At 31.6% G+C, this 142,925-nt stretch overlaps 19 protein-coding genes across 22 annotated transcripts; 10 read left to right on the forward strand and 9 right to left on the reverse strand.

The window, feature by feature from the left end:
* The first annotated feature begins 10,821 nt into the window (after positions 1–10,821).
* On the forward strand, positions 10,822–13,093 carry LOC108333640 (WRKY transcription factor 23). The gene is made up of 3 exons (XM_017569115.2): positions 10,822–11,468; positions 11,885–12,028; positions 12,225–13,093. The coding sequence occupies exons 1-3, from the start codon at positions 10,924–10,926 to the stop codon at positions 12,742–12,744; spliced, it is 1,209 nt and encodes a 402-aa protein (XP_017424604.1). The 5' UTR covers positions 10,822–10,923; the 3' UTR covers positions 12,745–13,093.
* Positions 13,094–24,911: 11,818 nt separating this feature from the next.
* On the reverse strand, positions 24,912–40,762 carry LOC108344120 (flowering time control protein FCA). The gene is made up of 19 exons (XM_017582587.2): positions 40,266–40,762; positions 39,362–39,432; positions 39,168–39,246; positions 37,068–37,150; positions 36,922–36,973; positions 36,348–36,415; positions 36,082–36,148; positions 35,729–35,808; positions 35,586–35,650; positions 29,658–29,714; positions 29,390–29,555; positions 27,170–27,247; positions 26,539–27,078; positions 26,000–26,203; positions 25,727–25,924; positions 25,612–25,650; positions 25,399–25,464; positions 25,267–25,312; positions 24,912–25,155 (listed from the first exon to the last, which is right to left on the reverse strand). The coding sequence occupies exons 1-19, from the start codon at positions 40,492–40,494 to the stop codon at positions 25,148–25,150; spliced, it is 2,196 nt and encodes a 731-aa protein (XP_017438076.1). The 5' UTR covers positions 40,495–40,762; the 3' UTR covers positions 24,912–25,147.
* On the reverse strand, positions 32,375–35,550 carry LOC128195001 (uncharacterized). The gene has a single exon (XM_052871750.1). It carries the CDS (start codon positions 34,630–34,632, stop codon positions 32,386–32,388), a length of 2,247 nt encoding a protein of 748 aa, XP_052727710.1. The 5' UTR covers positions 34,633–35,550; the 3' UTR covers positions 32,375–32,385.
* A 4,283-nt stretch (positions 40,763–45,045) lies between the features above and the next one.
* Positions 45,046–48,561, forward strand: LOC108330941 (GPN-loop GTPase QQT2). The gene is made up of 6 exons (XM_052871751.1): positions 45,046–45,224; positions 45,491–45,626; positions 45,730–45,956; positions 46,310–46,600; positions 47,716–47,921; positions 48,025–48,561. The coding sequence occupies exons 1-6, from the start codon at positions 45,144–45,146 to the stop codon at positions 48,314–48,316; spliced, it is 1,233 nt and encodes a 410-aa protein (XP_052727711.1). The 5' UTR covers positions 45,046–45,143; the 3' UTR covers positions 48,317–48,561.
* Positions 48,562–50,700: 2,139 nt separating this feature from the next.
* LOC108329962 (galactokinase) lies at positions 50,701–56,603 on the forward strand. 3 transcript variants are annotated; one of them, XM_052871753.1, is made up of 15 exons: positions 50,701–50,819; positions 50,953–51,035; positions 51,630–51,810; positions 51,955–52,133; positions 52,262–52,308; positions 52,719–52,813; positions 52,986–53,068; positions 53,650–53,718; positions 54,235–54,420; positions 54,883–55,017; positions 55,190–55,324; positions 55,537–55,607; positions 55,811–55,888; positions 56,084–56,225; positions 56,326–56,603. In XM_052871753.1, the coding sequence occupies exons 3-15, from the start codon at positions 51,648–51,650 to the stop codon at positions 56,434–56,436; spliced, it is 1,494 nt and encodes a 497-aa protein (XP_052727713.1). In that variant the 5' UTR covers positions 50,701–50,819; positions 50,953–51,035; positions 51,630–51,647; the 3' UTR covers positions 56,437–56,603. The 3 variants fall into 3 exon arrangements, with proteins under 3 accessions (XP_052727713.1, XP_052727714.1, XP_052727712.1); XM_052871754.1 differs by lacking the exons at positions 50,701–50,819; positions 50,953–51,035 and adding an exon at positions 51,369–51,386; XM_052871752.1 differs by lacking the exons at positions 50,701–50,819; positions 50,953–51,035 and having other exon boundaries at positions 51,519–51,810.
* Positions 56,604–61,369: 4,766 nt separating this feature from the next.
* LOC108327301 (uncharacterized) lies at positions 61,370–63,844 on the forward strand. Its single transcript, XM_017561042.2, has 4 exons — positions 61,370–61,690; positions 61,878–62,612; positions 63,189–63,333; positions 63,453–63,844. The coding sequence occupies exons 2-4, from the start codon at positions 62,090–62,092 to the stop codon at positions 63,496–63,498; spliced, it is 714 nt and encodes a 237-aa protein (XP_017416531.1). The 5' UTR covers positions 61,370–61,690; positions 61,878–62,089; the 3' UTR covers positions 63,499–63,844.
* A 1,345-nt stretch (positions 63,845–65,189) lies between these two features.
* LOC108327372 (cell wall / vacuolar inhibitor of fructosidase 1) lies at positions 65,190–66,167 on the reverse strand. The gene has a single exon (XM_017561106.2). The coding sequence runs from the start codon at positions 65,997–65,999 to the stop codon at positions 65,439–65,441; it is 561 nt and encodes a 186-aa protein (XP_017416595.1). The 5' UTR covers positions 66,000–66,167; the 3' UTR covers positions 65,190–65,438.
* A 5,943-nt stretch (positions 66,168–72,110) lies between these two features.
* Positions 72,111–73,009, reverse strand: LOC108337302 (cell wall / vacuolar inhibitor of fructosidase 1). Its single transcript, XM_017573799.2, has one exon. It carries the CDS (start codon positions 72,976–72,978, stop codon positions 72,418–72,420), a length of 561 nt encoding a protein of 186 aa, XP_017429288.1. The 5' UTR covers positions 72,979–73,009; the 3' UTR covers positions 72,111–72,417.
* A 482-nt stretch (positions 73,010–73,491) lies between these two features.
* On the forward strand, positions 73,492–76,284 carry LOC108329954 (peroxidase 40). Its single transcript, XM_052871755.1, has 4 exons — positions 73,492–74,594; positions 74,679–74,870; positions 75,103–75,268; positions 75,374–76,284. Exons 1-4 carry the CDS (start codon positions 74,361–74,363, stop codon positions 75,757–75,759), a joined length of 978 nt encoding a protein of 325 aa, XP_052727715.1. The 5' UTR covers positions 73,492–74,360; the 3' UTR covers positions 75,760–76,284.
* A 134-nt stretch (positions 76,285–76,418) lies between these two features.
* LOC108333848 (cell wall / vacuolar inhibitor of fructosidase 1-like) lies at positions 76,419–77,206 on the reverse strand. The gene has a single exon (XM_017569313.2). The coding sequence runs from the start codon at positions 77,141–77,143 to the stop codon at positions 76,610–76,612; it is 534 nt and encodes a 177-aa protein (XP_017424802.1). The 5' UTR covers positions 77,144–77,206; the 3' UTR covers positions 76,419–76,609.
* Positions 77,207–78,280: 1,074 nt separating this feature from the next.
* Positions 78,281–79,079, reverse strand: LOC108334901 (cell wall / vacuolar inhibitor of fructosidase 1). The gene has a single exon (XM_017570828.2). It carries the CDS (start codon positions 78,988–78,990, stop codon positions 78,448–78,450), a length of 543 nt encoding a protein of 180 aa, XP_017426317.2. The 5' UTR covers positions 78,991–79,079; the 3' UTR covers positions 78,281–78,447.
* A 4,914-nt stretch (positions 79,080–83,993) lies between these two features.
* Positions 83,994–86,131, forward strand: LOC108331808 (uncharacterized). Its single transcript, XM_017566754.2, has 2 exons — positions 83,994–84,616; positions 85,597–86,131. Exons 1-2 carry the CDS (start codon positions 84,263–84,265, stop codon positions 85,828–85,830), a joined length of 588 nt encoding a protein of 195 aa, XP_017422243.1. The 5' UTR covers positions 83,994–84,262; the 3' UTR covers positions 85,831–86,131.
* Positions 86,132–87,846: 1,715 nt separating this feature from the next.
* LOC108321783 (protein REDUCED WALL ACETYLATION 2) lies at positions 87,847–93,889 on the forward strand. Of its 2 annotated transcripts, XM_017553641.2 has the most exons (16): positions 87,855–88,338; positions 88,573–88,664; positions 89,132–89,272; positions 89,366–89,422; positions 89,510–89,582; positions 90,155–90,313; positions 90,572–90,721; positions 90,812–91,067; positions 91,150–91,271; positions 91,450–91,536; positions 91,624–91,712; positions 91,811–91,873; positions 92,045–92,101; positions 92,710–92,806; positions 92,882–93,040; positions 93,581–93,889. In XM_017553641.2, the coding sequence occupies exons 1-16, from the start codon at positions 88,306–88,308 to the stop codon at positions 93,584–93,586; spliced, it is 1,641 nt and encodes a 546-aa protein (XP_017409130.1). In that variant the 5' UTR covers positions 87,855–88,305; the 3' UTR covers positions 93,587–93,889. The 2 variants fall into 2 exon arrangements, with proteins under 2 accessions (XP_017409137.1, XP_017409130.1); XM_017553648.2 differs by lacking the exon at positions 93,581–93,889 and having other exon boundaries at positions 87,847–88,338; positions 92,715–92,806; positions 92,882–93,022.
* A 2,060-nt stretch (positions 93,890–95,949) lies between these two features.
* LOC108340504 (uncharacterized) lies at positions 95,950–96,665 on the forward strand. The gene has a single exon (XM_017577952.2). It carries the CDS (start codon positions 96,157–96,159, stop codon positions 96,595–96,597), a length of 441 nt encoding a protein of 146 aa, XP_017433441.1. The 5' UTR covers positions 95,950–96,156; the 3' UTR covers positions 96,598–96,665.
* A 4,160-nt stretch (positions 96,666–100,825) lies between these two features.
* LOC108331971 (serine carboxypeptidase-like 26) lies at positions 100,826–103,486 on the reverse strand. The gene is made up of 10 exons (XM_017567023.2): positions 103,121–103,486; positions 102,903–103,010; positions 102,717–102,809; positions 102,544–102,636; positions 102,375–102,463; positions 101,955–102,236; positions 101,706–101,863; positions 101,529–101,624; positions 101,144–101,249; positions 100,826–101,064 (listed from the first exon to the last, which is right to left on the reverse strand). Exons 1-10 carry the CDS (start codon positions 103,398–103,400, stop codon positions 100,918–100,920), a joined length of 1,452 nt encoding a protein of 483 aa, XP_017422512.1. The 5' UTR covers positions 103,401–103,486; the 3' UTR covers positions 100,826–100,917.
* A 1,712-nt stretch (positions 103,487–105,198) lies between these two features.
* LOC108323763 (beta-glucosidase-like SFR2, chloroplastic) lies at positions 105,199–109,794 on the reverse strand. The gene is made up of 10 exons (XM_017556490.2): positions 109,425–109,794; positions 108,682–108,994; positions 108,318–108,456; positions 107,979–108,145; positions 107,340–107,561; positions 106,849–107,017; positions 106,539–106,772; positions 106,292–106,441; positions 106,077–106,206; positions 105,199–105,479 (listed from the first exon to the last, which is right to left on the reverse strand). Exons 1-10 carry the CDS (start codon positions 109,594–109,596, stop codon positions 105,289–105,291), a joined length of 1,887 nt encoding a protein of 628 aa, XP_017411979.1. The 5' UTR covers positions 109,597–109,794; the 3' UTR covers positions 105,199–105,288.
* Positions 109,795–112,354: 2,560 nt separating this feature from the next.
* Positions 112,355–115,240, forward strand: LOC108333373 (transcription initiation factor TFIID subunit 9). The gene is made up of 2 exons (XM_017568802.2): positions 112,355–112,794; positions 114,769–115,240. The coding sequence occupies exons 1-2, from the start codon at positions 112,531–112,533 to the stop codon at positions 115,036–115,038; spliced, it is 534 nt and encodes a 177-aa protein (XP_017424291.1). The 5' UTR covers positions 112,355–112,530; the 3' UTR covers positions 115,039–115,240.
* A 10,605-nt stretch (positions 115,241–125,845) lies between these two features.
* Positions 125,846–129,001, forward strand: LOC108338898 (gibberellin 2-beta-dioxygenase 2). Its single transcript, NM_001329828.1, is given in 3 exon segments — positions 125,846–126,256; positions 127,721–128,075; positions 128,623–129,001. Coding segments are annotated over 3 exon segments (972 nt in total). The 5' UTR covers positions 125,846–125,888; the 3' UTR covers positions 128,872–129,001.
* A 228-nt stretch (positions 129,002–129,229) lies between these two features.
* Positions 129,230–134,254, reverse strand: LOC108320054 (alkaline/neutral invertase A, mitochondrial). Its single transcript, XM_017551395.2, has 6 exons — positions 133,165–134,254; positions 132,325–132,490; positions 131,915–132,126; positions 130,772–131,265; positions 130,471–130,519; positions 129,230–129,862 (listed from the first exon to the last, which is right to left on the reverse strand). The coding sequence occupies exons 1-6, from the start codon at positions 133,954–133,956 to the stop codon at positions 129,536–129,538; spliced, it is 2,040 nt and encodes a 679-aa protein (XP_017406884.1). The 5' UTR covers positions 133,957–134,254; the 3' UTR covers positions 129,230–129,535.
* Positions 134,255–142,925: the final 8,671 nt, after the last annotated feature.

The raw sequence follows: 142,925 nt of genomic DNA on the forward strand, positions 1-142,925 counted from the left end.
TATTAACCGAGTGGTTACAAACAACCAACCGGATATTCAGGTAATCTGTTTATATCTTATTCTGTTTATATTTTATTGGGCTTATATCAGCTTAGGATCCATGAGGTAAATTATAAATACAAAGCCAGGGTCAAAGGCCAGGTACGTTCCACTTACGCATTACTCACTCTACGTTATTCTCAAATACTCAAGAGTGATAAACATTCACTAAATATTCAACCAAGAGCCGAGGCTCTTCAAATCACACGCCTAACTTGGGCGTCGGAGTACCTTTTGCAGGTACATCCACCCCCGTTCAAAAGGAGACCGATCGGCTTGCGTCAACACCGATCGACCAACAGCTGGAGTTTGGAGGCGAGCGAGCGGCCCAGACGCGTCAACAGGTTAGTTTCTCGGTCCCAAAACTTTCCACCGAAACAAATATTATAAAGATTTCATCAATAGAAAGTCTTATAAAAAACTTAGATTACATGTGCAAACAACAACAACTTACTTGCATAAGAGAATGAACAAACTAGAAAAAATAATATAAACTAACTTACTCTTTTGCAAAAAAGTAAACTAGAAAAAATAATATAAACTAACTTACTCTTTTGCAAAAAAAGTAAGAATATTATTTTGCAAATCAGAGAAAACCTCGTCTCAGTGATCACTTTAGTACTATGTGATCTTCAAACAGATGAATAAAAAATGAGAATACTTTAAAAGATAATAAAAACCTCTTATATAATATATTTTAGAGAAATAGTATGTTTCTACGTAATGAAACTTGTTAACTGAAATTTTATTTATGTATTTAAATTTTTAATATTAAAATAAACAAGTATCATAATTTAAATCATACAATTACTTCTAAATCACTGTTTTATAGACTCTTATAACAATTTCTATTTTCATATTTCTTTCGTGACTCAACTGCAAAATCACACATTAGTTTTTATATAAATTTTAAAAAATAGAATTCACAAAAATAAATAAGATGTCTCTAATCTAATTTGGGTTACTGTAATTTTGTGATTATATAATTTTGTTCTCTATAAAATTGTAATTATATATTTAGTTTTTTAATTTTCTAAACTAAGTTATTTTTGCCCACCATGAATCCAATCATTGAATATATATAAAAGTATGACATGTCTAAATTTATTAAACCCTTACTACTAATATCTTACATAACTAATTTATACTAAGATTACCAATAAATATGTAATATTTTCTATTAATAATTTGATAATTACATTTTAATAGTGAACTTAGATTATTTAATTTTAAAGATTTGAATGATCAAATTTATAATTAAATGTTTCCAAGTTCTGCATTCCAAATACATTGAAAAGTGTAGGTTATAGCCCGGATAAATACATTTATCTTTATGCAAATGCAAACTGAATGGCTTAATTAAAAGCATGCCCATGGCATACTTAATAATTAAATCTAGTCTTGCAAGAATATCTGGAAAATTACTGATAAAATTAGCATCAACAAAATCAAATAAATATAATAAAATAATAATGTGGATCATGCATATTGGTTTGCAATCCACTATATAAGTATGATATTAGCTAGATAATCAAGTTCGTCATTCTAAATAGTTTTTTTTTTCTTGCTTTACTTTTCCTAATATTTCATAATTCATTTTAATGTCTATTTTTTACAATATATTTCGTTATTTACTTGTAATAAATAATAAATAATTAATCTTTAAGAAGATTTCTTTTAATTATTTTATTAGTAATAATATCTTAAAATTTAAGATTAAAAGATTGTAAATAAATTTCAATATAATTTTTAGTTTAGGTTAACTAACTTGCAAACTCGCAATTATGATCCCACAAATTCTATTAACTTATAATTTTAACATGTTTTTTTTAGGTGAAATATGAATTACACTTAAAGGAAACTAATTGGCGTGCATATCACCATAAGAATTATTACATTTAACGAAATATTTAATTAAGTTATACATTTATTTACAAAATTGAGTATTTTTAATTGATTTTTTAATAAAATTTTGTTGTTTATTATATATTATTTTCAATTTAGTCTTTACCTTTATCTAGTGGAGTAATATGATTGTTATTTTGTTTTGTAATCATAATATTTTGTTTTCACATATTATGATTGATAAAATAATATTACCGTTAATATTTGTTGGAAGTCCCACGTCGACTAGAGATAAAGTTAATTTAGAATACATAAGTGGGTGTAAACCTCACCTTACAAGCCGATTTTGTGGGGTTGAGTTAGGCTTAAAATTCACTTCTTAACATGGTATCAGAGCTATAGTTAGACTCTATCTTAGCGAGATTTGTGCGGACGTATTGTTTCACCCACTATTGGGCCACTATCGAACTACTCATCCATTAATGTCTAGTCTCATGCTCGAGATGATGTTTATATTTCGGCGTAAGGGGAATGTGTTGGAAGTTCCACGTTGACTAGAGATAAGACCAATTGCAAACCTAACCTTACAAGCTGGTTTTGTGAGATTGAATTTGACTTAAAATCCACTTCTTAACCATATTAAATGACAAATGATGAGATAAAATAATCACCATGTTATCTAATTAAAGAAAACAAATTAAACAACAAAAATTTAATTAAAAAATATAAAAAAATTGAATAACTAATGAATAAAAATCATATTTAATAAATTCTTATTTAAAAATAGACTTAAAAGTTAATTAGAAGTTAAAGGAAGTAGTTATTTATATCACTACACTTCTGTGAATTAATTAGTCTTTTTAAGGGATATATATAACCCTAAAAAGAAAGCATGCATGACTTTTCCATCTTGAAACTAAATTGATGTGAGTTTTCTAAATAAAATTAAAATGGATGCCCCCACTTAAAATAACATGACGTACGTCTATTTTGAACTCTTTCTGTACAATTATTTAATTCAGTATTAGCTTTGTATGAATTAGTTTTCGTACTGATTTCTTCTATATGAGTGTTGGTCAAAAGTTGTTGAGTTGACCATGAAAACAAATAAGACACATTCAAGACGAGAATAAACCTCATTGAGAGATAATGTTGGAAGAAAATGTTCAAAAATATTGTAGATTTCTAGATAATCTAAATCAATTATTAAATAAAGTTTTAGGATTAATCTGAGGCACCTTATAATAAAATTTTACTGAAAATATCTGGAAGGAAAATGGAATCCGAAATATGATATAATCTAGTGTGGAAATGATGGATGGTGACACACATCTAGAACACAGCTTTATATTATTAAATCACAAACGGGTTTGGTTAAGATGTTTGGAAAAAGATTCTGACAGATAAAATATATTCGAATCATAGGCATTAAAAAAAATTAACCAATTTGCTTTCACATTTGCTACAGCCCGATCAATATTCAAATAAGAATATAATGTTGTTCAATGAATAAACTGTTTCTAAAATAGCATTCTCATCAATAACTTTAGGCAAGTTACATGAACCTCAGTAGAGGAATCACAGAACCTAAATCATCAAATATTCTCCAACGTTTTTTATAACGAAAAAACATTGTGTGCACTTCAATTACACAATGGTCGGTCATAGAATAAGGATAACGGCAGTTGGAAGTTTTAAGATTGAGAGAATGAAATATAATAGGGTTTATGTTGTAATTTTCTCCAATAGTAATATTTGCACGTCAACACTAGTTAAAAGAAACATTGCAACTATGCATATATGATTAAACTACAACTACATGTTCCAACTTTCATCAACCTAAGTCAACACGATAGCTTTTATGTTATGTAAAGACGTAAGGAAAAGGAGGGGGGAAAAGAAAAAATATGTTTAGAAGGAAAAAAGAAATTAATACAAAAATAATGATAAGAAATTCACACATTTTTAATTCTCAGCCGAAAAGTGGGATGAGTAAAATAGAATGAAAATCTTTGTTAAATATTTTTTCTTTTCATCGGTCAGCAGTTTTGTACTGCTGCAAAAAAATAATAATATCATTTTTAAAGTAATAAATTGCGAATATAATTAAAGGTGTTTGCTTTCTCTTGTATTTGTGTAGTTGAACAAGGAGAAGAAAATATTGAAAAGGTTGACGATTGGCATTACGCACACAGAAGCGCTTTTATATAATGTTTTGTTTGGGATTATCCTTTATAGCGACATTTTGGACGGTATCTCATGGAAACCGCGGTCAAACACCGCAAACAGAACTTTAAATCCTATGTCGGTTGTTCCAATGTGATGTAAAATCCAAACAAACAACCGTTTATAAACAATCAACAAACCACGCGCCGCCCAAAGCCACGGTGCAGCCACCTTCCCACCCTCCACCAACTACCAACATGTCAAACCAATACCGTTACATTTCATTGTTTAAAGACAACACTCATGTACGTCTTGTCTTTATACATGTAGGTAATTTACGGGAAAACCAAACAATAATATATTTTAAAAAACTAAAATGAAAAATATTATTAATTTATAAATTGGTATATTTTGAGAGAGGATAAAAGAATGTTGTTGCTTACGGTAATCACGCAGTGGATGATAAATACACGCTTTCTTATCTTATATTATCCCAACAAAACAAATCAGAACACTACTTTTGTGAAAATGGCATTCAAAAATTTAAAGAAAGAAAGGAATGGTGTGAATGATTAAAAAAGTGTTAGTTTATGGACATAAAAGAGATTGAAAACTTTGATAAGATATAAAATTAAGAAAAAAGAAGAAAAATACAAAGAGGTAAGGTTAAAAAATGAAGAGTATAGTGTTGCAGAAAGAAGATGAAGGCATATATGGGTTGTGAAGAGTGTGTTTGAAGCAATAATAGAATATACCAAAACCGCGTAAAGTACGTTTCCTTTCGATCTCGGTTTCGCTCAATTCCACCCGTCCATCAAACACGTAAGAGCTACGCACAATCTCATGCTGCCACGTGTACTTCCACCGCACTCGTCTCCGCACATTATACTTTTTCACAAAATCTTTTATTTACATCTCACTCCTTTTAAAATTAGTTTACACATTTTAAAATAATAGTCAAAATAATGTGATTTCGTTTTTTTATACTGAAATAAAAATAACAATCATTCACCTAACTGAGAGGCCCATTAAATTTTAGAAGAGCATTTATGATTCTCAACATTGCGCCTCTAAAAAGAAAAACTCAAAATGGAGGGGGAAAAGTGAAAAACTGATATTCGTGTGTCTTACTATTATCGAATACAATTTATAAATGAAAATTCAATTAAACACGCATTCAGTAAATAAAATTATTCTTAAATTTGACATTAAACTTTGGTACTTCTATAAATGGAACTAGTTTTTATGAGGAAAGGGTGACGTGGAAATGATGTCACGGAAAGCACGTGCCGAAGCTTCTATATGATGAGACGACGACGGTCTTAACAAGTCACCACTCACAACGTTGTTGTACGTGTTCATGTTAATTTGTTTTTCCTATATAATAACTTTTAATTTTTCATTTTTTTTAGTACTTTGGAATTTAAGTAACTTTTTCTCAGACAATTTTTTCCATTTGCTAGATTTAACCTTCTAACGTAAGCGTTGTCTGCACGAAGACTCCTTTTCACAGGAATGCCTTTATGTTTAATTATTGTTTTTTCTGACAATTAAAAATATTCGTTCTTTGACTCAGTCCAATGTTTGATTCAAATATAATTAAACTCTGCTATAGATCTTGCAGCTCGTTTCTATCTCATCCTATGATGAGTCTCTGCTTTATTTTTAAATCTATTTCCCAAAATAATTTTCCACTATTCAAGCATTATTGTCTTTTGAATTTTACTTTCAAATTAAGAATATTTTTTAAAAAGTGTTATTCGTCTTATTTCTTTCAAATGTAATGTTTTCTTACTGGGTTTTAGAAAATAGAAATGTTCAGGAATATAATTTTTTTAAATGTAAGTAGATTTTAGAAAACAAAAGATCTTTTACAACAATAAGACGAAATAAATAAACAGAAAGAAAGTGAGATATGTAATAAGTAAAGATGATAAAAGAAAAAGAAATAATAAGGAAAAATTAATGTAGTTATATGATATGAAGCATCATTACTGATTTGAATTTTGAGTTATCAATAATGATTACTATCTTTCCCTATTATTGACTTTTATCGTGTCGAATTGTATTTTATGTGTTACAGATTGGGTAGTGCATTTTAGCCAGATCTTGAAAATGTCATCAACTGGATATTAATTCCCAAAAGATATATTTTAATGTTTACAACCTCTTAAGTTTGGATTTCAGTATCTACCTTTAAATACCAAAAAATGTATTGGTCTATATTCAAATAAGATATATTAATAATATATTAACTTTAGTCCGATATTTTTGTAAAGTTTACAATTGTGGTTTCTAATTTTTGTTTAATAATTTTATATTTTCTAACTTTTAACTGTTCGTAATCTATACTGAAGTTCATTGTTGTTTTTATCTCTTAAACTTTAATAATTTGTAGTTTTGTTCAATTTTTAAATTTAAAACCTTATCGAATCATTATCCAATTATATTTTGTAACAATTAATTGTTAATTTTTCGATAATGTAAAAAAGTCACAAGTATCTTTTATCTCTCTAACTTTCCCTATACATCGTATCCAAAATCATAAAAGAATTGCGGATAATTGAAAGAAAAATTGTCACTGATATTTAAAAACTAAGAATCAAAATTGTTTGAACAAAAAATAATAACTAAAATTACTAATAATACAAAATTAATTAACTAAGATGATGTCTAAAAGAATATAGAAATCAAAATTTGCAGATTTAAAAAAATATGTTTAAAAATTATAATTAAGCATGAAATCGCTTCTTCTTTGCCGTAAGATATAAAACAAGAAATGTGGTTGGTATTTTCTCCAGTCAGATATAGGTTACTAAAGTGAACTCCAAATTAAATTTATCTATAATATCATTTAAGTTTATAAAAAAATTAAATATTTTAATAGTCATTTTAAAAACCATTTTTATATTAAACTACAATAAAATCGATTTAGAATTAAAAGAATATTTGACGCAATTAAATGATCTTATCTACTTTTATTATTTTCTGTTTTGCCATAAGCACACATATACGCGTTTTTCCAGTGCTGTAAATCACCAACTCTTGTATGAACACATATCTATATTATATAAAATAAAATACGTATACTTTTTTATTTACAAATATTTATTATTAAACAATGTAAAGTATTAAGTAAGAGTGAATATTTTTTTTTCCACAATGCTTGTTGACTAGAATCCAAATTTATTTAAATTAATAGTTCTTTAATTCCAATCATGCTAATGAAAATCTGTAATGACTTTCGTGGATTTGCGATTTACGAATTCAATCAACCCAAACTAAATTTATGATATATTTTTAATTATTATTATACACGAAGATTAACGATTTTCTTGTTTAATTTATGTATTAAGTACGATAAAAAAAATTATGTTAATACTTTCAATGATAGGCACTTTTGTGAAAAATAATTGGATAGAAAATTAAATTTCTCCCACACAGTCACACCTGTCTTTGTTCTGACCACAACTTGCATAAAGTGTGTAGAAAACTTCAATTTTTCAGTTGCAACACTTTTAAGTGTGATTTTTTCTCTTTTTTTTTTCTCAATTCTCACCATCATCCATTTTCCTGGTTATTGTTCATATTCTTAATATTAGTTTTATTTATTTATTTCTGTGTTTGTCTTTGACCAATTGTTTATTTTAATTGAATTAATTAGTGTTGAAAAAATTCGTTCAGAATTAAATTAATAGTAGAAGTTGAAATTAGGGTTACAATAATTTTATCCGATTCAAATTTCAATAAACATGAATATAAGGAATTAAATGATATTTTATTAATTAAATTCAATCAAATAAAGAAATAATAATCGAGATTATATATTGTTTCTCTTAGTTTCACATCTTTTAGAAATCAAAATCTAAAGTAATTTAAATATATTTTTTTACACTTTTAAAGACATTTTTAATGATAAAATCTTAAAAAACTCCAATTTTTAAAACGGGCACTCATATTCATGATGATTGATTTTAATCTTTTTAGATAAACTCTCGATTTCTTAAACATTTAATTATAAATTTAACGATTTTAGACAAACCCTCAATTTTTTTAACCTTTCATTAGATATGATGCGAACATAAATAAATATAAAAAGATATGATGGGAACATAAATAAATATAAATGAAGTGAAATGTATAATTATATTTACCTTCTCTTTTATAAATGGTCACCTTTAATATACATTTTTTAAATTGTTTTCTGTTTAAATTGTTACAATGTATTTCTTTATTCTTCTTGTGTTTTTTTATAAGAAAGTAATGTGTTTATGTAGACAATTATATAATAATTATATAACTTTTAAGCATGTACAATTACATTTCTTTTAATTTTAATATTTTTTCTCAAACATTGTAAATGATTAATTATTGCAACTATCTTTTATACAAATATTGGGGATCATCGTAAGTGTGAATAAAAATAATATAAGAGACCTCTCAACAAAGATGTTGCTAAATATATACGTTAAGCTATAAATCATACTCCATCATTTTTTTTTTCTTTTTTTTCTTGCATTCTAGAAAAAAAGATTTTTTTCTCTAAAATTCACAAGATATTTATTATTGTTTTTGTTGTACTCTTTATTCTTATAATAAATTTTAAATAGTTTATACATATACTTGTTGTTAATGAAAAGAGAAATGAATAAATAAGAAACTATACAGCTATTTTATTAAAATAAAAAATGTACAACTTTTTTGTTTTTACAAAATAATCTTAAAAAGTACATAGAAGAACAAAGGGGCAATTAATATTTTTAAGATATCAATTAAGAAAATTAACAACGATTTTTTTAGAGCAGACTCTCATGATTATTAATGCAGCCTAACTATTTAGTTTAATTAGTGTCTTAAAAACTTTAGTTGGCAGAATCCATAGGATGAGTAAATTTTTAGAGTAATAAATTTCTTTAACATTGTTTCTTAAAAACATTTCTTTTACTTTAATTTTAAAGTTATTTCATTCAAGTCTATAATAACACAGAAATTCTCTTCACATTTTCACATTTAAAGCGGCATTTTATTTGTTCTAAATTTTCCATACAATGTTAGGGTTCTCACCTCAAAATTAAACACTTTGAAAATAAATGAAAATGTGTTCATGAAATGAACTTATTTTTTGGAGGATCCAACATCTTATGGTTGTAGACGAAGAAGGTAACATAGTAGAATTTATAATCCAAAAGTTGTAATAAAATTAAATTTTCAAACGCCTTTTAGTTGTATTAATCACCAATATTAGTAGAAAACAACTCAACTATCCATTGTCTATCCTATTTATTCCTTAATAAGTTCATATTAACCATCCATTACAAAATATGAAAAATAAAAATAAAAATGATTGAAGTAGATAAAATTTATCCATTTAATTTTATTGATGGCTAGTGATTCGTCCATTATTTTTAAAAATTCAACTTATACTCCTATTTATAATAAATAAAAATGAATTCAACATTTTTTCATAACGTCTTTATCAAATACGTTTTTTCAAGAAATATATTTGTAAAATATGAGTTAAAAAACTTAATTTTGTTAACTTGTAAAAAATATATTTTAACTTCTAAAATGATCTGTTTCATAGATGAATATATTGAATGTCCATTAATGAAAAAAAATTAATGGTTGATTTTTTATCAATAGATTATTAAAGATTGAAAGTTTCAATAATTCAAAATCAATCAATAATTTATTTTCATCTGAATCATTTGATGTAAAATAAAATATATCCATCAGTTTGCAATAAATATGCAGACTTAAATTAGAAATGGTTTTCATTCAATGATTATCTAATTATAACTATTCTTTGTACAATTCATTGTGTGACGAAAATAGTTAAGGAGAGTTATCAATACAATATTTAGAAAGTTTTCAAAAATATATTTATTTTTCTCCTAACACAGTTTTCCTTAAATCCGTTAAATCAAGAGTGACTGACTTTGAATTTTTGACACAATGGGAATAGAACATTATATTAACAAGTTGCATAACCATAGTTTACAATATTATCGTAGTTGTTCATACTAAATAAAATGATTTTGAAAAACAAAAAATGTAGATAATATTGTTTTTAAGAAATATTAAAAGAGAATAAAAAATAAAAAAGGGAAATGAAAGAGGACAGCACCATCACATGCTAACATCAGACCCTAATCTCCTTTTACTTACATCCCACGTGTACACTCCCCCGTTCACACTAATTCCGGTTGCCAGTCAAATATACGCGTTCACTGGGACCCACCGCTGCTGCTCCTTCGCAGTAAATGCTATCGCAATCCACTTGTGAGAACGAAAACCGCCACGTGTCGGTCACTCCCTAGGTGGGAAACCTCTCCCAGCCAACCTGTTCTCCAAATTCCCCACCCCATCCAAACCCAACCAAATCAAACTCCATTCACACACCCAATTTTTTTTTTATATTTTTTATTTAAACAAAACCCCCTTATTAATTATTAATCTTTATTGAAAATTGGAATATCAGATAATTGAATAATTTGAGATTAATTCTTTAATGATACATCAGTTTCTTTCCTTTCATATATATAAATCTGACGATGAAACAAAACTCCTGGTCAAAAGCTTACAAGACATGGTCTGTAACTAAACGTTCTAGCTTTAAAAAAATAATATTTTTGAATTAAGTATTAATTGTGGTAAAAAGATTGACTAAAACGTTAGAGATGAGTGTGTGAGAGCATTGGACAGTCTGAATAAAATAAGGCTAAAAAAGAAAATAAATAAATAAATGGGGAAGATTGTTTTGGGGTTTTTGAGAAATATTGTTAAGCAAAAAGGGAGAGAGAAAGGGGGGAAAATGAGGAATATGTGCAAAGGTTTTTGTTGATATATAGCACCTACGATAGATTAAAAGCAATGGAGGAGAAGAGAGAGAAAGAAGCGAACTCAAAGTCATCATCCACCATGGCAAATTCTGTGGCATTTTCCGACGAGATTCCCAACATGACCATGACCATGTCCTTCCCTTTCTCCCCTGCTTTCTCCACCATCTTCGACATCATGCCACCTCTTCCTCCACCGCCATCTTCATCCTTGCCTCACGATCCAAAAGCTTCAAACTTTCCCTTCATGGACTTGCTGTCTGTCCCTGATTATATCCCTTCCTTATTCGACTGGCCCCAAAACACCGCCGTCACCTCACCACCACCGCCACCAGCCCCCACCCAAATCACCCACGCGCTTCCCTCCCCGGCCAGCTCCAATGTCCCCGACGGAGGCTCCGAGGTCCTCAACACTCCTCCGTCTCCCAACTACTCCTCGATTTCCTCCTCCTCGAATGAGGCCGCCGCGGCCGCCGCCAACAAAGCAACTGGAAATGAAGACGAACCGGAGGAGGATGAAACGGCAACAGATGCAGCAGGAAAAGGAGAAGACCAAGATCAAGACAAGTCTAAGAATCAGTGAGTAATGATGGTGATGAAAGTAAATATTAATAATAATAGCGATGAATGAAAATGATTTAGTTTCTTAATTTTAATCTGTTTCATAAAAAAATAATGGAATTAATTCTCTGTCACTGAATGTGCTTGTGTGAAATAATAAAAAGTAATAATAAGATTAAACGAGGATAGATTTTGTTACAGTCGCAAAGACAGACAGGGTTGCTGAGTGGTGAGAATTGACGGAGTTTCTGTGTGTGTAAGTCTGTGTATGTTCATTGAACTTAAAATGGGTTTTCGTTATACTGTCATTTCTTTCCTATCTCATCTTCTTCAGATTTTGATTTGTTGTGTTTGTTTGTTTGTTATATAAATATAAACCCGAGAAAATAAAAGAAAGATTTTGATTATTTGCTTTACTAAATTTCCACGGTTAGGCCGAAGCCGAAAAAGAAGCACCAAAAGAAGCCAAGAGAACCAAGATTTGCGTTCAAGACAAAGAGTGAAGTGGATCACCTCGACGATGGCTATAGGTGGCGCAAGTACGGTCAGAAAGCCGTCAAAAACAGCCCTCATCCCAGGTAACACCAATAATTAATTAATTAATTAATTAACTAATGTAGATTTCATTTATCAAATCTTGATTTAAGTAACATTGATTTGTTCTTCTCCTCTAGAATTATTTTGTTCTTTCGTTTTATTATGTATGCGGTGCTTTGGATTGCGACTTTATAATTAAAATATTTCTTGCGGTGCACGCAAAATAATCAACAACAGGAGCTACTATCGTTGCACCACCGCGGCATGCGGCGTGAAGAAGCGCGTGGAGCGTTCCTCGGAGGACCCTGCGGTGGTGGTGACAACCTACGAGGGGCAACACACGCACCCTTGTCCTGCCACGTCACGGGCTAGCCTCGGGTTCTTGCACTCCGAACCAAGCGCGTTCGGACCCACCAGTGGACTCTTCATGCTGCAACAACAACAACACCAACAGTTTCGTCATGACCAAGCACAGGCACAAGCTCAAGCTCAAGCTCAAGCTCAAGTAGCAATGTTGTACAACTCCACAACCACCAGCACCTCGTCTTCATCATCACCTCTGAATGTTGTTAACTCAGCTACTTGTATAAACGACTATGCCAATACGTCGTCGTTGAGTGGGTTCCTTCAGAGCCAAGAGAATCTGCGAGCTTTTGCGCTATCTAGGGTGGGAGGTCCTCAGGGTTTCTTCAATGGGCTTCTTCAGGACATGCTGCCAACGCAGATGATGAATGAAGAGAGGGGAGATCGTGTCTAGGTCATCATCATCATCGTCAGACATGTAGTAGTAGTAGTAGTAATATTTCATCATAGAACTTTTGACATTAATTACTTCATTTTAATTTTAATTATTTGCCTGTATATTAATTATATTCTATTATTAATATCTTGCTACAATGCTATATTATGTATGTAAGGTTGGTTATCTACCTAACTAGCTGAACATATGATGAAAAGTGAAAACCTCTGTGGCCTCTTGGGGTGTTTTGTGTTTAAGAGGTTACCATAGAGAAACCTCACTTCAACTGGCTTGTGCTCATATATATGTATGTATGAAACATATTGGAGGTTCGAAATTTTAGATATATTCTCATTTTGCTATTCAACTTTTTCTTCTTTCCTTCTTTATATTGTATATATATTATAACTAGATATGTATGTTCGATTATGAGGTATTTTTAATTGCCATGCCTTTTTTTTTGTTATTTTTCATTATTAGCTTCCTGGCAGTGATTATTATCCTGTGGTCAGAAGTGATTTTTGGCGGTGGAAAAGCGAAGGGTTTTAGGGTTAGGGTTTTTCCTTAATTTGTTGAATTAGACACATGTGGTGAAATGGTTTAGCAAGGTGCATGTTTGGCCACTCCCACTGAGATACTTATGGCAGAGAGACTTTATGTGGGAAAGGGAAAGCCAAGAATGTAAGTTAAGAAGCAATGGAGCAGGGAAGTGTACCTATGATGAGGGAGATTTAAGAAAGAAAGATGAAAACTATGTATGAGAGTGTGTTATGATGGCCTATGACTTGACACGATGCATGAGATGAGGTATGGAAAAAGTTGCAACATTATTACTCTAGCAGTACCCTTTAGCTTTTTGTGTATGATGGCTTTTCTCATCATCTTCCCCTATAAGCTATATACAAAGATGGGCTTCAGCCATTCAATGATGATGTGTGTTTCCTGGGAGGGAAATGGCAAGAGCATGGATTGTTTCTTGTTCATACCAAAACATGGATGATGTGAGATATTGGTGTGGACAAAAGCATTACACACATATATATTGTTCTACCATAGTTTACAACTTTTGTAATACTAGAACAACCCATTGGCCATCCCACTAACCCTATCCCTGCTTCCAAATTTTCCACTTACCAGAACCCATCAATCATCTACTTAGCATTACATCAATTCAAACATTACATTTTAATTACTTTCTATCACTTCTCATTAACATGCATAAAATTTAAGTAGAATGTAAACACAAGAGAAAACAAAATTAAGTGCACTTTGTTGATGCCAGTAGTTAGATTAATTATTTATTTGAAGTTCGATATTCTTGATGTAGAAGAATAATCTGAGGAGTTTCTCCTATTTTATTAGATTAACAAAAGTTCATATAATTGTTGTAAAAGTTGGTTTTTTTATGTGGTTCTGATATCTGTCACAGCTTTTATCTTATTTGGAATCATATAATTAATTAATTATCTTCTTTGTGAAATAAATATATATAAGTGTAATCAATTTATGCTGGCTTATCTAATTCTCTATACTGTTTCAAATTCCAATTCATTAAATGGAGAGTTAAATTCCAGTGATATTCAATGTTTGAAAAAATTATTTATATTGAACTGATCGAAATTCTTTCCCAAAAAGAAAGAAAGAAAGACAAGAATATTTTTTGTGGAGGCTGGGGATAGCAATGTGCTAATTGTTTGTAACCGTCCAGGAATATGATGAAGGAAAAAGATAAATCATACAACAAGATTCTTTACAAACACTGCATGAACTGGTGTATCAAGATTTTATTAAAAAGCACATTAATTAATTCCATCGCTCCACCATGTATGACCAATAATGTATAAGATTTTAATCGGTAAAATCACCATCTTTTTTATTTTCATCTAAATATTTTTCGTAATTCATCGATGGATCTGGAAAGAAGCCATGATTCAGTCAAGTTCATGCATGCTAGTTTAGGTTGTTTTGAAGTTTTTATCTTTTGTATTGACTGCTTTAGGTTTTTTAATCTTCAATTCTTGATCATACCTAAAATTAAGGTTTATAATTTGTGACACTCTTTGTTTTTTTTTTCTGACAGGTTTAAAGTGAATTTAATATAATGATGATTTTAAATTTATTAAAAAATGTGAGAATATTTTAGATAAGCTCTTGCATAAACTAGAAGTACTTTGCAGGTATATATACTTGAAACTTGTAAGTAAAATATTCTCTCACTCTGTTCCTTTGATTCATACTAAAAAATTATTTGGCAGGAATACCTTAATTAGAACATGACACATACAATGCTAGCTGAAAAAAAAATTAAGGTTTGGTGATAGTCTAACATGTGAATGGTTTTGAAATATTACAGTTGAAACCACTGTTTCTTTTGATCTATTCCAGGTTACATTTTAAGGTTTCTACTTTCTAGAACCATGTCATGTTTGCAACTATATATATGTTGATGCATATTGTTGATTGTAACATCATTGCAATCTAGTTAAAACCGTTGTTTTGTAATTGGCATGCAAGTGGTAGTATGGACACAATAGCAGATAAGGAAGAAGAAGAAAAAAAGCACTTTAAAGAAAATGTATACAGAAATTCCATGTGATGAAGCTTTACCCATTTTTCCAAGATGTCGTTGGTGAATGAATATTCTCTGATTGAAGCAATGAAGAAAAATATTTTTGTGATATAAATGAAGGTGGATTTAAAGCTAGAGACTTTTTTTTTTTTTGGTATTAGCTAACTTTCCAGCCATGAAAACTTTATGTTATGGAATTGCAAAAAGGCAACAGAAAAGTCGTATCTACTCGTAATCCAACTGTTGCAGTGGGAATTAATTTGATGCTTTATGGAAATCGAATCAATGAAGTGAAAAGAGGTGTAGTCATTTGCATCCAACCCATATGATTCGTTGCAGGCATCTCAATTGAATCCAAACTCAGTACAAAGAATAACTTATTCACTCTTAATTACCACTTTACAGCATCAACACTACATTTTTCCATGAAAGCTGTGTTCTCATCTTCATCTTCATGTTTATTCCAATTCTCTAACTCTACATTTCAAGCTCTAGAGAGTTGTTAGGATTTCAAGTATAAGTCTAAGTTTCACATTTAATAGAAATGAGAAAGTAGAGTACCATATAAGATCAAAGATCCATTAATCCATTGCCTTAAGGTTTTGGATAGAGAGTAGTATCAATCTCTCATGTGGTTGGACTCAAATCTTAATGATATTTGTGTCTCCCTAGTGAACCTCCTCCTCGATAGACCTAATAGTGATATCAAAACTCAGACGAATACAATGTATTGAAAGTTTTTCTGATAAAGAATTCCAAGTAAGCTAAATCTCATTTTCGATAAACCCAACAAAAGTTGTATGTGTTCATCAATATCAAACAAGAATCAAATCCTTAGAGCTAAAGATTAAGGTTTGACTCAAGTCATTATGATTTGAATAATTTTTTAGAAATGGGAGGAACAAAGTTATGAGACATTTGACATGGGAATAACGATACCAACAAGAAATCCAAATGAAAAAAGTATATACAACTGAAATGAAGAAACTTTTTTGGCTTTATATTTTAGTTAAATTAACGGGTATATTTGGTTAGCTTATCATCATCCATGAACACCCATTAAGATAAGTTTCAAAATTGGTGGAAAACTTGGGTGATTTATTCACCCTTTAACAATTTCTTTATTCCTTTCTTGTTTTGCAAGTTTAGGAATATGTCGGACAAAAGAAATGTGTGTTAAAAATGTGGCAACCAAGGACTTAACTTCTTCATGGAAAACTCTTATACTTTGGAAGCCTCATTGTCACTTTATCTATTTATGATTCCGAAAGAAAAAAAAAATCCCCCAAACAAGGGAGGATGGATGGCCATCAGTTCTGAGCAAGAGATTAGACAAAAAGGTGGATGATTCTGAATCATTAGAATATTTTGGTGCCAACTCCCATTGGTAGTTCGAATTATATATATTAGTCTGCTAGGGAAAAAGTTGGTTAGAAATCATAAATTGTAATAAGCATATTAACAATGATTTATGAATTGAAGATGGATAAAATCTTTTCTTGATCATTATTCTAAATTAAATAAATAGATGTTTTGGGAAAGAAGAAAAAGGGGTTCAAAATGGATGTTTATAGTATTTTTTGTGTGCAGAAATTATGGGCTATGGGCTATTATTCTTTGCTGACACTGTTTTTATACATTGTAAAAGCGCTTCACCAAGTAATATATACATTTAACTTTCACTTAATCAAACTCTTCATTAAGAACTCCGCAATTGAGAATTCGAGCAGTTAACATAAATTCATATGTATTTTTAGTTGTGTTTGTAATGTGTAACTAAATGATAAGTGAGACTTTTGTTTGCTCAACAATGATGTAATGTAGGTTTTTGTATCTCTATGTGCAAACTTGATGATGAAGGCCTCAATATAGAATTTATATTGCATATATTTATATGATTTGTTTATATTATAATTAATTTCATAGATGTTAAAAAATATTTTATTTTATTAGGTTTATCGGAAGTGGATAATTTAAGAGATACAACACTAATAAAATCTGAAACTAACCATTTAGGGGATAGACATTATTTTCAACTCAAAACTTTAAAGCAATGAATTAATAGATCTTCATTCTTATATAATGTTTTATTTTATTATTTCTATCCAATGTGAAATTTAGACTTACATTTAAATTTTCAACAACTTTGATTATTGTGTGTTTCACGCTTGTTTAGTTTTTGATATAAAGTTGGTATCTAAAATTACTTTTATAACTAAAAGGGCATGGAGAAAGGATCACTAATGTGACATAATTTAAGAAAATTATATAAAGAGTTAAGCAAAAATGTATAGAGACACTTGGGCTATAGACAAATTTAGTACACCAAGGTTGAAATGTGAAAGTAGTTGGGAGATATAATGAAAGTTGTAGTGAAGATGAGGTTGGTTTTGGATGAGAAAAAATTTCATGTTATTGTATATTGAAAGTAATTATGGCAAGAGGACCTGGTTAAATGGCTAAGAATGGTTAAATGTGGAAAACTACAACACTAAAATTGAAGTCTTCAAATGCCTGTAGAAGATTCCTCCTCCCTCAAAAAGTAGCTTTTGTTCAGAGATTAATAATGGATAGAATTCAAATAAGAAAGAATATATGAAAGTGAGATATTACACCCATTAATAATATAGTTTGTTAGTACACAAATTTAAGCTAGAAATACTTGTGGTATTGATTCATGTTCAAGATGATGGATGTTAATGATATATTATTGTGTATCTAATATAGGGATTTAGTTGTGATTTATGTTGTTAATATGTTATATGTTATCTCTCTATCTTACGTCTTGCATAAATTATGTAGAGAATTCTTTTAATGTTTTTACCAAGTTTGAAATAGACAGTGTTGTTTTAATAGATTAAAAATCGTTTTAATAAATGGTTTTCACATTGTTAGGTTTCTTAAGGAAAATGTTTAATATATTAAAATATATTTTGATCAATAACTCATTTAAACCTTTTACATATGGAAATTCTTGTTAGTGTAATAACTGAAAACACATTTTAATAAATTAAAATCACTGAAAGATTCTTCTTTAGTAATTTAAGTGAGTTAAAACCACAAATAAATATCTATTAAAATCACTCAAATTAATTTTTCCAACAACTATAAAATCTATAATTAAGAACATTTTTGTGATCAATAGTTTAATAATTAGTTCAGAAAACAAAGAAATCTATGCAATTTTGTTTTAATTACACTTAATTGACTATATACGAATTTGTTTGAATTGTTTTTTTAAGCAAAGAAAATGTAAAAATTCTTTTTAAGAATCCTATCATATCTTTAAACCTGTAGGGATAAAAAATATTGAAGATACACATTGAATACAAAAAGATCAAGCAGAGTAAAAAAATATTACCCTATACAAAGCTATAATAGTCATCTTGAAAAATCTAGAAGAACATGACTAACATGAGTATAATACAAGCGTCTTATCAAACATACATAAATCTTAGTATTATTTGTGGGTGAGATATAACCTTTGAATATTTTTATTTTTAGTGAAACCTCTTAAATTGTTTACTTAAGCGAGAATCGTTATAACATGAATTAGATAAACTAGTAGAAAATATATTGTATTGCTTATTTTTCTTGCTCTTAAACCGTCTAGTCTAGCTTTTAGCAAAAATATTATTGGCTCTTTTCAAAAGATATATCAAATATTTTATTAATAAATATTAGGTAATAAAATATTATGTTAGCTATATAATTTAGACATTATTATAATTTGTCCAGTTTTCATTATTATAAATTATAGGACTCTTTTATATATATATATATATATATATATATATATATATATATATATATATTATTTTATTCTTTGAAATAATATATTAGAATTATTCTTTAAATCTTTTTATATTATATCAGAAGCCAAACATCGACATTCTCTACAATATAAGAATTGGTGTTTCTTTATTTTATTGAATATTTTTTATGGCTTCTTTCGATAAAAATCAATCGAAAAACATGATTCTGGGATATCCGCTGCTTCTAAGAGCCATATTTCTACTGCTGTCAGATTTATGACTAAGTCAGGTATATCCAACTCTGTTCTTAATCTTTTTGTTGTTACCAGGGGTAGTGATTTGATAATTGACTCAGGTGCTATTGATCATATGGCGTGTGATCTTCATAACTTTACTAATTTTCCCCTCATTGTTCTAAAATTGTTATTATTAATGTCAATGGGGTCTCATCTCCTATTGAAGGTGTAGGTATTATATCTCTTTCACTCTCCTTATCGATTCTTGATATTTTATTTGCTCCTACATTGAACTGTAATCTTATCTCTGTTAGCAAGTTAACTAAATCACATTCTTGTGTTGCCTTATTTTATCCAACCCATTGTCTTTTCCACAACATCCATACCAAGGATAAGATTGTCAATGGTAAAGAGACTGAAGGACTGTATTATTTTGAAAATGTCTCACAACAAACCCATAAATGAGCCTTGACTTATCTTGCGAATGATCACATACAAGATAAAAACAAAAAAGAAATTTGGTTATGGCATAAAAGGTTGGGACATCCCTCTTTTGGTTATTTAAAAAAATTATTTCCATAATTATTTCATAAATTCAGTATTTCTGATTTTCTTTATGAAACTTGTGTTAAGGAAAAAAGTCATCATGTTGTGTTTCCTTTAAACAATACAAAAACTCATTTTCTTTTTTCATTAATTCACACAGATCGAAGAAAACAGAGGACTACAAATGGGTATTTACAATTAAGCATAAAGTTGATGAAACTATTGAGAGGTATAAAACACGACTTGTGGCTAAAGGTTACACTCAATGTTATGGTGTAGATTATCAAGAGACGTTCGCATCGATAGCCAAGCTCAACATTGTGAGAACACTTCTATTGCTAGCAGCAAACTAAGATTGGTCTCTTCTACAATTTGATGTGAAAAATGTTTTCCTACATGGAGAAATTTTAGAAGAAATTTATATGAATTCTCCACCAGACATGACAAATTCAATTGGAATGAAGGTTTGCAAATTAAAGAAGGCTCTATATGGATTAAACAAACCCCAAGAGCATGATTTGGAAGGTTTACCAAGTTTACGAAGGCTTTTGGTTATAGAGCAAGTAACTTTGATCACACCTTATTTTTAAAGAGAGGAAAAGGAAAAAATATGTAGATGGCAAGATTATTACAGAAAATGACCAAGGTGAGATTTCTAGTTTACAACAATACCTTGCATCTGCATTTAAGATGAAACAACTTGGAATCCTCAAGTATTAGCTAGATCAAAACATGGTATTTTCCTATGTCAAAAAAAATATATTATTGATTTACTATCGAAAACCGAGCTGCTTGGGAGTAACCCAGTTATACACCAATTGAACAAAATCATAAATTCTTTTCATGCTCAAATTCAGCAAGCATTGAGAGAGGGGATACCAAAGGCTGGTAGGAAAATTAATTTATTTGTCCTATATACGTTCAAATATTAGCTATGCAGTGAATGTTGTTAGTCAATTTATGCATGACCCACGAAAGCTTCATATGGATGTTGTTGAGATGATTTTGAGATATTTGAAATCCACTTTTGAAAAATGAATTTTGTTCTCAAATCATGGAAACTTAAAGGTAGAAGGGTATATTGATGCAGATTGGATAGGTTCAAAAGATGATAGAAGATCTACCTCTGGATAATTTACTTCTTGTGTGTGAGGGAATCTTATAACTTAGAGGAGTAAAAAACAACCTGTAGTAGCAAGATCTAGTGCTGAAGCAAAATTCAGAGGCATGACACTAAGTGTATGTGAACTTTTGTGGATTAAAAACGTGCTATCAGATTTGGGCTTTAAACCAAATGAAGCTGAGTTTGTACAATATGATAGAATAAAACATGTGAAAATCGATAGACATTTCATCAAAGAGGAGCTTGAAACTGGGATAATTTCCTTTCCTTTTGTAAGATCAGAATTGTAATTGACTAATGTTCTCACCAAATGAGTGTCAAACAAATTGTTTAATGAGTCTCTATTCAAGTTGAGAATCTGTGATATCTATGCACCAACTTGAGTGGGGTGTTAAGATAGGTCAAATATTCTATTAGTAAATATTAGGTAATCAAATATTGTGTTGACAATAATTTAGACATTATTATAATTTGTGCAGATTTATGCAATTGTCATTCTTATAATAGATGAGAAATTATAGGACCCTTATATAATAATTTGTGCAGATTTATTGTTCTAGTCTTTAAAATAATACATCAAAATTATTCTTTAAGCCTTTTTATAAAATTCCCTTCTCATTTTGTAAAATCAATCAAAGCATTTGGAAAAGGTATTAAACTATATTAAGTTTAATTCTAAGTTATAGCTCAGAGAAGTTATGCAAAGTTTTAGAGTAATATTTTATTTTTCAATCAATGTGTCACTTAATATCAATTTTCCAAATTCGAAGGTCATGGAAATATATATAAAAAAATTAATGATATTTTTCTTATATAAACTTTGGAGAATGAGTTGTTTAAAGGTGTTATGCTACAATTAAATATGTTAACCATGATCAAGAGTTTTTATTAATATTATTTTATTTTCTATTTTTGTTACTTTTATTCAATTTGATCTCTCTTTTTTTTACTTCATTTAAATCTTATTTTTTTTTTATAATTGAATTAGTTTATACCTTTCAATTAGATTTGTATAAATGGTGTACATACCACATATTAGTTTGTATTATTTTATTATAATTTTTTTTTTTCAAATACTAAGTTTGTGTAGTGTGTCATGTGTCAATATCACTCTTAGGTAACAATATCAATGTGAGTGACACATAACAATGTTTTTAGTTCTTGTATTTATCTTTTTACTAAATTGAGTTGCAATTTTTCTTTTTAAATTGAACAATATTGTCTCTGTTCACAATGAAACTAAATTAATGTATTACACATTTATTTATATATTTAATGTTTAAAAAAATTATAATTTTTGCATGAAATCACTCTTCTTAAATATTTAAATTAATTTCATTTTTTAATTTAAATTTTAAAAAATACCTATTTTAACTTTTAATTTTATTTTTAATTTTGATCAAAATGTTCTGTGTCCATCTTGTCTCTTGTGACAATCAAGTTGACTATTAAAAAAGTAATTGTAAAATTAGTATTTTGATTTTTAAATTTTAATATTTGGAAAACAAAATGTTTTTTCCTTTATTTAATTGTATATTTTTTTCCTTTAAACTAAATTATTAATATATTTTACATCTTTTAACTTAATTTGTCTACTTAAATCAATTTTATAAACTAAAACATATTTGTAATAATAGAAGAAGTTTTGTAATTTATTTATATTTATTGATAAGTATATTGCATTGAGCTATATTTTGGAGAGTGACAATATATGTACGTTTTTTAGAAAAAAAAAATGTTGCTCAAATGAACTCAAAAATAAATAAATAAATATATATATATATATATTAAATTGAATATTTATTACAGTATCTAAACCTTCTTAAAATAAGTGTGTATTCCTAAAATAGTGATAGTAACCCTAACGTGATAAGGGTCTAAATAGTAAGGTATATAAAGGTGACCTACCACTACTGATATATAAATGAGAGTTGAAATATTTGCAGGTATGTCACTCCTTCTAATCCATTCAAGAGTTACCTAGGAACACAGATGTTAAAATTATTTGCTTTCTTTTTGTCTTTTGATATTGCTTCTTAAATATAAAGAATATTCACTTGTAGAAGATTGAATAATATGTACAAAAATTAGAATATTTATTTTGAAATTTTTCAACAAAACACTTATGTGTTACATACAAAAGATAAAAAAAGGGGAATACGTGTAAGACAAATAAGAAGTAAAGTATAAATTCCCCCATAAATGAATGATTCTACAAATATCTATTGAATCCAATTTAATACAAGTAAAGTATAAATTCCCCCATAAATTCTACAAAATGTTTGATTGTGAATTTCAAGTATTTAGTCATATAAATAATTTATTTACTATATCTTTAATTTTTATTTCTTTGAAAGAACTTTTATTTTATTTAAAATAATTTTCATTATCTCTCAACAATTTAATTAATTTAATATCTGCAAAATTCTTTCAGATCTCTCAAGTACTTTCTATTTTATTATATCCTTAATGTATAATTTTATTTAATGGTGTATCAAATTATTTAGAAGGTATATGATCATTTTAATTTTTTTAATACTTTAATTTCTTTTTTAATTTTATCATTCAAAATTATGTTTTCGTAATGATTTTTTATATAATCATTTTTATTTTCTAACTCATTTTTGTAAGTGCAATTTTATTATAGAAGATATTTCATTTACTATAATATAATAAATAATGTCATTGTGATAAATATTATTTATAACATCTAATATAAATTAACGTTCAAAAAACTAAAGATTTGTGTCTAAATTTAATTTATTATTATTATTATTTTAATATTTTTATTATTACAATCTTTATTGGTGCTGTATAAAAAAAATATTTAAAATTTAAAGAAATGAAGTAAATTTCCTTATAGTTCTTAGTTGTAAGATTAAGTTCTTTCTAACTTTTATATTTTTCGATAAAAAAAAAACTCTTCAAAAGGATAATTTTATTACTGTAAAAATATCGATAAATAATTATATTGTCAAACAACTAAATTCTATAATCCTTAACAAAATAAGAAAAGAGATAAAATTTAAATTTTTTTCTCACATATATACAATAAACTAAAAGTGTACATATTAATTAATTTAGTTGACATGCCTTTTTTAAAAATAAAAATAAAACGATATTATATTTTTTTGTTAAATAATTTAAAATGATAAATTGTTCAATAAAATATATAACATCGTTCTAAACTGTCTATGACAAACTTAACTAATTTTTTTTCTAAACATTATTATTGGATAATATAATATTAGTAAAAAAAATCAAATAATTAAAAATATTATATTTCAACTTCAATTTTTTGAAATCTTTTTCTCGCACATAATAATTGAAGTTATCTTTAAAATAAACAATTTATAAAATACTAAATAAAAATTATTTATTGATTACTTTTTTATAATATATCCATATCAAAACAATATTTTATAAAATACACATATCAAATGTCCATGATTTTATATTATTCTCCTAGTTATAATGAATTTAGGTGTAGATTAAACAATAATTGACTTAATATTTGTATATCTATGTTTTTTATTAATAAGATTTTTTTTCAACATTTTTCAAAATTATTGCATTAATTTATAACCGACATTTCAATTAAAGTACTTTGTAGGTGGGTTATAAACCAAATTAAGTCCACAATCACTTCTTGTATTTATACAAATAATATATAAGCATCCAAATCGAATTATCCTATCAAAGAACCTATTCAACTCGGGAAGTCGTCCAAATTATGACGGTACAGAAGCAATAAGTTGTATATGAAAAGAAAGATTTAAGAATATAATACATAGTATTTCTCACAACACAGACTTTTTTATTATATTAAATTGTGTTTAAAAGTCTTTGGTGAGGGATCTTGGACGTAATAATTGATAACTCAAGTGTTTAGCTTCAATTTTATTAGAAACTATGACTGGAAGCATCATTGTAAAACTTGTCTATAAAATTAATGGTTGGGAGTTAAAATATATATTTAAGCAAATATTTTATGGTACAGGAAGATGAGGGAACCATGTTTTAGAATCCCACATAGGCAGTAACTGATACTGAAACCTCAACAATGAGGGCCAAAATAAATTGTTACATTTCACACAACGGATCAAAATGAAGGGGGTTGTGGCCCTCTGCCTCTAAGCATCAGATAACACATTGTGTTCCACCTCAAGCTCTTAAATATGCCGCCTCATCTTCATACTCCTGGATGTTACCATTTAAATTATTATAAAAATATTAATAATCCATGTCTCCAACATTCACATTAAATTAACCATAAAATCTGACATTGTTCATATGCATTGTATCATGTACCTGAAGGCTTATTTTTCCACATCAATTCTTGTGTAGAATGAACACCCTGAAATTGAATCAGGAATTATGACAACACATAAGGCTGCATAATAAATTGAAAGAAAAGTATGTTAAGTGAAACATATAACTTACCTGTAAGTAACGTCCTGGATCACCAGCTGAAATAACAGTTGGCTGTAACTGTTTATAACCAACTTCCTAAAAGCCAAACAATTTTCAATCATACACAACAAAAATGAGACCCTGAACAATAATATAATGAGCGGTATACAAGTATAGACGAAGAGGCACATAATGCAAAGCTTTATTGTGATTAAACAAAATTTTTGACGAAAGTAGTGTTACCTGAACATTTTGAGGGCCTGTAACGCCATATGGCTGGAACTAGAAGAGAATATGGGAAAAGGAGTCAGTAACACAAAATCACCTTTTAATGTATGTTAATGTCAGAGATGCTTACTGAAGAGGACAAAGGAGGCTGTTGTGCTTGTTGCTGGTGAAGAACTTGTCCTTGGTGATGACTCTGAGGCTGAACCTGTTGGAACTGTGGAATTTGCTGGGCAGGTAGTACCGAAGGTTGTGACTGAGCGTGAGACTGCTGAACAGATACCCTTTGCTGTTGCTGTTCATATAACGTCAACTCCTCAGGTTTCTCCCACTGTAGTTCCCAGTACAGGTCAGCTCCACAGCTATAATTATAATAAAATAATGGCAATTCAAAATAAATTCCTACCCGACTTTCACCAGTGACACTATTATAGTAGTACTTGAAGCCCTCAGGAGATATATGTTCTGTCCAATTACATTTGGCAAGTGCCGAGTTATGGTTTATTGCTGGTAAGGCTGAAGTAGCAAGTATGGATGAAGGGGCATCTGCAGCAGGTGCAGTTGCATGAGTGCTGGCCACTGGTTGTGCTACAGTCCCAACCCATTGAGACTACATCAATATAAAATTGCCACATAATCGTTACTTTGACATCAACCTCTAACACACCAGAAAAATAATGATAAATCCTAGCAACATAACAAAAAACGAAAAAATAATTTTATATCTACAACTAGTCCGTTTTGACACCAAAAAATCTAAGTCTAATCAAATCAATTTAAGGAATACTAAAAGTGAAAAAACTGATATTTTTTAATACAACTAATTAGAACCAAACTTCACAGCATCAGTCCGATCAAAGCAAATGGAGCAATAGAGATCAAATGGAACAGCTAATAGAATTCAAATTAATAACTTCTTAAAGCATAGATTTTAACCAAACATACATGCTTTTTAGTAGCTTCTGCATTTTGCTGCAATGATAATGCTTGACTAGAAGGCTGCATCATCTGCAGTTGTTGTTGAAGCTGGGAGAAGGCCTGCTGAGATGAATGAAAGCTTGCTTGCAAAGTCTGTGTCTGTTGCGACAGCATCTGGGCTAAGGGAGAAGGGGATTGCTGAATAGGCTGTTGTGGCACGGAGGGAGGAACTTGCTGTTGATTTGTAGCTAATGCAGTATTAGATTGCATGCTGGTGTCAAGAGGAGCCTGAGGAAATGCAGCAGACAAAGCATTTGGTTGAGTTTGCGGTTGAGAAGTTGGAAACTGTCCACTTACTCCATGTATCTGCTGAGATTGAAGAGGACCAGCAGAAGGAGGAAGATGTGGCTGGCCATGCTGTCTAACAGATGTTTGTGGGTAGGGAACTGGTGCTTGAGGGTACAAATGATGGGATGATGGCAACTCCTGTGATGATTGAATAGGTTTCTGCAAGGGTGATATTTGTTGATTCTGTGGCGGAATTTGTGGCATGGACTGATTGAAATTCTGAAAGCAAAACAAAATTACTTGTTTCAAGATGCCAAAAAGGAAGTAAACCTAATTATTAATTAATTTCAATCTTAATACACAAATATACCTGTTGTGACATTGATGGCATAGACTGAACTTGAAAACGACCATCTATGGGGCCTCCCAAGCCAGTCATAGGACCGCCCTATATTTGTTGAAATTAGGTATAAGCAACAGAGGCCGTGAATGTTGTGAAGAGCAACATACAGGTACTAGAAAAATAAATAAATAAAAATAAAGGTGAAACATCAATGTTAAATATATTATAGAAAAAACACTGGCATCACACTATTTACAACACCCAATGGTTGGGTGAAATACAATCAGTAAATGATGTTGGTTTCACTCTCCCTTTAGGCAGGCCCTATTTCCCATATAGTGAAGTCCTTTTGTATTTTAACCTAATACTATGTCAAAGTAGTAAAAGGCAAACAGCGGCAGTCAACAAAAGTACTATAGCAGGATAAGGGTAGTGGGATGACCACTATTCTGTTTTTTATACTTGTATTGATAATTTAATTTAATATATTTCTGCATATTTATGACATAAAGAGAATAAAAGACCCTAAGACCCATCCTATCATCTGCAATCTAGGGCAACCCATATGGAACACCACACACATGAAAAGGTGGGAGGTGGAAAGACAGGATGCAGAGACTCATCAATAGCAAGAACCAAGAATTAGGTTCCAGAGTTTTTGCTGTTTACAGTGAAGGTTACGGTCTAACAAGGCCCAGGAGGATCAGTGGCAAAGCCAGCAAAACTCCTTGTTTTTCTGCATTTTACCCCACGAATGGTGGAGCGTTAGCCATGTGAGTCAGGTGCTCTGCTATGAGTGTCTCAGGAGAGGTATGGGGCTGCTCCACAGTGGCACTGCGATCACATACAATTTGACTATGACTAGGGTAAGTGATTGTCCAACTCTTAAATTAACTCTTACTCTTAACAATTTTATGATACTGGGACAAAACACGATAAGACTTGCTACCATATTCTTTTCCCAACACACTCAAGTAAACTGGTGTAAACTCAAGAGCCAATAAGTGAATTAGTTTAAAATCAAATGTAAATTTTGACACCATAATGACAGTGTTTTAACAGGCTCAAATGATTTAAAGATAGTGTGTTCCACACTTATCGAACGAAATGTTCTTACCTTAGTAACCGATGGTTTTAACAAATTATATATGATCTGATCACTTATGTTGCTTGATCTTATTTCCTACAGGTAGTATCACACTTCATCATTGTCGTTTGCTACTATGCTTCATTATGAAGTTGAAATTTAGACTTATTCTTGTGCTAATAGTATTATGATATGCAAATATTGAGCAAGTATATGCAAGCTTCACAATTTTTACACAAACTCCAATGTTTGACATGTGTATGTGTGCACACATGCTTGTATCAGGGTAAAATTGATACTTGTTAACCAATAATAGGATGAACTCATAAAGGAACGGTACCAAAGAATACATTTTAATCTGTTTTAAAATTACTGCAAAATTAGGCCCATCCCCTTTAGCAAATAGACACCATCACGTGATAAAGGGCACCTTCGTGGAGACAATACACTAAAGTGGGATTTGGGGGTAGATGTACAAAACCTCATTCCACAGGCAGAGGTTATTTTCAGGTATTTGACCCAATGACACCAAAGCCTCAAGGTTACTCCCAACTTGGGGGCTTATAAAAAAGTATGTATTTTTCAATATTGGAACCCGTCGTTGCCAAGTCACAATTCTACACCTTGTTGTTGCTTCAAGCTCTTGACTAAGTTAATTCAATTATTTAAGGTAAGGAAAATAAAAAGAAAAGTCAGCCATAAATGCATTTGAAAGTAAAAGTGAATAATGTGCATTACACACACACACACACATATATATATACCATAAAAGTCAAACATTTAGTTTCTATCGTTATTCACGTTAGTTGATGTTGTTAGTAGGATATTAAGTGTATACTAAAAGCTATTAGAGGATTCTAAAGATCTATAGAGGTTGATGTACCGTTTCAAATCAATCACTTGAATAAAAATATTCTTTCATTGAGATTCAATCATTTTCAAGTGTTGACAATAGTAAATAGCTATATTCCTGATCTACATGTCTAAACTCTACAGTAGGCTGCAAAGAGCTAACAGTTTAGTAGCAAGAACGCATACCATCCACAGAAGAAGCAAAACTAAAACAACAAAAAGAATTCAGAAGAAAATCTGAAAAAGGAACCAGGGAGGTATTTTGCATTGGAAATTGGGATTTAGGGTGAATAAAAAATTGTACTTACTGCATTTGTAGGCAATGTCATTTCACCAGATCTTGGAAGCATTGGTGGCCCCATGCCATGAACACCAGCATTAGTGGATGGCCCCATATTTGGGGGTTGCATTGGTCGCCAAGCATTAGGGGGAGGCATTCGATCGCCCATAGGATCTGTAACATTGGATGGAAGTCTGCAGAAGGAATTACAGAAGAAAACGTCATAACAAGTCTTAAGTGAAGAATTCATTAGAGGAAGCAAGTGGTAAAAGGAAAGAGTAAAGGTGGGAGGATACCTTGAACCTGGTGCATCAAATCTAGGACCAAATCCTGGGCCTCCAAAGGCCTGACCCCTGAAGCAAACCAAGCATAATTTTAAAATTCCATGTTCATATGTGCATAATATGCATTTGAATCTGTTAGGTTCCTTTGCTCAAGGAGCTGAACAACAATTTCAATCTCACCCACACACTCAACAGTAAGCAAGTATGGATGAATAGATATGAATATGTATTTCTATTTCTGATGTAATGTGTAGAAAAAGGAAATACAAGTATCATATCTCTCCCAAGGAAGCCTCCCTTCCTCCACTGGCCAAGAGGTCCAGTCTCAATACCCAAAATCCTCCCCTCTCTCTCAAATCTGTTTGTTATTTATATTCCCTCTCTCTCTTCTAACAAACTAACCATCTCTCCTCTAACAGATTTCCCCCTCTACCCGCCACTAACTTTCTCCCCTTTTATTCCTCCTCACATACACTTTTAATTGTCTAACATTACCCTCCTCCCCAAGATCAACCTTGTCCTCAAGGTTGAAGTCAGGAAACTGTTGTCGGATGTAATGTTCCTCCTCCCAAGTAGCACTATCCAAACCACCTTCTTTCCATTGTATTAAAACTTGGGGAATCTCCTCTCCTTGCTGCTGCTGGTTCCTGCGCTGTAACACTTTCAGAGGAGTGTACATAGGTTTATCATCTTGCAGTTCAGTTGGGAGATGTCCTTCCACCGGATGATCTCCTATGGCTAGTTTCAATTGGGAAACATGGAATACAGGGTGTATTCTTGATGTTTCTGGTAACTGCAAGCGAAAAGCAACAGGTCCTATTTGTTTCTCCACCAAAAATGGTCCATAATGCCGTGCAGACAGCTTTGGGTGTAACCGTGTGGGCATAGAGGTCTGTCTATGAGGCCTGATTTTAAGGAATACCCAATCTCCTTCTTGGATCTTGGCTTCCCTCCGCTTCTTGTTGGCATAGTGTGTCATCTGGTCCTGAGCTCTGGCCAGATGATATTTCAGTTGTGTCAAAGCTTCATCTCGGGTTTGTAGGTCTTGTGCAACTGCCTCCACCACTATTTTTTCCCCAGGAATGAAACGTGTAAGAGTTGGAGGGGGTCGTCCATATACAGTTTCAAAAGGTGTGCATTTGGATGCTCCTTGGTAACTAGTGTTGTACCAAAATTCCGCCCAAGGCAATACTGTACTCCAAATCTTGGGCTGTTCAGAACTAAAACAGCGCAAGTAAGTTCCCAGCACCCTATTCAAAACTTCAGTTTGTCCATCCAACTCTGGATGATAAGCAGTGCTCATGTTCAGCTGTGTTCCCTACAGGTGGAAAATCTCCCTCCAAAAAGCACTCAAGAATGTGGAGTCTCGATCACTGACAATAGTCATAGGTATCCCATGAAGCCTAATCACTTCCTTCACGAACACTTCAGCTATTGACCTGGCTGTATAAGGGTGTTTAACAGGGATAAAATGGCCATATTTGCTGAGTCTGTCCACCACCACTAGTATAGTATCAAACCCATGAGATTTGGGTAATTTTACTATAAAATCCATACTAATCTCCTCCCAGATTGCTTGAGGTATAGGTAAAGGCTGCAACAACCCTTGGGGAGAGGCTACCAAGTACTTGTGTTGTTGGCAAATTAGACATGCAGCCACAAAATCTGTAACGGTCTTCTTCATTCCTATCCAATGCAAAGATTGTGCCACCCTCCTATAGGTTCTATAAACCCCTGAATGTCCTCCTGTGACACTACTATGGAATTCAGCCAACAATCTAGGTATCCAAACAGATTTTGCCGACAATACAAGTCTCCCCTTGTAATGTAATCTTCCGTGCTCCAACGTGTAAGCTGGGTGAGAGTTAGGATATGCCCTTATTTCCTCCAGCACCTTCTTTAAACTCTCATCCTTCTCCACCTCCTCCATGATTTCTTGAAATTCAGACCAGTATGGTCTAGATATCATCTGTAACACCTTTTCTATTTCCTCCTCTTCTGTTCCTTTTATGGATAGCCCATCAGCCACACGATTAGATGCACCTGTCCTATATTTGATTTCAAATTCGTACCCCAGAAGCTTAGCTAGCCAATTTTGCTGACTTTGAGTTGTAATGCGTTGTTCCAGTAGATAACGCAAACTTTTTTGATCCGTAAGGACAGTAAACTTCTGACCCAATAAGTATGGCCTCCAATGTTGTATAGCAAGCACAAGTGCCATTAATTCCTTCTCATAAACGGACTTGGTCAAAGAGGACTCAGATAATGCCTTACTAAAGAAGGCTATGGGTTTGTTCTTCTGTGACAAAACTGCCCCAACGCCGGTACCCGAAGCATCACACTCTACAACAAATGTTTGAGTAAAATCAGGGAGAATCAATACTGGAGCTGTAGTCACGGCTTCTTTAAGCTTCTGCATAGCCACTGCTCCTTCAGTAGACCATTTAAACATTCCCTTTTTCAACAAATCAGTAAGGGGTTTAGCTATTTTCCATAGATTCTAATGAACCTTTGATAATACCCAGTCAACCCAAGGAATCCTCTCAACTCCTTGATGTTTTTGGGCTCTGGCCATTCCAAAACAGCTGCAACCTTTTCTTTATCCATTTCCACCCCTGTTGATCTTGTGTCCCAAATACCTCACTTGTCTTCTTCCAAATTCACACTTCTTTCTGTTTGCAAAAAGTTTATGTTCAGCCAAGACTTTTAAGACTTGCGTTAGGTGTTGTGAGTGGTCCTCCTAAGTCTTGCTATAGACGAGTATATCGTCAAAAAATACTAACACGAACCTCCTCAACAGCGGCCTTAATACTGAATTCATCATGTCTTGGAATGTAGCTGGGGCATTTGTTAGCCCAAAGGGCATCACAAGGAATTCATAATGCCCTTGATGTGTCCGAAAAGCAGTTTTTGGAATGTCTTCACTCTTCATTCTTATCTGATGATACCCAGCCTTCAAATCAACTTTTGAAAAATATGATGCTCCTTGAAGTTCATCCAGCAGCTCCTCAATGACTGGAATAGGGTATTTATCAGCCACTGTTACTCTGTTCAATGCCCTATAATCCACACAAAACCTCCAACTTCCATCCTTCTTTTTTACCAATATTACAGGACTAGAATAAGGGATGTTACTGGGTCTAATAATGCCCAAATTCAGCATCTCCTCCACCTGACGCTCTATCTCTGTTTTCATGCCATGGGGGTACCTATATGGCCTCACATTAACGTGTTCACTGCCCTCTTTCAAGGGAATTCTGTGATCAACTCTCCTCTCGGGTGGTAGTCCTTGGGGATCCCTGAATATCCCTTCAAAATCACTCAGAATTTGTGCCAATTCTACCTCCTCATCCTGCGTTAAGCCACTCTTTTCTATCTCCTCATCCATCAATTCTGTTTGGCTTAAACTCCACACTAAGGTCATAATTTCAATCCCTTTTTCTTTAATAAGTGCTTCTGGAGTCACCAGCCTACGTGTCAAGGCTGGATCACCCTTTATCTCCACTTCTTCCCCTCCATGCGCCACCTTCATGATGAGTTGTCCCCAATCCACCTTTATCTCTCCCAGGGATGCTAACCACGTAATTCCCAGTATTACGTCCACACCGCCTAATTCAAAGAGATAAAATTTATCTCTAACTTCTAAGCCTTCTAATAACACAGGGACTCCTGTGCAATACCCGTTGGTCACTTTCTTTTGTCCATCCCCTAAACATACTTTATAAGGGCGTGTGTCGGTGCACTCCAGACCCAACTCTTTCACCAATTTGGTAGATATAAAACTATGGGTAGCTCCACTATCGATTAGCACCAGAACTTTCTTCCCTTGCACCCAACCTTGCAGCTTCATCGTGTTAGATTGTGAGAGTCCACCGGCGGACAATCCCGACAACTCCATCGTCATCTGTTCTACCACGACATTCTCCTCCGCCTCTTCCTCTTCATCCTCCTCCGCCAAAATCATGACCCGCATGCTCCGTTCCGCACAGCGATGGCCCGAGCTGTAGGGTCCGCCGCAGTGGAAGCAACGTCCTTCTTCACGCCGCTTAATGTATTCTGGGTATGGTAAAGTCCTGACGCCTCGTCCTGCGTTTCCTCCTCCACTACTACCAGCCTTTGAAATCATGGTATTCGCACTAACGTCCTTCTTTATCCCTAGCCCTCCGCTACCATTCACCGACCCTTCCGACGGCCCACGAAAAGTTTTCGTCCTCGCCACTGTCCCTGAACTCGCGGAGTATCTCCCCCACGTCACCCCTCCTTTTCCTCCAGCTCCACTACTCCCCCGCGATGTCATCCCCACTTGTTCGACGTCCCGAGCTTGCTCCATCGCCGTCAACAAGTCGCGTGGGACATGCGGTCTCACAGCGTTACGTAATCCCTCTTGCAAACCTGCAAAGAAATACCCCAGTAATTGATCTTCAATTACTCCGGTTGCCTGCGCCACGAGTACTTCGAACCCTTGGATATACTCATGTACGCCCCCTCGCTGTCGCACAGCGGCCAACTTCTCAAAAACAGTTCCTCGATTCCGTCCTCCGAACCTCCGCGTCAATGCCTCCTTAAATGACTTCCACGTTGGGTGTCGGGTTTTCTTCCGCCAGAAGCGAAACCAGTAATTAGCGCCTCCGTCCATACAAATATACACTAACTTCATCTTCTCTTTCTCCGTTACTCCCTGGATGTCAAAAAACTTCTCAGCCTTCTCTATCCACCCAGTAGGATCAGTACCTTCAAAAGTTGGGAGCTCAACGCGCTTCATCCAGCTACGTTGTACTTCGCCTCGGTCATCCTCCGATTCCTCATCAGTGCTCTCCGCTGACCTTCGTTCTCGATCACCATTGACAGAATTACGACTCCCTTCAGAACTCCTATCTCGATTTCCAGAGCGTCGTCCTAAGGCTCGCCGAAACTCGAGAGTCATTGCTCGCATTTCTGCCTTCAACTCTTCCACCGTCGATTCCATAGCCCCCATTCGTCCCTCCATTCTTCTCTGATATAGCTCACTCCTCTTCCCTCCGAGCAGATCCGACAGGTCGGACCAAATCTGTTAGGTTCCTTTGCTCAAGGAGCCGAACAGCAATTTCAAACTCACCCACACACTCAACAGTAAGCAAGTATGGATGAATAGATATGAATATGTATTTCTATTTCTGATGTAATGTGTAGAAAAAGGAAATACAAGTATACTATCTCTCCCAAGGAAGCCTCCCTTCCTCCACTGGCCAAGAGGTCCAGTCTCAATACCCAAAATCCTCCCCTCTCTCTCAAATTTGTTTGTTATTTATATTCTCTCTCTCTCTTCTAACAAACTAACCATCTCTCCTCTAACAGATTTCCCCCTCTACCCGCCACTAACTTTCTCCCCTTTTATTCCTCCTCACATACACTTTTAATTGTCTAACAGAATCATACCAAATCTAAAAGCCACATGGTCAGAACAAGCTTATATTTTGCATCAGCATACAACAGCTGATTCATATTATATGCACACGTGTCAAGAATTTTCTTATGCCTAAGCTCCTTATATAATTCAAGTACAAAATCAAAAGAAAAATTCCTTCCCAACACACTGAGGAACAAAAAGTAAGTGTCAAGGAAGAATGAATTTCTAGGTGTAAGACAAGGAACATGGAAAAATCCCTTATGTCAACTTATACAACAAACAAGCCTTGCTTTAGACCACTTCGATTTGAACAATGCCTCCTTAAAATGTGGACTAACCAGACTGCTGAAAGCAAACGTACCAGAGCATTCAAATTGAAATTGTCAATCAAAAAGAATACTTCTGGCCTAGGCTTGACTTCATATTCACATCAGATAGCACAGGTCAATTTATTGGTCAAATTTAAAAATTCCATGGTGCAATGGTTAATTAATTATAATTAGCCTTGGAATGGACTTTTATACTTAAGGATTGTCAAATTAGCAAGTACGGACCTGGAATCTCCTTGGCGAGGCCTTTTAGGATCAGCAAACCGGACAATTAGTGGTTGCTCACAACCCTATGCACAAAAGTACAAGATTAACCAGAATGCATTCATAAGCATTATTGAAGTGAGAAAATTATTTTCTTTTCATACTCTCATTGTGTAGAGTCCATCAAGATCATTAATAGCTGCCACAGCCATATCTCTGTGAGAGTATTTGACAAAACCACATCCTTCAAACAATATGGGAAAATATTATTTGTTCAGTATTGCATCAAATCAAACACAAACATACAAAGACACAAAAAAGTAATCCAAGAAAAATAAAATAGAATGCTTTCAGACGATGAGAACAGTAAAAACTACTCATTGCACCAACCAAATCAAACTTCCCATAAGAATTATGAAACAGAGAAGTACAGAAACCAACCCCCCTTGCCCCTATGGATCCACACCCTTCCCCTAGCTGGTTTACAGCTAATATCAGATATTCGTAGGGAACATACCACGACTTTGTTTCTTCTCATCACGCATAAGATAAACATCTTCAACCCGACCATATTTTGAGAAAATCTGGTGCAAGAGAAAGTAAACACCCCATATTAATTTCATGTTAACATTAACCACAGATAATATTACTAGCAGCAATTTACTAATAACCTATATTTACCCTTGTACCAAAGTTCCCCTTTCGAATCACCACACAAAAAATGTCCATTGAAAATAGTATAACAGCCTTTAACGTAAAGTTCGACAACAGAAAGAAACATACTTCCTCAACTTCCTTTACGGGAGCTTGCTTGTTCAGAGAGCCCACAAATAACTTAAACTCAACTGCACCTATTATATAAATTAAGTTGCATGACCATGAAACAGTCAGTACAATCATTAGATGCTAATAACAACGATGCAGTCACAGATACAAAAGCAAATCCATGCATAAATTCTCCCCCCCCCCCCCCCCCCCAGAACAGCCTAACAATATTGCTAATTTTTCTCATATATCAACTATGTAGCAGTTGTAAATGTATTTTGGAAAAACAAAATGTGAAAGAATACACAGGATGTATAGTACAAATGAAAAGGGACAAGTATTATGCCCTAAGTTTAACTGATAAACTTAGACACAAGTTTCCAAACTTAAAAGATGTTTCAACAATTTCATCAGATTTCACATGTTCCGCCCCTCATGCACAAGATTTGACAATTAATTTGTAATGAGAAAAAATTACAACTATCATGATCATGGATACATTAGCAGTATTTTTTAAAAAAATCCTTCTGCGTGATATACATATGGGTAAGAATTTGCAACCATAACAATGTCAATAAATATAAATATTTACCAAGGCGTTCCCGTTCACCGTCAGCATATCGCACTTGTATAGGACCAACACCCTAAATAATAACATACATGCATTAGAAAGTAACAAACTAATAACTATAAGTTGTCCTGACAATTTACAATCTAGGACTCGTAAGCACAACTCACTCCAGGAAGAGTATGTTGATTATGCAGTGCTCTAATTGCCTGATCAGCTTCTTCTGCAGTAGAATATTTTATAAAACAACAACCTGCATGACAAAGATACTTTATACCAGTTTCATTAAATAATACAACACCCCCCTAAAAGGTGTCAATAAATATAGACCCAGAAAGACATTTAACAGAAAAATAGAAAAGTAAAACTAAATGTGATTTTATTTTAAACCTATTTTGCTTTAAATTACTTAGCCATTACAAACCCAGACAACAAAAAAAAGTCCTGTCATGGTCTTTAACTCAACAAATCAGTACCATTCTTCCAGTGAGATATTTTACTTTGTCACAACTATTTGGCTGCCAAGAGACTATAATTCATAAAGAGATAAAACAATAACCAAACTATATTTTAACACCTACATAAAACCATAAGGCAGAGATTAAGATCTGATAAGCTTCAGCTGATCCCCAAGATAATATCATCACAAGCATGAGGCAAAATCATCCCAGCATCAAGATATCACAAGATAGTTCAACAATCTTATTAGAATTTACTTTATTCTATATTTCTCACAAACAAATCTAAAATCAACTGCCAGTTGCAGACCAAACGGCTTAAGTACTCTTACAGCTAGAAAGCTTTAAAGGATTTGAACGGTAATGAAGAATTCTGTAAAGTGCAATTCATCTGCACAAACAAAAAATGGCATGTAGCTAAAAGCTGCTTGAATTTCTACGTCAATAACCACTATAATGCTGATTTATGAATCAGCATTCGATGGGGAAGCTTACAACGCAGCTACGGTTGAAAATATCAGGGTATGACTAGAACATAATCTACTTTTTCTGTTAAGCAAACAAACTCCTACCATTTCAAATCTCCTATCAGAGTTTAGCATCATATTCTCCGTGCTTTATACTTCACCAAAGCACACATGGGTGAAGGCTTTACTAAAGCAACCACATTGTAGAGATCCACACAACAGACCCCACGCACTAATGTGGTAATAGTCACTATAATATAAAGATGACTTCTGATACAGAATATGGCATTCATATGCATACGGTTAAACACCATCGTGATATAAAAAACAAACTGCTTTTCTCCTGCAACTGAGTATTGTAGAATCTTGGAATAAATTCTTAGTGATAAAACACAACAGTAAATCCAACTTTAGTATCAAATAAATAAAGGCAAAAGCACAACGCTACACGATATTTCAGAGCCATGGAGAATCAAGCTTCCCATGATGACCATTTGAACAACTATATTTCCTAGCATAAAACTTTATGCACCGAAAAGAAGTATCATCAACCCAAATGGCAGAGGATCCAGTAACACATGGAAATAACTATCCAATACCAGCCACAATTCTTAACATAAAAAGGATTTTTAAATGGCTGCATCGAATGCAATCATGTACATCACATCACCAACACTAGAACTACTTACCTATATTTTACACATAAATAAATGGTCATCATCACGTCTACCACCCACAAGATAGCTAATGGCGTATGAATTCCAGTAAACACAACACACTGGTATCATAATCATCCATATTTAGTCAACCCAACTTCATACCCATACCACTTCATTAAATCAAAAAAGTCGAATATGACATTCCAAGCCATTTGATCAATAATTATTTCACCAAAATGAGAAACATTAAACCTTCAGAAATACATTGTGATTAACACCGTTCAAATGTAACAATCCAAGTTTATCCTCTGTTCCCTTTGTACAATAACCAACTTCTAAAATTTTGAAGTAAAAAGCCTATAGATATGGTAACTGACACTCCAACTACAATCAAATGTTGGGTAATGCCCCCACTGCTGCAGCTACAATTGCAAGAGCAGGATCTTTAGGTCCTCCAAGATCCCATCTGCAATACAAAGAGCAGCGTACAGGTTTACGTGTTGTAGCTCCTTCAGGTATGATGGGACGGGGAAAAAAGGTGGAACCAATACTAACAAGTCTGAACTTGTTGCAAAAACAAACTGAGAAGATGATGAGCTTATTTTCTCTACCATCAGCCTCTCAAAGGACCTGAAATAAAGTGTATATGAATCAAAATAGCCTCAGAATATAAAAATAACAAATACCTTGATGTTGTCCTGTCTTTCTATCTTTGATGAGGGCAACCTCAATCACATTCCCATGTTCCTCAAACAATGGACGAATCTGGCATCAAAAATTGCAACAAGATAATAGTTAATCGTTAATAAACCAAACTAAACTGAAGTCAGTATCATTTAATGTACGGAAGATAAGAAATCATTAAAAAATATAAACTTACATCATCTTCAACAGCTGTTCGGGGAACAGATCCAACAAAAAGCTTAGCAAAATTTCCACCATCTAAACGATCTGAAAGGGAAAAACATGTCAACTGTTTAAGTTACAGCAATGTCATAAAGATGTAATTTATTCCAAACATAGAGAAAAGACAGAACAGTATTGCAGAATTACAGGAATAACTGAAAAAAACTCAAGAGCGTGACAAAACACACAACCAACATCAAGCCTTATCCCACCCACTAGTTGCCACCTCAGACAAACCCATCAAGTCAATCACCCTATATTCTTGGGGTTTCTGCCTCCCGCGGAAGTAAATTATAAAATAATATTACCCGCCATGCTTCAGCATCCCAAACACCTTCTAAAGTAAACAAACAAATAAGCCACTGTTCCCCACAGAAAAAGCTTCCAGGATTGCAAATATCCAATTATTTACCAAACAGATTACAACTCTTAAACCCTAACGCAACCCAATAGTTTAAAGACTATAGCTTTTTTGGATAAACTCCATTGTAAGCACCCAAGGGGAAAAAAATAAGACAAAAGGAATTAAACTTCCCTCATAAAATAATCTCTCCCCTAAGTCACAATCAATTTCTCCTAAGTTAAAATTAACTCGGTCCCTTCATTTTCCTTCTCTAAAGGAGTTTATCGAAACAAAAACGTATATGCTACAAGGCGTAAACAACTGATTGCCACAAAAACTAAAAGACATTGATTACTAATATGAAACAGGACACAAGCAACCCTAAAAGCAGGACCCGTTCCAATAAGTTGCAATAATTATAAAAATGACCGCAGCCGCGGCAATTCAAATTCGTCGAAAACGAAAGCCACCTATCCAACAATCAATATTCAGCAACCAAAACACGACAAAGGGAAGTAGCTAAAAGAAAACGCACCTGGTGAACCGCCTCCGCGCCCGGCGACAGGAAACCCTCGTTTCTGGCCAACCAGCGGCGGCGGCTGGTGGCCGTTGAATCCGAATTCCCCAGGACCTTCTCCGCCCATCGGCCGGAATCCTCCTCCCCTTCCAGGAGAGCGACGTGGAGGACTGTCGAAGGCGCGGGGGTTAGGGGCAGCGCCAGAGCGGAAACCGGAAGGGCTCCGGCGCGTATTGTGGTAGTTCATGGGAGAATCGGAGAAGCGCCCCCTGTTAGAGTGACGATAGTTATTGTCGTTGTGGAAATCATTGTTGTTGTAACGGTCTCCTCTGTGCCTCTCCAGCTTGGCGTAACAGAGCGAAACCCTAGCGGAAACCCTAGCGAGAGAAAGCGAACAGAGAAGTTTGATGTTCCTTTGCTTCGCTCCGGTGGAGTGACACCTTTTTCTGGCAACGATGATGCTATATGCTACACCAACACAACACAGCAATCATAAATTCATAATTAATAAATAACGAATGAGACGACGACGAAGAAAGGAACGACGACTTGACCCGTGTTTGTTTATTGGAATCCACTTTTATTAATGGGCCACCTAGCCCATTCACTCCTTTCGTATCTCGGCCCATTTAGCCTCGTCAATTGCTGTCGTTTTAACGCATGTGACCATTTGTCTACCCGGGAAGACAATATTTTTAAATTACTTTTTACTTTTTAAAAGATAATATTTACTTAGACTAACATTTATTTAGTTTTAAAATCTTAAACTTTTATTTTTCGAAAAAAAAATAGATTTAAAACTTTTCATCGTATCAAAAGTATTTTTCGCAATATTGTTGTATATTACAAGTTGGTAAGATTTGTAATAAATGATAAATTTATTTCTTCTTAAAATTTAGTGATGTAATAAATAATATTTTTCTAATCTATATATTATAAAGATAAAAGTTTAGATTCTAAGCTAATTTAAACCACAATTTTGATATGACAACGAGTATAAAGGAAAGCGTCAAAATATTTTCTAAATATAATACAAAAGTTACACCATTAAAAAATTAATAAATTCCGTTGTCACTTTCTACAATCATGAATTTAACTCAATCTATGAGAAAAATGACACTTACAAGTTTCATTTCTATCAACTTGGTGATCTCTTTAATCTTTTTGGTTGCACCAATTCAATCAATTCTGTCTCATACTGGTTTGTTAGAACAGATATGTGGTCAATCACCTGATTATCATCTTTGTGTTATGACTTTACGATCATCAATTCAGCATAGATCTAGAGAAGACATGGCAGGATTTACTCGTTTAACCCTTCATATTATGAATGATAATGCATCTTCCACAATAGAACATATCCATAAAGATTACTGGCAAATCACAGATCTTAAGGTAAAAAAAGCCTTAAAATATTGTCTTCTTTCATACAACAGAGTAATTGATGCTCATCTGAGAGAGGCTTTGAATGTCATGGAAGAAGGTGATTATAAAATTGTCAAACAAAAAATTCATATTATTAATGTCGAAATTAAGTCATGTAATAACAAATTTAAGAACCTAGCTACTTCACCTCTCAGAGATACGAATCGATACATGCAAATTTATGCTCTGTTGCTGTATCAGTAGTTAACAATTTGATCCAGCGGTACCAACCAACTTTAACTTATTAATATGTTTATTTCATCTTTTATATATATATATATATATATATATATATATATATATATATATATGTACATACACATATAAATGACACTTGTAGTTTACTTTCATCATGTAATTTTATATTTATTTAACGTGTGTTGTATTTTATTTTTAATGTATCATTAATTTTTTTATATCTTTCTGTCTCTGTAAAGATGTACATATTTCTTAAGAGTTTGAAAAACGAAGTTTTATGTTTTACTTTTTTATAGCCATTTTTGTTTGAATATGAAAAACGAAGGTTAATGTTAATCAATAATAACTAAGAGTTAGGATTGTTGTTTTGGAAGACACGTGGTAAGAAAGCGAAGCAAAAATTATTTGTAATAGAGATGTATTGGTTTGTTTTCTAATTTTATTTTTTTTATCCACGTTTGTTTTCTAATTTTATTTTTTAAATATATCTTTTAAAATTTAAATAATTATTTTATCAATTTTATCTTTTAAGTGACTTCTAAAAATTTATCTTTGACCTTTTTTAAATGTAATATTTTTTAAAATTATAAAATTACTAACAAAGTAAATAAACTATTTGAGTAAAAAATGTTTTTATATTAAATTATTTAATGAATTCAGTTATGAAAAATATTTTTATATTATATTTATAATCATAATAATAAATAATAGTATTAATTTATAATAATAATAATAATAATAATAAAAACAATAAAATAAAAAAATATCGTGACAGATGAAAAAAAAATTACAACTTATTGACTAAAAGTTAAATTTGACATTCAAACGACAAATGTGAATACAAAGTTGAGAGAAAGAAACGACTATGATTTATAAAAGATTGAGGATCATGAGAAATTAAGAAAGTGGTTTTTTTTTTTTTATAGTGAATCTCACATCAGATAGATAAAATACAATAATCCATAATAATATTTATTTCATAAAATTAAACTAACACCATTCCTTTCTCTCATTTTACTATTAACATTTAGATATTGTAGTTTAAAAACCCATTTTTTTCAAACAATTTTTTATCTTTATAATTTTTTATAAAAATCATGTCAAGAATAATGTTCATATCTTAACATACATTAATCATTTATCGTTACATAAAAATATTGTTAAAATAAATAAATATATATATATATAGAGAATAAATTAAATTAATATTTTAAATATATTTATAAAAAAAATGATAGCACATTTAAATGTTTTTTATAAATTTGAAATTAATTAAGTCATATAAACATATATATTTACATATAAGTTATATAACAACACCTCAATTGCATTTTTAATTATACTAATTTTAAACTTGTGTTGAATTGTATTTGTTTGTCCGTTTATTTTATTTAAAAAGTACCCAGAGGTTGAGAAAAATAATAATAACTTTAAGTTTATAAGTAAGTTATGAGAAAAATTATTATAGGTTTAAAAAGTTAATATTTAAAAAATATCTAGAGGTTCAGAAAAGTAATAATAATTTTAAGTTTTATAATTAAGTTTTGAGAAAAAAATATTTATAGGTTTATAAAGTTAATATGTATTTAAAAATATAAATAATAGACATAGTAAAAGTGCCTATAATAAGAATGTACAAAAACACATAATAGACTTTCTAAAAGTATAAAAGATATACAAAATATGTAAAGTATCCTAACTAAAAACACGAATCTGAACATTGATTTAATATGTATTATTTAACATTGTTAAATTTTTTTAATCAATACATTATTTATATATTATAATTAATATATAGACATATTTATTTAATGTGTATTGCTATATTCATTTAATATAAATAAATTTATCTAATATATTGCAAAACTCATCTAATCAGAAAATAAACAAAGTGTATAATATATATTAATAAACTCATTTAATACGTGTATGAATAGATTATTCTAATCTATATTATTATATTCATTTAATCAATGATAAAACATTTTTAATATATATTACAAGATTAGTTTAATATGTATTATTAAATTGATATTTTTGTTATATTAATTGAATCAATGTATAGATATATTTGTTAAACATATATTAAACTCACAAAATAATTTTTTGTTATATTAGTTTAACAAATGTATGAAGAAATTTATTTAATGTAAATTATAACATTTATTTAATCAATAACTTGTGTAATATATATTTGTAAAAAATAATTGTCATATATATATATATATATATATATATAAATATAAAAGAGCGTGTCCCTTGTAAAAGGTGAAATATATCTTAATTCTTTTTAATTAAAAAATTGGAAGCGAGATCACTGTTAGAGAAAATAAAACTTTATACCTGAATTAGGATAGCTCTTTTTATCTATAACTATTACAAAAAACTCCTATTCATAATTATTTATTACTTTTATTAATTTATATTATTTTATTACTTATATATATATATATATATATATATATATATATATTTTAGAATTATCTCTTTTAAAACTAATAATTAATTTTATAAAATTATAAAAATTATTCATTTTTTTACCTATTTCTAATAACTTTTTTTTTCTATTGAAGCAAAATTTTAATAAACTATAAAATATTTTTTATTAAAAATAGTTATGAAATAAAAAAGTTGTATTTTTTTATTATATAATTTTGTATTATAAATAATTATTTGAATTTTAAAAAGAGTAAAATTGAAAAATATTTTTTAATTATGAATAATCATTTGAGTTTAAAAAGGTGATACTAAATGTTAAAATTGAAAAAGAAAACATGGACAAAAAAATCGATAATTTTATTATTTTACTCTTCTGATTTTATAATTTTTTAAAATTCAAAATCATCTTATAAAATTATATAAATTATTTATTTACATTTTTATTTGTTCCAAATTTAATAATAAAAATTAATTTGTATTTTTTATTATCAAGAGAGCATGTGTTTTCACTGTATTTTATAGATATTCTTTTAACAAAAATAAGTTATCTTTTGAAAGTTTCTCATTTAAATATATTATTAGTCTGAACAATATAAACTCAAAAGTTTTTACATAAAGAGGATACCAATAATAATTTATAAAATTGATTAAGGAATTTTCAAAATTATGTAAAAAAGAAAAATATTACAAAAATTGGCATATTGACTTGGTTCATAAACCCTCACAAGAGAAGTAATATAAAACCTCAATTCCGCAGTTGCTCTGGTTCCTGTCCTTCCCAGAACCCAATTTCAATCATCTCTACATCGATCTCGCAGAACCCTTCAATCGGAAATGAATGTCGATAACGGTTCAGAGAGCGCGAAGCTTGACAACTCGTCCATGCAAATGGATTCCGGTGACTCTTCCGATCAAGTACCAATATGCTTGTCTCTTTTCACTCTTTTTCTCATTCCCTTTAATAAACTATAAACTCATAAATGAAAATTAAGCTACAATTTAAAGTTAGATTGTGTTGTTGACTTCATGCGACTAGGTCTAACTAGTATCATAGGATTGTTAAATTTTTATTCTATACATTCTATAATGGATTAACCCTAACTCGCCTCTATTTTTAATTTGGTTACTTAAATTAGAAATTGTGATTATGATAATAGTATATCCTGTGGTTGGTTTTGAAGGTAAAAGACAATGAGAAGGAAAAGAAAGAACTCACTGAGACTATGAACAAGCTGCATATTGAAGGATGTTCTTCTGGAAATGGATTTCCTAACTTTCGAAGAAAACCTGTCATCATTATTGTTGTAGGAATGGCAGGTGATTTCGTATTTATATTTAACATGTTTGGTTGAAACTGGTTTTCATTTGTAATGCTATGCTTTATCAAGTCTCCGAATATAAGCCTCGTCTGTGTTTTTAGGGAGTGGGAAAACTACACTCATGCATAGGTTGGTTGCCCATACACATATAAAAAACATCCGGGGTTATGTGGTGAATCTTGACCCTGCCGTCATGACCCTTCCATATGCTTCCAACATCGATATAAGAGACACTGTTAAATACAAAGAAGTCATGAAGCAGTTTAACCTTGGCCCTAATGGTGGAATTTTGACTTCTATGAACTTGTTTGCCACCAAGTTTGATGAGGTAAAGTTGGTTTGTTAATTTTTGAAACTGCTGAGTTGTGACATATCTTACTTGTTACTCGCTTTTAAACTAAGTGTTACTTACAAGTAGACAGTGTTTTCAACTGACAATCTTATTCCCATCACTAAAAACAGTAGTGACACAAATGGGGATGCTGTCTGCTTGTAATGGCAATATGATCGAAGGCTTTCCTTTAACTTGCTTGATTTAATGTTTTGGTTTTACTTTTTCTAGTTAAGCTTTTGATGCAGAAAAGGAGATTATACTGTGTACCTTGGCAGTTACTCGCATAGGTCGTAATTTGTTTTAATTATTACTACATTTTTTAATTTTTTGGATCACCTCATTTTCAGGTAATCTCTATGATTGAGAGACGGGCAGATCAACTTGACTATGTTCTTGTGGACACCCCTGGTCAGATTGAAATATTTACCTGGTCTGCTTCTGGTGCTATCATTACAGAAGCTTTTGCATCCACATTTCCCACTGTAGTGGCCTATGTAGTTGATACACCTCGTTCAGAAGATCCTACAACTTTCATGAGCAACATGTTGTATGCTTGTAGTATCCTCTATAAGACAAGGTTACCTCTCATCCTGACATTCAACAAAGTTGATGTAGCAGCACATCAGTTTGCATTGGAGGTATTTTTGTTTCTGATGATTTTTATTGTGCTTAGTTGAGTTGCAAATGATGTGTTGGATAGATTAGTCACTTTAATTTTTTTAGTTAACAAACTATTTTGATCTACCCATTCACTAACATCAAGTTGTGGTTAACTAGTACAATCTGTTTGCAGAGTAGATTAATATATTACTTTTAGTTATGGGCCTGTTTGTTTAAGCTTTTCTCACCAAATAATAACTTCTTCTCAAAGATATAATAATCATTATTTTGGTTTTTTATATACCTCTCACACCTTTAAAAATAACTCGAAGTTGAAAAGAATCAGAAATATGATCCTAATAAGTTATTCTATAAATCATTTACTTCTCTTTACTTATTTTTTATTGTCAACAAGATAATGAACCTCTATTTATTGTAATCCCTAAATAAGGGTCATCAAATCACTTTTTTCATAAACGTTGTATGTTGGTTTTTAAGAACTGGATCGTGTGTTTAAACTTTAAACTACAAGAGTGAGACATAATGACACATTGGATTTATCTATGATTTGGTTTAGCTTCGCAGTAGAAGATTTTTCAAAACCAGAAATGATAACATTCAAGTTGATGGAATCATTCACCTATGAAGTGGGAGTTTTGATATATTTGTTATCTTTGGAAGGATTTCTCAAGTTGGCACATTTAATTGTATCACCCTTCTGTTGAATGTCTATGACTGTAACGAGCATTGCATGTATCAACATCAATCAGTATCCTTAGTAGAACTTGACATTGCTTTTAATTTATGAAATTGAAGTTAAGGCATAAGTAATTTAAATTTTGAGAAATTGCAGTGAAATGGAAAACAATATTGATGGACATAATTATTAATTTGGCCTCTCATGTTGGGGAATTTATTGTATATAGAGATTGAACATATTGCCATAGTTATGGGGTTATGGGCTCTGTCATTTGCCTATTTAAGCTGAATTGTATAGTTGGCGTCAAGACTACTCGGAAATTTTGTAGCCTACTTTCTATTCCTTGTTGCTTCTTTTTTATCTAGTCTTTTCCTGGCCTAACAAACTTACATGATAGAGATTGTACCAAATTTATTTTGATCCAATTTTTTTGGTGTGAAATTCATTATCTAGTGGATGGAGGATTTTGAGGCATTCCAAGCAGCAGCAAGTTCAGATCAGTCATACACATCAACTTTAACTCAAAGCCTTTCTCTTGTGCTAGATGAATTCTACAATAATTTGAAATCAGTTGGAGTTTCTGCTGTTTCTGGTGCAGGAATGGAAGCCTTCTTTAAGGTTGTCGAAGCCAGTGCAGATGAATACATGGACACCTACAAGTATTGTCTTATTTTCACTATTACATTACTATTGATTTAGCATATACAACAGGGTGCTCGATATAGCTAACCAAATAACTTCATTGTATCATACATTGTTCAGGGCTGATCTTGATAAAAGACGAGAAGAGAAGCAACGTTTGGAGGAAGACCGTAGGAGGGGCGACATGGATAAACTGAGGAGAGACATGGAGAAATCTGGGGGAGAAACTGTAGTTTTGAACACTGGTTTGAAGGACAAAGAGAAAAGTAAAAGTAAAAGTATGATGGATGAGGAAGATGAGGTTGAGGAGGACGAGGTAACGGAAGATGATGAAGATTTGGGGATATATACTGAAGATGATGATGCTATAGATGAGGACGAAGATGAGGAGGTTGATAGGTTCGGCCTGTGATGGGATTAATCATCAATTGGACTGTATCAGAGTTTGTATAGCACGTTTTTCACCTTCATATGGTGTACATGTTTACAACCTTAAAAGTTTGATTACCAATTAGCCAACTAGTTTATTTCATATAACTCCATTTGCTCTAGGTTTATTTCGTTATGTTTTTGCAATACTTTCAAAGATAGTTGTTTTTTTTTTATGCAACTTGTTTTTGTATTTATAAATGACTTGAACATTTGCTGCGCCAGAAATCTGTAGTGGTTTTGCCTTGTCGGACAAAGGAAGGGGTTCTTATAGGCATTTCCACATTCAACAAACCTGACTAATATTTTCTTTCTCACAATTTAACTGGTAGTTTTTGTTTGGATCATAACTCCATACAATGAAAATTTGGGCCAGATGATTGTATATGGTCTTGTGTTATTCAGTATTTCTATTCTTTCTGTGTCTTTTCCGTGATATTTTTAATTTCACCAAACATAGAGTATCGCTTAACTTAGTATTTCCAGTGTGTTGAAATGCGTCTAGCAGCTACTTCTCTTTGGAGGTAAATGATATTGCTGAATGTGCCGTCTCTAAATTGTAGAATACTCTTGTGATTAGCGTGACTAACTCTGATTACCCTTTTAGATAGAATATACTTTGTCCATGGCAAAACTTAAAATGATTTTATTTTAAATTTTCATACAAACTAAATAATAATAAATTTCATTATAATAATCTTATTCTTTTAGTATATACTAGTGGATGTGCAGAAGGGGTATGAATCCACTTTTACCTTATTGTAAAAAAAAGAAGAAAATTATAGAAAATATATAAAATTTAAAGAATAAAAAATGGATAGTAAAGTATCAAAACTAAAAAAATAGTTCCATAACATTTATTAAAAGTATATATATTATATACTAGATTCGATAAATATATTAAGATATTAAGTAATGTTGTCCAACGAACTTCATATTGATAAAAGGATTTTTGATTATATTTGTTTTTCTAAATATTTATATATTAACCTTATATTTGATTAAATTTAGATAGTTTAATTATATTATAATATTTTTTAAATATTATATATTTATAGAGAATATATGATATATCAAATAAAGTGTTATATTATTGTGATTATCTTATTAATTATCGTATATACAAAAAAATATTATTTTATTAATATTATTTGATATTATTTTTATTATATATATATATATATATATATATATATATATATATATATATATAAAGTTTAAAAATCTTATAGATATACATGATACTTCTTATACATTAGGAGAGCCATTTAGACTTTGCTAACTATCTGTAAATGCAATTATTAATATAATTCGTTAAAGATAAATTTAAAAATAATTATCAGTATCGTATTTTAAAAATTACAGTTATTTTATAATTGAGGAAGAATCATGAAGTCCTTCAGTTAAGACTTTCATATTTTTGTAACTGAGAGGACAACCTCTCTTTAGAAAGAAACGTGTGAGATGAAAATAGAATTGGTAAAGCGAAGATGTACTAGAAGAAAAAAAAGTGAAAAAATGCTATAACACCTAAAAAGATGGGGATATATTAATTTCATTCGAAAGATTAATTTTCCCTATTATACTCGACATAAAAAATTATAAATTATATATTGAGTAATTTTTAAATATGATTAATTCAATTAAACGATTTAAATGAATGAATATGTTTGATGGTAATTATACCAGTCTTACACTTTATACATCAATTTAGAAATTAAAATGATATGTTTAACATTTTAAAAATCATTGAAATATTTTATTATTATTTTCTTTTCTTTTCTTACCTTTTCTACTCTCTCCCTAATCAAGATGAATCCTAGGAATAAAGAGTCAAAGAAAAATGATGTGTTTTACCAAGAGAAAAAGAAGAAGAAAAGAGTGTATACTATTCATTCACCTTTGCATTGTAATGATGAAGGAGGAATCTAAAAACATGGAGGAACACTCTACATAAAATATTCTAACAATAATTGATGTAATCTAGAAACTCTTCGTATCCCCACATGAATTGAAAAGCACAGGAAGATATTAATTCGTTAATGATTTCTTAGAATAGTTAATTAGCTCAAGGTATCTGTTGTTTTCATTGACGATAAGACTCAATAATGTCAGCACATGACATGTCATAACTGCAACTTAACATTGGAGTTTTTCAAGAAACAAATTCGTGGCCAATTAAGGTAAAAAATCTCAACCCTGATTACTTGCTTTCCCCGAAAATGCTTTTTTGAATTAAAATCTCTCAATAAATTATATTGTGTAAAGAAAAAATAGACACAATTGGTTAAATAGATGAAAAGTATTATTTATCTACAAAACGAGACAAGTGCCACGCAATTATATAGATTTTAAAATCTGGAAAATCAGTTCAGATATATTCAGATCAAAATAAATCTGAAACCTTTTCTCTTTTATTTGAAAATTTCAACATCTTTCCTCTTTCTTCTTTGCGTTCCCTCCAAAATTTCAGTGAGCAATCAAAGGTAAATCTAATTGGTAATACGTTGAATTTTGTTTGCGCACAGATTCTTACCATTGCTCGCAATACGATGGTGCTACCACTGCGCTGGTGGATCACGTGGTGGGGTTCGTCATGTTTTTCCTGTTTATTTTCAGCCTGGAATGAAGGTCCACTAGGATTTGGTTTGCTCTTCAGCTATCGCATAAAACAGGCTTCACAATTATATTTTCTTTGTAAAGTAAGTGCATCTTAACCGTTAAAGTCAAAATGATTGCTTTAAGGTGTTTTTGGATTAAAAATATTATTTAACTTTTTTATATACTTATTTATTAATGAAATACTTATTTTTTAAATTAAAATTAGATTTATAAAAAAATTAATCTTTCATTAAAAATGGATTTGGATTTCCAGGTTGATCCAAATTTTTGGATCTGAGTTTTGAAATAATCCAATCTAGTTTTGTACAAGAAGTAAATTTGGATTCAAATCTGATATTTAAAAAATCAAATCCATGACCATCCTTGTTCACAATCCAAATAACCTTTTGTAGTAGCTGAAGTACAATCACGTCATTGACAGTCCGAATAAAGTTGACACAATCTCTTTTTGTTCTTTTTCTTTATTATTATTATTGTTATTGTTATTATTATTTTATTTTTAATGATTGAGAGAGTGAATAATGATAATTACGAAATTAAAGGACCGTAAAAAAATCTGTTTACGTTACATTCTTGAACAGAACGAGCTTGATAGAGATAGAGATACAGAGAAGATATATATATAAAGAGAGAAAAAAGTTTATTTGTTTGTTTTTTTGTTTGAAATTGTGTAGTTGAAGAACGAAAGAGGAATGGCGAAGCACGAGGATCTTCCGATCCCGATTTACGATAACCTAGAGTTGGTTTATGGGGGCGGTTCAGCGCTTGAAGAAGCTCAGCTTCGTTTCGATAATTTGAAGTCCAAATTCTTCGAAGTCTTCAGTCATTATCCTCAAGTCTTCGCTCGTTCACCTGGTTCCTCTCCCTCTCTATCTCTGAACTTCTAGATTTTTGTTTTAATTGAGCTTTTTAATGTCGGTATTGTGGTTGAATTGTTAGTTTGTATGATAGAGATTAGAGTTTTGCGGTGTTTTATGATAATTTTGATATGCGGAGCAGGGAGAGTGAACTTGATCGGAGAGCACATTGATTATGAGGGTTATTCGGTGTTGCCTATGGCTATTCGGCAAGATACGATCGTGGCGATTCAGAAAAACGAAGCGGAAAAGGTTCTCAGGATTGCTAACGTGAACGGTGAAAAATATTCTGTTTGTACTTATCCTGCTGATCCTCTCCAGGTGGATTAATTAATCCTTTTGTGTTCTAAATTCTCTTTGGCAATACGTGTTTAATATTCTTCACAATAAGATTGTCCTGTTTTGTTGATAATTTGATTTGCTGTTCTTTGTTTGTGATTTTAATGCAGGAAATCGACTTGAAGAATCACAAGTGGGGCCATTATTTTATTTGTGGGTAAGTTTATTTCATATACATTTTGTTCTCTTGCCATTCTTTCGGTTTTTGGAGGAATGATAGTTGCAAGCTTTGTTGGATGTATGTGCTTTGTGTATGTTCTCTTTCATGAACATTGCTTGACAGTTAACACTACCAAGATGGTGCAGTTTGTTTGTCATTCAAGTAATTAGTCTTGCACTAATGTCCATACTGGTTACCATTCATATCTATTTAAATTATGAAAAGTAGTGCTTGCAAGTTTGTTATAATGATATATTTTACCTTTGGTATTGTGCAATTTGAAATTATCCGCTAAATATGGATGGAGGAGCTTATGGATAGATGTATTGGCTTTCTTTTTGGGTGTACAAGAAAGAGTGCAGCACTGTTGTTTAGTTCAATATTAATTGGTAATGCAATTTCTGAAGGTACAAAGGTTTCTATGACTATGCAAAACTGAAAGGAGTGGATGTTGGTGAACCTGTTGGGCTTGATGTTCTTGTTGATGGAACAGTGCCAACAGGTGTGTTCATTAATTTTGAATTAGAATGGTGCTACTGCTATAGACATTCCAATTTACCTCAAAGTGAATGTTGCTCGGCATCTCTGGTTCTCTGTTGGAGATGAAATTTTTTTCTGTTGACAGTGTTAAATTAAAAGGATAAAGGGCGACACTTATTTATTTATATTCACAGGTTCTGGGCTATCAAGCTCTGCAGCGTTTGTCTGCTCATCCACAATTGCTATTATGGCTGCTTTTGATGTGAACTTCCCAAAGGTATGAATTTTTTGTTGGAATGCTCATGTGTATGTGGAACATTGAATGGATAAATTGTTTCCATATATAATAGCTTGTAAGATTTTAAAATTGTTGTACTAATTATTAATTACTCCGAATTATGACAAGATATTGCTGGAATTTTGTGTCATCTAAGTAACAAAGGAAAAAAAAAATAGTTGAATTTTTGGAGCTGATAATGTAACAGTATATCAAAATCCGGTATCAGTTCAATACCACTGACATTATAGTATTACTGGAATTTCACATATTCAACCTTGGATGATCAGATCTAATTCCTATTTCAAATTATATGCTGCATTGAAATTTACGTTTCTACGCTTCCATGATTTATTTGTTTTCGTGAATTTTTTTATTTTTTTTACCCAATCGTGTTAAGATTTATGTTTTTTGTAGACATCTAAAATAGTTCTTGATTATACCTTTTTAAATGGATGATTTACAACTGCTTTTGTTGAATACCTGTCTTTATTTTAGAAACATTTTATTCTGTTGTTCTGTTGTTTATTTAATGTTTTTATTTTCTGTTTCTGACATATGTAATCCTATACTCTTAACAGAAAGAACTTGCACAAGTTACATGTGCTTGTGAACGACATATTGGTACACAATCTGGTGGAATGGACCAGGTTCTTCACTTTTCTCATTACAGATGTTTTCTGTTGTAATTTTATGTGAACGTATGTCCCAATTACAGATCTTCTTTTCCTCCATATCTCCTATGGGATGACACTCCGTCTATGTTACAGCTTCTTGCTAATTGATACACTCCTTGACCAATGTTTGTAATTAACACCTAAAGTATAATGTCTTAAGTGAATAATTGAACATGGGCGTACGGTGTTGCTGCATGAATTTTGAAACTCAAGAACAACCGTGTATAAAATACTAGATGTTTAAAATAGCTTGCTTTAGGGTGGGAAGTAATGCAGATATTTAATTAAATTCCACAACTTAGGGATGATCCGGGCCACAATTTGAAAACCATAGTCATTTCACTGTGGAAGTATGTTGCGTAATTGATCAAAGATGCATTAATCTGCTTCCAACTGCATATGGGGTATTACTATCCAATGTGTTTCTCTTCCAACATTCTGACGATTTACCTTGGCTAATTTTTTTTTTTATTTGGTTTTACTCGACAGGCAATCTCTGTCATGGCCAAGACTGGCTTTGCAGAGCTGATTGATTTCAACCCAATTCGTACAACAGATGTGCAACTTCCTGCTGGTGGGACTTTTGTGATAGCTCATTCTCTGGCAGAGTCTCAGAAGGCTGTTACTGCTGCGACAAATTACAACAATAGGGTTGTTGAATGCCGTTTGTCTTCTGTGAGTATATTCCAATCATGTGCCCTCTCCCTAATTACTACATTTGGAGAAAAATATCTTTACCGCACTATTTTATATAACCTGTCAGGGTACATTTATTGGATGCAAATGCATAAGTAGTTTGGTAGCGTCCTTTATGACTTCTTGTAAACTACCAAAATGTCTTGTTTGTCACCATTACATTCATAGTCTTTTTGATTGGTCAATTAGATTTAACTTGTTCAGTTTCTTTCATATGCTGAAGTCTGAACATTATTTTACCTACTTTTATTATTGAATTGAACAAGGAAAGACCTTCATTTCAGATGTTTCTGGTAATTTCATGCTGGACTTAATCATTAATGTGTATGTGCATCCATCAAAGGGTAGTTGCTTCATGTTGGAATTATTCATTACATGTACCTGTGCAATAAAAAACCTGTTGCTCAATTCACTAAATATCGCTGTTACAAAAATTTTCAGATTGTTCTAGCTATAAAGCTAGGAATGGATCCAAAAGAGGCAATATCAAAAGTGAGCACACTGTCTGATGTTGAAGGTTTATGTGTGACATTTGCTGGTACTCATAACTCATCTGATCCTGTACTTGCTGTAAAGGTAATTGAACCTGGTATGATGTCATCTTTAGAATTTGCCTGGGGTGACACTATGTTTTATCCGAGAAACAATTTATATCACTTAATGGATTTCTTTGAATTTTAATATTTTTTCTGTATTCATAAAAATCTCAAGCCTGTTAACTGTTATAAAAACTTTTCATTCGGTACAGGAATATTTGAAAGAAGAACCATATACAGCCGAAGAAATTGAAGAAGTTGTTGGGGAAAAGCTTACCTCATTTTTGAGCAACAATGCAGCTTATTTAGATGTCTTAAAAGCTGCAAAGCAATACAAGTTGCATCAGGTTTTTTTAAGCTTCATTATCTACTTTACGCGCAATTGTTTAGAAGGTTTTGTGGATAACATACTCCAAATAGAAAATTTCAAATAATTTCTCGTGCTTTCGTATTTCACCAGCCAATGGGAATTTCCATCGAATAGAAATTATTAACAGCCACAGCCAATGCATTTATCCCTTTTATACGCTGTTGTTTATTTGACACATTTTGTTTCTAGAGAGCTTCTCACGTGTATTCAGAAGCAAAGAGGGTACATGCTTTCAAGGATGTCGTGTCCTCTGATCTAAGGTGAGTGTTTTGAACTACTATTCAGTCAGTCTTGAATGTGAGTTGGATGAGGACCACTCTGAATTTCGTCTAACGGGTTTCTATTTATTTTGATACAAAAATGCCTCGAGGACTAATCTCATCAGTTTGCAACTTTGCATATATTGTTATTCTTTTGTAAGTGAGCTATGTATTACTTTTATGTAACTACCCAATTTTTTCAGCGACGAGGACAAGCTAAAGAGGCTTGGTGACCTTATGAACGAGAGTCATCATAGCTGCAGCGTTTTATATGAGTGCAGGTACTGAAATAGAGTATTGTGTCTTAGTATGCATCGTCAATTGTTTGGTTTCTCTGGAAGGATTATTTCACAAGGCATGAATATTTCATGCGAGATTTTACAACCGTTAAAGTAACAGAACGATGTCGTCCTTGTAAGATATGGTTTCCTTTTCCGGCAATTAGAGTTGATATTTTCTTTTATTCATGGAATCAGCTGTCCAGAGTTGGAAGAACTCGTAAATGTTTGTCGTAACAATGGTGCTCTCGGGGCTAGGCTTACTGGAGCTGGATGGGGTGGTTGTGCAGTTGCTTTGGTGAAGGAGAACATAGTTCCACAATTTATCCTTAATTTAAAGGTTTGTTTTCATTATAAATAATATTTAGTAACCCTAATTATCAATCATCGAAGACCTGGGATTAACATGTAGTCAATGCTGAATTTTATACCCATTGCAGGAATGCTTCTACCAGTCTAGGATAGACAAGGGCGTTATTAAGAAGAACGATCTTGGCCTTTATGTATTTGCTTCCAAGCCATCAAGCGGTGCTGCTATATTCAAGTTTTAGTATATTTTTTACCCACTTTCCCTCGAAACCTTGTCCCCTCAAAATATATAAACACGGACTATTTTCGTCTTTAATTTATTTTAGTTGACAGAAAACAATAAATGATATTGCCGAATGGCTTTGCAGTTATCTTCTGTGATTGATAAATAAATGTTTGACCACAAAAACAGCGTTTAAACACCGAAGCAGTTGCCGCGATTGGGTAACAGTCAAATTCCTTACAGTTCTTCATATAAATTATTTGACCTACATAAATTATTAAATTGGAGATAAGAAATACCTGTAAAGTTTTTAATGTGGGTTAATTCTGAAGAGAATAAAATGGAGGATTGTTTAGTGTGAGTCTTCAGCTTCCTCTTCAACAAATTTTCTTTTTTCAAACCACCACATTTGCTGCAGGTGATTCATTTTAAACTCCTGGATTGTTTACGCATTCTGGAAAGGAGAGAAGTAATCTCTTTCATCTGCAAATCAAAATTCATGTGTTGTATAGTTTAATTCAGAATGATTATATTTTTGTATAAATACCTTTTGGATTGTTTATTCTGAAAAGTTCAATTCTGGATCCGATGATATAAGAACTTGTCTGATAATCATCACAACAAATAAAAACTCCATTGATGTTATTCATTCGTATACACCTATCTGAAATTTACTAAATTCAAACCGCATCAAAAGTTGTTTGAATCTTCAATCTTGTAGCAATAAAGTATAAACTTACAGTGAAGTAAACATAATACACCTTGAAGGAGAGACACCATTGAAATAAAAATCATGGGTGTGCAATTAGTAATTTTGGGATTACTCATCCAGTATTATTGAGTCTTTCTCACCCTGTATTATTGTATTTCTTCTCTGGAATTGGAATAGCTTCCCAACACCGCGAAATCCACATGCCAACGTGATTCCTTCCGGGAACTACAACGTGATTCCTTCCGGGAACTACAATCTTGGCAGCAGAAAACGCGTTGAATCAAAATTGAAACGACTCACACCTCTTATAATTCCTTCTTATTTTTTTCAATACTCATACAACAATCACGTTATTAAAAAATAATATTTATTCTCAAATGCAAACAACAATTTCAGATATCAAATACTAAATAATAATAGTTCATTATTGTAGTCACAAATTTAGATATTATGATTGATAGTGGCATGAGTAACAGATAAGCCTGACAAATCTTGAAATATCAGAACCCACGTGCTGTTGTACCTTACTTATTGGACGGGGGTTCGAATTCCACGTGCTTATGCAAAATCCCTTATCTCACAACTTATTCATTAACTATAATAATAATCTTCACTATACATTTTTTATTTTATTATGCTTCTATGGTCAGGTGAATATTTTCATTCACTTCTTCAATTCTTAGTTTTATCCCTCTCATGTTAAATTTAATCTCTGGTCTTATGTATATATTTTTTTCTTCATGCTTCTCTCGTTTTTTTTTATTTGGATTTTATTTATTCATGGGGCTTCTAATAATCAATGTTCAAAGGTCCACTCACTTATTAAAGAGATCCTAAACTCACTATTATTGATCCTTTAAAGCTTTTTTGAAAAAAATAATAATTTACTGCTACAAATCCATCAATTATTGTTCATTCCCACCACTGCTTTTAATGAAAACAGTGCCAATCAATCTATAAAAGGTTTCTATTTTCTGTTCATTAGAGAAATTTTAAATTCGATGATGACGGTGCCTCAGTAAAAAAACTAAAAATAAGCATGCAAATTAAAAAATAAATAAATATTTTTACTTTCAATTTTTTAATCCGTAATTTGTCTGTACTTTTATTTTGTCTATTTACAGTTTCTCACCACGAGTTTATGATTTCAATTTCTTTTGTCTTATCTTAAAACTAAATATTATTTATCAGTATATTTGTTCTTATTAAGTATTAACGAATTTTGATTATAGTTTCTTCACTTAACATGTGTTCGCTTTTATTATAATAATAAAATTATTATTATTAAATATAAATATTTTTCATAATTTTATTATAAATAATTTTTGTTTCTTGTGTATATAGCTTTATAATTAAAAAGTAATTAAATTTTAAAAACTGGTTAAATTAAATAAATAGTTATTTTAATTTTAAAAAAAAAACTTTTATTTGAAGGATGATTTTTGAAAATAAACATCAATACCAAAAAAAAGAAATATTTAGGAATACTTTTTATATATAGATAAATGAATGTAGTTAAGTAAACCTAACCACATTATTATAATTAAATTAAAAGCATATAATTAAATTAATGAGAGTTTGAAATGACTGAATAACTTTGTTAGTTTCACTCAATAAGAGTATCTACTTATTAAGTGAATAGTGTTTAAAGGTTTACTCGTCCAACGATTAAAAGGTTTATTCGTTCAACGATTAGAAGATTTACTTGTCCAATGATTAGAAGTCTCGTCCAACGATATTAATACTGAAACTCACATGGATTTTATTACTAAAATCTACTTAATGAAGTTCAATCGCATTCAATAACTACTAAGTTAGTGAATTATCTTATTTTATAGTCGTTCAAGGATAAAATTTTTGTCAAACGATCACTAAATAAGTGAACTCTCTAACAAATATGCATAATTTACAGAAAACACAATTTTACAATTTATTCCCAACTATACCAATTCAAACCATTACCACATATATAATTCAAAACATACCAATTATGAATCAAATAACATTCATCTCCTCAATTCATCATAACCATTCAGATGGCATTCTCAAATTTCATCACACAAGTTAAACTTTGAACATAAATTATACTACCTAAATTACACCTCAACTTATCAAATTCATGAATTATTTACATCAACAATTTTAATTGCATTTGTATAAGTTAATTATTTTACAATTAAATATTTTAAAATGAAAATTTTAAATAAATTAAAAAGGATACATCAAATACTACAAACGCAATTGCAAATATTATTTTATAATTATTTAAATTTAAATATACTTTTAAATAAAATCATGTTAAGTATTATTATGAATTTTGACATGTCTAACTATACTCACATACTAAAATCTATCAATCATTTGTTATTATATAAAATTTAAATAAAATAAAAAATATAAAACATGAAAAATCACACTAAATTTATAATAAAAATTACACTTCTAAAACTATAAATAAATCACATATATCTATTATAAAAAAATTTAAACAAATATATGAAAGGAAACCATTAAACCTGCTGTCTATGAATACTATATGATTTTGCAATTTGCAACTATTCTTTTACTGTGAATCAAATTCAAATATTGAATCGAACATTTATCTTAAAAATCATAACTTATAATTAAAACCTAACTCTTTTATAACTGATACATCATGATCATCACGAAACAATCAATATACCCTGTAATGTAATAATATATCTTCAACATATATTGAAAATATTACACTATTTAATACATTTGTAAAAAAATGGTAATTTTAATTAATGTATTGTCTATTTCTCATTTTGAACAGTTTTTAATTTTTATTATCAAATAATTTAATATTTTTTTACAAAATCTCAATATTAACTAAGTTCAATGATTTATTTAAATTATTACAAAATACTTTTGACTATTAGTACGTTGTAGACTATTAATTAAATTTGTTACTATATTTTTCATTTTAAAAATATTTTATAATTTAAATTTTTAAAAATTAAAAGAAGTTCAGAATTTAGTTTCCAGGTAATTAAATTTTAATTAATAATATATCAGAATGAAATTCAAAATTCAATTTTACAATATCAAAATTTAATTATAAAAAGCAAACAGCACTGCTACTTAAATAAATATTACGAATAGTATATCATCTAAAAAAAGTATTTTGGAAACGTGCTCTTTTGGTGAATTTAGCAATATACGAAACATAGAAGGTTTATTATCGCGAGTGCTTTTTCTACGTAGATTTAAGTTTATTATTAAACAAAAAATAAATTATCACATCAAAATTTTAGTTAAACTATTTAAAAAAATAATAAATGTAATGTTCTTTTTCAAATGGAATATTTTCCATTTTAAAATTAAACGCATAATCAAATAAAGAAGGTTTATTATTGCGAGTGTTTTTTCTACGCAGATTTAAGTGTATTATTCAATAAAAAACTAAATTACCAAATCAAAATTAATTAAACTATTTCAAAAAATAATAAATGTAGTTTTTTTTTTCAAATGGAATCTTTTCCATTTTAAAATTAAACGCATAATCAAATAAAGAATGCTTATTATTGCGAATGCTTTTTCTACACAAAATCTATCTGTCATTCATGAATTTATCTTTTTTAGAATTTATATCGATAAATAAATAGCTTAAAAGAAGTGTCGGTGAAGAAGTATTCATTAAACGAACACAACTGTCTCAAGCAGCATTAGGTAACAAAAACGTGAACAACGCTTGAACAGAAAATAAAAATTAAATTACTAATTAATATATTTATTATTCTGATTTATTTACGTACACGTTAATCTTTTTTTTTTCGTTTTTTATTATCCACTCATCAGATTAATATTTTTTAATAATTTTTCTTTCTTTTTTATCTTCTTTGCACGCGTGTCATCATCTCATACCCTATGATTAAGACGAGTGGTGACACTGATAGATAAAGTAAAATTCATTTAAATTTTAAAGCGTCATAAAATTAACGCGCTTGAACAAATTGAAGTGTGAGAATTTCTTAGTGTTCTAGAAATTACAACAAGTAAAAACCAAAATTTCCATAAAAAAAGTGTACACATTTATTCTTTAATTAATCTAAAATATTCAACAAAATAAAATAAAATAGAAAATTGTAACACGATCATATTAACAAAAACCGGGTTCTGTCAACAGTAACAGAGCAGACATTTATTTAAAAAAAACATTTTTCTATTTGAAAAGCATGTTTTAAAGACAAAGTTTGACGAAAACGAAATCCGATTTAGAAAAGTGATCAGATAATAATAAAAACAAGAAAAGAAAATGTGAGGAAGAGGGTGAAACAGAGTTGCCAACTGTCGGCGCGGTGCTGTTTTGGTCCTTCCTTCCGAGTATTTTCGCTCTGTACTATAAATGAGCAGTTTTTTAGAAGGCATCACATGGAAATGGCTCTGGCAATGAAAAGAAACAGAAAGATTTTGAATTTTATTTGAAATCTTTAAATTGCACTGTGTGAGGTAGTTTTCCTGTGATGTTGTGAACTCCATTTCTCATGCTTTTTGTCTCTCATTGGATCTCGCCTTCTTTCTCTTTCCCTCAAGCAAGGTATTCGCTTTTCCACAAAGCTTGACTTAATCTGCTTTCAAAAGCTTAACTTTATGTCTTTCTCTCTAGTTTTCCTTCGTTTAAGTCACCAGTTGTATACTTTTCTTCATTTCTCTTTGGTGGATTACTGGTTTGAACCTTTTTCTTGTTTGTAACTGATTGAATTATGTTTCTTGTTATGGTGCAGGGCTAGTCCATTACTGGGTTTGTTTTTTTCTTCTTCTTTTTTATCCCTTTGGTGATATTTTATGTTAAGGAGGTGATTTTGTGTTGTGGATTGAGTTCAAGGATTTGGTTAGGGAAACAGCTCAGGGGACACTTTGGGGGTGTCCTGATTTTGTAGGGTAGGGTAACAAGCAGGGAGAAAAGTTGGATTAGTTTTGTGATTTTGGGTTTGGGATGGATCATAAGAGTGTCAATGATGACGCTGAAATTGATCTTGAAAGTGGGTTGGCAGTGGTTGAAGATGACTCCAAGAATGTGTCTTCTCCAGGTAACACAAAACAAGGAAAGATTTTGTTTACTGAGATTTCTTGTATAAAAGGTGAGGATAGGTATAGTGGATGCTGCAATGAGTCAAAGTTAACAGTAGTTTCAATGGACATGGTGAAAGTGAGTGGGAGGTTGTACTCAGTAGAATGTGTGGAGAATGATACCCCAGAAAAGGAGAAACGAAAAAAGTGCAGTAACAAGAAGGCTCCCAAACCTCCAAGACCTCCACGAGCTCCATCACTTGATGCAGCTGACCACAAGCTAATCAGGGAGATCACTGAACTTGCCATGTTAAAGCGTGCGAGGATTGAGCGGATGAAAGCTTTGAAGAAGATGAAGGCTGCAAAGGCATCATCCTCATCGTCTTCCAGTAGCAGCATGTTTGCTATGGTTTTCACTGTTATCTTCTGTATTGTGATATTACTCCAAGGTAATGATTGTATTCAAAGTAGTTCTTATAATGCATATCACACTTTTTCCCTACTCTTCTGCACTATAACATGGTTGTAATGATTAAAGTGTTGCTTACTGTTGGATTGGGTATTGTTTTGCCTTCTGTTACCTTTGGATTCTGCCATTTCATTACCAACTCTGTCTTTTGGTTTTATTTTCTAATCTTGGCCATTTCAAATTCGTGATTATTGTTACTTCAGTATTATATTTGGGGAATTCATGAATAACCGTTTTGCAAAACTTACACGATGAGTGGAATTCCGTGTCAGTATTTGTAAAGGGAGATATTTGAAGTTCATGTTTGTTTAGTATTCTCCTATGAAACACCATACCACATTGTTTTTTTTTTTTCCTTTTTTCATTGTCTGTTCTGTTTGTTCTTTATTCAACTATAGGATGGTTTGAATGTCCAGCTATTGGATAATTTTACTGTTATAGGAAAAAGGAAAGAAGGAAAACAGACACGATTTCATTTTAAAACACATTTCTGTCAAATAATGAGCTTAGTAATGTAAAAATTCACTCTTTGATTTTTGACATGTTCTCTTTACAGGCATGTCTTCTGGGAAAAGTTCACTTGCAACATTCCAGGGATCTCCAGTGCCCGCAGGAGTAACAGAGGGTGGTCTGGTTGATGTTCAACACCAACTCAATCCATCTTCAAGTTACCCAAATGCACCTGGTTTTCAGTACCACAAGTAAGTTGAGATGCACACTGGTTATTGAATTGAACTCTCTCTTTACTTTGTTCATAAAGAATGCAACACCGGTTTGACAACCTTGTAATATAATCATGTTACTTGATTGTTCCCTGCAGAATTGTACAGCAGTTCACTGGTTCAGATTTGCCTGCCAAAAAATAGAGAAGAGACGCTGGTTAATTAATGTCAGTGTAGTGACACCAAGAATGTCATTGTCATGTGGTATTATACCCATGTGCTTCTCACCAAAGATTTTTTTCCCTTGTCTTTCAGACTGTATTTCACAACTATCACGAGACTGAATGTGATGGACAATTTTTCCCTGTATGTATATTATTAGTCAATTAGTCAATGGGTGGTGGGGTGAGCTATAAATTGCATGATGGTGTTGCTGGATGTTACCTCCTCATCAGCTGCTTGTTGCATGCACGTTAAAATTCAGAGTTGGAGGAGATTTTGTTTTTCAAGCTTCACGCTATATATATAATCACACCCTGTCTTTTTATCATTTTCCAATTCTTATGTGAGAGAGAAAGTGAAGCCTTTCATATGGTAAAGTGATAATCGAATGCAACAAAGTGGAATACTATATTACATAATATTAATCAACTTATCTTCTGCATTTGGGTAAGCAGATTTTTTTACTAACTGACAAACCAAGTTAACCAAACAAAGATCAGAATATGTTGATATCCTTGCATTTTGGAAGAAAGATGGTTGCAGAAACACCAAAACTGAGGTAAAATTCAGAAAACCAAGTAAAATAAATATGAAGAAGATTCAGAGAAGACACTGAGCGTAAAAAGCTATTTGTCTTTATTTGTTTTTCTACTTCAAACATAATGGAAACTCTAATATCACATTCAATAACATGGTGTAGGGTAAAGGAATGCAAAGGAATATTAATTTTGTCTGAGATTTCACGTGTACTAATTAATTATATAGTCCAATTGTAGTATAAAAACCTAATTTCCACACCCCTCATGGATTGTAGTTTTTACAAGATTCGGTTACATAACCGAAGATAGGGACTACCTCTGAAAGAGAGTGATTTCTCAACATTCAGACAAAAAACAGTAGGGTGTGTAGCACTAGTTGTATTTAGACAGTGACGAGTGAAGCATAATAAAACTAGATTAAATTACTCTGCTATCATTATTTAGATACATTGTGACAAAAATCATGTAATAAAATTTTCATTTCATTTGGAAATCCATTTCACTTCCCCTCACCGCATATCTTTCAACCATGAAAAAAATAATGCATATATTTGCACTTCAAAATAGGTGTGAACTCTTGCAAGCTTGGTCTGAGGTTGAAGCCATTATGGCAGTTTGGACTCTACCTACTATTGTGCATGTTGAGGAGTAACTAGGCATGTGATTTCACATGTGACCGCTTCTCTATATCTTGATCCGACAAACAAAATTAACAAAAAGTTGACAAAACAATCTTCATCACAAAGGAAGTGGACACCTGCAACAGTTTCCATTTCATGACTACAGAGACTTTGGATGAGTGAAACAATTCAATGCTATTTTGCTGCTCCTCATTCAATTTCATATCAAATGGAATTGTACCAACACCATGATAATTGATGAAAGGCTACCACCTAGCCCTGGAGAAAACCAAAACTACTGCTACTTAGTCTGTGGTCAAATCCAAGACAAGCATATTCTTAGTCCTAGGAGCCGTAGGTTGTCTAATTTAACTTGATTGGAGTTAGTAAGTAGTAATCACTCTCTTAATTTCAATTGTTGTAGATTTATTTAACCCTGTTTAGAGGTTGTGGTGAAATAGCTTATCTGCATGTTTGGTCAGAATTTGTTCAAAAAGTGGGTTAAGAACTTATTATATTCCAAAATAAATTAAAATAGAAGCATCTTACAATGTAACAATCAATTATAATTTAAAGGGGACCAGAATGCTAAAAGTGACACCACCAAGGTTGTATGAAAAGTATGGTTTATGAAGAGCATCTTTTCAGTAGACAGAATTATAGCATACCACTATTTGTACAAACTCAATCATCTAAAGCATTTATTCATGGAATAAGAATAAGAGCTCTAATAATTACTAAATGCTACAAGAAATCAAATTAATCAACCATTTAATAGTAGTTTAACTATGGCTGAAGCCACATCCACCAACTTCTGCATAATGTCATTTCTATCACTTAAGGGTGCCTGAGATGAGCCAGAAAATTTCTTGTCGCAGGCATTTACTTCCTTCTGAGCATCAACTATGCAGTAACTGGCAAACCCAAATCGACCTTGGCTTATGGCATCAGCTGCTTGTGGGAGAATGTACTTCACAACCGGGATGTATGACTCAGCACAGAAAGCCAGTTGTTGCTCCAATTGTTCATCTGAGGTTTGCTTGATCAACTCTTCAATGTAACTCAGTGTGTCAGTAGCATTTGCCTGAATGTCATTTACCATTATGAGGGCCATACCCTTTGGATCACTTTTGGGGGCCAAGGGATTTGAGTGTAAGATGGAGCTGCAGAGATCATAAAAGGGAGTCTTTCGGCATATCTGGTCAACCAAATCACCATCATCGTCACCATCTCCGTCAGAGGAATGAGTTGGTGTGAGAAGAATACAGAATAGAAGAAGAACATGGACCAGAAAAAAGGACGCAGAGGGTAAGCTCCTCCTCATTTTCTCTGGTAGGGGAATGAATCACCAAGCTTCTTTCTTGGCTGCTATTTAAAGTTAGGTTGGTCCTCGGAAAATTAAAAAAATTGAAATTTGTTTGCATCCAATTGAAAAAAAAAGAAAAAAATTGTTGGACTCCTTTAATTGGGTGCATTTTATGCCACTTGATTATAGCATGAAAGTGATTAGTCATTCACGACAAGACAGATTAAAAATTGAATCTTTCCTTGCAAAAATTCAGAAAAATACGTTTTTCTTTTTGTCAGATTCATGGTCTGCATCCTCTTCGACCTAGTCTAGTTACTCGTTGATGAACACCTATGTCAAATTAAATCAGTAATAAAAAGGTTATCGTTAACATCAACCACCATCAAAATTCATACAGATAAAAAAACATACTAAAACAGTATAAGTGGTGAAAGTTATCTAGCTCGTCCAAGGGAAAAACACCTCACACCAGAAAAAAACAGCAACATTTTATTTATACTAAATAGTATTGTCTATGTGAAAGATAATTTACACAAGAAACCAATAAAACAAAATGCATGAGTCTTTTTCATATCTACAATAATTGGTCACAGGTGTGCTGTTTGGTTTTTGTAACCATGGGCTAGCAGTGCTCTTGCAATTGCGTCTACAGCTTGATTTTAAGGATAAATCCTTCCTTGTATCACGGATATCTTGTTTTCAGCTGGCTTTTAGTGCCAACAGTTCCACAGTTTCTTCTGTAGGCTGTAAGATGACAAATTAGAGATCTTTCGAGATGATGTTGGTTTCATATCAATAAACCTTTTCCCTATGAAATTACACCACCAGGGGGCAAGGGACATTGCTGAGATTTCCTTCATTAAAGACAAGATTTTGATGATTGCATCTGTTTGAACTTTGTTTTTTAAAGGTTACAAGAGAGAGTCATCAATGATACCTTCAACAAACTCACACTAACACCAAGCATAATTGGCATAGCTTCAACTAAGGAATCATAGTTATCCACTTTTGTCTTGTTAGTAATGACAAGCAAAGCAATTATAGTTTAATAGCACATAACACATAACACCCTCTATTTCCATTCAATAATTTTCAATTGCTTTCAACTCCCAACTTGTTTGAACATTTTCCCAATCAGTCTGGTCCTATATCTAGTGAGAGACTTCTAAGAATTCTTTATGAGAATCTAGTACATTTTAAATCCCAAAACCATTGTTTGATATGTCTTACTCAATATTATAGTGTGGTTGGGTATGTTCTTTTCTTGAGTTCACATTCTGTCTTGCTTTCAGAGCCAATCAATTTTATAACAGGGTGTTCTGTTCTTGTGGTGGGGATCACAAGAGGACAAAATAGGAACTGTTCTTGAGGTTCCAAACCAAAGGGGTGCCCCTGGCCAAGGCATCCAAAAGGGTCCCCTACATGGAAACTGAACCAAACATCTTTAAACTGAATGAGGTCATACCACCCAAAATCTGTTTTGAGCCACATAAAGAAAAGGGCCAACCCATGATATAAATTATGTTAACTTATTTTTTCACCCAACCTTATCATTTTTCTAGCAGGTTCTGCAGAAATGAATATTATGTCAGTAAAAATGAAAGTTATCAGATGATGTTATGTTAACTTTGAATTTTATATACTGTACTTGCTCTCTTGTGTTGAGGTTTCACATTCATGTGACATCGGAGTTATCTATGATCTTTTTTCTTCTACAATTCTTGTTGATGATTTCTTGATATATGCAGAAGATTTAACTGCTCCCTTCTGATCTGTTTTTCTTTTAGACACTCTTAAAGATTAAATATGTGGACATATATAAAGAAGATTTTAACCTAAGTTTATTTGTTACATTGTGAAGGATTGATTACCATACCCAACTCTTGAGACTTTAATACATTGGGTATATATAAACGTTTGTTTCTATTCATTGGGTATGAATAAAATCATTAAAATAAAATAGATTTTACTTTATGGAAATTTAGTCAACTAAACTGTGTTATGATAATTTGTGTTGTTTAACTTATATATTAGTTAATTTAAATGACAATAGAATATGGAGTAAGAGTAAGTTTGAAATAATAGGATAAACAAAATATGCTTTATTTTATGGTAAAGAATTGTTCAATTTGTGATTTATTTCATTAGGGAGAAGTAGTTAAGTGAAAAAAACAAAATAAAAATAGGTAAAAACATAGAATAAAAATTGTTTAGTTTGAAAAAAAATAATTCAGAAATAAAGTGAAAATAAAATCGATAAAATTGTTTTCTTAGGAATCTAATCAATATAGCCTTAGCATACTGACAAATTAATTACAGATGAAATCATATAATCAAGGTTAAATATGTTTTTAGTTTCTTAACTATTAAGCGTTTTTGGGTTTCGTCCCTCTTTCAAAGTTTGTTTACTTTGATCATTTACCTTTAAGAAACTATAATTTTTAGTACTCCAAAAGTAACCACGTTAAATTTTAGTTGACCTGGCTAACGATATGCACATGTCTTAGAAATTGAAATATGAAATTGAATCAAATCTCAGGTTTTGAAACTGCCCTCTCCAACCAAACCCCTCCACCCTACAGGGTGCATCCCTCCACCACCCTTTGCTTATGCAAAATCCACACCAACAAAGTAGCTATTTGAGGCAGATCGAGGGATGAGGAAGAAGGACGCGTCGCGAGTCTAACCGCAACAGAGAACAAAGATCGCCGCTAAAGGAAGAAACTATAAGCTCCACCTGCAGAAAACCAAAACAAAAAAAAAAACACCACAGATCACCAATGCTCTACGCGAGCCATCACAGTGAACTCCTCTGTTGTTCGCCGACAATGAACCAGACCACACCGCGAAGGGAGATAAAGTTGTTCCTCTATGGCACGATGCAGAAACAGAAAAGAGAAGAAAGCTAGAATGCGAGAAACTCAGGTTCTAAAACTCTCTTGAAATCCATGGCTAGAACGAAACACTAGATTGGTCATGACGAAGACGCGCCGTTGGTGGTGAAGCAAGGATGCAGAAGATAGATTGGGAAGACGAAAATTGAGGATTTTCCCCAATTTAGGGTTCATTAACAATAAGGTTTCAGATTTGGGATTTTTCCCTTCTTGATTCTGAAGGATTAATTAAAGTTCCTAATTTGCAAATTTAGGGTTTTTCGAATTAGAAAAACCAGATCAGGAACAATTGTGTTTCTTAACAGGGTAATTAATACTAATTGATTTGGTTTTCTGATAAAGGAGTATATCAATAAGGAATTCTGTGATGATAATCCAAAACATTCAAAAAAAATAACATTCATTATTGCATCAAGAATTTAATGCAGACCTTCAAATTAGGGTTTAGGGTTTATCAAAATGTGAGTAAAAGAAATAGTGTTTGAGGCATTCAAATTAAGAATAAAGTAGCTCTTGTACTCTGATGGAGGAAAATTTTTGACAGTAATACAGAAGGTACATAACAAAAAGGTTTAATGTCTCATTAGATCCCTATTTTCGTTCAAAATCTCAAATAGGTCCTCGTCTTGTTTGGTGTCTCAATTGAGTCCTTATTTTTGTAAAATTGACTCAAATAAAGGCTTTCCGTTAAATTGATCAAACACCGTGAGTGAGGGTAGTACGTGGCATGGTGACAGTGTAGATTTATTGTACGTGGCATTAAAAACGTGGTTTAATTTTATTTTTTTAATTTTTGAATTAAGAAATGATGTGTACAGAGTGGTAATATAATTTCAGTAAGGGCAAAGTAGGGAAATCCAATTAAATGAAGTGCTGAAAGCCCCATTCTTCTTTGAAATTTGGAACTCGAAATGAAATTGGGGAAAGATGAGTTTTAGGGTTCATGGAAAATTTTGTTCGAACTACGGGAGTGATGTTGTTGGAGAATTTTATATATTTATTTCAAACAATAGGCAAAGGTAGTATGTTTTGAAGAAAGACGAAAACTCCCAGAACCATGCTTCCAAAAATCCATAAATTACATTAAGGATCAATCCATTAACGTATGCTTCTTTCCAGTGAAAGACTTGAACTTTACTTGTTCTTCCTTTTGGGATTTCTCTTGACTTTTGTTTCCTATAAAAAACTAAAAACAAAGAAAAATTGGTTAGATGGACTTCTGAAGAGGAAATGCATACAAAAATCATATAAACAAATTATAGATTTTTTTTTGCCATTTCTGTTTATCAATAAAATTGCTACTTCTAAGAACTAAGTTAGGTGTTGCTTGAAAGCTAGACGTAGTTACATTGGATTCAAACACAAGATTTCCAGAAGATCTATGTGATGTAGTATTTTTTGGCTTAGAATCAGAATTCTTCATTTCTTTGTTAGTTTCGCTTTGCTTTCGCTTTGGACGAGATGTTTCTTCAACTGTTCGTGCTGAGGCTTTACCACCCAAACGTCTTCCAGTTCCTGAGAACGGAATGAAAGACTTCTATTTTGGATCTTCTTCCTCTAGAAATTTCTCTTGCCATTTGTTTTCATGAGAAATCTAAAATCAAAGAAAAAATGGTTCAATTCCTCCATCAATTTTCTGTTGACGAAATTGGGGCTTGCACCACTGTCCACCAACACCAACACCTCTTTCTCCCCCACTCTATCCTGTAATTTCAACGTTCTTGGCTGCGTTAACCCTCCGGCCGAGAACGCCAACAATTCCATGCATGGCGGCTCTGCTTCAGTCTTTACCTCCTCAACTTCCCCCTCTTCATCTTCTGCAAGCAATACCACACGGAGGCTCTTCTCCGGACACTGGTGCCCAGGACCGAAGGGTCCCCCAATACGAAAGCACCTGCCCTCTTCTCTGCGTTTCAAATATTTAGGGTAGGGGAGATTCCTTGAGTTCCGCCCTCGACTATCGCTTCCACTATAATTTTCGCCTCACACCGGCCTGCCTCCGTCGCACTGTCACACCTCACCGACCCGACGCTTTCAACCGGACTTGCCCTTCCGGGATTACTTCGCGGTAACTCGGTCCTGGCCACCACCGATCGACCCCATGAGAGGGGGGTTTTTGCCAACTTTGCCCTAATTGAAGTTTTTAACTCAATTTTTTAATTTAAAATTTAAAATAATATAATTCATCCACGTTTCTAATGACACATGTGTTAAAAACAACACGTCAGCATACCAGGTGATACAACACTTAACGCCGTTTTATCAATTTAACGGAAAGGTCCTAATTAATTCAATTTTACAAAAATAAGGACCCAATTGAAACGCCAAAAAAGAAAGGATCCTATTTGAGATTCTGGACGAAAACAGGGACCTATTGAGACATTAAACCTAACAAAAATGGATGCAAGACCCTCCCAAACACAAGCATTTGATCAATCCTGCTTCTGAAACAATTTGCATTCACCACTTGAACATATATAATATGCACAAATTCTTCCTTCAGGACGATCATAAGCTCTCCATCATTCATCAACCGTCGCCATTCCATCAAACTCATATCTGCCATAATCAACCCTTCTTCCTTCAGGAACTACCAGCCTCCGCCTCCGTCGCAACATCATCTAGGAGATCTGCCTTCTCAACACTTCGCAGCAGGTGGTCGCCACGCTTTTTCTTGTCGAGAATGGTTGTGACGGGAAGGCAGCATAGGAGCTGCCATGCGCAATGAAGGATTTCTTGAGCAGGCGCGGGGATAAAGGGTAGGAGAGCTTTGATTACACTCTCCCAGGAGATTGTTTCTCTTTTATGTACTACCGGCAAGGTAGGGAGCACAAGAACCCGTCAGAGCAAAGGAGTTTGGCGTTGGAGCAGGCACTGCACATGGCGGGGACGGAGAGGACGAGGAACGTAGTACTGGAAGAGTTGGAGAGGAGTGGTGAGAAACATAATGATGTAGAGGATGGGGAGGGAGTGAGAGGTGGAGGGAGAGGGGGTGTCCCAAGGACGAACAGAGTTCAGAGATGATGGAGATGAATAGGGAAAATGATCATCACGTTTCAGAAAAAAGGAAAATACTTTTTAGAGAAAGGAAGACTGATGTGGCATACCGTTAGCCAGTTCAACCAAAATTTAACAAAAGTAAATGACTAAAGTGAAATAAACTTTGAAAGAGAAACGAAACTCAAAAACATTTAATAATTGAGGGACTAAAAACATATTTAACAAATATAAATTAGTAGATAAACAAAATCATATTAATAAAATACTGAAATTGAGTTTAAGAAAGAATTGAAGGACCTAATATACTAAGATGAAATTGAATTAAAATATGAACAAGTAATGCTTTTACATGGACCGTCCGATTGCGTAGTACATCGTCGATCAGTGTGAATTCGTGTTTCAACGGCCAAGATCAGCATTGCAGAGCAACTGGGGGAAGCTGTTCTCTCCATTCTCATGCTCGGTTTTGGATCCATTTTTGCAGAGAAAGAATTCGGAAACGGTGTGGGAAACCCGTGGAAAGAGGGGAGAGAAAAAAATCAGCCATTTAATAGTAGTTTAACTATGGCTGCAGCCACATCCACCAGCTTCTGCATAATGTCATTTCTATCACTTAAGGGTGCCTGAGATGAGCCAGAAAATTTCTTGTCGCAGGCATTTACTTCCTTCTGAGCATCAACTATGCAGTAACTGGCAAACCCAAATCGACCTTGGCTTATGGCATCAGCTGCTTGTGGGAGAATGTACTTCACAACTGGGATGTATGACTCTGCGCAGAAATCCAGTTGCTGCTCCAATTGTTCATCTGAGGTTTGCTTGATCAACTCTTCAATGTAACACAGTGTGTCAGTAGCATTTTCCTGAATGTTGTTCACCATTATGAGGGCCATACCCTTTGGATCACTTTTGGGGGCCAAGGGATTTGAATGTAAGATGGAGCTGCAGAGATCATAAAAGGGAGTCTTTCGGCATATCTGGTCCACCAAATCACCATCATCGTCACCATCTCCATCAGAGGAAAGAGTTGTTGGTGTGAGAAGAATACATGATAGAATAAGAATATGGAGAATAGAAAAGGACCCAAAGAGTGAGCTCCTCATTTTCTCGGGTAGGGGTATGAATCATCAAGTTTTTTTCTTGGCTGCTATTTAAAGTTAGCTGGTCCTTGGCAAGGTAACAAATTGAGATTTGTTTACCACCAATTGAAAAATAACAAGAACAAAATTTCTTGGACTCTTATAGTTGGGTGCATTTTAATTCATTTTAAGCATACTTGTGAGTATCACATGAAAGTGATTAGTCATGACAGATTAAAAATTGAATCTTTTCTTAGAAAAAAGGTCAGGAAGTAGATTTTTTCTTTTTTCAGATAGATCCGTCTCTTACACCTCCTTCAACCTGGTTACTTGTTGATGGGCATCTAGATTATTAAACAGACAATTAAACCAAGAATTAATATGATTCTCATGAGACATACCAAAATTTAAATAGATGAAAAGACGTGTTAAAATAGTATAAATGAGTGATAAAATTTATCTTGTTCCTCTATGGGAAAAACATCTCACATCAAAAAAAGAAACAGATTTACAGAGAAGTTAAGAAAAAAACAGACATTTAATGCTAAATAGTATTTTAAACATGATTGTCTATGTGAAAGAGAATTCACACAAGAAACCAATAAAACAAAATAATTGGTCACAGGTGTTTTGTTTGCTGTTTGTAATCATGGGCTAGCAGGGCCATTGGAATTGCGTCACCTTGATTTTAAGGATAAATCCTTCCTTGTATCACGGATATCTTGTTGGCTTTTAGCGCCAACCGTTCCACAGTTTTCCAATCTATCAATTTTGACAAAATTTTCATGCACTTCTCTCCCTCCCTCTTTTGTGCATTTCTCAAATGTGGATAATTTCATTCAGGATTATAGTGCTCTTTTAATTAGGAAGGACATGATAAACAAGGTATAACATATATTTATAATTTGATCAATATCATATTATATTAATCAAGCATAGCCTTGTTGCCAACTTGTCATTGGCGAGTGATGATTTGATATCCCGGAGAAGATGATCTTGCAAGAGTTGGCCTAAACAGATGATCTTGGGGGCCCCTTTCTGCAGAGCTGCAACTGCTTGTATCACATCAGCTTCAACAATTGCTTTGTATCTATTAGCACACCAACACTCAATGCTTCCTTTTGACCGGGTTCAAGGACTTAGGAAGTAGTTGATAGGTTTTGTCTAAGGGATTCATTCTTTTCTTTGGTTTTGATTACGTTGGTACACTACTGACTCGACTAACTACTTATGCTTGACTTTGTCTTCAACAACTCCCCGTTAACACCTTCCATTAAACTTTCACACAACATTCTGCTAGTAAGTTCCTATATATAGAAGAGCAGAGGTAGGCATTTATATCCAATACCTTCCTTACTATTCATACAATAACATTTAGAATAATTTACCATCCCTAAAATATAGCCATGCAATTAGTACTATTGTGTCTAGTGATGCTTAAGCTCACTCCAGCCTTTGCAACCACCCTGAATGATGCCTACGGTGGTGATCCTGGTTGTCCGTTAGGGAGTGGCATATACCGCCACACTTGCCCAGAGGCTGAGGCCATTATCTTCTATTGGGTGGAGCAGGCAGTGGCTGAAGACTCGAGAATGGCAGCCTCACTGCTTAGGCTACATTTCCATGATTGCTTTGTCAATGCAAGACATTATTTTCCTCCACACATTATCTTCTGAATGTTCTATAAACCTCATTAACCGCTTAATATTTTGTTGAAATTTCAGGGTTGTGATGCTTCAGTCTTGCTGGATGACACACAGGACTTTGTTGGTGAGAAAACTGCCGGGCCAAATTTGAATTCTCTCAGAGGATTTGAAGTGATCGACAAAATCAAATCTGAGCTGGAACTACTCTGTCCACAGACTGTCTCTTGTGCTGACATACTGGCAACTGCTGCAAGAGATTCAGTTCTTCTGGTTTGTTACTGCTTCATGCCTTCTAGTCCCAACCTCATTCCTCTCTTTCTCGTTTTTTTTTTCTTTTTTTTGGTTTAAACTACTCTTTTAATCTTAAAGGCACCAAAAATATAAAAGATTTTATAATTACATAATGAAATAAGTAACTATTATTATTATTTTTAATTTTCTTGCAAAATTGTTCAATTTGTGACATCATGAAGCATATTGAAGTCGAATTACTATGTCACAGTCAGGAGGTCCAATTTGGGAGGTGCAAATGGGAAGGAAAGATAGCATTACTGCCAGTAAGGATGCAGCAAATAATAACATCCCAGGTCCAAACTCCACTGTTGATGTGCTGGTAGCCAAGTTCGAGAATTTAGGCCTTACACTTAAAGACATGGTTGCCCTTTCAGGTTAATCAACTTACAATATGCTATTCACATGCTGTAACAATTCTTCTATATCAATCACTGACAAACAAGCAAGATTACCATTATTTTCTCCATTCCACTTTTCAGGTGCACACACAATAGGGAAAGCACGCTGCACAACATTCAGCTCTAGATTACAGAGTAGTAGCGACTCAGAAAACATTGATTTCATCGCATCATTGCAACAGTTGTGCTCAGGGTCAGATAATGGTAACATAGTTGCACATCTTGACTTGGCTACACCTGCTACCTTTGATAACCAATACTTCGTTAATCTTCTCTCTGGGGAGGGATTGCTCCCATCAGACCAGACTCTTGTGAATGGAAATGATCAGACACGACAGATTGTGGAAAACTATGTGGAGAACCCATTAGCTTTCTTTGAAGACTTCAAGCATTCAATGTTGAAAATGGGAAGCTTGGGATCACCAAGTAATGGCCAGATTCGTAGGGACTGCCGAACTGTTAACTAGTCTTAGCCTTTCCTTTATAACCAAAAATAATAATTCTAGTTCTAAAGCTGATATTGCCCTATGTAAAAGCAATATGGTTGTTTCATACTAATTGATCATTAGAAGGGGCGAACTATGTTACTTCTATGGAAATAAATATTAATGAATACTCGAATCGGTTTTTAGTAAAAGTTTTCCAAGTACTGGTTAAAGCCATTAATTGCCTCAGCTTCACATTATGTCAGTTTGTCACAAATATTAGCATTTAGCATAAATATTTCAAATTAAAAACAAAAGTAACAACGTTGCTTAGACCCTTTTTTCCAATAACTGCATGATTCCATTTGGAAACTACCACCCCTACAACATAAGATATAAACAGTAATACTTAAATAGCAAGTTTGAAAATAGGACATGAATAATAAAAAGAAAAGTTAGGGGTGTGAATAGATGAATTAAAATGTCAGTAACTTCACTCAGATAAAACTGTCTTGATCAAAATATCAAGGATCTTCTGATTACCAAAGAGTTGTTGAAAAGACTAAATAGCTTATACATCAGAAGAAAGAAATACAAGACAGAGAGACATATCAGGTCTCATGCTCACCTTCAAGCTCGGCCAATTATTTCGCAATAATTAATCAATCAAATGAAAATTGGCAACAAAGAAATCGTGAGAATTGTGGAAGTGGCAAAAACAATTGTATTTCCGAAACAGGTGAGACTAACAAGAGAGTATGCCCCTATGATGCCGCTCAAGTTAATAGCATTTTATTGGACACCATACAAACAACATACTATAATATATGATTATAGGATAGTGAATATGACATTATAAATACGAAATTGCATCATTTGTTTGAGTAAGTAACTAGAGCAATTGTCTAACTATAGCTCCTGTTGTGACTGCAACATCATGCATGGCATTGTTCTCATTGGTGAGTGGCGATTTCCCAGAGAAACCGTTCTCACAAGAGGTGGCCTCAACAGCAGCATCATTCGCACCATCTTCTGCGAATTTGGGATCTCCTTTCTGCAGAGCAGCAATGGCTTGTGCCACGTCAGCTTCCAGAATTGTCTTGTATCTACCAGCACAAGAATTCAGTGCTTCCTTTTGAGAATGTTCATGGCTTCCCTGAAGAAGTTGTTGGATCTTGTCCAAGGCATTATTTGCTTTGGTTTTTATTACATTGACCATGATTAGAGCTAGCCCTGCAATATCTGCATCGGCGCTGCGAGGGTCAGAAGAGAGGTATTGGATGCAAAGATTCTGATGGGGTGTCTGCTTGCATGTTTCTTCTATCAGATTGGCCTTGTTTAGCAGAACGACTCTGCAGTTAGTTGCTGCTGGCACCGAAATTGTTGCTATAACAACAGTGTAAAAAATAAAAGATGGTGGCTTCATGCTTTAGGAAAATGAGAAAAAAATGATGTGGGGATGGAACAACAATGTCTTCTCAGAACTGAAAAATTGTTTACCTTTGTTTTTGTAGTTATGAGTCTGTGCCGTGCACGGAAGGGATCACCGTTGTGGGTCTCTCTGTCTTGCTTTAGGAGCAGAGAACATGAAATTAATTTAGTTATTCCTACCATTTTCTAGAATAATTTAGTACTTTGTTTGAGCACGGAATAGACCTAATTTGTGATTAAAGACTAAAACATCATAAAAATTTTGTACATTACGTGGCAGACATTGGAATAGGAACCAAGGTGGTGAGCGATTGTGGTAACAAGAAGGCCAAAGTGAAAGGTTGATGAGGAGTGTTGTCTCTTTAGAGTGACCAAATATGATCCCTTCCCACAATAGATGCTATAATGAAGAGCCGTGTTTGGATATTTGGATGGAACATGATCTCCAACCACCTTAAAACAGCAATAATCACCACAAAAGGACAAGCCACACCCACAGATTAATATCCTTCACTTATCCTTATCACTTCTTCCTACCCTACCCCACCATTGCTAAAGAAGAATGAGACACGCATTAGTGAGGAGGGAGGGAAAAAAAGCATACACAAGAATAATATACCAGTTATGCCTATCCTCAATTCCCAATAATTCATAAATCATGTTCATGGGTCTCTCTCTTTTTGTTAACATTCATACAAGAATAAATTTCATCCAAAAACTCAACTTTCTGTCATTCAATAATAATGTCATTTGATCTTATGATAAAACAGCTGAACAAATGTGAAAAACATAACTTTACTGTATTTTTAAGGAGCTTTGTCTTTAAAAGAAAACATAGGTAAAACGTAATTAACTTACAGTTTCACCATAATTCTTGATATTTCTGAAAAACGCGATTTTTTTGAAAAAAATTAAATTTTTACCATTTGTACAACTTCTAGAAAAACTCCTCTTTTGTTTCTCCATTAAAAATATTGTCCAGACTCAACCATGTGAGCATACAGACTCCACGACCTTACGTAGCTGTGATAGCAAACCCTTTTCTTAAAACCATTACCAGCAAAAGCAAATGAAAATATACAAATCTTCACATGAAAATCAGAGTAAAGAGGAATTACGATACTAGTCTCAATGCAAATCAGAATCACGAGAGGCTTGGATTTTATTACATATAACTTATTATAAGAGCTTTAAAATAGATACCAGCTTTTTTTTTTACATAACAGGCAAGAGCAGGTTCCAAGACATCTGCAACAATCAGTGAATACAACTAAGTACTGGTTCGAGGAAGTTGAAAATCTAGAGCAGCAATCTAACAATAGCAGCAGTAATAGCAGCAACATCGTGCATAGCATTGTTCTGTTTGGTGAGTGGAGAATTCCCAGAGAAATCACTCTCACAAAAGGTAGCCTCATTAGCAGCATCATTGGCTCCATCTTCAGCAAACTTGGGGTCTCCTTTCTGCAGAGCCTCGGTGGCTTGTGGAACATCAGCTATCAACACTGCTTTGTATTTACTGGCACAAGAACTCAAGGCTCTTCTCTGCTTAGGTCCTGCTCCCTTCCCCTGCAAGTCATGGATTATTTTCAAGGCATCGTTTGCTTTGGCTTTCATCACTTTGACCATGATAAGAGCCAGCCCCGAGACATCAGCTGTGGAGCTTCCAGGGCTTACCTTCAGTGTTTGAAGGCAGAGATTGTAGTTGGGTGTTCTCTTGCAAGTGCTCTCTATCAGATTTTCATTGCTTGGAAGAAAGCTTCTGCAGTGACTTGCTGGTATTGTAACCATAACAACAATGGCTTGGAGAAAGAAGCACAGAATCAGTGGTTTCGAGTTTGTCATTGTGAATCTTCGAAAGAGATTGGTGATGATCGATCACAGTAGCTTGATTCCACCTTATGGAACGCTGCTACGCCATTTTATAGTTCGAGGCTCACGTTGTGGACCTCCCTCACTCTCATTTTACTTTTTCCACAAAGACACTTGAACTTTTTTTCTTGTTACAAATCTACTTTCTCCAAAAAAAATTATTATTTGCTAAATTTATTTAAAATTACAAATTTTTTGTCTGTTTATTTCTTGTTAATAAATTTTATTTATGTTTCTATTTTTTAATAAATTTAATCAATGACAAAAAAACCTTATGTATTTTATGCTATAAAATAATAATAATAAAAGAAACGTTAATTTTAAAGGTTGATCACTAAGGCCTTGTTCACTTGAGTGGATTTGAGGGAGAGTAATTGAAGGGATTTGAGAGGATTTAAAAATAATTTTTTTTTTGTTTATTTGAGTCAATTTGGAGGTAAGTGAGAATGAATTTGGAAGTAAAGTTTGTGAGAATTAGTGTAGGATTTGATTGACGTGACAAATTAAAAAAATTTACTTCCAAATCCAATCTCATTTACCTTCAAATTCACTCAAATAATCAACAAAAAAATTTATTTTCAAATCCTCTCAAATTCCCTCAATTATTCTCCCTCAAATCCACTCAAGTGAACAAGGCCTAACAGTTTTTATTTTCACATTAATGGTTATAAATGTATAGATTTTTTTTCCTTTCTTTCGTTAAAGTTTGTCAACGGTCATTTTTTAATATTGATTATTGTAATAACTGTTTTTGAATAAGATTAAGTTTTTTGAGAGCTGTTTTTGCCTAAGATTAAGTTTTCTCTTCTCAAAAGTAAATTTTATTTCTTAAATTAGTTTCTTAGGTTTTCTTCTTTTCTTTTCTTATTCTTTTTATATCTTAGATTTATTCTTTTAATCTTTTTAGAATTTTTTACTAATTTTGAAATTCTCATAAAATTTTAGAAGTTTTTGTTGTATTTTAGGAAACTTACACATTAGATAAATTCTTAAATATAGTAATATATACATTCTGGAAAATTTTGTTCATGATTTTGTCATCTTTTTTATAACATTTAAGAAAGCATTTTGTAAATAAAATGCAATTGTTTTGTTAATGACAATTTGATTTGTTAACTTTATGTTTGATGTTTGATTAGTTTAAAAAAACAAAATATTAGTTTCGAGTATTATCTTTCATATATTTAGAGACATAGAAAGAATTTACAACTTTGAATAAAAAATGTGCAAGTGCAACTATCATTTTTCAAAATTATTTATCATCTTCATTCAAATTTGCTTTCTGTGATTAAATATCCACCGTTCTATGTTGGCTCTTTAAATTTACTTTTTCGGCTTGCAAATTCAATCCTAAGTTACGACAAAGATCCTTGTAATTAGTAATTGAAAATTAGTTTTAATGGCTATGTCTTAATTCTTATTATTATATGTACAAAAGAATGTACTTAATTAAAAATATTGGTGATGTTAATTTGCGGCTCTATTTGCATGCGATGATTGGGTGGTGCTCCAAGTAGTAATTATTTTAGAAAGTAAAGTGATAAAGCACAAATACATGGTTGTATTGCATTGTTATTTAACCTTTTAATATACTACAATATAAAATCAATTTAATTTCCATATAAATTTTAAAACAATATATCTCATGACCCAAAATCATAAAACTAATTTTTCACATAAACTTTACTTGTATGAGTTTTAGCTTCTCCAATTAAGTCATTAAAGGTTATTTCTTATATATATATATATACTATTAATATAAGTATATATGTATATGTTATCTTATATATCTATACAACACAGTGTGTTTCTTTTTCCATTTCGGAATTAATTGATCGCATTCTAAGAAAATTAAATACGATTTTGTTTAAGATGATTGAATATTTTTTAATAGATTCGCATTCAACGAGGTTGAACACTTTCTTCTTGAAGTATATTTTTTTAACCTTTAATTTAGATAAGCTAAATTCAGTGTATGAACTTTTTCTTCCACTATGTATATCTTAATTATTATACGCAGGAAAAAGGTATTTAATTAAAAATATTTTAATTTGCAGCTGTATTTGCATGCAATGATTGGACGTGAGACGCAAGAAGTAATAATATAGTACAATAATTGTAAGTAATTTTAGAAAGGAAAGTGCTAAAGCACATATGCATAGTTGCATTGAACCTCACCCCTTGATAAATAAATACTACAATCTGAAGCCAGTTTAATTTACATATACTGTTTTTATTTTTCTAAAATAACCTAATAGATGAAACACTCAAGCAAATTATTAAAAAAACAAAAAAATAAATTAATATAGCATATAGATTGATATACTTGTTAGGTAATTATTAAGCCTCTTTTTTTCATACAATATTAGTCTATAGATTCTTCCCAAACACTCCACTTGACCTAACAAGCTGAAAAACTAAGCAATGTTTATAATTAGGATGATAATTAATGGATAATATTGGCATAAATACCGATATTTTAAAAAATATATATATCTGCCCAAACATATTAGGTAGAAAGTTCAATATCTGTGTATACCTTACCTACAAGATATATTCCTGTATCCAAATTCATGACTCACGTTAATTTAAATATTTCATTACACTTTTGTTTAATAATCTGATAAAATATTAAATCTATACTAAGATCGATGTTAAAGTTTAAAAATGTTTTTAGTTAAAATGAAATGAATGCATTTTTGTTATTGTATAAAGAAATATTTTTCATTCCTTAAAACTTTGAGTTTGTTATGTTTAGTTCTTATAAAATGAATAAATTTCAATTTTAATGTTTATAGGAATTTTTTCTTTAATATATTATCTTTTAAAATCTCACATTACCATTTTTTTCTTTTACATTCCTTTTATGATGGAGAATAAATTATTTTGGATATCTTAAAAACATTTTATGATGATTAAAATAGACTAGTTATAAGAAACAAGCATATATAAAATGTTTTTTCTTTTATATATATATATTTGTTATTTTTTTAATGTTAGAGGTGAATTTTAAATTTATTTTAACCTTACAAATCCAGCTTGTAAAATGAAGTTTGTATTTAATATACATAATAAAATTGTTTTATTTTTAGTTGAAGTGAAACTTCCAACATATTCCCTTACGCTGAGGTATATATATCTCAAGTGTGTGACTAAACATTATTAAGTGATCCGGTAATGATTTTATAGTGAGTGTAACAATATGCTCAACAAACAACAAATATTTTAATAGCGGATGATACAATATGTCGAACAAATAATAAATCTTGCTAGGATAGGTCTTAACACATGACTATGATACCACGGTAAGAAGTTGATTTTAAACCTATCTCAACTTTATAAAACCGACTTGTAAGACAAAGTTTGCACCTGCTTATATATATTATGAAATCGTCTTATCTTTAGTTTTATTTAAATTAAATTTATATAAATATAAATAAATTATTAATAAGTAACATATACATTTTTTTGTTAAAAGAAAACCTAACATTTATAATCACGAGAAATTAATAACCCATGCCTAAACCTGAATTATTGAATAAATTATCCAATTAGCATTGAGATGTTTGTTGCTTCTCTTCCACGATGAAGAAAATTATTGAGGTAGGTTTTGTGTTTTGGGAAGTGTGCATGGAAAGCCTTTTTGAAGAGAAAGAAGAGCTACAATCAGATACTTGCATTGATCACAGCATACAGCGAAAAAAGGAATGGTTGCAAACACAGGTTTTCTTGCATCATGCATTTTCTTATGTTTGGTCTGAATGTGTGGTTTTATCACAGTTCATAAAGATGAAAGATGTCTCATCTCAGCTTCTACAAATGTTGACTTCCATGATCCATCATGTATCATATAATGTGGAATGCTTAGCTGTGTTATCGCAACATCTATCTCTCCAGTTTTCAGTTTCACTTTTGTAAATTTCATATTCTAACATAAATAATATTATATGTTACACAAAACATGAATAACCACAAAGAAACTCACACTTCAAACTTTCCGCACTTAAGAGAAAATAAGGCATAAAAGCCATTATTAAATTATAATATGATTGGCCATTTAATTATCAAGCATAACCGATTATATTTTCAGTTCTTTTAAAAAAATACATCATGATTTTAATATATTCTATTATATCATGTTATAATCAATTATAATATTTTTATTTATTTATATAATAATAATATATGAACAAATAAAAATATTATTTTTACATTCTATTTAATAAAACTATTTCTATGTTTATTATATTTGTCACATATTCCTCTCCGGCCAAATAACTTTTTTCTACTCATTATTTTTTTTTCTATTTTCTCTTGCACCAACTTATTTATTTATTTTTTCTCTTTACTACAAGAGTCTTAATAAAAAATTAACGTAAAATGACACTATGGCATGATAAAATTTAATTAAAACAACAATATATGAAATCATTGTATATACACTCAAGGAACTCGTGTTAGATACGCTCATGAAATAAACCACGTTGGTTAAAAAGTTGTGTCATTCATAAAATTTTCAATTTTTTATGGTGAATTCTAATTATGTGACGTCTGATACAAACTTTGTTTTTAGATTGTGTAATTTATAACATAAAATAGTATTTTGGATTATATAACGTAAAATTTTATTTTTATACTTCAAATTACACTACTTGAAATAAAACACTAAATTTACATATTTTCTCATAAATTATTTAATATGAAATATTTTCACTTTATACAATTAAAGAAAACTCAAATAAAATATTATGATAAACAAAACGAGAAGTTAGAAATTTTAAAAGAAAAGAGGTGTGAAAAGGAATTAGAGGGATGGAAAAAGAAATTGTCTTACTAAGCTAACTAAAATTATGGACACGTACGGGTCCGGGTAGGAAACTGGGAATCCGAATGAATGATCCGGTAAAGAAAACCCTAACCCTGGATTCTGTCATTTCAGTAGCACGTGACACACGTGACTGTGAAAATAGGAGTAGTGAGCGCCGCAAGGCGCAATCACACTATCTCCGCTGAAACGCAAATGCTTTTATATAGACCGTCCGATTGAGTGCCACGTCATCAATCCGTGTGAATTCGTGTTTCAACGGCTAAGATCAGCGCTGCAGAGCAACTGGGGAAGCGAAGGGAAGAGGCTGGTAACTTGGCTGTTTTCTCCATTCTCGCGTGCTCGGTTTTCGATCGATTTTCGCTGAGCAAAGAATTTGAAAACGGTGTGGCAAACGTGCTCGGGTTTCTGGATTCGAAGATGAAGGTCAAGGAGGAATTGAGCGAGCAAGTGGAGGAGAACGAGATCACGCTTTTGAGTGAGGACGACGAAGAGTACAACTCCGAGGATGAAGTAGACGACGCCGAAGACGATGAAGACGATGACGAGGATGATGACGACGATGACGATGAAGACGGCAATGATGACGACGAAGATGATGATGAAGACGATGCTCCCGATGCCGGTAACGACGACGAAGATGACGAAGAGGAAGAAGAAGGTGATGTCCAGCACGGTGCTGATCCTGGAGACGGAGACGACGACGATGACGACGAAGATGACGACGACGACGAAGATGACGAGGAGGAGGATGAGGATGACCACGGGGAAGAGGTAGTTATCTCTGATTTAATTTCTTAATCCCTAATTTCCTGTAATTGTTACGGTTTTGGTTTCGTTGCCATTATTTATCCTGGATTGATTATTATATTTTAACTTTCCCCTGATTCGTTTGATTTCCCCTATAATTTATGTTTTCCCCAAATTTTATTCTGTTTCAAGCTATAGTTTAGTAATCAGGAATTCTTCACAAACTTCTTCATTTAATCATTTACGGACCTTACATCTTTCTGAGTTTTCCTTTTTTCTTTTGGAACAACCTTTTTGCAGTGGAATTGCGTTGTGTTGTATCGTTACTGTGTTCTATTTTCATTTTTATCTCTGATGTGCTGGATCTGTCGTAACATTTCACTGCTGGAATGTCCTTTTCCCTTGTTTCAGAAATACACGGATCAGTACGGTTTGTACTGATTGGAAAAAAGGAGGGGGAAAGTTGGTTATAGCTCCAATTTAATTTTAGACATACATGAATTTTACTATACTTTATGTTTAACGAAATATTAATCATTAAATTGTTCAATTCCAACCTTTTATTGTTTGATCTTTATCTTTTGATAATTCCTTTCATTAATATTTTGATATGCTTGCGAATTTGTTCTTGTTGTCTTGTTTGATGCCAACCATACGGGGGAAACAATGAATACACGTTCACTTGGAATATGCATTGTATAATGGACCGGAGGTCCTTCATTGGCATTGTTTGGATCTCTTTATTTTTCCCTAATTTAGTCGTCATGGTTTTTTTATGGGGGAGGGGATTGTTGAGAATCTACTTGATAGAATGAAGTTTTTGTTTAAAGAGCATAGTTTGTGTCAATTTTTATTCCGTAGCAAAAATGAAAATGAAGATGTGTGAAATAAATTTTAGTACTGAATCTATTGAGTTGCTCCATAGTCCATGTGTATCTTTTGCAATAATCTATAAATATAATTTTCTACTTTGCCATGGCGTCCTGCGTTTGAATTACTTGTAGGAGGATTTGGGAACAGAGTATCTTATTCGACCTTTAGGCACTGCTGAGGAGGAGGAAGCATCTAGTGATTTTGAACCAGAGGAGAATGGGGAAGAGGAAGATGAAGATGTTGATGACGAGAACGGTGAGAAGGCTCAGATTCCTCCAAAACGGAAGAGATCGGATAAAGATGGTTCAGACGACGATGATGGCGGAGAAGATGATGATGATGATGAGAGACCCTCTAAGCGGTAGAGTTGGGTCCCTTCTTGGCTTAAGGGATTAAACTAGTCAACCATAGGTTAACTTATCTCCCTTTGACCTTTAAAAACACTGCAGAGAAAGGTTATGGGAATTGTTTCATTCTCTCTTGTATCATTATGGTGCGACATTATTAGGCTTATTACTTTCAAATGCTTGGTGCATAGTCTATAATGGGTTAAACATTCGGTAGAACAAATTTTGCACATTTGAATGTTTTTAAGTACTTTGTAGCTCAGTAGATCTCATGTTATGTATTACTGTATCTGTTGGTAAATTTCTTCCTCTGACAAAATATTTTTTCTTTTTAAAATCTATGCTCATTGGTTTCTATTACATTTTTGATGGGTGTTTCATGTTTACCTGGACTTGTGATTACTGGATCGGCAAGGGCATCCACTCTTCTATTTTAGGCACTCAGAAAGTGAACTCCTCATTGCATCCATGATGATATAGTTGTGCTTTGACGGGTTTCAACCACAGGGTCGATTGGTGCTGCATTTCTTTTGTGCCATTTTGTTTGATTAAGAGTATCTGACTATCAATCAATCGTTCCCACTGAAAGAGGTGAAGTTGAAATTATTCATACATGTTTTTTTAGAATCTAAGTTAAACTATTCACACACGCACTTCTTTAGAATCTCTTTTACAAGGTTCCTTCAGAAAAAAAAAGAAAAGCTTTTACATTCCATAAAAGCAGAAACTTGGCGGGGTGAACTTGAAACTGGTCGTACTTGGTCTTTTAGAATTTTAGGTGTTTGCTGTAAAAAAAAGGTGTACATGCCATAAAAGTAAAATCCGTGCATAATTGTTTTTGTTTGAGTGCTGTACGGTTGAGATGGCTGGCCTGGCCACTATACTCGATTGAAATGAACTGATGGCCTATTGTGATGTCCGCCACTGTTTGGATATTTGTCCATAATGGTAAAATTAAATCAAAGTTGCAGGCAAGATATAAATAGAGAGACAGAATTAAACAATCAGGGTAAGTTTTTTTTAGCACCTCTAAAGTTTCCTCTTTCATCTTTATAAATATAGAAAATGCTCACCAGTTTGAATCTAATGGTAGACTTAAATATAGTTTTCTATATTACATAGAATCAAATCTATAAGTTTGGTAAATTAAAAGAATATAGTATTTTAATTGAATATTATCCCTTAAATCAAAATATTTAATAGTTTTTAACTTCTGCACTAAATATTTAATACTTTTCCTATACAAAATTTTCATTCTGAAACATCAATTACAGTTTTTAGAATGAGTTTTTCTAAACAAACTTTTTTTCAAAACCTTTATTCAAAACGGATATTTTTTTTATCTTTTTGTGCTTCCTCTCAAAGATTACAGTGGAGAACATAAGTGCAGCAGGACGCTGGTGGTATGAAATAATAAGAAAAGATATTTAAGTTTTTGTTTTGTGAGTTTGAGGGTGTAATTAATGGGTACAGGAAAAAAACTTATATAATAGTGAAAAGAGATTTGAATTTTTAGGTTTGGGCTTTTATTTTAAACTGTAGCAGAAAACTAAATAAAATATATGGGTGAAGTAAGAAGGTTTGGGGTTGCAATAGAAATTTTACATATCTTGTTTTCACATATCTGTTTCCTCTTTTTACATATTTAATTATAAATTACATTCAAATACTCAAATAACTATTTGGCAACATATTTTTAAAATTAATACTGGTGTCGGTAAAGCAAATACCAATCCCTTTCCCACCATTCAATTCTCTTCCCACCATATATGACGGGGGCAGGTGTAATGCCATTATCCATCTTTATGCATATTTAATACTTTTACAATATTTTTTAATACACTTCAAATTTCAATTAACTTCATAATTACATTAAATCATTATATTTAATTCTAGTTAGGTTGAAATTAAATTAACCAAACAAATGACATTAATTGGAACTACACCCACCCCATGATATGACCCGAATTTAGATCAGACACATTATCACTACATTCATCTGCATTGTCGGTCATTCGGTAGACTCCGTCGAGAGAGTAAAAAAAGAGAAACACAAGTCAAAATTTTCTTTTTCTTATGTGTAATTTTTCATATAAAATGAGAAGAAGATAACAGTGAAATGGTTAATGACTTCCTCAAAAAAATAAATAATTGAGAATTTTGTTGGATTTGTTTTTCCCTGCTCGACACTCTTTTCTTCTTCTTCAACAAAGACGCGCAGTGAGTTCTACCGTTATCACCTACCGTCGCTCACTGCGCTCTTCTTGTATTTACCAAGCGAACCACATGAAGCATTTTGCGCACTGAAAATTCTCTTCAATTGTTCTTTCATTCTCGCTGAATTAGGAAACTCCATTTCTCTCCACCAGATCCGGTGGCGGATCACCGTCGAACCGCTCTCATTCTTCGAATGCCGCTTCGGTTCCTGTGATTTCCGCTGCATCGGCATTCGGAACTGTGCTGCGATTCTTCTGCATCTTTTGCTTCTCCGAAATGCTTATCTTCAGTCCTGTTACTCCCGGTCAGGTACGCCTTCTCGTTCGGTCTTCTAGAGCCATCAGATCTTGCACCGACTCGTATTTTGTTGCCGCTAGTTACTCATTCATGTTTATCTCGTCGTGGTATTTGATGTGTTGTGTTTGTGCGAGAGACTGATTCTTGTTTTTTCGCTGCTAGTTAATCGTTGCCTACTTTTACTTTGAAGTGTCTGTGTTTGTGATTAGTGATCGCTATTGATTCTTCGGTTCGTTACTCTTGCAGGTGTCGTTCTTGCTCGGGATCACTCCGGTCGTTGTGGCATGGATATATTCGGAGATATTGGAGTATCGGAAAAGCTCTGTCTCGTCCAGAGCGTAAGTTCGACTGGATCGATAACTCTTTGTGGCGTTAGTTTAGTTGCACCTGTGGGCACAATTTTTTCAATTTACGGGAATATAGCTTCTGCGAATTTCGAGATAACTAGAAAATTAAATGATGACTTACAGTTGCTGTGTTATTCGTTGAAGTGTTGAGTTAAGTAGTTGGCCACAATTGGATTAACGTGCGTATATTTATGTCGCAATAACGGGTTTTAATAGTTATGAATTATGATGCTACCGTTATGCAACTTCTGTTTTTTTTTAATCCACCACAATTTTTCAGAATAAAGAATGTGATAATCCGATATGGATTAATTAATTAAGTGGCAGAGTCAAGAGTTTTGTGTGAGAGTTTTAGTGTGGAGGTTCTTCCAGAAATATTATATTATTCCTACGTTTAAGAATGGAAGTGCATTAGAAAATTGTTGCCATGATTTCTTATGGAAGTTGTTCTCGTTTAGTGGGCAGTCGGATATCAACTTGGTTGAAATGGGTAGTGATGCTGTTAAAGATGAAGACAAAGCAGTTTTATTGGAGGGAGGAGCTCTACAATCGGGATCCCCGAGGGCGCGGAGCATAACTGCCTCACCATCCATTATCCGGTTTGTAATCCATGTCGCCCTTGTTTTTGCTTAAATTATGGTTTTATGCTTAAACTTGCACTTACACGCTTGGTGTTTTCCTTATTTCTTCAGATTCCTTTTGATGGATGAATATTTCCTTCTAGAAAACCGTTTGACACTCAGAGCGATGTAAGTAAATTATATGAAAAGAGAATTATTTGTTTATGTGGATCAGACTATTTGTTTTTCATTTCCCCTGTTTTCCCTCCATGACAGGTCTGAATTTGGTCTCCTTTTGGCTTACTTTTATCTGTGTGACCGCACGGATTTCTTTGCCTCGTCAAAAAAGGTTGATCTTTAATCAGGATATTTATCTTCTGCGTTTCATTTCTTGACGAGTACTATTTTGTGCTTGCATAGTCAGTTCAGCAAACAAAATTGCTGCACATTGGCATGCTTATTAGCTTTAACATAACTATTACCTTCTTATTTTTTCAGCAAATTTTTTTGTGGCGGTCATATTTCTTTTGTTTCTGTAACCATGACTTCCTTTAAGATACGTTATAACAAGTCAAAATGTAAACTTATGAAAATCCAAGAAAGGTTAAACTCTCTTCTTGAATAAAAAATTGACAAACGATTGGAATCAATCATTAAAGTAGAGGGAAAAGAGAAAGGTAATAGGAGTGAATTGCTTGTTGCATGAAGAGACACACAAAGCACAATGTACCACCTTAGTCAGTGCCCATTGCTGTTGGTCATGGGTTAGAAAAAATCAGTACTCTTAACTACCGTGAAAGCAGTAATATATATATATATATATATATATATATATATATATATATATTTAAAAATCATCTTTGTTATGTGACTACTATCCTTAAGTGATACAATCTTTGTCAATGGTCATCTGTTTTGCAGAGTTACAATAGGGATCTCTTCCTATTTCTCTATTTTCTCCTCATAATAGTTTCGGCAATGACTTCCTTTAAGAAACATCAAGACAAGTCACCATTTTCTGGGAAATCCATCCTTTATTTAAATAGACACCAGACTGAAGAATGGAAAGGCTGGATGCAGGTTTGTCACTTTTTCGGTTGATGTTGCTTTTCTCTTTCCATATATGCTGGATAAACTCCCTGAAACTTCTGAGTTATGCAAGTGCAGACCCCCTGAAATTAATACATTTAGTAATATGGAAATGCAGTTCTGTTTGTTGTTTTGTTGATTTTTGCATTAGATGTTCTGATTATTCAACTCTTCCCATACTTATAGTTAATAATGTAAATTCTTCAAATTTTAAAATTTCATATTTCTATTGTTTAACATCCATAACAGGTTTTGTTTTTGATGTACCATTACTTTGCTGCATCTGAAATCTACAATGCAATCCGTTTGTTCATTGCCGCATATGTTTGGATGACTGGATTTGGGAACTTCTCATATTATTATGTTCGTAAAGATTTTAGTCTGGCTAGATTTGCTCAGGTATGCAATTTCCTTGAACAATAAAAGCCTTATTTTTCATATTTGGTATGTACTAACTGCAGCAAATTTTTAATTTCTCTGGTCGAGCAGATGATGTGGAGGCTTAATTTCTTTGTGGTGTTCTGTTGTATTGTACTCAACAACAGTTACATGTTATACTACATCTGCCCCATGCACACACTTTTCACTCTTATGGTTTATGGGGCACTTGGTATTCTCAACAAGTACAATGAGATTGGGTCAGTCATTGCTGTGAAAATCATTGCTTGCTTCTTGGTTGTTATCTTGGTATGGGAGATACCTGGAGTCTTTGAATGGCTTTGGAGTCCATTTACTTTCCTTCTTGGTTAGTAACATTTGCAATATTTGACTGCACCACTAAAAGAACAACAGATCATGCTAACTGGAAGGTTTCTTTAAACTTGCAGGTTATACTGATCCTAATCCTGCCAAATCGCATCTTTCCCGCTTGCATGAATGGCATTTTCGCTCAGGGCTTGATCGCTACATATGGATAATTGGCATGATTTATGCCTATTATCATCCAACTGTAAGTTTCCCATTTTATGTTTTTGAATTAATTCAAACAAATCTTATCATCCTCTCTGATCGAGGTGATGATTATGAAGAAGGAAAATATCTCCAAATTCTGTCTCCTCTCTCTTTCTTTTTCTTTTTTTATTTTCCTGTGAGTTGAGTATATTGTTGACTGTCACATGGTATATAAGGTTGAACGATGGATGGAAAAATTGGAGGAAGCAGAAATCAAGCGCAGAGTATCAATCAAAGCAGCTGTTGTGCTGATATGCTCATCGGTATCGTATTTTTTAATAGCATTATTATATTACTATACCTGTACATTGTTTTATTTGATGGTCCTGACCATTTGAGTTGATTTCTAGGTGGGTTATTTTTGGTTTGAGCATATATACAAGCTCGACAAGCTTTCATACAATAAATATCATCCTTATACTTCGTGGATTCCCATAACGTATGTTTATTTTTCCTTGATATTCCATTCAGGAGGAGGGGAAGGAACCTGGCGAGAGACCTTTTCAGTTATTAATGTGACACCTTTTTATTTGACAGGGTTTACATATGCTTGCGGAATGTCACACAAAGTTTCCGTAGCGGTACTCTGACACTTTTTGCGTAAGTTGTCTTTGTAGAAGTACAATCTTTTATTCTTCTTCTCTTCCCATGCACATGCCTTCGTACTCAATGACTTAATTTACTGCTAAATGCTGTCAAATTTAACTTTCTTCACTTTGTTTTAAGGCTGGTAATTTGTTAATTTATTTATAATGCTTCTACTTTTGCTAGATGGCTTGGGAAGATTACACTGGAGACTTACATCTCCCAGATCCATATCTGGTTAAGGTACTTTGAAGCTGATATACTGCTTTTAGTATTTATGGATGCTTTACTAGATATTATGTATTGGTTGTCCTAATATGAGTTGAGGGGTTATTTGGTGCACATATAGTCAGTGACCCAACCATATTCGACTCCTACACATGACCTGGATACATGTTTGGGCATGTATGATTTCACTTGTTTGGCATGGTATAATAGACTAGATTTGCTTCGTTACACTCAATGTTGAGCATTTAATTTTGAATTATTTTAATTACTAATTTTTGGTGGAGTGATAACTTTGAATTTAGAAACTACGCTGTGTATTAACTAATAAATAGTTTCATATATATCAATTTGCCATATAAAAAACATAACAATGAATATGCTTTGCACTAGAAATTGGGGCAAATTGGATTTAAATTGTTGGATGATTACCTCGTCCTTGAGGGGGGAAAGAGATTTTGCTAAACTAATTGCTTTTGTTGTTCTAAAATTTGGTTCTAATATACATTCATGCACAATTACTTTCGTGCTTGATGCAACTTGTGTACATGTATAGTGTAATGTAATTATTTTTGTTATTTATCTGAATATATTAATTCTTCCTTTATGTAATTGGCTGATTTTAGGTCAGGTGTTCCAGATGGACAACCCAAATTGTTGCTTTCCCTGATCCCAGACTACCCAATGTTGAACTTCATGCTTACTACTTCCATATATGTTGCAGTAAGTAAAAAGCACTAGTTGGATTGAGTTTTTTTTTTTTATGTTGATTGGTTCTGATTTTAACTTTCTTCGCAGATTTCCTATAGGCTTTTTGACCTGACAAATGTACTCAAGGTGGCATTTGTGCCCAGCAAAGACGACAAGCGTCTTTTACACAATTTAATTACAGCAACAACAATCTCAGTTGTTTTATATTCTTTGTCCCTTGGCTTCCTTAGGGTACCTCAAATGTTGGTAAGTGTTATTGCAATAACATGATCTGGTCCGAATCACTTAAATTATCGTTAGATATAAGCTTTGTACCAGTTAAGCTCAAACATCCTTTCATACATCACACCTGATAGCATGAATGTGTATGAAAGCACTCAAGATAGGCTTGAGGTTTTCTTACATGTAACAACATAGTTTGTTGGTAACAGAAGATGATAACGAGGCTGGTAAGAAAGACGGTTTTTTTCTTGCATGCCCTATGGATAAACTGTCTTCTTGACAGAGTTTTAAAACTAGGCTACTGTAGAACTAATCTACGGTTAAAGAGCTACATAAAAGCTAAAATAAGCTTTCGCTTTTTGTCATGGATCCTAACACCTCTGTTGAATGCGACATTGTTTGAGTGAATAATATGTAGAGATATATCATATCAAATTAGGAAGCTATACCACCACCACAAATGAAATACAGCCGACTTGTGTGGAACAGTTGAAATTTTATCGTTTACATTTGCATTTTATGCCTCATACATTTCACTAAATCTTGATATGCAAAAATTCGCAGGTTTAAAATTTGCATATGTATATAGTGTTGCAAGCTTCTATGATAGTTTCCTGTGGATGGAAGAATACCGAGCCAGCTGCTACCATTGGTTTGTCAGGCCTTTTCTTTTACCTAAAGACGCATTCATCTCTTTTTTGAGTCACAGAAGTAAAAGTAAACGTGTACCCATAAGAAGCAAAATGGAATTATTCTAATAGTCTAATAGCTCTGCAGTTTTAGGAGTTTGAGTTGTATAGACAAGAGGGTGACGTTGCAATTTGATTTTTTATTTTTTATTTTATTTTATGCAACCTTACTTTGTGTTGTTCACAGCTTATGTCAGAGTTTTCACGTTAATAGAGATAAGACAAATTTATATAATTGCAAATTTTATCATATAAATTGGTTGGTTTTTAGTTAAAACTAAAGTTATTTGAAAGTCTGTTTTAATAAGATTTGTTATTTGATAAACTTATTTATTACCAAGTTGCCAGTTATAAATATATAATTTGATGTTCAAGATGCATATGTATCAGAATGAGAAGTTGGAGATTCTAAATTAATTAAAGTGTATTATAATATATAAATAAATATAAATATCATTACATGAATTATAATATATTTTGAATTATTTATGATTATATTCTTTAATTTCAATTCTATATATTTCTAAATTTAGTGCCTTTTAGAAAACAAATGTGGGTATAAAAAATGCTTTTATATGTATAAATTTAATATATATTTGTTTAAAAGTAATTTATTTAAGTTGAATCTAATAATATGGTTAAAAAATTGGTTTAAAAATAATTTGAGAAATATCTAATAAAAATATTAATTTTAACAAAAATATCAATATAATATTTATATAAAAAAATTCTCAAATAACATTATTTCATTTAAAATAAATTAAAATTTAATTGAATTAAATAATAAATATAAAAATTTAATTGAATATAAGATAATTACGTGTGTAACAAAAAAATCTGATTTGACATGTAAACAATTTTATTATTATAAAAAATAAAATAAAAAAACTTATTATTAATGTGGTTGGTATGAATATATTAAAAAAAATCTAATTGAATCAAATTTTTTTAAAAAGAGACTTAATTAAAATAAAAATAAAAATTAGAGAACATAATCTATTTCAACTAAATTTGAGACCAAAAGATTAATTTAGCCTATAATGAAAAATTAAAAGTACATAATTTCTTGATAGAAAATCATTGCGAATCGACAAATTTTAATCTTAATCTTATTTTTTTAGTTATAAGATCATCACTATAACCAACTAGGAAATACATAAAAAATGACTAGCGATTAATTTATTACAACTTTCATAGTAACTACACCCATAATGTATGTTTAAACTGAGTACTATTAAATTGTTGTTTCTAGCCTTTATCATAATTTTTTTTATTTTCTTATTTTGCCCTCTTTGGATTGTACATTCAAAATTTCTTGACTTTTTAACAGTGTAATTCCGAAGTTTTGAAAAATTATATAATCTAGAATTCAAAATTGATTTTCAAATTATAGAATTCAAAATTATTAATTTAAAAAAAAAATTCGGTTACATGATTATGTAATAAAAATTGACTTTTGAGTTATGAGCATAGAATGGAAAAACAATTATGGTGGTGCAGAAAGAAAGATACAGAGGTGCAAGAAGAAACTGCTATTATGGAGCTGCTGCCAAAACATTGAACCGGCCCAAGCCCATTGTTCGCAAAATGCACGTTAACTAATTGCCCCTTATATCAAAGAAAACGCACCTGCACCATGAAACTCAAAGTATGTATAATAATAAAAGAAAAATATTTTTTTAACAACTTTTTTTTGACAATTTTTTTATAAGTAATAGCTTGTGATTGATTTGTTTTAAATATACTAACTAATAAAATAGTGACATATAATTTATTATAAAAAAGTTGTTAACTTATCATGGTTCAAAATGTAATCAGAAATAATAATTTTTACTGTATTTTTTCACTATTTTTTTTACAAATTATTGAGAGAAAAAACAGATTGAAAACACAAAATGATAAATTTATAATTAAAAATATTTTTTATCTACTAGCTTTGGAAACAGTCAAGTGTAGAGGCCAAAATCAAATAAAGACAGGTGAAAATTATAAAATGAAAAGGACTAAAACCAAAACACATAGAAGGAAAAAGTTATTTATGTTTTTATGTTTCCAAGGAACACATAAAATTCAACCGTAAAAAATAGTTTTGAACATGATATTTATTTAGAATATTTTACATTATTCCTAAGTAAAATAGAATTTAGTAAATAAAAATATTGAATAATCTCAATGATACAAAAAGGGCAATTGAGTATTTATATATGAAGAAGATACGGGGGAATTTAGAATGATTCATAGAATTATGTGGAAGAACCTTCAACTGTTTGGTCGTGTATATTTTAGGTATATATATTATAAAACCCGAATATTCGAGCCAAGCGGTGAAGGCCTCAAAATTTTCCTACGATCTCCAAAACTCATCTATAATCAACATATATAGGCCAATTTATACAAAAAGCTGTACGAAGATCAGCGCCATTTGTTGGATAAACACAGAGATATTTGACAATGCAGAAAGCAGCAGCAGCAAAGCGTTTATTAACAAAGGAATTGAAGTCGAAAGCTGAGGTTTATCACGGGGACAAAGTTTGCAGGGAGAAGTTCTGTTTGTTGCTGGCAGAAAAAGGTCTACCCGAAGGGCTGTTGAGAATTGAGAACATTGAAGAATATGGGTATGTGAAGGAAATAGGGTTTGTTTGGCTAAAGCTTGAGAAGAAGAAGGAGCACAGGTTTGATAACATAGTTGTCTGCTATGATTCTATTGTCACTGCTTATGTGGAGCCAAACAAGATCAAGAATCTTACTGGGGTGAAGGCCAAGGAGTTTTTGGTTTGGTTCACTTTGAATGAGATTTGTGTTAGGAGTCCACCAGAAGGATCTATCATCACCTTCAAATCTTTCGTTGGTCTCTCCATGTCTTTTCCATTCTCCTTCTTCAAACCAACCTAAGTTTCACTCTGTAATTATTCAAGAAGAAAAAACAAACACTTTTAAATATTGTATATATTAATTACAAATTCTGTCAATGTTCTGATATAGAATTATCATCTGTTAATTAGCAGATTATTGAGATAACAGTTGTGTTTAAGCCTCTTTTTTTAGTTCAAAATACTGTATATATGAATGATGATATTGTAAGTTTATTTCCTTAATTGAAAGGAAGAGAAGAGAAAGAAAATGGTATATGTTTAGGATATGCGAAGAGGTGCTTATTGTTCAAATTGTTTACGTAATAAAGTCTTTGAAGAGGCGTGTGCCTTTCATTTGATTAGCATAGGTTACGTGAGAGCCACCGTATGAAAAGAAACATTTATGCTTGCATCAATGCATGTCTTCATTATATAATATGTTGTGGAGGATGATGGGTCACAACATCAATAATAAGAAATCATCATATAGTCTTATATTTAAGAGCATGATGTTATATATATATATATAATAAAAAGATATTACACACCTAAATTTTTTATATTTATTTGATATTAATTTTTTTAAAATATTTTGATCAGTGTTTTGTATCAAACGAATCTGAAAGTATGTTGAAAGAAACAAAGATTGATGATAAGTTTGTGATGATGATGAAAATGGTTGAAAGAAAACTAGAAAACAAATCATTAAATATAAGCGTTGAAAATAATAGGAAATGATGATGGAGACGTGCTGCAGTAAAAGAAGTTGCCAGAAAATGGTGGCAAACAATTATTATGTGGTCAATGACTATACACACACCTTAATTCACTTTCTCTAAATCTATACAGATGGAAAAATTGTACTAATCATAAATAAATTCATTTTTATATTATAGAAAATATGATTTACGCATATATCATTTTTTGATTAAATGCATAATTATACATAAATTATTATGTCATTTCTTCTTTGTATGTTTAAAATTTCAACTTTATCACCTTCAAAGGCAACAACTATTTATTATTTTACTCCATAATAATATTTTTTATATCTATTTATATATATATATATATATATATATATATAATTAAAATAAAAATTTAAATTTTTATAAGAGTTGGTTTGATAAAATAAATATAATTATTTTGATTTTAAAAAACTTAAAATAGAAAATAATATAATATATATATATAATATTAATAATATATAATGTAGTATAAAAGACTGAATAAATATCGCACAAGTACAATAATAAATTACTTGCTCCTTAAACTATTTTATTTTATTATTTTATTTATTACTATTATGGCAAATATCCATTTTTATTAATATTAAAATTGTGTCATATTCTTATATTTTTTTCAATATTAAATCTCTATTTTATATAATTGTCTAGTGATTTTATCCTAGACAAACCATATTTAAAGATTTTACTAATAAAAATTTATTATAATTTTGTTATGCTCTTTCAAGATATGGGTTTCAAAATTCTGACGTGTCTCAACAACTTTTGGAGTTTATTCCTTTATTCTTTCTAATATTATAGTAAACTTTCAAAATCTAAAAATACATTATTATTATTATTAAAATAGTAAAATTATTAAATAAAATTGCTAAAATATCATAATAAAATGGTTTATAATGGTGACAATATATATTTAGAAATTATAACATTTATTATTTAAATTACGTTATTATTTGTTTTTATCGAAATTTTCAATCAACTTTCGAAGGAGTGAGAAAACTTGCTTGTAAAATATTCTTCAACATTCAATAAATATATCTTAAAATATTACGTAATTATTCTATATCAATCATAGTAGATGAATCTTGTTAGACGGTGTTAAGTTGGATATGTATCATTGTCATAAATAATATTCATATTAATAAAAAAAAATAAAATTATTAAAACTTTTGACTTATTAAATAATATTTAAGTAAGAAATTGTTAAACCTTCAGAGAAACGGTTTTCCAAATTATGAAATTGTCAATATTATTTTAAAAATCAGTAAACAATTATACCAAAAAGGAAAAATGGAAATAATTAATGTGTACACAAAAAAATATCTCATTATATAGTTATAGTTATATATTTATAGATTTATGGGATTAAAAGGTTACAAAATGTATATTGATTAATTTTAAATGTTAAAATATAGGTTTAAACCCTCATTTGGTCCTCATATTTGTCGGTCAATCTCAAGTGGGTTATCATTTTTTTTTCGGTCTCAATTGGGTCCATAAACTTGTAAATTATCAAAATTAGGTCTAAATATTTGAAAATTTGAGTCAATTAAGTCATGTCCGTTAAGTTTTCACAAACGGCGTTAAAATTGGCTGACATGGTGCACACTTAATCGGCTGATGTATATGTCTTATATTACGTGGAATATTATGTGGAATTTGTTATTTAATTTTTTACTAAGTATTGTCTAAGTATTATCACGATTCATCTCTGCCAATTGACATATCTTAGGATTAAGAGCTCTGCAAATCTGAGACTTTAACTTGAGAGAAGGGTACCCTCCGACGCCAAAAACGAATCCAAAGAATCAAAATATGGACAACAAGGAGAGTCAGAGTACATTGAAGGATAATGAGGAGAACAATAGTGAAACGGAGGACAAAGAAACTGGAGAAGTTAAAGAAGAATGACAATATGGATAACAATGAGAATCACAATGCAGCGATAGTTATTATCTCAGGGTTCTTCCACAGAGTTCGGAAGGGGAAATTTTTTCCCCTTACACAACAAACAGACCAAGACAGAACTTAATTCCCTCAATAGTTAAAAAAACATTAAACAGTCAAAATAAGGAAAAAGAAACTTTGAAATTCAGCAAACCAATTATGGGTATTACCCAAAAATAACACAGACAGATGGAATGGCACAATTTCAGAGAACCTCACCAAGCACCAAACGAATCCCCAAAAGTTACCAAAACCAGATTTTGCAAAACATCCAAATGAATCAAACAATAAGAGAGTTGCTTGGTTGCAACAAGAGAAGAGTTTAGATGGTTAAAACCCTAACGGAAAAAGTTGAATCCCAACACAGTGGAAGTGTAGGGGCGAAACAATAGCGTAGTGTTGAAACCCAGAAATGCGCAGAGGAGATGGTGGGCATCAAAATATTAGGTGGGAGAAAAGTTGGGGTGCATAAAAAACGGGCCTTGGTGCAGATAGAGAAAAGGGTGCAAAACGAGGGGTGGTTGTTATCTGTGAAATATGAATGACGCCGTGGCGGAGACGAAGAAGACGCGTTTGGCGGCGGTGACCCTTCTGTTGGCGGCATTGTTGGGAGCGCGAATCGGGTCCAAGGGAGAAACGCAGAGGGTGAGCGAGTTTAGGGCTTGCATGATGGTGGAGAACGATGGTTGGGTGTTCTCTCGTGTGTTCTTCTACTGGATTTAGAGATGAAATCCCTAATTCCCTTTTTCTAACCCTATTTTATTAAAAAATTTCTAATCCTAAAAAATTCTTAACACTACTAATTCATTGTGCCACGTCAAACACGGTTAATTGAGTTAAAAAATTCCACATAATATAATAGTTTTACGTCAGCACATTAAGTGTGTACTACATCAGCCAATTTTAACGCCGTTTGTGAAAAGTTAACAGACATGGCTTAATTGACTCAATTTTTCAAATATTTGGACGAAATTAAGATAATTTACAAGTTTATGGACCCAATTGAGACAAAAAAAAAACGAGGACCCATTTGAGATTGACCAACAAATATGAAGACCAAACGAGGGTTTAAACCTAAAATATATTAAAATTTATGATAGAGATATATTTCAATTTTGCATCAAACTTAGAGAAAAATATTATTAATTATTTTACTTTAAATATTATTAATTATTTAACTTATGTAGCATAATTAAATGTTATTAATTATTTTAATTTAAATTTAAAATCCATAACTTAAAAATTGGTTGGTTGGTTGGCACTATAGTGGTGATTTAGAATCACCTAATAATTTCTCTACGAAATAACCGTGTCATCAATTCAACGTTGGCCTACTTGGAGAAACTACTCTAGAAGAATATTTAAGGAGAAAAGTATTAAAACAAAAAATTAAGAGCCTTTTTATGAGCTAAATTAACTTTTAATTATAAATTAGTTTATAAACAAACCAAATTTAACTGTTTCTGAGAAATATTTGTCAACAAGTCATGGCAACAAGACTCTATTGTTATCCGATATGACATATTCTTATTAGAAAGTGAGTTAGTGAAAGATAACACAGAAAAAGAAGGCATCTGAATTATTACTGCTGCTGATTTATTGATATTGAAACATAGGATTTTGATATAGTTGTCAGAAAAATTGGCAACTGAAATCGGTAAGAATGATTATCCACGAATAGGAAGATGGTCTCCTTTTAAGAAGGAATTAATAAGAGTGAGAGCTTCACTAGGCTTGTTCAATGGCACCAAGTGACCAGCTCCTCTCACTGTCACATACGTCAATCCTTCATATTCCACTGTTCTTCCTCCAACCTGCTTACAACCAAACATCTCACACATAAACAAATTACATCATAATTAATCAAAATTTACCACTCATATATGTATATACCTGATTATCATGGTACCATGTTCGCCACCTAGATTTGAGAGGTAATCCAAGAGCCTCAACGCAATATCTTGTCCCTATCACTGGCACTCTTCCATCTGCGTCTCCACTGTACCACAGACAAAACATCTCTTTAATTTCTTAGATGTGAGTTTGAACTTTCCTACTCAACTTATCAGAAATGGAACCTAATTAATGCAGTCATGACATAACAATGGTTATTGGAAAAAAGGAATCCCTGCATGGGTAGCACATGAGTGAGTCACCCTTTTGCTCAAACCAAGTAAAAATTTCATCTTTTCATTAATGCACATTGTTTGTATCTAAAGTTAGCAATCATGTTAGTGATGAGACACTTTTTTATCTTGAAAGAGAGAAAGATAAATACCTGTATATCCATATCTTAAGCCCACCCTTTATGAGTTTGGTGTAGATGGGTAGGACCGAGAACACAGAGAAGTTGTAAGCCCTCAATACGGAATTACTAGGAAAATCATGAAATTAATATTCAATGTTCATTGCTAAAAGTTAATACTGTATTCAAGGAACAAATTTAAGTGCTTACTTGCAAACCTTCCATGCCACGTTAGTGGCTCTTTTAGTGTCTGCATGAAATGATGATTGAACATCTTTTCTGTTGAAATACTCTTCTGCATAATTGGAATAGCAAGGATCATAGCCCCCAAAAATTCTCATCCTTCGTTCTCTATGATAATTTCTCACCTGCAATAACCAAATTCTCCTTTAACTTAAACAACTTGGCATGGAATAAATTAACGGTAATAATTATAAATCTGTGATGTTATTTATCAACCTTGGTAAATGATTCGGGGCCGTCACTGTTGCTATCATCAGCTATTGAGGATGTACTGTTTGAATGACATGCCGGGGCATAAATGTTGTATATGTCAATTTCTGAGTAATCTCGGAAGACTTCGTTCATGGCCTTGTTGCATTCATTAGACCATTCAAATTGTTTAAAATCGCATACTTGTTTTGCTTTCTCATATTGCTGGTCTGATATAACTGCGTGGCTCCATGCATATTCCAGAAGACCTTTGTAGTCATAGTAATCATCAGTCTCTGGGTTACCTACCTGAACATGTGAATCTATTTAGAAAGCAAAGAAATCATCTGGGATGCATGCATATTCAGACTTTTGAAGGTCACTAATAGTTCTTGAGATAAAACTTCAATTTTCACAAAAAGAATGAGCTGTGTCCGATTTACTTACAATAAAACCTTTAAGATTAATAAAGGGGTATTTGTTGCTATCTCTGTTTCGATCAAAGATTAACTCTGCAAGCTGAGGGATATAGTGACCTGGAAAATATGGAAAATGGAATTGTGATGATGGCAGTAAGGTATGTGACAGAGAAATCACAGTGAAGTTAAACACTGACCACCGTAGCTTTCTCCTGATATAAAAAAGTCCCGGGATTTGAACTGTGGGAATCTTTGTAGCCAATTCACCAAGAAATTGTAGGCATCCTCAGCTGATTCAAGTATTTCAACAAATATCACCACTTCAATCAACAAAATCAGAAGAATTTATCTTTATGTCAGGGAAACTCACCAACTAAGTTATCCTCTAAGATGGTGTCAGAAGAGGTGTTGGTATAAGAAAATCCAACTCCAACTGGGGACTCCACGAACAACAAATTTGCTTCTGCAAGGGTTTCAAGTTTTGAAGCAAGAAGCAGAATAATCGGAAGCAATAAGAGATAACAACAACCAAACAAAGAGACCAGAAACTCCAAACCTTGATTCCAGGAATATGGGTTGAAATGTAGTCCTTCCCCGTTTTTGCTGACTATAAGAGGTCCAATCTCAACAACGGCACCATACCCAATAGAGGAGCATCCAGGTCCTCCAAATGCCAACCAATGAAATGGTTTCAATACATTAAGATCTCTAACTATGGAGAACATGAGAGAAATTAAAAGTGAAAAAGTATGTAATAAAAGGAGAAGAAGAAACCTCCATTGAGCCAGAGAAGAAGAGGCTTGTTGGAGGGTTGAGACTGAGCTTCAAAGAACCAGTAGAAAAGGGCCCTTCCATGGTTTTCATTGACAGTGATGTAACCTGAAAAGTGTGAGATTGAGGGGGTTGAAGGTTGACCAGGAAGATCGATTATTCTATCAGACTCATATGCTGCATTTACTGCAGATGCTTTAATGAAGAAAGTACTCAGAACATAGAAACATATGAAAGGGAGAATGAGAATAACATTGATGATGTTCATCTTGAAAAGGGACATCTTTCGCTAAACCATTCAGTTCATTATTTTCTTATAGTGCTAACATTGCTGACTCTCATGAAATCACTCGGAATTCTCGGAAATGGCCGATGTACACGTGGAACTGTTTTTTTTTTTTTGTGTTTGTGTCCTTTTACAGTGATTTATATAATACTTTATATAGTTTAAAAAATTGTGCATGTTTTATAATACAGATAATATTTGTGTTTTTGTTGTGAACAGGTACGTTTATGGCCAGTGTTCACCAACCCTTGTGGTGGTCCCTTATCTGCATAAACTGCACTACATCACATCAATATTCTACCCAATTCAACGCATCTTTGGCCTCATTCACTTGTTTTATTTTCCTAAGGCTTCGTTTGGATAGAAGGGATTGGATTGGAACATATTTGAGAGTGAAAGATACAATAAAAATAAGGGTAATACGAAAAAAATGGCAATTAAAAATAGTGGGAAAGTCACTATTGTTTAGAATAAAATAATAAAAGTTTAAGAAGTGACTCATTTTGGTACGAACACTAACACTTTTGTTTACTTGAATGAATTTGAGAGAATTTGAGAGAGAGTGATTGAAAAGATTTGAAGATAAATTTTTTTTTTGTTTATTTGAGTGAATTTGAAAGTAACTGAAAATGAATTTCAAAGCAACATTTATGAGAATTAGTGTAACATTTGATTAATGTGACAGATTAAAAGAATTTATTTTCAAATGTACTCTCACTTAACTCCAAATTCACTCAAATAAATAACAACAAAATTTATTTTCAAATCCTCTCCATCACTATCTTTCAAATCCATTCAAGTGAAGAAAACTTAATCTTCCTCATATCTAATGTGTTCAGAATCCACTAAAAGGGTTTATCTTTTCTTATCTAACAATAATAAAAAGTAATTTTAGTTCTAGAAGTAACATGTTGCTTCCCGTAACTACACTAATAAGTAATTTGTATAAAGTTGTTGTATTTTATATAATTAATAAATTATATAAAGCTTGTTAATTAATTAATTAGTAAAAATATAGTAATTAATAAATGTGTAACTATTAAGTTATAATCATCTAATAAATAAAAAAGAATATTAATTTTAAAAATTTATTTAATTAATAAATTTATTTTATTAATAAATTTATTGTAATTAAAGTTGTAAATTGAATAATTAAATTAGTGTAATAAATAATAATAATTTTAATTAATTATATTAAGCGGCGAATGTGTCTGAAATATTAATACAAATTATTTTAAACTAAAAGATAATATTAAAAATAAAGGATTTAATTAATTTAAAAAATGAAAAAGGTTAAACTGAATTTAAATAAAATGCTAAATGACCGAAAGTATAATTTAGTTTTTATATATAAAAAAGAATGATAGTTCGTAAGATGACTTGCAAATTGTGATGGATTCGAACGAGTAAATAATTGTCTTTTCTATAAACTCAAGATATCACAGAAATTTGTTGTGTAAAAAGAAAATCATGAAAACTTATCAAAATTAGTTACTTTTAATTTATTTTAATAACCTCAATTTTAATAAATATTTAAAATATGTTACAATGACTCATAACTCAACTTAGTTTCTACTTCAATTTATAATATATAAGAATATTATATTAAGGTTAACTTTAAAGTAATAGGATTATGAATTTTCATTTCGATGTTTTTAAATCGATGAATGTAGCACTCAAAAAATTCTAACGAAAATGAATTCCTAAAATGAAGTGATTTTGAGAAATAAAGTGATGCGATTTCGTTTAATATTCAGATATGCCATGAGCAGTAGGAATTAGGAATACTTGGACATAAAGCAACTCACTTGAATATTGAAATTAAAAGTGCTTGGTGCACAAAATATAGATTTCAGAACAAGAGAAATAGGTAAGTTGTGAAGTGTTAAGTTTCAAGAGGCTGAAGAATTAATTTGGGATTCTTCTCTTGAGATTTTGTTTTCTTTTTGGGGGAGAAGGGTCGAATAATGAATCGTGAGAAGCGGCTCAAGTGATCCTGGAGTCCTTCCATCTGGTAATGACCAAACCGCCAATCTCGATCTATATAAGGTCGCTGTACTGGCTCATCAAGTCCACCTGTCACGAGAACCAAGAAGACTTCTTAGAAACTTTTCTGTATAACCCTCACGAGAAAATTCTAACTATGTCTATACCTATGAACATAAGCTTTTAAATGTTTCACATGGATTAACATAGCCAAACATTTTCTTTTTCAACATGATCACCTTGACACAAGGTGCTATATTTGCCTGGCGTAGCCTTTCTCAAAGGAGCCAAAACCGAAATTCAGCGGGAGGCATTCAGGTCTGAGGGAACAGTACTCTGATACATGGTCTGAGGGAACAGTATTTTGGGACTAATGTATAGCAGGTTCATTTTTCTTAATTATAGGCATATGCAATCTCAATTAGACATTCTAAATCTAACTGCCGTGGATCTTAAATGGGTTTTATATAATTATAGTTGATTTGGTTCACAGTCCATTGTAATTGATTGTCTTGACTGAAGTAATACTTATTATGCAACTGCTGTCTAAGCCATTACCTATTGGGTTTTCATGTAATTTGTTGCCAAAGTGGCAAGGCATCAACTAAATTAACAAGGCGAGATCATACTAATACAGTTAAAGAACAATCGGAAAACTTTACAATCATATCATGAGTAAATAATTACCTGCATACATTAAACGGTGTTTATTCACAGCCCGATAAAATGGTCTCGTTTTCTTCTCTTTGGCAGCTCTTTGGAGTTCATCCCATGCTCGTTCACGATCTTCACGTGTAACTTTGCCCGTGTTCACAATCTGCAATCAAGAGCCCATAGGAAGTGATTCAAAACTAGACAGAGCAAATGTCACGGAAAAGCAAATACAGACAGGGAGTTCGAACTTTAGAAAATAGATGGTAAGAGGGGCGAGGGATCCGTGCAAGATTATTTGCCCGGTCAACTGCAACAAGTCCGAACTTGGGACCATATCCATCGGCCCATTCCCAGTTATCAGAAATAGTCCAGAACAGGTAACCAAGTACACGTACACCCTGTAGAACAATTATTATAAAAATTCTACAATCAAATTGGTGTTTATGAAATAATAAGTTAATTTTAAGGAAATAAAATTTAATCCACTATCAAAACCATTTTTATGGCAGCATAAACAGCTAGCAAATGCTCCAAGAGATATGGCCGGCGGATCAAATCTGTCTCATCCGAAACCCCATTTTCAGTAATGATGAAGGGAATTTTTAGATGTCTGTATCTTTCATGGAATTGAAGCAACATGCGGTATAAGCCATCAGGGTATACCCCACGACCAGATTCACTATACTCATCATTTTCCACCAGCTTCAGGCCTGCCCCCGAAACCACTTCCTGAAATAAATGTCAGAATTGATAGTGTGTATGCCAGATTTCATCCATAGTGCATGTCAAGGTTAATAAAGCAAACCTGCCCATAGTAGTTTATGCCTATATAGTCCAGCTTTTCAGATATTCCATCAATGTATGGGAAGAGAGTCAATGAATTAGCCAGTGAAACAGCAGCAATGTCATACAAACCATAGGGTCGCATAAATGACACATGATGTGCTACACCAACTATTGAATTTAATGGGTTACTGCCAAAAAGATATTATAGTTCAGATAACTAGAAACATAAAAATAGAAAAGAGACTGAGTGGTCAACTCCAAATGTTTAGCTTACGTATATGAAGGGATAAGGCATAAAAGAATTGATTGCAATAGAAAGGTATAGTAGCCACGAACTCAGACAGAGAATGGACATGGACAAAAGCTAATAGATAAAGTTTAATATTAATGAGCCCAAGAAAAGAGGATAAATATCATAGACATTTTTAAATTCCATAATCAGGTCTATGATGATCTATATGCGCAATATAAACTTGCAACAAATCTAAAGCTCCAACGAGAAAGAAAAACCTTTGTCCGTGGATGTAATCATATGCCTTTGAGTGTGCAACAGACATCCAATGCATGGCCTGCTGAAAAACACCAGTTGGAAGTGCTGAAGTTGCGACCTCAAGCATATCAGGATGACCTCCAGGCCAAGCACCAGCACAGTAAGTAAGCATACAGAAGACATGGGGCTCATTAAATGTTACCCAATAGTCTACCAAATCTGAGACACTGTCTACAACAAGCCTACATGAAAAGAGAGGATATGAGAAAAAGTTTCATGAATATACTATCATAAGATGAGTAACTCGATAGGACTAGACAATAATGTGATCTAAACAGGAACATTGATATTCATGAAAAGAACAAATCGTATATAGAAGCAGGAATTTCAATCTCTAAACTTTCTCAAATATGCATTAAATAAACAAATGCATGTAATTAGTAGTCATAAGTAATGAGATGGAAGGATGGTTAAATGTGACATTGGAAACTCAAACTAAAATATTATAATGGAGTCTAGATAGAGAATTCACAGAGGAACACATTATCAGCTTTTCATTTAACTTTCGAATGATTTTCTTAGCAATTAGCGCGGTTCAATTGCTGCTCTGGTAAGAAAATAATAGCATACAGATAACAAACACTAAAGGAAAAACTAACCTGGTAAAGTCCATGAAATAATCCACTGTCTTTTCCAGCTTCCAACCGCCATATTCACCAGCCCAGGGTGGAAGTGAGTGATGGAAAAGTGTAAGCATCACCTTCATTCCATATGATCGAACCCTATTGATAATCCACTTATACCGTTCCAATGCAGCATAGTTAACCTAAGAAAGAGCAACACCTGAGTTACTCATAGTTATTGATAAGGTTCAACATAAAACTGAGAATTGAAAAGCATGTTCATAATCTCCACTAAAGCTTTTGACTGAATAAGCTTCGCCATGAATGGCACCGTAATTTTTTATCGTCATTTTGAAAGGTCCGCTTCTAACTTACAGATTCATTAAGGCTGTTTACTGGCTCCATTGGCATGATTCTTGTCCAATCTATTCCCATGCGAAAAACGGTAACACCAGTATCCTTGGCCAAATTTATTTCTGTTTCAGGATCAGACCAAAATCTTAACCTCTCCTCCCTGAAAATCAGAAATTTCTTACAAGATAGCCATAAAGCTACAGCGTTTTCTACTTTATGGAGGTGTGGAGGGTAAAATTCTCAATTTTGAATTAAGAGAGTTACATAATGTTTACAAAAGGAGTTTTATAGGAATCTGCCAATGTTTTGATACTCTCAATATCATCATTGATTTTGAGGTAATTACTATAAAATAACGTCAAAACAAAATAATCACAGGGCTTACGGGCGTGGAACATTATGCCAAGCAGTTACATTAGGACGAGGTTCTTCTTCCCCTTCTTTTCCTTCCACTTCCAAGTACTTCTCAAATCCCCTAATCATGGCCTCCATAGCCAACTTAAGAGGCTTCCTGCCCCGCGGAGACGTCACGGCCCGCTGGGAACCACCGTCGCCAGAAGCAGAACCCATCACAGCATCCACTGTCTGCCTCCCCTCGGAGTCACCGGTCTTTTCCTCAGCGAACTGGATCCAAGCATCATCAAGCCTGTCCTCGACATGAGCCGGTGCTGTACCCAGACCAAAGAAAAACTCTTCTTCTGAAACAAAAAATAAAAAAATATAACTCGTATCCTTCTCCATGTGCTTTCAAACAAACACCTAAAGAGCTCACTTTTCATACACCTTAAAATTCACAGCCTCTTAACCTCATCGTATGCTATTAAACAAACACCTAGAGAGCTTACAGGAAGTTACGGGTTATAGATAATTCTACAGAAACCTTGAAAATGCTGCCGAAATTATCCCAAACACGAATTTCATCTACAATGATTACATGACTTTTGTAACTGCAACTTGATTAAATTCGTAATTAAAAGCACTCAATCATAATATAGAGTTTCTGTGTAATTGAACTTAATGGACATGACCCTGAAAACGCTCCCTTCCGCTAGGTCGTTGAGAACAAAGGCTTTTGACGAGGGAAACAAAACGTTACTGATGAAGAGAGAGCGTTTTACTGTAAGTTACCGGAGACGTTGAAGTCGGCGAGAGTGTCGGAAGTTTCGTCGATAGGGGAGCGGAATCGGCGAAGGTTGTTCTTGCGGAAGCGGGAGTAGGAGAAGGCGTTGGCGGCAACGGTGAGAGTAAAGAGAGCTCCGGCGAGCTTGGTGGCGGTGAGGAAGAGCGCGACCAGCGTCATCGTAATGCGTGTTTCAGTTGCTAAGTAACCCTCTAAGCCATGAAAAATAGAAGAAGATGACAAGGTGCGCGTGATCTCCACGTCACTTCCCCCAAATCAACGACGCTACTTTCACCGGCGTTTTCTGAACTTAGTCTCTCACTGCGAAAGATTGAGAGTGAGTGTTGTATCCACGTGGCGCGTGCCAGCATAGGAGTGTCTATATGGAATTTTTGTTGGATAACTGTCATTTTTTATTTGTCTTCAATCTACCAGAACACGAAGATGCATGAATATTCTCAACGATATTTTATTTAGAGCTTTTTGTTTATAATGAGATAATATCATTATTTTTAACGTCGCATGTATAATAGAAAGAACATTGCATTAATTATTCATCAATACGATTGAACATTTATTTTATATATTTATTACAGTACAATTAAATTGTATTGATTTGAAATTAAAATAATCACCTATTTTTGTTAAATGTTATAAAAATAATAATTAAAAATGATAAATAAATAAATTAAATATTTAAACTATTAAAATATTAAGGTTTAATCGGTTTGACTTCTATAATTTTATTAAAAAGTGTCAAAGGTTTTAATTATTTTTTTTCTCAATTTTTTTGAATTTTTGAATTATTTTATTATTATTATGTTTTATTTGTTTTTATTTTAAAAATGAAAAATAATTAAACAATTTAAAAAAATCACGAACTGTGATACCTCTCTTTTACTAGTGTTAGTATATAACTAACGATAAATACTTAATTGCTTTAATTATTTGAAAATAGGAATTCAATTAATAAAAAAAACTAAAAACTTATTTTCCCAGCAAAATCAGAGCATTGGAAAAAATATTAATAAAGGACATTTTGAAAAGAAATCAAATTTTCAACCTAACTAATAAATACTAATAATAAAAATATATAAAAAATAATAAAGAATTCTATTTGGATTATACATCATACTCAAACTCATTTAATTCACAGTTAATTAAACCGAGTTCAGATTAACTTATATTTATATTTAGGAAGACTAAATTGTTTCGGAATCCAAACTGATGAAGATTAAGACTTTGAACCTCATTTTATCAAAGGATTTAAAAATCATCACTGTAAATCGAAATAATATTTAGGAAAATATTTTTCTATATATAATCACATTATAAGAAAAATAAGAACATAAAAATGTAATGATGTGATAAAAATAAATAAAAACAAAAAATATTTCATATTGTAATGAGTAGTAAAGATCATGTAACACTACTGAATATTGAACTAATTATTTAATTTATTAGCATAAAAAATAGTTTAAAATCCTTAAACGTTACATTGATCATAATTAAAATCTTACCCAATTTATGTTTTTAACATTTCACCGAGTTCTGTTTCGAATGATTATAGAATAACTAATATGTTTAAAAATTATATAATAGGGAAAATGAGAAAGATACGAACAGAAATTTAAAATTTGTTTTTAAAAAATAAATTCAACACAGATAATCAATAATTATTATGACAATTTGTTAGGGTTCATGGACACGATTTATGTGATATAACTAATATAACTTAAACTACCAATTAAATAAACAATTTTGCAGCAAAAGAAAATTGAAAAAATAAAGCTGAATTATTTTAACCTAATATGTTGAGTCACATCTAAAAGTTCGAAAAATTCAAATGTTATAGTTTATTGGATTTAATTAGTCAGATATTATGCTAAAATACTTACTTTTAAGTATTATATAAAATTGAAAATTGTGAAGGTGCTTTTGAATATTTATAAACGAATTTAATTTTTGTAATATTGATTTGTTCTAAAATGACTATAAATATTTAATTTAATTTTCTCTCGATGAATTATTTTAAAAATATTTTATCATCTAGTTATTATAGAAAATAAAGGAAAAATATGTTTTGGTCAATTGATAAGTAGAAAATTTCTCAAACGATATCATCCAAAATTTGCAAATTATTATCATAAGAAGTTATGTACACAGATTTCATTTGTTTAACATTGTCCAAGTAATAGTGTTCCACCTCAAATTTACACTCAATGTTATTATTAGTCATATCAATTATATTATTCATAAATTGAAATCTAATAAGTAGAAAGATAGATGCATATAATTTTTATATTTAAATAATAGAATTGGTGAAATTGAAAGTTCAATGTAAAGTTCATAAAATTAAAATTTCAATGTTAAAATCTATGAAATTAAAGTTTCAGTAATATAAATTCTGAAATTGAAAATTCAAGAGTAAAATTACAAAATTGCAAATTCAATATAAAACGGGTAATTTAAAATATCAAAAAACATAAAATATACATTCTTTTCAATTTCAGATAATAATATTCACAAAATGGAAAATTGAGGGTGAAATTCACAAAAATATGCAAAATTTCATTGATAAAATATTTAATTAAACCTTCTATTATTATTTTTTTCAATATCAGTATGCTCTCTTAGTTTGATTTGTTTGATTATTTCTTCTAATTTATCATTAGTATTATTAAATTTATTTAAAATAAATAAATCACATGCTAAAATTAACTAAAGCAGTTAATATTTTATTTTCAAGTTACTAAACTTATTCACAAAATTTAATAAAAATAAAAAATACAAATACATTAAGTACACCATGGGTACTGTAAAGTAACAACTCCCCCTTCTACGAAGAAAAATTAAATTTCTGTTGAACGATGGGCAGACAGAAAGATAAAACTGGGAAGTGCGAATAACAAAGCCCATGGGCCACAGTGTTTTCATTTGAGCCTTTTAAAATTCCGACTCACGAGGCCCATGCAAAAGGAAGTTTTCGTGCCCTAGACTTCTCCCAAAGTCTTTCTAGGCGAATAACCAGCATCCGTCCGACACCGTCCACGGCGATTCCGGCCACCGTGCGTTTGAATTACATTTTGTCTTCCGGTGGAGCAGTAGCGAGGTATGGGTGACAAAGACGAAGAGTCGGGAATGCCAAGGGATGCAAAGATTGTGAAGTCTTTGTTGAAGTCAATGGGCGTGGAGGAGTACGAGCCTCGCGTCATTCACAAGTTCCTTGAACTGTGGTATCGATACGTCGTCGATGTATTAACCGATGCACAAGTCTATTCAGAGCACGCCGGAAAATCCTCAATCGATTGTGACGATGTCAAGCTTGCGATTCAATCCAAGATTAACTTCAGTTTCTCGCAACCACCACCTCGTGAGGTAATAACAGTAATTAATAATTCGCCTTTCCAATTGTTCAACTTTGTTTCATGTGAATTTATGGTTATAAACACTTATGAGAGAAAAAAACAGGGATTCTTTTTTGTTGTCTGAGGTTAAAAGTCAAGTGTGTTAATTTTGTTGGCTTAATTGGGTGTGCTGATAGTTTGAAGCAATTTGCTCAAGTTTGCAAGAGTTAAGGTAGTGTGAAAGGTTGCCTTGTTTGTGTGAAGTTTAAATCTTTGTGTTGCAACTCAAGCAAAGCCCACCACAGGACTTGAAATAGTTGGGTTCTCTTACTTCCAAAGATTAATTTTCTTTTTATTACTAGGTTTGGTAATCGTGTGTCAAATGATGACCACACACATTTATATTCATATTGAGAATAGTGTGTTCTGTGATATCCCTATCATAGGTTAATTTTCAATCCAATCATATAGATAATACATGTGCTAAAACTAGCATCTACAAGTGCTGCGTCTTCTATATTTAACACTTCCCCTTTAAACTGGAGCTCATGGTCACTTGCATCAAGCTTTTTACGAATGTGAGAAAGGGGATTTTTGTTGTTCGACATATGGTTAGATGCACCATAGCAAAGAATATATGAACCAGGAGAGGAGGATTGGTGCATACTTTTATGGAAAACTGAGTAATTGGGCATCCATATGAATGTGTCTTGTTGATCACTGTGCAAGGGCCTTATGGCTCTGATACACTCCCCAATTTTGACAGATCTTGATTTGTAGCTGCAGGCAGAAACCATCTGGAATTAGAAAGCAAATCTGCAATTTTTACATTTTTTGGATCATAGACAACCCTATGATCCGCTTGCCATACATGCCTCCCAACTTGGTTTCATTGCCAAGAATCATGTATATCTTGTAGCTAACTCTCTAACTTGTAAAATTTTCCTACAAACCTAGCTACCATTATTTGCTGGTTTAATACACCAAAAAATGCTTCTATTTTTTAAAATCATTGTATGTAAGATACAAACCTGGATAGAAGGACTTTTTAGCCTGAACCCGGACATGCTGCTTCATAGCAGCTAGCTTTATTCCACTCCATTGAGGAGGTCTGAGCTCCTTCTTTAAAAGGCATCAAATTTTCTATCAATATTCCCTTTGTACTTGTATCAGGAGGACTAGACCTTAAGAACCATCTGCAGATCTTATCCACTCTCTTCAAATCAAAACCTGCACTGACAGTATGGACAGAGTACTCCAGTAAACTTGCATGACCAGTTGTAGAGCGTATTGGATAGAATGACTTAACACCTAAAAGGCAGTTGTTTTTCTCATGTTTTGGAGAATATTATTTGGGTTGTTCTAGACTTTGACTGACCAAGTTTACATGAAACTGTGAATGAATATAGTATCCACTCGAGTCTGTCTAAGTTTTTCTAGCGAGTTTATGTTCTTTGCCTTGAATTGTAAACTAGCACAATTATGTACATTTCAATCTGACAACCGTGGCACAAGTTCCTGTGCCATATAGTTTTTATAAATTTATTTTTAAATTCATGTAAATTATTCTTGTCTTCTTTTCTTTTGTGTGAAAAGCGTCCACCTTTCTATGTTGCAGTTTCATTACTAGGTTGCAGATATTAATCTTCTACTAATTTTTAATATTCATTTGTTTGAGAATCATGGCTGAGATAGCCTTTTCTAAATTATATAGAAACATTTTTTCTAAGATTCATTTTATTAGTTACTAATTACCATGTCATGAGCTGCAATCTGGAATTATTTGTTTGCGTAGAAGTCATCTGTCTCTTTGGTGATCCAATACCATCTGCACTTAATTAGGAAATGAATTTTTAGTTTAATTCAACTTATAAAGTGAAATTTATATTCAGTTATATATTATAATTTAGTCATATTTCTAATCAATATAGGATCTCCAACACTCTTTTCCATCAAATATTATGTCTTCTTGAAAAATAAAATGTTTAATATAATCACTTGCCAGGTGCTGCTGGAGTTGGCTCAGAACCGCAACAAGATACCATTGCCAAAGACTATAGCAGGACCCGGTATCCCACTTCCGCCTGACCAGGACACATTAATCAGTCCAAACTACCAGTTTGGAATTCGAAACAAAAGGCCTGCCGAACCTCTAGAAGAAACAGAGGATGAAGAAACTACCATTCCCAATCCCACTCAGGAAGACAAGGTAGAGCTGCAGCAGAATCCCCATCAGAGAGTTTCATTTCCCCTGCCCAAACGCCAAAAGGATTAATTTGAATTCCCTTATGTGACATGTTTTAGTCTAACTTTTGTGTAATTGTTGTACAACAGTATTATTAGCTACAAAATCTCTATAAACGATACCATGTTTGTTTTATTGTGTAACATTCACTAGGTTTTGACATTATAATGAAATGAAAAAGTTTCCAAACGGTTCATTCTGCTTGGAATATGTACATGTGATTCGTTTCAAAGTCCATGTGAACATTGTCTGTCGGTTGGTTTGGAGCTTGCAAACTGTGAAATGACATTCAATTTAAAAAATTTGTAATGAGTTGAGGTGTTTTTTCTGTTTTCAGTTAGGTTTGTATATAGAAAATTTGAGCTGAGTATAAGTACATTTCATTTGGTCAATTTGGATTGAATAGAAAATAATTTGTTAAAGCTAATTGAACCAATTTTATAAATATATATATATATATATATATATATATATATATATATATATATCAGGAGTAAAATTTAAAAAACGACCAATTTTTCTTGGAATAAATTACATATGAAAAAATATTAAAGAAATTTATTAATTGTTAAACTGATTTTCTCTTTATATTAACCCGTCACACAAATATGCAAAAAATTGTTATCTTCCTTCTGTATGTCCATTTTCTGGGTACAAGTAGACAAAGTTGCAATGTGAGAATTATACCACACCTCATCAAAATTACTAAGCATGAATGGACACGCGGTTAATACATGGTTAACCCTAATATTATGTGGTATGGTGAAATTCTATAAAACTATTTAAGAAAATACATTTTCTCGAACTACGTTTTAGTTAAACCCAAAATTAATGCAAAATAAAAAAAAAGAATTGAGATATTCAAAACAAAATGTGTGAATTAAGAAAAATGTGATCTTATAAACCAAATTATTTTATTTAATAGAATATTGAACTCAAGAACAGTAATAATTTTGCTACGAACTACTTATTACCTTAGAGAAGAGTCTGAGTGTTTATAATGTGACACATTTAATTCCTGGGTAAGCATTTTTTTTATAATTAATCGCGTTTATTAAAGTTTTCTTAAACAATTAAAAACTACTTTTTTTTTTCTTCAAAAATTAGTTTAACAAAATATAACTACCATCAATCACTTTTGTGCCCATTACTTCAAGCATACCTATGTGTTCATTCTTTGATCCATCTTTGTAGAACCACTTAACACACTTACGTTCACATTTTTTTAATAATTAAAAATAACAAAGTTATTATTATTATATATTAAATATAAATAATTTGTATAAATAGTTTTTATTTATTTTATAAGTAGTTTTATAATTAAAAATTATTAAGTTTTTTATGGAATACTGTAAGATTCGATCGGTAAGCTAAGTAATAAGTCATTGACAAACATAACATAGTAACATAACGGTTTTCTATGTATATTCAAGATTGTTCAGTTTATCCATTAAATTATAAATTAAACAGGTGAAGTGAGCTTGTGAGTGTTGAGCTGTAATTGGGCTAACGCGAACATTAGTATATTGGGCCAACATCAGTTTAAGGTCCACGACGGTAAACTACGTAAATAAGTCATGACGACAAACACAACATAGTAATCGAACGGTTTTCTATGTATATTCAAGACTGTTCAGTTTATTCATTAAATTATAAGTTAAGCAGGTGAAGTGGGCCTATGAATGTTGAGCTGTAATTGGGCTAACGCGAACATTAATATATTGGGCCAACATCAGTTTAAGGTCCACGAAATACCTATAAATATAGGGGTAAGCTATAGAGAAAATGTTAGCTTAAATGAGTTTTGACACTTAATTGTGAATTAAGTTCATTGGGTAAAATCTGACTTGAGTGTCGGAAGGCCTTTAGCAGCTATCCACCACTCGACTTGGACTTGAAGAAGTGAAACATTGGAACAAATGATTCAGACGCAAAAAAGAAGAGAAAGTGATAACAGAAATGTGTATTTCTCGATCTTAAAAAAAAATAAGCGATTAATTAAAATGTAAAATTAGAAAACGTAGATATGAAAAAGATGACTTTTCTTTATATATAGATTTATATATAAATATAGATTAATAGGTCAAAATACATAATAAAAGAAATAAAAGCAAAACACAAAAATTATAAATGTTTACTTGTAATTTTATCAACTCTGAATATATTTAAACACTCATATCATGTAGGTTTGTTGATTAAAAAAAAGTCTTTTCATGTAGGTTCGTCGTTGATTTTCTCTATTTCAAAAATAAAGATTTAACACAATAAAAGCTCCATATTAAGTAACGTGTTAAACTTTTAAAAATGTTTTTTTTTTTCTTACAATTTCGTCTTAAAAAAGTATTGAAATAACGGTTTTGATATGCACTCGACATAATTTTTTTAACGACAAACAAAAATAATTGAACAAGTTAATCTCCTCGTGAAGTTGTTTATTATTTTTTATTAATCCTAACGAAAAATCACAAATGTTACTTATTTTGAAAAGGAGTAGTTTACATTATTAATGACCAAGTTGAAGTTAAATCAATTCAATTAAACCCTTTATTAATTATTGGCTAAATGAATTATTGACTCACTATTAAGTTAAGAATTACTAAATAAACTCTTATAGGACTTTTTTTTCTTAGTAATAACGTTCTTAAACAGATATTAATTAAATCAAAACTTTAGCTGACATGTTAATTAGCTACTTAAGGGTGATAAGAGTAAATGTTCATCTATTCCAACAAATAATATAACAAATAATATAACTTTTCGCATCAGGAATAAAAAGAGATTGAGAAACAAAAGTTGTGAGTATCTTTGCTGAAAAAATAAAAGTTGTCATAAAATAAAGAAGAAAAGAGTACTTTAATATTTATTCAGAAAACTACATCAACTCAAACTGAAATGGAAGGAGTACTTTAACATTTATGAACAAAAATTAAAAGAGTTATATAGTTATTATGATTTCTAATTTATTAACAAAACAATCTTGACATAGACAGCATATAAAAAAAGGTAACTTTTTTATTGTTAATTTATGTGTAAATATTTGAGTTTCAATATAATTTGAGATTGAGATATATAATTATAGATTAATTAAATTTTAAACTATCTCAATAATTGAATATTTTTCTTATTAAATCTTCATTATAAATTTTTACTGAGAGTGTTTAAAATATTTTATTATTTTCGTGTGTTTAGTTATTTGATTTTTGTTATTAATTAAATTTTATCTTTTCGCCCTTAATTTATTTATTTTGTTGTTTTTCTATCTTCAGTCTTCTTCAAATTATTGATTAATTTTTTTCTTCATTCTTTAAAAACGAGTTAGAGAAAATTGAAAAGGAAAAAGAGAAGTTGATGAACAAGTTAAAGATAAAAAAAAGACAAAATTAACAATCACATTATTTCCTCAACACCAAAATTATACAACAAAGTATTTAGATAAAAGAAATTAAACATTCAATAATTATTTTTTTAACAAAAGCTTTCTTCAAATACTTTAAGGTACATAAAATTAATTAAACCTAAATAATTTCATATCCATTCTTCAATCTGCTTATCATTATAATCCATCCAACAAACACAAATCAAAGCATTAATTAACATATTCACAATAAATTTAAATTTTATTTTTCGATAAAAATAAAATAAAAATAAAAATTGGGGAGAGAGAAGAAAATAAGATAAGGCCCAGAATGTGGATGTGGAAGCAAGTTTAATTTTCTTGTAAAATTTAATGAATTTTGTTAATTCGTTATAAAGGAACCTTGAATCGTATAGAAGCAGTTGCGTACTCTGAAGCATAAGAAATGATTGCATGTGCATCAACAGTTGTTACAGTAAATTATTGGAACAAGCCAAGTCATGTAATAAAATACACCAAAACTTTCTTTCATTATTGTCTTTTTAATTTTCATACAAACATTTCTAAACCTTTTTCAGAAAACACACAAATCTTTTGTCCTTTCTTAATGGCCTTTTTTAGAGAAAATTTCATTGTAAAAAAATGTAGCATCAAACACATTCTATTTATATAAAAACTCACATAATTTCTAATCTAAAACTTAAAAATAGATTTATAGATATTTTTTTTATAAAGTACTTAATTTTTGTATCACTTTTTAAAATTATCCTTTTAAAAAACGAATTTGAATTTATAAAATAATCCCAATTCAGATACCTTTTTTAACTCGCTTTGTTGACCAATATCTAAATAAAAGAAAAAAAAAAGAAGATAAAACATGTTAAATAATTTATTTTAATGCGTCTCATTCAAAATTACATCCATTTTTTTTTGTATAAACTAACAAATTGAATCTCAAAAACCAGTGTTTTAAATTGCTATATATATATATATATATATATATATATATATATATATATATATATATTTATTATTTTATTAAAGTGTATTAGTATTCATTATAAGTATCTTTTTGGTAGTTTTTGTTTTCTCATACATTTACATGATGTTTCTTTTAATATATATTATAATATTAAATCAATTGATTATTTAAGTGATATCTTACTATACATATTATCCTCGTAATAAATACAGTTATAATATATTATAAAATATTATTATCATAATAAATATAGTTATGAGATATTACATCATAAATTTTATTAAATATGATAATTGATGCACATATGAAATATTTTAAACGAATTTTGTCAATTAACTTTATTTAATAATCAATTATCATATCTACAATATTTTTTTCTACCTTTGTTATAAATACAGTGGATTCTTACAAAGAAAAAGGTACTCACTCAATTTTTTTCTATATGATCATTTATATATTCATATATTTTTTTATGTTGTTATATACTTAAATTTTTTCTAACTCGATTTATATTATATTTAAGCTCAATTAAAAAAATAGTATATAAACATTTTTGAACAACCAAAAACCAGTATTATAACATGAAAAATAGATAGAAAAATAGAAGCTAACCTAATATAGGTATCTACAAAAGGTGCATAAAATATTACCCCCGCAATCTTAAGCACTTTTCTACCACCTTCCACATTCTTCATCCATATACATCAAATACGCACTTGCATTTTCATAATTATTTTATTTCTTTCCACTTTTTTTTTTCTATGACTATGTTAATTTCTTTTATTTTTTTACGTTGATTTGCACCCATATCCCTTATGCCTTAATAAGAAAGTGGTTTTTGTAGTTTCCAAGTCTTAATAAGAAAAAGGACAACAAAGGCCATAATCATTTTATACAACCTTTTCTATTTTTCAACTTCTATATTCTGTAATTAACTTATTTGTTATCACCTCCATAAAAAAGAAAAAAAAAACAGGTACTTTATTTTCCATGTCCTACATATATTCCATTTGATTGACTTCTCACCTTATTATTCTTGGTACAATTATTTGTAGATTTTATAAAATAAATTCTCATTTTATTTCACCTTCCAACACCACTCATCATTATACATATCTCTTATCCAAACCTCTTTTTGCACAGTATTCAAAATTTCACATTCAACAACATTATCTTACAGGTTATCCCTTAAAAGATATGATTTTGTGAGAATACAATATTCTTAAACTCAATATATATTTTTTGCTAAATGTTTCTCTTATTCAAACAATTTTCTTCTCTTTTTCAAATTTAACTCTCATTTATCGTCCACCCACTAGAGCATCTTATACACTTCTTCTTCTTATTTTATTTATTTGTATAAAATAATTTATTATATGATATTGCCATTCATGTATATAATAGAATTTTACTTTCTTATTAATGAAATGATAAATGGTAGGATCCACTTAGGGTTATGTAAAAATGATGGTTGACATTTAGGTGGTTTATAATTTTGATTTAAGCTGGTTTTGAAAGTTTGTAAAGGTGAAGAGGAAATGAGAAAGTTGAATAAACAAGAAGAGAAAATGTATCGTCTTCTTCATTGGCCATCCTCTTCAAACCATGCTGCTATTTTCATGGACCACAAGCATTTATTTATGGAGAGTATTATGCTTTTGACATACATAAGAATAATATTATAATAAGATTAAGAAAAAATAAAAAGTTGATAATATGATTAATTAGGAGGTATAGAAAGAGTGTACTATATGGCAATTATTAGGGTGATAGTGTACTATCGCTTTTGTTGGGCAATTATGTGAGTGATATAATAATTGTATAAGGTGTGTTAATAATTGAAGGGGGAAAGGCAAAGAGGACTCTATCTGGACCCCTATTTACCAAACCATACCCTATAACTACAAGGACGACCCTAACTCCCTACCATCTATCTCTACCTCCTATCTCTATTTTCATCTTAATCTTCTTATTATCAATAACACAACCTCCGCCATTCAATTCATGCCTTGTCAAACATCATATATATTAACTCATGACAAAAAAAAAAAGTTTAGTTTTCTACAAAATATATAAAATAAAATTAAACTTCAAGTAAAACATTCAAAAAGAATATTTCGGGTGTAAGATCGATGATTTCCATAAAATACTCTTTTACACTTTCTTCTGAGTAGTAGTTTTGAATGTTCTTAAGCAAAATCATTTTTTGTTCATGTTTTAAAGTGTACTTGTCAAAGACATTCTGACTCCAACACTCAAGTTAGTAAAGTGGGATTTTGTGACGGACTTGTGATTAGTGGGATTCTAATCTTACCCAATCACAATCCATCATCTCCTAGATAACTTTTACAAATAATCTTGATTATAAATGATATTTTAGTGGTCCTTGTTGTTAAAAGTCGTCCGCCTGTCCGGTTTCCCATCTCCACAACTATGCGGTTAACTACTATACAATTTTTACTTATCTTGATTGGATGACGCTTGATATTATTAACTATCTATCTATTTGGATTGGTTATTCCTTTTCGAAAATGTTATCCGATCGGTTCAGTACAAAAGATTTAAATATATAAGATATATACAAAAAAATTAAACACGTTATAAGATAAAATATCATAAATATATTTTTTTAAAATTTGATTAAAGGTGATGTTAATCATTTATATTACCTGAATTTGAAATTTATTGAGTGGTATTTTTTTAATAAATCTATATAAAATTTCATAATAACATTAAATATGAAGGTTACTCTTAAAATATATAAGAATGATTTAGTGACAAAGTTAGAAGAAAGGATCAAAGAGATGGTAGGTTTAATTCCCCCATCAATGCTTTAGAAATATAAAATTGATATAATGATCAACTTGAAAGAGAGAGTAAAAGAGATTGTGTGATCAATTCTTCTTATTAACAAACCTAATTATAACAAGTAATTTTGCAACATTTTTCAATTAAATATATTTTCGTTTCATTAATATTTTTTTCACTTTTTTATTTTTTTCTTTATCTTGTTCTGGTTTCTACTTGTATTTGTTTGCTCTTTATCAAACAAAGATGAATATTTAAAAATTAGAAGTACGAGCTTCCACTGAGGCATAAAATAAAGGTAGATGTTGTTGGAAGATTAGACTGATCGAGATGAACCTGGAAAAGTGGAAGTCAGAAGGAACTTAGTCTCTGGAATTAATTCTATAGTTTATGTGAATTATTGTTTTATAATAGCTTTTGACATGGAAGTATGGGATAATCTTCTCACTGCATGGGAAAAAGCAAACCTACCCCAACCTCAAAGACACCAACATAAAAATTAAATTCAAATTTCCTATCTCTTTCTTTTTTACAGAGTTTAATATTGGTTCAAGACATCCTAATTAACATCATTAGCCGCTGTTTTTTTAATCCTACAGTTGGTCAATTATTGTTCTCTTCGATAAACCTAACATTGCAGCCAAAGTATACATCGCACGTTCTACTTAGTTCCATTGTTTTAATATTAATAATTTGTTGAAAATATCTTTATAAGGGTTTATTTATTTTTGTTAAAATGAAAAATGAGTATACGTGGTATTAATGTTTAATCTAAAAAGTATATTCAATTGAATTATATAAAAAAAATATAAAATAACTTTTTTATCTCTACAAATTAAACTTAATTTGATTTTCACATGGATGCCATGTGTATCCAACCATGCCAGCTTGTGATTGATGCTTAATACACGTGTATACTCGTTCAAAAGAATAGTTTTTGTACTTAACACAAAAAATCAGTTTTTTTAAAAACAAGATATAAAAACAAATTTATTTTTAAGAAAAGAAAAAAAATGAAAAAATAGAGTATGTGTTTTCCCTCTCATTTCGTATCAATTTAAAGTATTTTTTAGCAGTTTCCACGATTTTTTTAATAACTTATAGAAAATCAATTATTCTATTTTATTTCTTCCTTTCATAGTTCTTTTCTATCCATTTCTACTAAAAATCTTATGCCAGAACCAAATTATTCGTTTTTTTTTAAAAAAAAAAAAAACTAAATGAAGCTATATATAAAGGAATAAGAGCATAATCCAAAAAAAAAAGTCTACGTTCTCTTTCATAAATTGTCCACTTTTTTCTGTGTAATGAGATTCAGATATAAGAATTACTTAAATTTTTTTACTACTAAGTCAACCTTTAATGTTTGTAAGCACAAGTCATGAATACATTGTTTAGCATTTGATTTATCAGAATGGTACTGACGATTCTTTCTGAGATTAAGCTACTAATAAATTAATATTAAATTTAAACAAATGGTTCTTGCATATTCAAATAATATAATAATATCATATACTTAAATTGTACAGCTACAGGTCGTAGTCAGCTTTAAAATATCTTCAGTACTTTACACAAATAATACTGTATATTTATCATTTTTAAATTCTCACAGCATCATGCACTCACTTACTCCTCTTGTATATATCACATCATAACCACACTTTATGTATTAAATAATTATTACGCATTCCAAGACTGTTATAAGTCAAAGAAGACGATTGAGAAAAAGATAAGTTTTTCTGCCATCTTTAAATGTAATTATTTTACTATTTACTGATCTTATAAACTCACAATTTAGGTTAGTTTTGGTGAGAATGAGTGTGGTTGAAAATGGGGCCTTTAACATTGATAGTTGAGTGTCATGAGTTGGTCATAACACACTCAATTGGCAATTCCATGATTGAAATATTCAAAGAGGGAAGAATGATAAATGTAAAGAAAAGGATTTGGATAGAAATAGGACAACCAAGAAAGGAAGTGTAAACAAACGAATGAATTTGTATCATATATATAAACCAGTACGTTATTCGATCAATCAAATACATAGAAAATCAACTTTAGCAATCCTCGTATGATATCAACCGAATGATTAATAATGTTTCTGCAACCATTGAGTTCATAGTGCATCAAAAATCTCGTAATTTAATTAATGAAGAAAAAAACATGCTCAGAAGATTTTGGACGGTGATTGAACTAACTTTATTAAAAGTTTATTTTAAAATCTATAAATACATAAACAAAATAAAGAAGTATATACTGTAATAATCTATTAATAATTGAAAATTAACTTAAACATCAAATTACCTTTAACAAGTATCTATCACTCGGATTTAGGCTTTATAAAAAAATAATTGACAAGACTGTGAAATAAGTGAAGTGAAAATAATCGAAAGATTAACCTAAAATATGAAGGGAAAGTTTTCGATCCAATTGAAAGTCTGTTGAAGACGGTGTAAGTGATATACTAATGGACCCTTCTTTAAAGACATGTGAGTACTCAATGGCACAAGGATTTGATAAGGACGTGTGGGATTGTATTGTTAGCTGGCGTTCCTATATAATTAGGGTGACCCTAAACAGCAAAGCTTCGTCCTATGATATCGACTCTGTGGGAACGTGAAGCCCTCTATTTAAAGCAAGTGTGCATGGAAACCCTAAACCTAAACCACCTTATTATACTTTCATTTTCAAACCCATTTTGAACAAACTACTTACTAGTATGAATGTAAAAGAGAAGGTTAAAAAATTTGCAGAATCATTCTTAATTCGAAGGCATAGATTTGCACGTGAAGTGAGCATTGAAGAGAGAAAGCGTAGCAAGTCAAAAAGAGAATAAAAAAGGTTGATGAAAACGACGATTTAGACCAGTAAATACTAACTAAAGTGAAAAAGCCAATGGGGGAGTCAAGAAAGTCTGTAGAAAGTCAACGTTCTTTTCTGGGAATTTTGCTACTTGCATTGTACTTCATTTTTTTAACTATAAAATTTCACCCACTTCCAAGAGAAACATCAAGTACAATTTTCATCCATTTACCTTTTCAGATAACCTTCAGCTTTCATATCCATATTTTCTATAATATTACTTAATTAAAAACTGTTTTAGATATCAAAGTTTGAAGTTTATAAGTATTTTATAGTATATTAACTTTTAATAACAAACTATCATATATGATAAATTTGTTCAGTCCTGTCCCATAATACAATTTTCTGAATAAATCATATATCAATTATAATTTCGATTAAACAAAAAACATAAAATTACTCTACATAAATAATGCTTTCTCATTAAACTCGTCTCAACAACATCAACTGAATTGCATTACCACATTATTCAATTAGAAATTGCAGCAGTTATGACTCTTTTAAATACTATAATAATAGTTTATAATTAAATAATAATATAAGAAATATTTAGATTAGAATTATTTTCATCAGATTCTAATAAATTCACATCATTTACGCCATTTTTATTATATTATAAGCACTGATATATAATCTGTGCATCTTTTTCTATCTGTAATTTTAATTTAAAATTAATTATTGAGCTAGGTTTAGAGTTTATTTAAAGTGAAATATAGATTATTTTAATCTCTTCCTCCCATGGATTATCTCCTATTCTTGGTGCATAAATAGGCCACTATCTCCACTCACAATTCACCATCTTCTTCTTCTTCTCTTCTGTTTTCCCTCTGCATTCTCTTCAGTCAGTAACAGATATCTGCAAAATCTAGAAAAATGGTGTTGGCTGCCCGAAACCCAATGAAGAGCGAAGGGATTCTCCCGAGAGAGGTTCCCGTGGTGGACTTCTCAGGGGAGAGAGCGGAAGTGGCGAAGGTGATCGTGAAAGCGTGCGAAGAATACGGTTTCTTCAAAGTGATAAACCACGGTATCAGCAAGGAAGTTATAGCGAAATCTGAAGAAGCAGGTTTCGGTTTCTTTGGGAAACCGATGGTGGAAAAGAAAGTGGCGGTACCTGCATATGGGTGCAAGAACATAGGTGTCAATGGAGACATGGGTGAGGTCGAGTACCTTCTCCTCAGTGCCACCACTGACTCCATTGCTCACATTTCCAAAACCATATCCACTGACCCATTAAATCTCAGGTATCTCTATCTATCTATCTATCTTATGCATCATGTCACCTCTTATTTATATTTACTGCATGCTTCCTTTACTGTTAACTCCACATGCTCCCTAACTACCACCCTTTTTCATATCATATTTTTCAACAATTCTTCTGCCAATTATCTCAGACAGATTCTCACTTTGCTCATTTATGTTAATTATCTCAAATGTTATGCATATTTATAGCTTATATAAGAAAAGTTAATCAAATTTAGCTGCATGCTATACACGAAATTATCAGAACAGATTATTATACATGTCGCACACAACAATAATATTTTCGTTCAATAACAACATGTACACACGTTTACATAATCCAGACTTAGAATTAACAACTGGTACGTATATTTACCTTTAACTTTAATATAATAACAAAAATCTGTTTACACATGCATCAGATATTAAATATATGTATATATACACACAGAGGGTAAATTCATCAGTTTATGCCATACACACCATACCAACCAACAATGTAGAAGTTGATTCGTTGTTCTTAGAGTAAGGTCTGAAGCTTAAATATCATTTGATGAATACATATGATTAAAATAGAAGATCTTGCTAAAAATAGTAGTTAACTTTTACTCAATGTATATCATGTATTAATAAATTTAAGAGCACCGGTATATTGACACCCACAGGTGACGGTGACAATAACATTCATGTCACACGGTACTTTTCAATTTTTTCTCCAAGCTCTTTTTTTGATAATAATATATGTGATAATTTGTGATTAATTCGTTTTAAATATAAGAACCAATAAAACAGTCACACATAATCTTTTATCAAAAAATTATAAAAAAAAATTATTAAAATATCATGATCCATTTAAAAATATCAGTATCATTTAAATGTAAAAAGAAATATGCGTATCAAAGTATTATTTTTGTAAATTTAATTAATATAGTATAGCAAAAAATTGAAGCAGACACTGCAGCTTTCAATGAATAAGTATAACAGTATTATTTTTGTAAATTTAATATAGTATAGAAAAAAAATTGAAGCAGACACTGTTACTAGCAGCGTTCAATGAATGAGTATAACGCTTTTGGAAGTACATTGGTGTGAGTTGTATCTGACTGGCCAGTAAAGAAGGGAGAGAGAATAATGGTTTCAAAGTTTCCCCTTTGAACGAACAAGTCCTAAAGTGAGTCAACCAATAACCAGTATTTGAAAAAAATGACTGTTGCAACTCATTATTCTGACATTATGCTATACAACTTGAGCTTCTTCTTTTTTATATGTATATATAAAATGGATATTAACACTGTCTTGACGATGGTATTCCCCTTAAGGAAGAGAAAATTACAATTTGATTCTTGGTAATTAAAAAATGATATTTGTGTTCCTTATAAAACCTGGAGGTTGGTCATATAGAATAAAAAAAAAAAGAGAGATATTTATATGTCTGTTTTGTGTGTGATTTGAATAATGGGATGCAGGAAAAGCTTGAGTGCATACACAGAAGCAGTGAAAGAACTAGCATGTGAGATATTGGAGGTGATGGCAGAGGGGCTGGGGGTCCCGGACACTTGGGTTTTCAGCAGATTGATAAGGGATGGTGAAAGTGACTCAGTGCTGAGACTCAATCACTACCCACCTATAATTAACAGAGATAAGGACAAGTCATCACAAATTACCAAGGTTGGGTTTGGGGAGCATTCTGACCCTCAGATCCTTACCATTCTCCGATCCAACGACGTCGGAGGCCTCCAAATTTCTCTTCCAGATGGGGTATGGATCCCAGTCACACCTGACCCCTCTGCATTCTATGTCAACGTCGGTGATGTACTACAGGTATCTCTATGCATGTAATATGCTTTGCTTCCTTTTTCACTCCATCATATACACTTTCTAATGCATTAACATTAGTTGGGAACATGCTTATTTTTCCTCTTTCTCTTTCCTACATACTCAAACACATTATAATGACTTGTATAGAATAATAACGTGAAAGGTTTAGTCTTTGAACCCCACAGAAGAGAACAGAACACAGAGGTTGATTCGATTTGCAAAGGAGAAAAAAAACAGGGAGTGGGGGGCCTGGTTTGTATGCTGGCACAGAAAGAGAAAAAAAAATCTTAAAAGTTGATGGGAAGTGAAGTGAGGTGAAATGACATGGGAATCAATGTATTTTTCTTTTTCTTTTCTTTTCACTGCAGCTTTTGAACTAAATTTCAGTGGGTCTGAATCCATCTACTAAAATATTTGGGGAACATTTGAATGAAATTAATGACAAGTGTAAGAAATGAATATGATATGAAGTAATGAAATGAGAAATGAATGTTGGGAAAGTGGGGGTTGAAGTGTGATTGATTTATGTGGGTGTTGGTGTTGTGTTAAGGTTATGACAAATGGAAGATTTGTGAGCGTGAGACACAGGGCAATGACGAACTCATACAAGTGTAGAATGTCAGTGGCATATTTTGGGGCTCCACCTCTGCATCAAACCATTGTTGCTCCCTCAGTTATGGTGACACCTCAGAGGCCCTCTCTCTTCCGACCATTCACTTGGGCCGAATACAAGAAAGCCACATATTCTCTCAGGCTTGGAGACACACGCCTTCAGCTTTTCAGAAACTGCAAACGCTGACCACCACTCACTCTTTTCCTCTGCTTCCCCATTTTTTTCCATACTCTCCCCACTCATTATTAACTTCACTACCCTAAGATAACTTCTCTGTACTCCTTTCCACCAATCATCATAAATTCCAATCCTTCAACTTTCTCTCTCTCTCTCTCTCTTCTTTCCTTCTAACCAAAATTATACATCTCTTTCTTTTATTTATCTGCTATGCTAACTTCAACTACCCTATTTTTTTAACGATAACAAACATTTCCTTTTATATATTAACATTTGATTATAAAGTTCATTTTCAATACTTCAAAAAATCTCCCTTTTGACTACTTAGTCAATACCCCTGGAAAAATAAAAGCAAGACTCAATTGAATTCAGTCCTAAAGTAAGATTTCTTTCACTAGATATATCAATCCTTCAATTAGCAAAGATTTACAAAAGTACTCTGGTGGTACAATAACCGGTTCTTATAGAACTAGTGTGACTACTGTTCAAATATATGATACACTGATGCCACACATGGCATGGAGTGAGTTACCCCGCATAAATAAATGATGCAATATAACTGTTATACTGTTATCCGTTGTCACCAAACAACATAAATAGTTAACATGCATAATCAATTATTGCAATACATTAGTTCACCAAACAATGGCACTCTAGTGGGAGAATGTTGACGTTAAACAAGAAACTGAGACCTTGAAGCAAAACGGGAACACTTTCTTCTACCAGTTTTGCTTAGCATGCAGACACAGTTCTGAAGAAGTTCAAAATCCTCCTCCCAAAACAACAAGGATGCCTTTTCTGGATTTTCTAGAAGCATCTTTGAGGTCAAGAAACCAGCAATGGTCCATGTCTGCATCAACCGTGATTGCTTCCCAATGAACCTTCCATTTCGTGTGTCGTAATATTCGGGCCATTTATCCAATGAAAGCCTTTTCCCTGCTGAATCAACAGCCTTCTGTGCCAAGTCGGGCCTTCCCATCTTCATGCAGGCTAATGTGAACTGAAGTTTAAACATATCATACTAGTTAGCCAATATAACAAAAGTCAATGTTAAATTTTTTGCATTGCCATATAATTGGACGAACATAAACCTAAATCGTCATCGAACCAATAGTAATTAAATTTATATATCAGGCCATAAAATTATTACAAAACAGGAACTAAAGAAAATTAATATCAATACCAGATGACATGTTTTAAAAGATAAAAAGTAATAATAGCTGTCATACTAATTAATGCTAACGTGAAATGTTATGTACTTCTATTTATCTTTTGGAGTCAATGCTTCCTCTCCTCCTTTGAATAAGAAAAATAAATAAAAACGTTTTTTTATCCTATTATAGCAAACATAGTTCCACTTTTAAATGTCTTAGTCGACAACGTTTAGTTTTTTTATACCCTTAATTATTGTGAAATCTATTAACAAGACATCCACTTGTTTATTGTTAAATTAGACTCTTAACCAACTAGCACGAATAGGTTGAAAAAAACTATAAATAGAATTTGGTCTTGATGAATTAAATATTATTATCTTCTTGTACATAAAACCAGAAGAAGTAACAAACAATCACAGGGATGACTTGATCCAAACAAAAATATACAACTGACCTGCCAGAGAAGCGTTGGCCAAGATCCTCCATTATGATATGACCAAGGGCTGCAAGCAGTTTAACAAATTATCATTAAAGTTTGTAATTTAGAGCAGGAGATAAATATCAAACAAGAGTAAGGCAACAGCCAAAACCTTTACAATACAAGAAAACACGACTATCTCTGGCAAGATATTGAATCATTGACAATTTATTTCAATGTTTTGCATCACACAAATTGTGAACTTTTGCATCCAAGTGGTTGTGCCAAGAAACACTGCGAAATTCAAAAGAGAAGAAGAAATTTAGAATAGCCTTACGTGTTCTTGGGGTCACAGCCAGTGATGATACGCCATTCCTCACTCTCCAGAGCCGGATAACAAATCTTGAGAGGCATTTGAGCAACAATATCATCCCATTTTGCTTCAATTAAATTTAAAATACCCTGGTTTTGGCTTGTTGTTCCTAAAGAAGAAACAATGGCCCAAAGGTTTCCAAGTGTGAAAAACCTGAAGTCCATATGAGCAGGTTGCACATTACCAATGAAGTATCCGCCATCCTCGGATATCCAGTCCACTAGCCATGAAGGAATTTGCTCTGGATAGATATTAAACTTGTTTACAGCATCAGTAGAATACTCTTCTGTTTTATACCGATAAATTTCATTAATCTTCTTCATATCAACCCAATAATACTCTCTCATGTGAAAGCAGAGTGCACTCAAGCGATTACTGACAGCAGCCACCAGGCTCTTAGTTGCATCATTGACTATCAGCATCTCCCGTGAGCAGCGTAAAGCCGAGTAAAATAACGCCTGCAAATGTGCAATTAAAATCCACCCAAGGGGAAATTAATAAGTATCCAGGTATACATTCAGACATGCGACAACCAACAAGAAAGAGGAGGGAAACACAATAGACTATTAAAGAGTCAACAAGGCCGCAGCCCAAAACTGATTGTAATCCATTTTAAAACTAATTGTATAAAGATGTAGCAAACACTGGGTCAGCAGTAGATATTATTGAGTAATGCACGTTGTGAACTTGAAATGCTGAATTAATTTTAATTTTTAATATGAAAAATTACATCAGTCTGTGTCCAAAAATGAGTAAATGAAAAATTATACATTTCAAACTCTCAACTGAGAGGTCTATGTCAAGTAATTAAGTTTTGTTGAATCACAGTGACATCACTTGTTCTTGCTCAAATAATCTAACTGAGAATATGCTGCCATGCTTCAAATACAGAGCAGAAAAGCATATTCATATATTATCTATCAAGGAAAAAATTCCATATTTTATACATTATGAAGAAAAAAATAACTGATAATTCCTTACATGAATAGAGATAGCTAATATATTATCAATGAAAAAAAAAATCCCTCAGTACCATACATTAAGAAGAGCAAAATAAATCATAATTCCTACTTGCTTATATAAATAGAGATAAAGTTATCAGCTTGCCTGGATCTCAAGAGGGTGACCATGAATGCCCATCCTTCTATCAATCATGCAGGAACCATCAGTGACTAATAAAGAAGGAAACATGTCAAATCCATCAGTCAGACACAACTTAAGGATCAGTCTTATGCCTGTTTGGACATCCACTCTCTCTTGCAAAGTATAGTCACCCGTTAATTTCCCGTAAGCTCTCAACAATATAATCCACCACAGTCCTGTAACGGAGAATGTAGCATAAGCTTTAAAATATTGGCCTAAATATGATTTGTAAAATATAGATGTTAAGTTAATTTTGAATAAGCAAAAATATAGCAAGACTATATCCGGAAAAGGAACAACATAATAATGATAGTGTAGGTAACATTTAATGTAATAGAAAATGTCTTAAGCTTCCACAACAATAAACAAGTTACCTGAATCGACAGGTGCAACACGTCCAATAGCTGATTCACCAAAATCAGGATCCAAAACTTCCTCAAATGCTTCATTGTTACCGTCAAGAGGCACAGTTCTAACCTTGAAGCTTGCAGGCATCAACCCTTGACCTGGGCTGTAGCAGTCAACAGTCTTCTCCCAACTCTGGCAAACATAAACTTTTAATTAAAATACTAAAACAAGAAACAAGTACACCAAAAGAAATTAATTCAAGTCCAATAACAGCTTCATCTATATGTTTGCCGACAACACTTTACATACTAGTCCTTCCCTCTCATTCATTGGTTACATGTTAACTTAGCTTGAGAGTCGTGAGGCATTTACAAGGATTCTTTGTTTCTTGAGTTATGAAAAAATGAAAAAGGTCCAGTAGATGAGAAGCACTTAGAGAGTGTTTGTCTTGAAGTTGGAATCTCCAAACTAATGTTTGAGCAAAAATTACAAAAGGGAAGATTTTGGCCAAACAATGGTTTAGGCTTTTCTAACGTGAATCCCAACATGCGCTTTGACATTTCTTCCGTAATGTCTAACATAGGATAATTTAAAATAAGGGCGACAATGAGAACTAGATACATGACGTCTTATCTTTCTCTGATTCACAAATAAGAAACAATCTATGCTTAAATTCCTTTCAAATATACAATTGATGGATAGAAAAGAACATCAGTTATTTGTTATGCAGCATTAAAGCTAAATAATATCATCTCAACAGAGTATGCATAACATAAATAGCGGTGTACACATAACTAATATGTAGAAGAACAGAAAACAAGTGTATGCAGAAACAATCTAATTGAGCTAATAACGCCATAACATACCTGCAGTTGCAATGTGTGAAGTAGAAAATTCTTGACAATTTCCCCTTCACCATTGAGCAAAAAGGCAAGCGCCGATGGAACAAAATCACGGATAAAGACTTGATCATAATTCAGCGGTTGTTTGTCAGCAGAATCATTAGCTGCAACGGTCCCAACGGGATTCCCACAGTATGTGACGACAGCATCCCGAAGCAACTTCCAAGCTTCCTTTTCAACCTCAGAGACCTTCCTCTGAACCTTATTCTCACTTAAATCCTTCAAATGATCTAAATTGACATTTGACTCACCACATGTTTCTTCAGATACTTCCTCCAATACGCCTTGATCAGTCTCAATTGTTTCAATCACCAATGGCTTCACATTCAAGCCGCTCTGAATGTAAATCTTCTCAAAGCTCGTGTCATGAGCATGAGAATCGACCGATGTAGACTGGTTCCTAAAATCCGACGCTACATGCGGTATCAAGGACACAACCCTAGGCCTAAAACTACCAACATTGATACAAACACTAGTGCTAAAATCCCTAGCAAGACGCCAATTCGAACCGGAAATACTAAAATCTCTCCGATTCGGTTTGATCACATTTATGTACCCTACAATCTGAGTATCACAGGTATTATATCTATAACGATGGGTTGACTTGGGATGACCTGATCTGGACAACATGCCCGTGATCGCTGAATCACCGAAGTTCGTTGGAGAAAACCCAAAAAGCGATGGACTTTTGTAGTTACAAAAGATTCTACAACAAGGCCTCATGGTAGAGATTCCAACAGAACTACCACTAGTCATTTGGTATGAGAAAACAACTACAGCCCAGAAAATGAAACCGCTCTAAAGTATTAAAAATCAAGACTTTTCCTATGTTCAACACCTTATGTATATCCCAGTAACATCAACGTATATATAACAAAGAATTATTACAATTATAAATCTAGAAAGGGAAGATTCTAAGTTAATAACTAAAAGAATGGTAATGGTAAAATTTACAATGATTCGTGGGTTTACTTACTGTTTGAGAAGGCGAGGAAGAGATCGAATGGTTTCAATGAAAGCGAAAAGTGTTTGAGATATGAAGAAATGAAAGAACGAAACTCACGAAGCCATTTTATAGGCGCTCAGAGAGGAAAGTTGGGACGAGAAAGAGGACAGCTTCCCAAATTGACGAAAAGTGTAATTACGTCACTATCCCTCGCACGTGCTGGGATTCTCGTTTTGAGTTACCACATCTGATTTTACAATAATACCCTTCGTTGGTTCAATGAACTTCCCACCCAGCAAAAGACACGTACTAACTTAACCAGATGAGTTGGTTATTAAAAAAATATAACACTCCCTGTCATATACTTATGAATTTAATTATAATAAGTTATGAATTAAAAAAGTATAATTTTAATTTATTTTATTTTAAAAAAATTGTTACTAATAATAAAAAATAATTTTATGATGCTATTATAACGTATATTGATTTTTTTTTCTGATGAGGCGTATGCATTTTGGTAAGGATGTGTGTACTCTAAGTTTGTTTTCTTTGTATTTACGTATTGTGATTTGTAAGGTTGGATTCACTTTCTTTTAGAAAGCAATTTCAGAAGGTAAAGCAAGTAAAAGAAGGGACAAATTGGGAAATCAAATAAAGCGGTGACGTGGTGAGGATAATCATGGAGGGTAAAACCGTCTTTTCCGGTATTAAAAACTGTAGATATTTGAATGGATGAGGCAACAAACAAGTTCCGACCCTACAAGGCTACAAAAGCACATGTTTTTCAACTACACTTCCTACGGTGCACGCCGCGTAAGTCTACGTGGCAACTATTTATTGGTTCCGTTACACGGTAAGATAATAATCTTCACTGTCTCAAATATCGCGATATGTTTGATTTTCGCTTCCCACGTGCAAGCTATATTGTCGCACGTGGCATTCTTTTTCGGTTTCGGTTTCTGGACAAAAAATATTTGCGCACGTTAAAGTTGCGTGAGTTTACACAAAATCCGAAGAATAGAATCTCCTTGCAACTTGGAACGGATTATATGGGCCCAAATATTGTAAAGATTTTGTTACTTCACCCCTTCCTCTTTCTAAGTTCACATCTATCCCTTATATGTGTGAAATATTTTATATTAAAACAATACTTAATTAACTTTTAATTCTTCCACAAATTTTAATATTTATAATTAAATCTCTATTAAAATTTTGTAGTATAGTGAGTGTTTAAATTTTTTTTAACAGAGTCTTTTTATTTTAACAAAGTGATATATTATTATTTTATATGTTATTGTGCTTATTTCTCACGTATTAAAAATATATGAATTGTTGTGTTTAACATACTGATGACTTTTATTATTTTTATTTAAAATTATGTTGGATACAAATATTATACCTTTAAATCCTAAGCATTTACATTAGGAATAGTGACATCAATCATAGTTCATGACGTAGAAATTATTCGAATATAACAATTTGGTTATTCAATATATTTTTTTATGAACATAATCAAAATTACTTTTATCATTTTATATTAATCATAAAACTTCATATTTATTATATAGAAACAAGTAAGCAATATCACGTTATAATATAACAATCATATCATTTAATTGAAATATATAAAAAATTGGAGTATTCAGTATAGCATAAAAACTTGAGAACTAATTTAAAATACAAAAATTTATGAACCCTTCAAATTCAATTGATCTTAAAATAATTTACTTAAATAAAGATAAATATTTAGAACCACGTTTATTTATTTTTATTAACATAAACTGATATATTTTTATACGCTAAAATTATATATTAAGGGATAAAATTTATTATATAAATAATTGAAACTATACTGATGTAATAAACTTTTTGTAACTCAACCGATACTTTAAAAACGGTCCATGACTATAATTCTCATGATTGCCATTCTTTTAGTGCGTCAATTGGGAAAAATTTGTAATTTTGACCTTCGTATCTAATTTAAAACTTTAAAATAAAGTATTAAATGTAATTATTCAATTTATTTTATTACAGGTGTAATTATTTAAAAACATTATAGGAATATCTATATCTATCATTTACAAGTTGAATTTTACACACGATAATAAGAAGAATATTCATATTATTATTTAATTGTAAAAGAAAAATGATCACATATGACAATTTTTTTTACATATGATAGTTTTAAAAAGTTTGTATTATCAATAGATATATCTTTTTTTTTTTAAATATTAGTTTAAGAAATAAAAATAAAATATGTCTTTTTGTAATTTTAACTAGACAATGAATTAAAGATCAGGAGAGAGAAAAAGTTTAAAAAGTAAAACAATAACATGAAAACAAACGTTGAAAGCTGACATTAAAAAACAACTTTGAATATAGTTAAAAATGTGCTTAAGGGCACATACCAAAAATTTATCTAAGAATTTGATTTACGATTTAATAAAATTAATTATTATTTTATTTAATAATAATAACAATAATAATAATTAAATATGATATAGAAATCACTATATTTAATTAACATCAAACTACTTGCGACTAATCTGACTCCTATTAACTCGTATAATCATTCAAACCATTTAAATGACTGATTTGACGATATTGAAATTATATCTTATAATGTAATTAAATTTTTTCAATTAAAAGGTCACATTCAAAAAAGTCCCATCCATATATAATTAACTTCACAAATAAAATATATCAATATTGTCAATTTCTTTGTAAACCCTGAATCCTATAAAATTAACACTCAAAACAGGCTTTCTTAATTAAAACAAAGAAACTACATTTATGCTGAGGGTGATTTTGTTAAATACATTTTTGAAAAACTAGGAAGTGATTGTAGTAAAATCAGGGGTGAGAATAAATTATCTTCTTAATTAGCAATGTGTAGCCCAAAGACGAATTTATAAACTAAATTCAGACTATTTCACTGATTAATACTAGGATTTACTTCCTACACCCCTCTAGTTTCGTTCTGCACCATTTTTTAAGCAATCGTGCATTTTATCCTTTTTTATATTTCTTTATAATTCATTTAATTTCCAAAAGCTCCATTAATGTTATCCATTTTATGGTGTCCTTATTTATAAGTTTCTTTCTTAAACATTGGATTTAATAATGAGTATTGTTGTAGCCAAAGCATTTAAGCAACAAGGATAAATAAATATGGAACTAAATTTCAAGTTCTATCTTAATTGTGAAATTTACAATATTAATTTCATTTTTAGTATAGTCATGAGTTGTATAATTTCGAGACCAATCATTAAATTGGTAAAACCCGTGAATTATAAATAATTAAATTACTAAGATCTGAAAGTGTGATTTATCTTCGACAATAATTTTGTATGAGCAAGGTTACTATCTGACTTATTAATTTCGAAAAACGGCATCACAAATTAATTTCAATATATATGTATGAAATTATACACTTCCGAAATTTAATTTAAATGATTTATTAATCACTTCCGAAATTAAGTTTTTTGAATCTTTTTCCCCAAGTTTTTGTTTGGATTTAGATGATGTGTCACTTTCTATTATTATTTCAGAATTTATTTTATAATATTTTTTTAAAAATTCCATATCAGAATTACTAAAACATTAAAAAGAATATAAATTTAAGGGTTGAATCTTTAGAGCAAGAGAAAGGCGTGTAGCCAAAGGCATAGAAGAAAAAAGTGTTCACATTATTTAAATTTTAATAATCTCTTACGTAATCAGTGATATAGTTTTAGATAAACACATGTTATATAATTATGCACTCTACCTCACTCGTGTTTTATGGTTAAAGTTATTACGCCATATTTTCTACTTCTTTCTAGTCAACCACTAATTAATATCTAATTATTTCTTTACTAAACAATTAGTTATCTTTAATCATTGGATCAATAATTTATACTTCAAATTTAACTGTTACTACTTCTTCTCCTTCTTCCAACTATATCAATTAATTGTCATGGCATTATGTTCACTTTGTCGAATTAATTAAACAATAAAAAAGATACTCCTTAAAGAAACAAGATCTTTAATTCAATTCATTTAAATTATTATATATGATTCTATTTTTGTTGTCAAATTTCAATTTTTTATGTATTGTAATATAGTATCAGAATTTTAGTTTATTTTTTTTATATATCGAATGAGAGACAACTGTTCAGAAAACAACAACAGTAGTTAATCACGCATTAACTAAAACAAACGGTGATCAAAAAATATTTTATGACATAATAGAAGCTTATGTTTGATCTTATCCAAAAGCTTAAGAACACGAAAAACGTGTCCCCTGTTGCTGTACCCAACTAACACGCATATCATCGTGCCCATTATGTTCTACGTTAATAAATAATTAGAGAGATTTTCTTTTTCTTTTAATTAAGCTCCACTAATTATACTAGCATGTAATTGAAAATTGTTTTAGAATAGGAGAATAACATATATATATATATATATATATATATATATATATATATATATATATATATATATATATATATATATGTGTGTGTTAATCATACGCTTTGTATAAACTCATCATTCACTAATTATACGCATGCATGAGTTAATAATGATAAACAATACTTATGGGAGAGGTTTATGAACACATAATATTAATAGAATTAGAATTCAAATTATATAATAATTTAATATTATTTTTAATCTAAAATCTTAATATAATAAGCTAACGAAATTTTATCCTTATACTATGTTTAATTTTTTTTATATTGAACTAATGTAAAATTTAGATTTACATTTAGATTTTTAATAATTTTTTTAAAAATGAGTTTTTTTCACCTTCATACTTTTTTCTACTAGAAACATTTTCAATCATGAATATCTCTCTTTTCATACCACATTTCATCTTAACACGACATGCGTACCTGAAACTCTCATTAGAAATACTTTCGATACAAAAAACATATTGTATTTATGTAAGTCTGTTACAAAAATTAATTATCAACTTTGATATTATTTATGGATGTAACGAGAAGAAAAAAATTCATTGAAAAAACACAACAATAAAATGCGAGTCTAATCCAAGTAAGATATTAATATCACTCAAATCCAAAGTCTTAAAATTTTGGATTAAAAATGATATCAATTCCTTGTGAATTAGACCATCACTAATTAATGTATAATAAAACTTATCATAAGTTATTATTTACCTAACTCATTTTGATTTAATGTGAAATTTCAAATCCACAAAGCTCTCATCACATTTTTATTTTTTCAAAACTGTTGTATACCTTGCTGAAGTTTGAAGCTAATTAATGTAAAATGGTATCTCCATACGCAGTGAATTCAATTATTAGACTTGAATTGGCAGAGTATGATGATGATTAGAACTTTCCATTCATGTGATTTAAGCATTAGACATACTCAAATCCTAGTTTCGTATCTTAATTAGCAAAAAAAAGAGAGGTTGGTTCCATTAGTGTTAGATAAGAATGAAAGAAGCAGAAAAAGGTGTATTTACTTTAAGTAGAATGACAAATGAAGCATGGAGATTTTAGTTATGGATTGGAAACAAGTTAGGTGTATTTTTGAGGTCAATTACAAGATGAGCATTAACTTTTGTACACAACCAACATGTGGCTGTGAGGAGTTGGCCTTTATAGAAAAAAAACATAAAAAAAAAACTTCCAAACATGTTTTTACAACCTGTTTTCATCACAATGCTTCACGCAATCAACGACCAATGACTTTTAATATTTACTTTGCACGACGCAAGAAAAATTTCAACACCACTGAAGTAATATTAATAGCATAATCATTATTCCGTAAGTTTTTTAATATTTAAGTTTTATATAAACACATCAAAATTTATTCTTCACATCTTATAAAATAGTGTAAATGTGTATTAAAATTTATAAACAAAAGAAAATTATTTTTTTCTTATCGTTCTTGTTCTATAATATCTTTTTCCTTTTCCTAAGATGATTCTTCTTTCTTTTCTGATATTTCTTCATTTTTTGTAAAAAAGATTTTATCGATTGAATCTTCTTTCTTTTCTAATATTTTTTTCCCTTCTGTAAAAATTTTTTTTCTCTTCTCGATTAAATCTTCTTTCTTTTCTGATATTTCTTCGGTATAATTTTTTTATGTCTTCTCGGTTGAATCTTCTTTTTCCTTTCTTATATTTCTTCCTTCTTTTTAAAATCATTTTCGTTTCCTAAAACTTGAGTCCGACTCTTTTCATCCAAAAGTCATTCTTCACGTATGCCCCCACCAGAACGGAAGATGCTTACACTAATCAGTGTAGGCATCAGTCTCGGACGTGGAGCTGTAATCGGCTTCCATACCACTTACGTGTGGAAGAAGTTATAATAAACCACTACAAATTGACCAGATTTAGAATGATCATGCTAAAATGTCTAAATAATGAGAGTTTTAAACTTTTTGTTAGAGAGGTTATTAACTCCTCAAATTATAATACTTTTTTCCTTTTCTTCTCTCATTTTTTACCTTTCTCATCTCTAAAAAAATTATACTTAATATTTTTTATAAACTTTATGTGTCCAAATTTTTCAGTCCCTCATCCCTCTCAAAATTTCCCACTCTCTCTTTCCTCTCAAAATTTCATATTTTTTTTGTTTTCGTCACTTACTCCTCCAACAACGTATCATTATTTTTCTTCTTGCTTCTTTCATTTCCTCTTCCCATATCATTCTTTCCTCTTCCAACAAAGTCATCTGTGACGAGAAAAAAAAAATTAAAGGAAAAAAAAATATTAAAGAAAATGATATGGGAAGAAGAAATTGAAAAAGCAAGAAGAAAGTGAATGATACGTTGTTGGAGTAAGTGACAAAAACAAGAAAGTGTGAAATTTTGAGGGATGGAGAGATTGAGAAATTTCGAGAGGGAAGAACAAGTAGAAATTTTGGACACATATGTTGGAGGTTAAAGTTCATGAAAAATATTGAGTATAAATTGTTTAGAGATAAGAAATGTAAAAATTAAGAGAAGGAAAGGGAAAATGGTATTATAATCTGAGGAGGTTAATAATCTCTTCAAAAAAATATTAAAACTCTGATATTAGTATTATTTAGACACCCTAACAGCATCATTCTAAATTTGGTCAATTTGTGGGTTTTTTTTTATAACTTCAACAAAATATTTTTTTTTGTACGGTGTGTATTAATATTTATAAACAAAAAATGAGTTTTTTAATTTTTTCTGAAATTTTTTACTATTTAAAAAAACTTGAATATATATATATATATATATATATATATATATATATATATATATATATATATATATATATATATATTACTTACAAATAATACTATACCTTGAAACTAATTAATAAGAATATTAGAGTTATTAAAAAAATATTTTAAGAAATTCCTATAAAAATTGGTGTCTTTAGTAATTCAATTTATACAAGTTGTTACTAAGTTTTATAATACTTCACTTCTATAACTTAAATTGAATGATTTAGAACTCATTAATTTTTTGTGATTGAAAAAAAAAATTAACAGAAAGTCATTTAATTTGAATGCATCCATAGTATGAATCTTATGAGTCATTTAACAAAAATTAAATGACTTTTTGTTAAATTTGTTTTTTTAAATCACAAAAATTTCATAAGTTCTAAATGATTCATTTAAGTCATAGATCTAAAGTGTTATAAAACTCAGTAACAATATGTATAAATTTAATTACAAAAGAAATTATTTTTTATAGAGGTTTCTTAAAGTACTCTTTTAATGACTTTAATATTCGTATTAATTAGTTCCATAGTATAATATTATTGGTAAGAAATGTATATTCAAGTTTGTTTTAATGGTAAAAAATTTTAGAAAAAATTAAAAAACTCATTTTTTTGTTTATAAATTTTAATAAACACTACAAAAAAAATTGTTATTTTGCAGAGATTATTTTGTGAAAGTTATAAAAACCACCACAATTTTACTAGAGTGATGCTATTAGGTTGTCTAGATGACACTAATAGTGGGAGTTTTAAACTTTTTTTTGAAGAGGTTATTAACCTCCTCGGTTATAATACTTTTTTCCCTTTTCTTCTCTTATTTTTTATATTTCTTACGTCTAAAAAATTTATACTGAATATTTTTTATAAACTTTAACTCTCCAACATATATGTTCAAAATTTTCATTTCCTCTTCTCTCTCAAAATTTTGGAGACATACGTTGGAGAGTTAAAATTTATAAAAAAATATTGAGTATTAATTTTTTAGAGTTAAGAAATGTAAAAAATAAGAAAAGGGAAGAGATAATAATCTCTTCAAAAGAAAGTTTAAAACTTCAATTATTATTGTCATTTAGACAACCTAGCAGCATCATTATGTTTGTGAGAGTTTTTTATAACTTTGGCAAAATAACCTCCGTAACATAACATTTTTTGTAGTGTGTATTAAAATTTATAAAAAAAAACTAGGTTTCTTAATTTTTTTTTCTGAAATTCTTTACTGCTAAAACAAACTTGAATATATATTTCTTATCGATAATATTATACTTTGGAATTAATTAATATGGATATTAAAGTCATTAAAAAAATACTTTAAGAAACTTCCTTAAAGAATGGTGTTTTTAGTAATTAAATTTATACAAGTTGTTACTAAGTTTTATAACACTTCATTTCTACCACTTAAGTTGAATGATATAAAACTCATAAAGTTTTATTGATTTTAAAAATAGTTAACAAAAAGTGATTTAATTTAAATGCATTCATAGTATAAATCTCACGAGTCATTTAACAAAAGTTGAACATCCTTTCTTTTATGATCTTTTTTCCTTCTTTGTAAAATATTTTTAC

Source organism: Vigna angularis, chromosome 1 (genome assembly GCF_016808095.1).
Source record: "Vigna angularis cultivar LongXiaoDou No.4 chromosome 1, ASM1680809v1, whole genome shotgun sequence".
Taxonomy (NCBI): Eukaryota; Viridiplantae; Streptophyta; class Magnoliopsida; order Fabales; family Fabaceae; genus Vigna; species Vigna angularis.

Coding starts and splice junctions, on each gene's coding strand:
- LOC108329962 (XM_052871753.1), top strand. CDS start 51,648: ATGGCGAAGCACGAGGATCTTCCGATCCCGATTTACGATAACCTAGAG. Junction 52,309..52,718: donor GGCCATTATTTTATTTGTGG/GTAAGTTTATTT, acceptor CAATTTCTGAAG/GTACAAAGGTTTCTATGACT. Junction 55,889..56,083: donor AGCGTTTTATATGAGTGCAG/GTACTGAAATAG, acceptor TCATGGAATCAG/CTGTCCAGAGTTGGAAGAAC.
- LOC108321783 (XM_017553641.2), top strand. CDS start 88,306: ATGCTTATCTTCAGTCCTGTTACTCCCGGTCAG. Junction 89,583..90,154: donor TCTTTGCCTCGTCAAAAAAG/GTTGATCTTTAA, acceptor TCTGTTTTGCAG/AGTTACAATAGGGATCTCTT. Junction 92,102..92,709: donor CAGATCCATATCTGGTTAAG/GTACTTTGAAGC, acceptor GGCTGATTTTAG/GTCAGGTGTTCCAGATGGAC.
- LOC108320054 (XM_017551395.2), bottom strand. CDS start 133,956: ATGACTAGTGGTAGTTCTGTTGGAATCTCTACCATGAGGCCTTGTTGT. Junction 132,491..133,164: donor TTCACACATTGCAACTGCAG/GTATGTTATGGC, acceptor TATGTTTGCCAG/AGTTGGGAGAAGACTGTTGA. Junction 130,520..130,771: donor GGCTGTGACCCCAAGAACAC/GTAAGGCTATTC, acceptor AACTGCTTGCAG/CCCTTGGTCATATCATAATG.
- LOC108323763 (XM_017556490.2), bottom strand. CDS start 109,596: ATGACGCTGGTCGCGCTCTTCCTCACCGCCACCAAGCTCGCCGGAGCT. Junction 108,146..108,317: donor TAAACAGCCTTAATGAATCT/GTAAGTTAGAAG, acceptor GCTCTTTCTTAG/GTTAACTATGCTGCATTGGA. Junction 106,442..106,538: donor TTTATGCTGCCATAAAAATG/GTTTTGATAGTG, acceptor ATTGTTCTACAG/GGTGTACGTGTACTTGGTTA.
- LOC108333640 (XM_017569115.2), top strand. CDS start 10,924: ATGGAGGAGAAGAGAGAGAAAGAAGCGAACTCAAAGTCATCATCCACC. Junction 11,469..11,884: donor CAAGACAAGTCTAAGAATCA/GTGAGTAATGAT, acceptor TTCCACGGTTAG/GCCGAAGCCGAAAAAGAAGC. Junction 12,029..12,224: donor AAAAACAGCCCTCATCCCAG/GTAACACCAATA, acceptor AATCAACAACAG/GAGCTACTATCGTTGCACCA.
- LOC108333373 (XM_017568802.2), top strand. CDS start 112,531: ATGGGTGACAAAGACGAAGAGTCGGGAATGCCAAGGGATGCAAAGATT. Junction 112,795..114,768: donor CGCAACCACCACCTCGTGAG/GTAATAACAGTA, acceptor ATCACTTGCCAG/GTGCTGCTGGAGTTGGCTCA.
- LOC108330941 (XM_052871751.1), top strand. CDS start 45,144: ATGAATGTCGATAACGGTTCAGAGAGCGCGAAGCTTGACAACTCGTCC. Junction 45,225..45,490: donor CCGGTGACTCTTCCGATCAA/GTACCAATATGC, acceptor TTGGTTTTGAAG/GTAAAAGACAATGAGAAGGA. Junction 45,957..46,309: donor TTGCCACCAAGTTTGATGAG/GTAAAGTTGGTT, acceptor CCTCATTTTCAG/GTAATCTCTATGATTGAGAG.
- LOC108333848 (XM_017569313.2), bottom strand. CDS start 77,143: ATGAAGCCACCATCTTTTATTTTTTACACTGTTGTTATAGCAACAATT.
- LOC108344120 (XM_017582587.2), bottom strand. CDS start 40,494: ATGAACTACCACAATACGCGCCGGAGCCCTTCCGGTTTCCGCTCTGGC. Junction 27,079..27,169: donor TGCCATCAATGTCACAACAG/GTATATTTGTGT, acceptor TTTTGCTTTCAG/AATTTCAATCAGTCCATGCC. Junction 25,651..25,726: donor AGCCTCCTTTGTCCTCTTCA/GTAAGCATCTCT, acceptor ATTCTCTTCTAG/TTCCAGCCATATGGCGTTAC.
- LOC108329954 (XM_052871755.1), top strand. CDS start 74,361: ATGCAATTAGTACTATTGTGTCTAGTGATGCTTAAGCTCACTCCAGCC. Junction 74,871..75,102: donor CAAGAGATTCAGTTCTTCTG/GTTTGTTACTGC, acceptor ACTATGTCACAG/TCAGGAGGTCCAATTTGGGA. Junction 75,269..75,373: donor AGACATGGTTGCCCTTTCAG/GTTAATCAACTT, acceptor TCCACTTTTCAG/GTGCACACACAATAGGGAAA.
- LOC108337302 (XM_017573799.2), bottom strand. CDS start 72,978: ATGAGGAGCTCACTCTTTGGGTCCTTTTCTATTCTCCATATTCTTATT.
- LOC108340504 (XM_017577952.2), top strand. CDS start 96,157: ATGCAGAAAGCAGCAGCAGCAAAGCGTTTATTAACAAAGGAATTGAAG.
- LOC108334901 (XM_017570828.2), bottom strand. CDS start 78,990: ATGACAAACTCGAAACCACTGATTCTGTGCTTCTTTCTCCAAGCCATT.
- LOC128195001 (XM_052871750.1), bottom strand. CDS start 34,632: ATGGAGGGACGAATGGGGGCTATGGAATCGACGGTGGAAGAGTTGAAG.
- LOC108327372 (XM_017561106.2), bottom strand. CDS start 65,999: ATGAGGAGGAGCTTACCCTCTGCGTCCTTTTTTCTGGTCCATGTTCTT.
- LOC108327301 (XM_017561042.2), top strand. CDS start 62,090: ATGGATCATAAGAGTGTCAATGATGACGCTGAAATTGATCTTGAAAGT. Junction 62,613..63,188: donor TATTGTGATATTACTCCAAG/GTAATGATTGTA, acceptor TTCTCTTTACAG/GCATGTCTTCTGGGAAAAGT. Junction 63,334..63,452: donor CCTGGTTTTCAGTACCACAA/GTAAGTTGAGAT, acceptor TGTTCCCTGCAG/AATTGTACAGCAGTTCACTG.
- LOC108331971 (XM_017567023.2), bottom strand. CDS start 103,400: ATGTCCCTTTTCAAGATGAACATCATCAATGTTATTCTCATTCTCCCT. Junction 102,637..102,716: donor CTTAGAGGATAACTTAGTTG/GTGAGTTTCCCT, acceptor TACTTGAATCAG/CTGAGGATGCCTACAATTTC. Junction 101,250..101,528: donor CTTAAGATATGGATATACAG/GTATTTATCTTT, acceptor TCTGTGGTACAG/TGGAGACGCAGATGGAAGAG.
- LOC108331808 (XM_017566754.2), top strand. CDS start 84,263: ATGAAGGTCAAGGAGGAATTGAGCGAGCAAGTGGAGGAGAACGAGATC. Junction 84,617..85,596: donor AGGATGACCACGGGGAAGAG/GTAGTTATCTCT, acceptor AATTACTTGTAG/GAGGATTTGGGAACAGAGTA.